The 144,179-nt window shown below is 39.3% G+C and overlaps 1 protein-coding gene across 6 annotated transcripts; it reads right to left on the reverse strand.

Moving 5' to 3' along the window:
• Nucleotides 1-17,947: 17,947 nt before the first annotated feature.
• GK (glycerol kinase) lies at nt 17,948-98,178 on the reverse strand. Of its 6 annotated transcripts, XM_043896450.1 has the most exons (22): nt 97,933-98,178; nt 86,539-86,612; nt 83,861-83,967; nt 76,409-76,486; nt 69,210-69,293; nt 65,448-65,524; nt 62,920-63,057; nt 60,741-60,850; nt 60,060-60,126; nt 58,944-58,961; nt 57,165-57,200; nt 56,722-56,789; nt 50,114-50,156; nt 49,351-49,431; nt 34,646-34,724; nt 33,466-33,562; nt 32,351-32,435; nt 31,372-31,492; nt 31,120-31,263; nt 28,744-28,824; nt 25,688-25,774; nt 17,948-23,868 (listed from the first exon to the last, which is right to left on the reverse strand). In XM_043896450.1, exons 1-22 carry the CDS (start codon nt 98,008-98,010, stop codon nt 23,858-23,860), a joined length of 1,764 nt encoding a protein of 587 aa, XP_043752385.1. In that variant the 5' UTR covers nt 98,011-98,178; the 3' UTR covers nt 17,948-23,857. The 6 variants fall into 6 exon arrangements, with proteins under 6 accessions (XP_043752385.1, XP_043752387.1, XP_043752386.1 ...); XM_043896452.1 differs by lacking the exon at nt 69,210-69,293; XM_043896451.1 differs by lacking the exon at nt 58,944-58,961.
• Nucleotides 98,179-144,179: the final 46,001 nt, after the last annotated feature.

Below are 144,179 nucleotides of genomic sequence, written 5' to 3' on the forward strand. Positions count from 1 at the left end.
ATTTATAGGAGGTAAAAACAACAGACTCTGGTGATGGGTGTGCACAAGCTTAGAGAGAAGGGGGGTATCAAAGCTGACTCCAAGATCAATGGCTCAATAATACCTTTAGTAAGCTTTCTACCTCTAATCTACACCCAATTCTGTGTTTTTAAATCTAAACCATGTTTTTTCCCTCACCACTATCCGCTTAAGTGTGTAGTTGCTCAGTCATGTCTGACTCTTTGTGACCCTGTGGACTGTAGCCCACCAGGCTCCTCTGTCCATGGGATTCTCTAGGCAAGAATACTGGAGTGGGTTGCCATTTCCTTCTCCAGGGGATCTTCCCAACCCAGGGATCGAACCTTGGTCTCCCGCATCACAGGTAGATGGCTTTACCCTCTGAGCCACCAGGGAAGCCCACCCTCTTAAGGCAACTCAATTCTGATGCCCTCTACCTGGAGATGCATAAGATCCCACAGGTTATGGGCCCCCTTCAGACATCAATCACAAATCAGGGTTGTTACCTGTGCTTCTGACCCATCAGCTATAGATCACATCACCAACCCCTCCCCTCAGGTCTGATTAACTCATTCGAGCAGCTCACAAAACTCAGAGAAACACGTGACTTACTAGAGTATGGGGATATGAGGGAAGGCCACCACTTGGGAACAGCCCGAGAGGAGATCGGCGTGGGGCATGTGGAAAGGGCCGCAGAGCTGCCATGCCTTCTCTAGGTGTGCCACTCTCCTCAGTGCTCACCAGCCTGGAAAAACTCTGAACCCCACCCCTTTGGGTTTTTCTGGAGGCTTCATTACATTGGCCATTGGTGATAGAACTCAACCATCCATGGCCCTCTCCCCCAGCAATCTGCAGGGGAGTGGGTAGGACTGAATGTTCCACCCTCTTATTACATGGTTGGTTCCCCTTGCAACCAGCCCTGCCCCAAGCTTAGGTGCTTTCCAAATGACCTTATTAACATAGCACAAGACACCTTTTTATTAATACTACTCTCATTGCATGCAATTCCAAGGTTTCAGGAGCTCTGTGCCAGAAATGGAGATGAAGACCAAATATACACATTATTATAAATCACAGTATCACATTATCAACTTGTTGGGAACAAGACACTTCCTTTTGAGTAAGAATTATGGAGGCCTTCCACGAGGTCACCCCACAAGATGTATCCATTAGTTTCTACTGTGACATAAACCACTTTCAAAATGTAACAGCTTAAAACAACAATCATTTATTTACTCACAGGTTTGAGGTTTGGCAATTGGAGCTATGCTCATGTGGGTCATTCCCCTCCTGCGGGCCTCTGTGCTCAGGCTGGTGAGTGCAGTCAGCTGGAAGTTTAACTGACTAAGGGCCTTCAGCTGAGATGACCTAGTGATTGATTCCACCTGATCTCAGCTTCCAGCGGGAAAGCCTGGCCTCTTTCCACAGTGGTCTCAGGGCTCCAAAGAAGAACAAGAGGCGATTCCCAAAGGGCTATCACTTTTCAAGCTTTTTTGCTTGCACTTTATTTACTTTCGCCTTACTGGACAATACAAGTCACACAGTCAAGCCCAGAGTCATTGTACAAGAGGCTCACTCAGGGGCATGGATATAGGGAGCTGTGACCGAATAGGGGAAAAACACTGAAACACTCTGCCATACAGGTTTTTTGTTTTTGTTTTTGTTTTTAAATTTTGTACTTTTTGGCCAAACTGAGCAGCATTGTGGGATCTTAATTCCCTGGTCAGGGATTGAACCCACACCCCCTGCATTAGAAGCACAAAGTTTTAATGACCCAACCACCAGGGAATTCCCAGTTTCATTGTTTTAACTATGAATGACTTGAAAACTTCTGGGAGGATCTCCTACTATAATATCTCAGGGATTTACTTACATTTATGTAGAATCAATGCATTGTGACTGCCAACTAAAGAATGTCACTCACCTTCTAGCTCTACAAGGATTGTCATCAACTACTGCAGTCACTGACTTTCAGCACCCCCTGAACGGTGTTCAGGGCAGAAATCTAGAATGAGGCACTCTGTGAGCTGGGAAAACTGGCAGAACAGGCCTTTAGATACGTGTTTTCAGGAGACATTTTTATGAAACCAATTTCCTACATCTTCCCATACTTAGAAAGCACTAAAACCATTAACTAAGAGGTCTGTTCCTTGTGACTAGTAGTTACCTTCTACCAAGATGTGCCATGATAGCACTTAACCCTTCTATAAAACCAACATAATCACAAAATACTCCTCTTTGGAATAGTTCCCCAGAGCTATCTGAGAGGCTGTCTCCTGAGCTATAGTCCCCGTAAGTCCCCAAATAAAACTCAAACTCACAGCTCCCATGTTGTGCGGTTTTATTTCAGTCAACATTATCTAGGTACAACTACTGTTTGATCTGGTGTTCTTCATCTAGTGTCACACACACAGTGTATCAAGTAAATAGTTTGCCTAGTAAAACACCCCTTATTCCCTGCAAAATCTCATACTTTATATACCTATTGTTGCCCTGCTGTACCCTCAAAACAAGACAAACTATATAAAATATACAACACTTAACTAAATCACCTAACAAACATTACCTTTATTTCATGAGACTAAAGTTAGTAATTACCCCAAACTAGCCTCCTAACTATATCTATGCATTACTTAGGTATGTAAAGTTCATAAAGACAGACATCCCCCTCAATCTGCCATTTACTGTCAACAAAATCAAAGTGGAAGTACATTTTATTAATCTCCAAAAGAAAAAAAAATATTTCAATACTAATTTTAACACAAGCCAAACTACCATACCAAATACCAATATATCACTTAAATACATAATTCTTATACGTATAAAACCCAACTCAACCTGTTAACGTAGCTTAATAATTAAAGCAAGGCACTGAACTTCCCTGGTGGTCCAATGGATAAGAATCCGCCTGCCAATGTAGGAGACATGGGCTTGATCTCTGGTCTGGGAAGATTCCACATGCCATGGAGCAACTAAGCCCTCAAGCAGGCCCTGCTCTGCAGACGGCGAGCCAGAACTACTGAAGTCCAAGTGCCTAGAGCCTGTGCTCTGCAACAAGAGAAGGCACAGCAGTGAGAAAACCATGCACCACAACTAGAGTAGCCACCGCTTCCCACAACTAAAGTGAAGTTCATGCAGCAACGAAGACCTAGCACAACCAAAAAGAGAATAAATAATTTTTTTAAATTAAAAAAAAATAAATCAAGGCACTGGAAACTACTTAGATGAGTTTACTAACTCTGAAAACACATAGGTCTGGCCCCAGCCTTTCTATGAATTTCAGGTAAAATTACAAGTACCTGCAGCCCAGGGAGAATGCCCTCTAAATCATAAAAGATCAAAAGGAGCAGGCCTCAAGCACACTAAAAAGCGGCTCACAACGTCTTGCTTAACCATACCCCCACGGGAAACGGCAGTGCTAAAAAGTAAGCTTGTCACCGAAAGTTTAAGCTACATTAACGAAACAGGGTTGGTAAATTTAGACCGGCCACCGCAGTCAGACAATTTACCCAAATTAATAGAAATCCACTGTAAAGTGTGTCAAAGAGTACCTCAAAATAAAGTCCTAGCTATGCTAACCATAAGCCAAATAAAAATAAATAATAAAATAAAATGTAAAATATAAATACAATAAAATATTAAAATAATAATAAAATGAAAATCAGTTGCAAAATTGACCTTAACATTTCTGGTTACACAACAACTAAGACCCAAACTGGGGTTAGATATCCCACTCTGTTTAGCCCTAAACCCAAATGATTCTAACAACAGAATTATTTACCAGAGTACTACTGGCGATAGCTCAACTCAAAGGACTTGACAGTGTTTCATACCCCTCCAGAGGAGCCTGTTCTATCATCAATAAACCCCAATAAACCTCACCAACCCTTGCTAATATAGTCTATATACTGCACACCCTAAAAGAAATAACAGTAAGCATAATGATCAGGCATAAAAACATTAGGTCAAGGCGTAACCTATGGGATTGGAAGAAATGGGTTACACTTTTTACCTCAAGAACATAAAATATTTTCTAAGAAAGCTTTTATGAAATAAAAAGCCAAAGGAGAATTTAGAGCACTTAATTCAATCAGGCACACACTGCCCTTCACCCTCCACAAACTTCAAAAACTTCTTTTAACTTATTAACAAGTATCAAACATATAAGCAGAGATTAAGTCACAAGGAAAGCATACTGGAAAGTGGGCTTGGATGAATCAAAAAGTGTGGCTTAAACAAATGCACTTACTTTATATACCCAGGAGACCACATGCTCTGTGAACACTGGTAACTAAAACTGGCCCAAACTTCCCACCAAACTCAACTATTAAAAGGAAATTAAATAAAACACTTATTCAATATCTTAAGTATAGGAGACAGAAATTTTAACTTGGCAGTTTAGAGAAATGACTGTTAAAGGAATGACGCAAAAAAGCAGTAAAAGTAGCAAAAACCAAAGTTTACCCCCTTTGACCTTTTGTACTGAATATGATGATTTAACTAGAAAACTTGAACAAAGAGAACTTCAGTTAACCCCCCTAAAACTAGAAGAGCGACTTATGAACAGTTTATAAGGACAACTCACCTAACAGACAAAACAGATCTCAGAGAAGAGGCGACAAGCCTAAAAGCCTGGTGCAGGCTGCAGTAACATGATGTTGCGTCCTCAGCAGTCCAGATCAGAGGGGAGAGTAACTGAACGTCCTCCCTCCACTGACCCTCCTCCTGGATCGTCCACCATACCTCTAAAGCACTGATTCCCTAGCAAGCTCTCCAGGCCCTGCAGTATCACTTCCGGTTGGCTTTGGGCTTCTAAAGAGGAAAGCTTGAATTTTTTTGGTCTCCATTCTCTTGTATTTGACCCAAAGTGTTTCTGGGATCGCTGTACATTTGCTTATGTCAGCTTTCCATTGTAAAAAAAAATAGCCCAACAGACACAGCTATTGTATTGGTCAGTTATTAGCATGTAATTGACGAAACAAAATCTGTTGCATACAATCAACAGTGATTGTGCTCACAGGGCTGTGAGTCAGCTGGGGAGTCTGTTGATCTAAGCGCATCTGAGTCAGCTACATGTCTATCTTATTGTCCTGGATCCACAGGGTTAGCTAATTAGGATGTTTCAGTAATGACTTATCTTTTAAATCTACTGGCCACACTGAGTTCCCAGGTTGGTTGGTTTGCTTGGAGGTTTTTTCATTTGCCTCTTTCTCCTTCCTTCTGCCCATAACCTGACTCCTCTGTGTTTAAAATGTGGCTTTAAAAAAGTTTTAAGACACAGTAGCTTGTTTCTCTGACTTTTAAATTCAAATTTTTAAAAAGATTTTTAAAAAGATGCCTTTTCTTTTATCTACTACATTTATGAAATTTACAGAGACATTTTAGTTTATTATTTCTACACCTGTCAATTCCCAGAACAGGTGGGTAAGAAATCTGTTCATTACATTAAGATATCAAGGGCTCTTTTTATTACAACAATATCAAGACATTCCTTCCTTTTCTGGTATTATTATTCACAGAGGAAGGATCACCTTCTGTCCTTAACTTGAAATGAAAGTTCTAGCTAGACATTTATCAAACATCCAGCACTTTCAAAGGCTTCTCAGGCTATTTTGCCAGTTATCTGAGAAGGAATGATGATGAAAAGGAGCTCTGAAACCTCCCCAGAGAATCAGTGATGAAAAAATAAATTACTTCTAGAATGAATAAATCTTCTGTAGTTGATGGGATGGGAGTTTGCTAATTTAGGGTCATCTACTTAGGAATAATTTCGTATGCTTTACGGATTAATCATAAATATTAATGGCAGAGGTTACTGAAGTAGAAAATAAAGGCTTACAAATACATATATCTGCAAATATTCATCATGGAAGCTTTATTGAATGAAAATGAACCACATTTCCAGCCTGGATGGGAGGGGAATTTGGGGGAGAATCAATACACATATATGAATGGCTGAGTCCTTTTGCTGTTTACCTCAAACTGTTACAACATTGTTAACTGGCTATAATCCAATACAAAATAAAAAGTTTAAAAGAAAAGAAAATGAGCCACATATCTAGGAAGCAAGCCTACATCAAAGACTAGAATATGGAATCAAAGTTCACCAAGTAGAACTTCAGGGCATGTGGCTCAATTGCATCTGTCTTCCTACTCTCCCACCACCATTTCTTGCTAACATTTCTGAATGGGTACATCACCCAGCTTTGGGCCCCAGAAATGCATATGGAAGGACAACAGTTAATTGTGATCTGAAGAGACTCAGTAGTGCTAAGAATTCTGGTAGTGTGGTTCAGAGCATTGGCTCTGGAGTCTGACATACTCAGACCTGTGTCTTGCTCTTAGACTTTGGGCAAATCACTCAACATCCCTGAGCCCCCTCTAGGGATTCAGAGAGCTTGTCTGTTCTGGAGAAGATTCTAGTCCTAGGATCAGCCTCCTTGAGCACCACTCCATCTGCCCCTCCCCACACCTGCCCACCCATGAGGCCTCTGAAATTCCCTCCTGGGGTTTTTGTAGGGAGAAGAACCTGAATCTTCCATCTGGTGGAGACTTGGGGCTCTGGGCCCTTTATTTCCTAACTCACTGCCTTTAGAAGCATTTATCTTTGTCCCTCGCACCCCACCCAGTCAAGCATAAAGCCCTCCAAGCATTAAAAGGAAAAAAAAGCAGAAAAACACTCAATAAATTATCTAGTCAGAATTAAATGGTATTAACTAATTTTAAGGATATTGATGAGAATTCAACGTGATAATGTATGACAAAGCATATAACGCACTTAACATGGATATACAATAACATCTCAATTAATATTATTATTATTATTATTGTTGTCTACTGATCACCTTATAAGAGCAACATTTTATAAACCAGAGGATCAACACTGGATATTGAACCTCTTGGGCAGTTTGCCTTCCCAGGTGGCTGAGTGGTAAAGAACCTACCTGCCAATGCAGGAGATGCAGGAGACATGGGTTCGATCCTTAGTTGGGGATGATCCCCTGGAGTAGGAAATGGCAACCCACTCCAGTATTCTTGCCTGGGAAATCCCATGGACAGAAGAGCCTGGCATGCTACAGCCCATGGACTTCCAAGAGTCTGACACAATGAGCGACCGAGCACTCAAAGCACACACAGTGAACTGAAGTTCAGTTGCTCAGTCATGTCCGACTCTTTGCAGCCCCATGAATCGCAGCACACCAGGCCTCCCTGTCCATCACCAACTCCTGGAGTTTACTCAAACTCATGTCCATTGAGTCAGTGATGCCATCCAACCATCTCATCCTCTGTTGTCCCCTTCTCCTCCTGCCCCCAATCCCTCCCAGCATCAGGGTCTTTTCCAATGAGTCAGCTCTTTGCATGAGGTGGCCAAAGTATTGGAGTTTCAGCTTCAGCATCAGTCCTTCCAATGAACACCCAGGACTGATCTCCTTTAGGATGGACTGGCTGGATCTCCTTGCAGTCCAAGGGACTCTCAAGAGTCTTCTCCAACACCACAGTTCAAAAGCATCAATTCTTCAGCATTCAGCTTTCTTCACAGTCCAACTCTCACATCCATACATGACCACTGGGAAAACCACAGCCTTGACTAGATGGACCTTTGTTGGCAAAGTAAAGCACACACAAGACAGACTTAAATTCAAATTCTGGCTCCTTCTTTTTAAGGACATGCAAGGGCTTCCCTGGTGGCTCAGACAGTAAAGAATCTGCCTGCAATGCGGGAGACCTAGGTTCGATCCCTGGCTTGGGAAGATCCCCTGGAGTAGGAAATGGCAACCCACTCCAGTATCCTTGCCTGGAAAATCCCATGGACAGACAAGCCTGGCAGGCTGTCGTCCATGGACTCACAAAAGAGTCAGACATGACTGAGCACATACACACACACACATCTTATCATGACTATTTTTCCTATCTACTAAAAGATAATAATAGTTAACATTTATTGAGCAGTTACTCTATGACACCCCTATTCTAAGCAATTTGTTTAGCCCTCACAACTCTTAAGAGGTGAGGACCATTATTATTTTCTAGATGAGGGAACAACGCAAACAAATTGAACAACTAGATGGACAGCACACAATGAATTATTGTATGTCAAACCTAGGAAGAGAGACCAAAAGCTTAACCATGTCATCCTTGTTCCCCTTAGTTTTCCTCTGATGTTTCAGAAATGCATTTTATTCTCCCTCAAGATTCTTCTTACAAGTTGAGATTTGCTTTCTATTTGTTATCTATACAAGCTGCAATTCTTATAAAACCTTTTAAAAAGTCAAACAATGTAAATGTATATACAGTAAAAGGGAAGGGACTTCCCTGGTAGTCCAGTGGGCAAGACCTCACACTCCTCACGCAGGGGGCCTGGGTTCAACCCCTGGTCAGGGAACTTGAACCCACATACCACAGCTAAAGATCTCACATGCTGCAACAAAGATCAAAGATCCTGCATGCTGCAATTAAGACCTGGTGCAGGCAAATAAAAATAAATAAAAATAAATATTTAAAAATAAATTTAAAAAGGGTAAGTCTCCTACCCCATACTAGGAAAAGTATGGTCCTTTTCACACACTAGAAAAGCACCATAAATTGTTCAGTGTAGACCTTTCTTAAAAATCTCAATAGCATTCTCTACTGACATCACAATGGCCACAGTAGGAGAAAACCAGGGTCATGAGTTTATAATAGCAGGACTATAATATGCAGGAACTATGTCCAGAATTGCTTTCTGACTTCTGATCATTTCTGTTAAACTTTCTTCACTTAACCTCAACCTTTAAGGAGAATTTGGAAGAAGAAAAGTGACTCTGGAGGTAACTCCTAGGAGATAAAATGGCAACTGAGCCCTCCTTCAGGCCAGATTCTGGGAAACTGAACACTCCAGTGACCAGTCACCATATACATGATGAAAAATTATTACCCAAGCCACCAGAAGGTGCATCATTCATAAAGCGGCATTCAAAAATGGCCATTCCCAAACCACCAGAACAGTCTTTCGCAGCTAAAGGTAAATTCTTAGAATGTGATTCATTCATTTATTCTACACATATATATTCAGCATCTACCACATTGTGGTGTCCTCTCTTGTTGTGGAGCATGGACTCTAGGGCCCACGGGCTCTAGTCATTGTGACTCATGGACTCTAGAGCTCAGGCTCAATAGCTGTGGCATATGGGCTTAGCTGTTCTGTGGCATGTGGGATCTTCCTGGACCAGGGATCAAACCCATGTATCCTGCATTGGTAGGCAGATTCTTTACCACTGAGCCACCAGAGAAGCCCCTCAGCAGTTTAGTTTTCATCGTGTCTTATCTTTCAGTGGTTTCGTGAACTCCAGGCTGGTAGGTGCCTTAGGAAAATTATTTCTGGTGGCTTCCAATAGCCTCAGGTTGAGAGGCTTGTGGTTTGATTAGGCCAGACACCTTGCAGGCATTTCCTGTCCAGATTTCATCAACTAAGTTCAGGGCTTGAGGGACCCAGCTCATTGAAGCTAGGAGTTCTGGGGGTACAAATTTGCATGAGACAGGCATGTGCCAACTTCTCAGGGGCTTTTTTCCTTCTCTCTTCTACTCTAGCTGTGCTCAGAGCCAAGGCAGCCTTCTCTCTAGTTCCCTGGGATAGGGAATAAGGGCAGTCTTCTTGGGTCCCTTCATAATGCTGTAGAATCACAAGAGACTCCCTTTTATCATGACTGTGTCCTGGTCCTGGACCTCTGGATCCCAGGTGTAAAGCTTATTCATCTTCAGTGCTCTGAAAGCTTATATCATGGACTACAGGCTACCATCCCTACATTAAATAACCTGGGAGATATATATATTTAGGTCTTCCATAGTTTTAAGGTATTACTTCAATATTTCCAATGAGAATGTTGATCCAAATCACCTAGTCTGATAAATATGGCCACCAATTATTTGCAGCTCTTTCTGTCAAGAGACAGGAACTATTTTCCCTTCCTCTGACTTCAGGTTGGGCATATGATTTGCTTTGACCAACAGAAAGCAGCAGAAGTGACACTGTAGGATTTCCAAGCCAAAGCCTCAAGGGGCCCTAGAATTTGCACTTCTGCTCAGTTGGAACCCAGCCACCATGAGAACAGCGAGCAACTTAGGTGCTCTGGTTGACAGCCTTAGCTAACTGTTAGATATGTGAGTGGGGTCACCTGGGGCCAGCCAGCTCCCAGCCAACTTATCATCTGACTGGAGGCCCGTAACTGATCCAAGCAAGATCAACAAAACTGCCCTCAATGAGGCCAGGCCAAACGGATGGTCCACAGAACTGTGATCAATACAATTGTTGTTTTAATCCACAAAGCTTTGAGGCAGTCTCCTATGCAGCAATAGATAACTGACACATCCAGCTCACCAGTTATTAAAAACTGCAACTACCCTAAACTGAAATTTTGATGCTAAAAACATCAGTAACTTAATTGTGTTAATTAATATTTTGAGAAGATATTTATGCAAAATTTGTTAATAAGCTAAGGATATTCTACTTTAGGAACCACATATTTGTGGCAGAAATGGATTTTTAATTTTTTTCATTTTGATTCTAGAAAATCTTTAAGCATACATGATTAGAATGGCCAAGTCCATTTGGATATACTAAAGCCAACTGATCAGTAAAACATAATAAGAAAAACTCTACCTTACTTCCACTAATCCCTTCCCTAAGTGGCCTAAAAGTAGCTCCACAAAAAGCAACTTTAAAAATAAAAACCATTGGACCTAGAGATTATCATACTACGCGAAGTAAGTCAGAAAGGGAGAGACAAATACCATAATTATCACTTGTATGTGGAATCTAAAACACAACACAAATGAACATATTTATGAAACAGAAACAGACACACGGACACAGAAAACAGACTTGTGTTTGCCAATGTTGGGTGGGGGAGGGAAGGATTGGGAGTTTGGGATTAGCAGATGCAAACTAGTATATATAGGATGGATAAAAAACGAAGCTGTACTGTATGGCCAGAGAACTATATTCAATATCCTGTGATAAATCATAATGAAAAACATATGAAAAAGGATATATATGTATAACTGAATCACTTTGCTGTACAGCAGAAATTAACACACTGTAAATCAACTATACTTCAATAAAATAAAGAAACAAAACTCATTCTTTTTTTTTTTTTTTCAAAACTCATTCTTTAACCTAGAAAGCTGAGTGTAGAGAAAGGAATAGTCTAACTCTAAGGCCATTTACTTTGTTTCAAGTTAACATCCTAGTCACACGTTTTGGATAAAATTCTTCTTAATGTCTTTCCACAGCAAAGCTCAAAATATTTCTGGGAGCAAAGAATCTTTCACTATGCTTTCCTACTTCAGTAGTTTTTTTAGCATCTATGCATCTACAACTAAATTTCTTACTTATACTACATTGCAAAGCAGAATATCATTACTTCTCTTAGACAAAAATTAATTTGGATGACTCAGTTCTAAAGTTGTTTATGATTCTTTTTAGATTAGTACATTCAAGGAAACTTCTTCTGAAAAATGTTTTATTTTAAAGAAAAAGAGTTCCATGTAAAATGAAATTTATTCAAAAGATACCCAAGCAATAAATTGTAAAAACAGTTGGATCAACAACTATTCTATGATTGAAGGAATTTAATCCTATTTGTAGCTTATTAACATCCATATGAGTCTATTATGATTTTTTTTCAAAGTATCATATCTCATGTAATTGTATGTGGAAAGTGTTTACAAATTATTCTATAAATTATTCATCAATTTCCAGATGAGTTGTATTTTATTAGATTTGGATGCTAAAGTGCTATAGTGGATATATGATCAAAGTGCTGATGGACTACTGGAGAAGGAAATGGCAACCCAGTCCAGTATTCTTGTCTGGAGAATCCCGTGGACAGAGGAGCCTGGTGGGCTGCCGTCTATGGGGTCACAGAGAGTCAGACATGACTGAAGCGACTTAGCAGCAGCAGCAGCAGCTGATGGACTACAGTAATAAAAAACATTTTCTTAGAAATTTTATAAAACTCAATATGTACAAAGCTAATGAAAATGATAATGGAGGTTTTTTCCATTTAAAAAATTTATTATAATTTTTTAATAAAAATCTTAAAGGTTATACTCCACTTACAGTGTTTATAAAATACTGGCTATATTCCCCATGCTGTACAATACATCCTTGTAGACTCTCTTACATCCAACATTTTGTACCTCCCACTCCCCCACCCCTATATGTCTCTCTCCCCCGTCCCCATGGATAACCACTAGTTAGCTCCCTATATCCATAAGTCTGCTTCTTTTTCTTATAATCATCAGTTTGTTGTATATTTTATTTTTTACTTTTTAATTGAAGGATAATTGCTTTACAGAATTTTGTTGTTTTCTACCATACATCAACATGAATCAGCCATAGGTATACATATGTCTCCTCCCTCTTGAACCTCCCTCCCAATCCCACACCTCTGGGTTGACGCAGAGCCCCTATTTGAGTTCCCTGAGTCATACTGCAAATTCCCATTGACTATCTATTTTACATATGTTAATGGAAGTTTCCATGTTACTCTCTCCATATATCTCACCCTCTGCTCCCCTCTCTCCATGTCCATAAGTCTGTTCTCTGTATCTTTTTCTCCATTGCTTCCCTGCAAAAAATTCATCAGTACCAGCTTTCTAGATTCCATATATATGCATTAGTATACAATATTTATCTTTCTCTTTCTGACTGACTTCACTCTGTATAATAGGCTCTAGGTTCATCCACCTCATTACAACTGACTCAAATGCATTCCTTTTTATGGCTGAGTAATATTCCATTGTGTATATGTACCACAACTTCTTTATCCATTCATCTGTCGATGGACATCTAGGTTGCTTCCATGTTCTAGCTATTGTAAATAGTGCTGCAATGAACAATGGGATACATGTGTCTCTTTCAATTTTGGTTTCCTCAGAACATATGCCTAAGAGTGGGATTGCTGGGTCATATGGTAGTTCTATTCCTAGTTTTTTAAGGAATCTCCATACTGTCTTCCACAGTGGCTGTATCAATTTGCATTCCCACCAACAGTGCAAGAGCATTCCCTTTTCTCCACACCCTCTCCAGCATTTATTGTTTGTAGACTTTTTGATGAGGGCCATTCTGACTGGTGTAAGTTGATATCTCATTGTAGTTTTGATTTGCATTTCTCTAATAATGAGCGATGTTGAGCATCTTTTCATGTGTTTGTTAGCCACCTGTATGTCTTCTTTGGAGAAATGTCTGTTTAGGTCTTTTTCCACTTTTTGATTGGGTTGTTTCTTTTTCTGGTATTGAGTTGTATGAGCTGCTTGTATATTTTGAAAATAATCCTTTGTCAGTTGTTTCATTTGCTATCATTTTCTCCCATTCTGAGGGTTGTCTTTTCACCTTGCTTATAGTTTCCTTTGCTATGCAAAAGCTTTTAAGTGTAATCAGGTCCCACTTGTTTACTTTTATTTCCTTTACTCCAGGAGGTGGGACATAGAGGATCTTGCTTTGATTTATGTCATTGAGTGTTCTGCCTATGTTATCCTCTAAGACTTTTATAGTTCCTGGTCTTACATTTAAGTCTTTAATCCATTTTGAGTTTATCTTTGTGTATTGTGTTAGTAAGTGTCCTAATTTCAGCCTTTTACATGTAGCTGTCCAGTCTTCCCAGCACCGTTTATTGAAGAGGCTATCTTTGCCTCATTGTATATTCTTGCCTCCTTTGTCAAATATAAGGTACCCATAGGTGCATGGGTTTATTTCTGGGCTTTCAATCTTGTTCCATTGGTCTATATTTCTGTTTTTGTGCCAGTACCATACTGTCTTGATGACTGTAGCTTTGTAGTATAATCTGAAGTCAGGAAGGTTGATTCCTCCAGTTCCATTCTTTCTCAAGACTGTGTTGGATATTTTGGGTCTTTTGTGTTTCCATATGAATTGTGAAATTTTTTGTTCTAGTTCTGTGAAAAATGTCATTAGTAATTCGATACGTATCACATTGAATCTGTAGATTGCATTTGGTAGTATAGTCATTTTCACAATATTGATTCTTCCTACCCAGGAACATGGAATATCTCTCCATCTGTTTATGCTGTCTTTGATTTCTTTCATCAGTGTCTTATAATTTTCTGTATATAGTTCTTTTGTCTCCTTGGGTAGGTTTATTCCTAGATATTTTATTCTTTTTGTCACAATGGTGAATGGAACTGATTTCTTGATTTCTCTGATTTTTAATTGTTAGTATATAGGAATGCAAGTGATTTCTGTGTGATTTTGTACCCTGTGATTTTGCTAAATTCACTGATTATTTCTAGTAATTTTCTGATAGTATCTTTAGGGTTTTCTATATATATTATCATGTCATCTACAAACTGTAAGAGCTTTACTTCTTCTTTTCTGATCTGGATTCCTTTTCTTTCTTTTTCTTCTGATTGCCATAGCTAGGAATTCCAAAACTATGTTGAATAATAGTGGTGAGAATGGACACTCTTGTCTTGTTCCTGATCTTAGGGGGAATGCTTTCAGTTTTTTCACCATTGACAATAATGTTTGCTGTAGGCTTATCATATATGACCTTTACTGTGTTGAGGTAGGTTCCTTCTGTGCCCATTTTTTGAAGTGTTTTAATCATAAATATGTGCTGAATTTTGTCAAAGGCTTTTTCTGCATCTATTGAAATGATCATATGGTTTTGATCTTTCAATTTGTTAATACGGTGTATCACATTGATTGATTTGCATATATTGAAGAATCCTTGCATCCCTGGAATAAACCCAATTTGCTCACGGTGTACGAGCTTTTTGATGTGTTGCTGAATTCTGTTTGCTAAAATTTTGTTGATGATTTTTGCATCTATGTTCATCAGTGATATTGGCCTGTAGTTTTCCTTTTTTGTGTTGTCTTTGTCTGGTTTTGGTATCAGGGTGATGGTGGCCTCATAGAGTTTGGAAGTGTTCCTTCCTCTGCAATTTTTTGAAAGAGTTTTAGAAGGATAGGCATTAGCTCTTCTCTAAATGTTTGATAGAATTCATCTGCAAAGCCATCTGGTCCTGAGCTTTTGTTTTGGGGGAGATTTTTTTTATCACAGTTTCGATTTCAGTGCCTGTAACTGGGCTGTTCATACTTTCTATGTCTTCCTGGTTCAGTCTTGGAAGATTGAACTTATCTAAGAATCTGTCCATTTCTTTCAGGTTATCCATTTTATTGCCATATAGTTGCTCATAATAGTCCCTTATAATCCTTCATATTTCTTCATAGTCTGTTGTAACCTCTCCTTTTTCATTTCTGATTTTGTTGATTTGATTCTTCTTTTTTCTTAATAAGTCTGGCTAAAAGTTTGTCAATTTTATTTATTTCCTCAAGGTTTGTTTTATGTTTTAGTTCCACATATAAGAGAACTCATACAGTATTTGTCTTTCTCTTTCTGACTTGTTTCACTTAGCATAGTTTTTGTCTTAGTCACTAAGTTGTGTCCGACTCTTTTGTGATCCCATGGACCCCACCAGGCTTCGCTGTTAATGGGATTTCCAAGGCAAGAATACTGGACTGGGCTGCCATTTCCTTCTCCAGGATAATGGAGTTTTAAGATACTTGCTTGGTATTGAGACAATAATGTTGTGATCAATATCAGGTACAATTAACACAATTTTGTCTTGAATTGGTCATATTTGTGGATTGCTATAAACAGATTCTTGGAGAAGGAAATGGCAAACCACTCCAGTACTCTTGCCTGGAAAATCCCATGGACAGAGGAGCCTGGTAGGCTACAGTCCATGGGGTCGCAAAGAGTCGGACACGACTGAGTGACTTCACTTTCACTTTTCACTTTCATAAACAGATTCTTTATAATGTTCTAGAACCACATAAGTGAGGCAGAAACAGTAAAATAAAGAAGAATGAAAATAATTTGGCTGGTATTGGGGAAAAGAATGGGTGCACAATTTTTCCTCGGAATTGGTTGATTCTACTATGTCATCCCAAGAGTCAACTATGAACAGAGGTATTTTAAAAAGCTTCTTTACAGAAAATAGGTAACTATGAAGACAGTACAATGCAAAGCAGAATATCATTACTTCTCTTAGATAAAAATTAATTTCGATGACTCAATTCCAAAGTTGTTTATGATTTTTTTATGATTCTATTTTTATGACTGAATAAGTTTAGAAGAGTAATAATGTGTAATTAGCAGAGATATTTCAGCTTTTAAATTGTTAAGTGTTAAATTATAGATGATGAAGAAAATTATCTATAAATCTGAATTTTTTCATGAGCTGAAAAGCCTAAGAAATATCAAAACAGTAGGAAAGTATAAGTGGAGTAATGGCTTCACTGAAGCCTTTGGTTTTTTATGGTCCTAGCATGAAGGCATCCTGGATATCATTGTAGAGATCGTACATGATCACTACAATGCTATCATGTAATTATGATTACCCAAAACAAGTGTACCAGCCACTTCTGCAGCACACAATGATGGAAAGGGAGGCTACCTACGAAGACAGAAATGCCTTGAGTGTTGAAAACAGCGCCACCTAGCGGTTATATTTGTTTCTAACAAGCCAGCTTCTTTCGATTCCACATGACCTTTATTTAGCAAGCTGACAAAAAATTTTAGACTTCAAGTGATGTACTTTGAAAACATAGGGGAATCTTGTATGGTACACACTGTGATTATATATCTGAGACAATTCAGTAGAAACGGCTCAGCATCCTTCCATGTTATAATTACTTAATATTTCCATTACAACTTCCAAAGTACAACTAAAGAAAAAAAAAAAACACATTACATTTGAAATCCTGTCTACTATGATCAGATGAAAGAAATCCTTGTTAACACTTGTGCCTTCACCAGTTCTTCCAGTTGTGGGACACAAATCCTTTAAAAATCTATTAGACAAAGTGACTAAATACCAGTCTTACCTCCCAGTGAATAAAGAGAAGTGAAATACCCAGTCACAAATGGGAAAAAGAAATCCAGCACAGGTGAACAGCTCCCAGCAACCCATCCTCTCTGCTTCTCTGGCACCCTTCCCTCAGTGCAACACCTCCCTGGTTCTTACTGTGTATGACTTACTCCTTCAGACAGACCACAGGGTCCTTGAAGGCAGGTCAAGCCTTATTCTCTTGGGTGCCCTTGTGCTGCTGGCGCTGGGCTGAGCACCCAGTGATGGCTTATGGGTTGACTGATGTCATAGGGGGATGGGCTGGAAGGGAGGGCGATTGATTCCAGCTGAGGAACGAGGGAGGCAGGTGTAGGCTTGAAGGGAATGGGTGCCAAGAATGGAATGGTGGTGTCAGGAAGCTCAGTAGCTCTAAAGGAGTCTGCCCCCACCCCCAAGGCTCTGACCTAGGAACGTGGGTTAAAAAAAATGTTTACAGAAGTAATTTCAGAGTGAATAAATAAATTACCGTAACTCCCGAGATGAAATATGGCAGCCATTAAAAGTTCTTTGAATATTGTGGGGATAACTGTTCAGTTTCCGAGCCCAATTTTCCCTCCACAGAAGGTGTTAATCATTTCGACTGTCACTGCACCATTTTATTTTACCCATGTCTTTGTGGTCTTTTAAACACATTTGAAAGGAAAGCAATTTCATCCAATTTTATAATTCAGTGCTTTCTTTCAACTGTAATGAACTAGAACCTGAAATAGAATAAAACAGGTCTTGTGGCCAATTTGAAATCCAGTATAATGGCAGTGCTCTTTCTCCCTTGATATTAAAACTATATCCAGAATGGAGACTTTTTGGCCCAGAAACTTTCTAGCCTTAATATATAATTCTGAATGTGGTGGACTGACAGTAGTACAATTCAAATTTGTTGGAAGGTTCTATACTGGAAATAAGACAAATAAGTATTTCTTCTGAGTCATGGAATTCACAACAAATGGATGGTTAAGGATATAATTTCTAATATACATTATTTATTCTGAATATTGATGCCTTATATGAGGTGCTTAAAATAATTCTGCTGGAAGATCAGTAAGATTTCAGCCCTTTTAATTGGGAAAGGTGTCAGGATAAACAAGATTACACTAATGGACTTTGATACAGATAATTAGGACGATGATACATTGTCTTTTTTTTCACCTTATCTTTTTACTATGAAATAGTTCAAGCATACAGAAAAGTAGAGGATATAGTAAAAAAAAAAATCCATACTCCCATCACTCAGTCAAATCTTAAGATTTTGCTATATTTGCTTTAACTCTTTTAATTTTTTAAGAAACACAACTTTTCAGGTTCCAGTGAAGTCTCTTGCCTGATCCCATGCTCTGCCTTCCAGAGGTAACCACCATCCAAAACTTGGTTATCTATCATCCCTGTCCAGGTTTCATACTTCTAATTCAACTGTATGTGTTCACATACATGATACATTGTGTTGTTTGGCAGGTTAAAATTTTTACACAACATTTATGAATATCCAAGATTTGTGAAAATACCACCTTAAAGTTTAGGGAAAAAATTAAAATAACCACAGGTATTATTTACGAGTCTGGATGATTTTCTACTCTTCTTTCTAACCTATTTTCCAATTTTTCTAAGAACACTATTATTCATTTCCAACAAACAATTTGATCAAAAAATTAAATCGACAAGAATGCTCATTTTACAAAGAGGTCCCTTGGCTGTTGAGAAACCAGTGATGTAGAGAATGAACTTGCAAATATTCAATATCATTTGAATTAAATCTACAATTATTGGAAGAAGTAGATGGCAAACAGACATTGTTTTCTCCTATAAACACTGTAGTAAAGAAAGAGACGTGGTGGTAAATTAATAAAAGGCTGAAGGTTTAAAATGAGCTTGAGGAGAAAGAAGATGAGATTAAACTTCAAGAAAATTAAGACAGCACAGTTTCTTAACTACAAGTCAAGTTACTGGTAATTATTGCAATATGTTTTACTTAATATGTTCAGAAGACTGCCTCCTCACATACCAAGTCTTTGGGGAAAACGAGTTAGCTATATCCTTTTGATCAGTATATTCTATTGGACAAACCATGAAAATCCCTGGGAAGCTGAATGGGAGCCCAGATCTTCTATTTCTTCATAATCTTTTATGTGTTAGTGACTAAAAGATTTTTCTTGTAAAGTAATTAGCCTGCAACTAGTAAAAATAATTGGGAAAAAAATAAAAATAAAAGATTTTTCTTATTTCCAGTATTAGATACTTGAAAAAGAGTTAATGAAAGTGAAATAAAAAGGAGGTACATTTATTAACCTCCATATTTTCTTGGAGCAAATAAAATTTATTTCCTTCAAAGGGTTCATTTCAGAGACTATAAGCTCACATGCTGTCAGGGACTGGTCAAATTTATTTATTTTCCATAAATGCAAATTACATTTTCATTGAGGTATAATTCATATACCATAAAAATGCACTCCTTTAAAGTGTATGCTTCAGTTTTTAGTATAGTCACAAAGTTGTGCAATCATCACCCCAAAAGAAAACCTGTCCATTAGCAATCATGTCCCTTTTCCCCTCCCCGCACCCCACCCCCCCAGACTCTGGCAGCCACTAATCCACCTTCTGTCCCTGTGGATTTGTCTATTCTGGACATTTCATGCAATCTGAATCATACACTATGTGACTTTTTGTATGACTTTTTTCACACTGCGTTGTTTTCAAGATTCATTTATTTTGTAGTATGTGTGTGGTACCTTATCACTTTTACATGTGAATAATATTCCATTGTATGGATATCTCACCTTTCATTTACCATTCATCAACTGATAAGACAGTTGTTTTCTCTTGCGCTATTATGAATAATGCTGTCATGAACATTCGTGTACAGCGGCCTCTGAATTTAAGCTCAAAAATTTAGATTTGCAGGGGCTTCCCTGGTGGTACAGTGGTTAAGGCCCTGAGTTTCTGCAGCAAGGGGCAAGATTTCAATCCCTGCTTAGAGAACTAACATCCTGCACTGCAATGTGGCATGGCCAAAAATTAATTAAAATTAATTGAGCAACTAGTTTTTAAAAACTTTGTAAAAAACCTTCTTATTTCATATTGGGGTAAAGCCGACTAACATGAGCAACTTGTTTTTACTCTATCTTCTGCTTCTCAGAATATTTATCTTTATAGTCTCCAAATTTAAGTTAATAGGTCATTTTCACTAAATCTGATGACAGGGAAATCTTTAGAAACACTGGTGAGAGTTCTTTATCTGTGATACTTAACACATTTTATCCTTTAACGTAAGATCAGAGCTAAGATATGTACCTATAAAGTATAGATCAAGTAGCAATCAAGTTGGTTTTGAAACTCACTCAGTTTTCCAGTAATGCCTATTATGTGACTTGATGAACTGTTAGATTGCAAGAACAGATCAAGTAAACTTCCTTATTTAAAAAGTACAGTTAACAAGCTATTACAAAGTTCTAGTTAAAAACTAATTCTTGGAACACTTTTACAGTGTTGGTGGGAATGTAAAATGGTGCAGCCACTATGGAAAACAGTATGAAGATTCCTCAAAAAATTAAAAATAGAATTACCATATTATCCAGCAAATCTACTTTTATCTATATGTCTAGAATCAAAATCAGGATATCTACACTCCCAGGTTCACTGCAGCATTATTCACAACAGTCAAGACATAGATACAATCCAAATGTCCACTGACAGATGAATGGATAAAGAAAATGTGGTATATACATACAATGGAATCTTGATCAGCCTTAAAAAGAAGGAAATTCTACTGTCTGCAACATCAGTGGACCTGTAACACCTTATGCTAAGTGAAATAAACTGGACACAAAAAGAAATATTGTGTAATCTTACTTTATGTGTGGAATCTTAAAAAGTCAAACATAGAAAGGAGATTGGTGGTTAGCAGGGAGTGGGGTGAGGGGGGAAATGGGGAATTATTCAATGGGTGTGAAGTTAGTTACACAAGATGGTTAAGTCCTAGAGATTTCTGTACAGCTTAGTGCCATAGTTAACAATACGCTATTGTGCATTTAAAAATTTAAGAGGGTAGATTTCATGTTAAGCATTCTTAAACATACAAACACAGAAAGCAAAGGGACACAAGGAAATTTTTGGAGATGATTGGTATTTTTATAACCTTGATTTTGGTGATGGGATAATGGGTGTGTGCATTAAGTCCAAGCTCATCAAAGTATATATATTAAATATGTACAGTTTTCTATATATCAATTATACCTTATTAAAGCTATAAAAATAGTAAATTTTGCACTTCTCTTTATGATTAGATACTATGAGGTAAAAACTACCTACTTGACTACCAATGCTGTTATAGTTTCTGTGCTATGACATCTTTGTTTCATGGTTCCTCCTAAATTGCAATCATTCTTCATTCTCACAGGATACAAAATACCTATAAGCCAAAGAACTGAGACTTAGGCATTTAAAAAGAAACACACTAAAAAATTCTAAGATATTATTACAGAAGCAAAAATGCATTATTTATGTTACTGATTACCTGGAGAACAAAAGATTGAGGTGTTGGCGACTGAGTTCAGAGAATAATGGCATACTTGACTCCACCAACTCACCCAGGTAGAGAGGAACTGAAGCATAGAGTGAACCAGTAAGTCATGGTCAGCCATGACTGCAAGACCCTATTGAGAACAGCTGCTGACCTCATCAGGGCATTTTCTGGATGCTGAGATGGGACAATGTAGTCTTTTTTGACAGAACAAGTAAGGCGCTCATCATCCCAGAAACTACTTCTTTAGCTGTTGATTCATTCTTCAGTGTGTACCTGATCAAGGGCTAACAGCTGAGCTGAACGTTTCCTGAACCATCCTTCTCAATTAACTTTGATCTAAGTTCTAGTCTGTAAATGAGAAATGCAAGTAAGAATGAGGGTCAATTTATTTTAAGTAAATTTATCATTAAATATCAACGTGTATCATTTCAAACATTTATAAATATCACAATTTATAGAAAATTAATGTAATCTTAAAATTATTGGAACAATGATTTTCACAATTATTTACATTAACTCAAACTACCTTTGTAGAAACAAACAATGTTTAAAAGTGTCCTTGCCACAAAGTAATAATTTCATAGTACCTTTCTGTAACACTTTTGTCACTTAAGTGGCAGCTGCACCAATAAAACCCAGCAGATTCAATAATTTAATTCAATAATTCAACAAACAGCATAATCAGAACTGAAAATGCAAGCTACCATTCTTTCCAAACAAAACAAAACCTTTTATATTAATATATATAAATATATTAATATATAAATATTTTTCCATTTTCATCACTGAAGAAAATAATTAGGAGGCAGTATTTTCCTGTTTGTAGTAAAAAAAAAATTAATCTTAAGATTAAAGTTGACATTGAGAAGCTAGATTAGGTAAGTTGTTATAATGCCTCACATTAAATTTTTTGAGAATTTCTTGGTTGTGGGTGCAGCAAAAAGGAAATTCTTGGGTTTACTGGAAGCTTTTTCTATCAATTAAACCATTTTTCTGTTGTATTAATAATATGTCCATAAGCAGAGATAACTACTTGTCATCTCAAATAGAAATTTTAATTGCTTATCAGCAATTTATAACATACTTGGAAAGAGATTCTTGGCTTTTTTTTTCTACTTAAGTTTGTAAACTTTTTTTGATAGCCCCTCAAAAGGATCCTAAATAGATCTAAATGTATGTCAAAGGAAAAGCAAACTTTATATGGACTCAGTGCTTGTATTTGAAAACAGTATTTGCTATACTATTCCACAGGTTTTTTTTTTAGCATATAAAAGTATGGTATACGAAATTATAGTCACAATAAAGTACATTTTCTTTTATTCACATAGAACATATACTTAAATTTTAAATGTTGGCTCTTCAAGAAAGCTTCTCCTGGTAAATAATATGCATAACCGTTGCCCAAAAATGTATACAGCTGTTTTCCCCAAAATATTTATACACATAGTGGTCCACTTAAGACCAGCCTCATTAGAATCCACTGAATACAATGTGTTCTTAATTTATAAATGGGCTATCCTCAGTATATAAAATATAAATGCATGTATGTTACACATACAAAGTAAGAAATATAAAAAGGAGAGATGAAAAGGAAGTGTTCTTCCCTATAAGATCCTGACAGAAATTCAGTGTAATTAGTGAGAACATGTACTCTTAATTTATAAATGGGCTACCCTCATTATACAAAATATAGAGGCATGTATGTTATACACAACGTAAAAAATATAAAAAGGAGAGATGAACGGAAAAAAAAAAAGGAAAGTGTCCTTCCCTATAAGATCCAGATAGCAATTCAGTATAATTAGTGAGACCATGTAAAATACATGAAGAATTCTCAGTTTTGGCAAATACTTTTTAGAAAAATGCCTAAGGAATGAGGGTATTAAATTTCTATTTTAAGAATTTAGTAGAGGCTTCCATTTAAACATTTAGTGAAGATGTTGTGGTCTCCCTAATAAGCAGCAAAGAGGACTTTGGGTAGGGGAGTCTGTTAAAAAGAAGCAAACAAAAAAATCACAGATTTTTAGCCAGTTAGTTAATAGCCCCTTAATGAAGCGTGTGTAGTGCAGGAATCAAATCCTGGCCCATAAGAGTTTGAATATAAGTGATAAAAGATTCCAATGGACAGGATCTGAATTCTTCCTAGATCTTACAGGGAATGAGGCAGGAAATGATTGCAAAGGAGGGGGTCAGCCCCAAAGGTGGCTGGTCCAATCTTAACTAGTGCTGTTAAAAAACACGCCAAATGTTTCTATAGCATTCTTTCTGCTGCATTTTCTTTATTTCAAGCCACAGGTCTACTTGGAGGATCATGCAGCAAGTGGCTTATAAATAAAATCAGTCTATGAATAGTGTCATCACATTAAGAGACAGAATCACTGGATTCTCTTCACAGGTAAAGAGCTCGAATCTTTGGAATCCATGAGTTGGTAGTATTTACGGCATACCTAAAATGGGACAAAAATCAAATATGTCAATAATAACATACATGAAATTTAGGAGTTAAAGCAATGAAGATGATTAAATCATTATTGAGCTAGAAATTCCATATGATTCCTAAATATTGCTTCATAGGTAAAATGCAACAAATATAACTGGGTCAATTTCAAAATTAGCAAATGAACACTACTCCTAACTGTTTACCAAGACAAGTCATTCCAATTTTTCTCAAATCTCAGCATATGTTACCAAGAGAGATCCTAAAGATGGCAATCATACCTATTTTGGAAGTCTAGGAATTTGGACATTTACTGTATCCTTTAGCTTAGAGATATGTTATATATCCTATTTTTTCAAAGACCAAGCTTTTTCATTCTGTACTGGTATCAAAAGGAAACAGAAGGGAAAAAAAAATCAAGGAAAACATTCAGCTGCAGTGCTATTTTCTCTCCTTTTCCAGACCATCATAATGCAGCCAAAAACAAACAAACAAACAAAAAAATAAAAGCTCAGGATAAAGAAAAAAAATAGAACTTTTCCTAAAACAGAATTAAAAAAAAATTAAATTACAGTTCTTCTGGGGAATACTCAGACTCTTCCACCAAACATTCCTGAGAAGCAGAAAGATAAGCATCTGCTAATTTTGTACAGATTTATGTATACAGAAGCCTTTTGTAATGTGTAAAGCACTAATACCAATATAAGGAATGGTTATTACAGAAGAAAAATATTTGAAAAAATTTATTATAAACATGAAGAATACAGAAAAAGGTAAATCTAATTTTAAATTCTCATGCACATAACTGAAATTTTATCATGATTTAAAAGATAATTTAATGTTCTGCTAATGTTGATAATTTTTATTCCCTTTCTGCTAATGTAAATAACTTTTCACTCCATATTTATATATAGTGCTTTAGTGATGATGTCAAGCTGATTAATGCTTGTTAGACATCTAAAATCAGATGTTCTCCCATATCAATAAAAAATTTTTACATTTTAAACCCAGGTCATCTTGTAATTAATTAAGAGAAATAATTCAACTCTCCCTAATTAAGAAGATTTTTTAAATGTTTCACTTTCTTGGCAACATATGAAATACATCATATCCATTTAGGCCACTAATTTGAAGAAAAACTGAGCTATCATCAGGAACAACTTCCAAAAATGATTATTATATTTAAATTAATGCTGGTTATGCAGTGAGTTTTATAATGTACTGAGCAATTTTACTTTTATAAGAATATTCAGAATATGCAAAAATAATAATTCAGTTTGAATTTCACCAATTTATTTCAGCAATAATTAAAAAAAAATTCAGTTCACCAATGTATTCTCTTAACTAAAATAAAAGTGACAATAAATTATCCCCAGGTTTAGAGTTTTACAGAAACTCTGCTAACATACTCTGGCCAAAAGTCTTACCAGGATTGAAATATTAAGACTTCTGTAGCAGATTTTCATAAGTATGAAAAACAACTAAGGCACATTTGAAAGCCAGTTCAATTGATTTCAAATACTATACATTTCATCTACCACTCTGAACATCCTTTCATTTAAGCATGAACAGTAGTACTTGTGCTTACTGCTGCACTTGCCAGCAGAATGTAGTCCCTCAAAGAAAATCATCTACTAAAAATCAAAGAGAATAAAAGCAGAGTCACAGTCCTTAATTCTGAATTAAATGGTCTATTAACTAGACCTTTAAAAGATTTTCCAGGTTCCTAAGAACAGGAAGAAGGAAAAATACTGAAAACTTTCTGTTGATTTATACACAAATACATTAATGCTAACTCATATAATTGTCTAATTTAAAGAGGAACTGACCTGAGAGGTACCTTGCTCCGATTAACATTACCACGCTACTCACTATAAAAAAGCCCAAGGGTAGACTACAGAAGATACTAGGGTCACCTGTTGTCATCCGAGTAGGAGGGAATTCCAGTCAAGCAAACCAAAAAAGAGACACATAATTACAATATTTGTGTTAAGAATCACATGATAGCAAAAAAAAGTTATAAAAATAGTATATTCATAAAAGCTAGCAAAGAGTTATTACTTTAAATCAAAACCAGAATCAAAATTGAGGGCTTATGACAGTTAACAAACAATACAGATAGCATGCCACAAATAGCAAGAACATAGAGCATATAGACCAACATAAACCTTCCACTGGCAAAGCCAAAGAAAGCTGAAGGAGAACTTTCTTTTTGGGAGGCTGCTGATTTTAGCTTTCTTGGTTCTTCCCCAAAAGATATTAAGCGAGCAATCCCATTCCCCATCCAGATTAAAATTATAGATCCTTTGGCTATCAGAGAAGAGTTATATTAGTCCAATTCATTAGTTTGAAAATGAATTTCAAACCCTATTGGTTTCATTTTCTTTTTTACACACAGTTGGTATAACAAAGTGAACCTGAAAATTAATGTTACTATATAATTTAAAAACTAAACTGTATTAATCTATATTTTTAAAAAATATTGTCTGAGAATACAACTGTTTTGATATTTTCTAACCTGATTGAAAACATTTCCTTTAAAGAATAGCTAGATAGATACAGATATAGGCTTTTCTTGAATTTAAACATTATGTATCTTGAACATTTAACAGTTTTTGAAAAAAATGTTATTTTGGTGGGTTTGGAGTACAAAGTCATAAAGTCATTATTTATCATAAGCTCTCTCCAAAAAATATTAAATCCCCAATCATTTCTATGACATTTTAAGCATATGAAATGTATGTTAAAAATACTTTACACTCCATTCAAATATAGTTACAAACAAGAAAATAAATATGAATGCTTCAAAATTGGCAATATGCTTGGGAAATTAAGCTAACATAATATTCTTCCCATAAATTAAAACTATTTAAAGAGGATAAGAGGCCAGGTAGCAATCTGAATAGCCTTATGAGATCATCAAAATAGGATTCTATCTGTACTATTACTACATAGCTTACATTGCTTGAGGGATAATCAGCATTTCACTAATTGAATATTGTTACCTGGATTATTATACAGTTTTAGAGACTCTCAAAATGTTGTACATGAGTGCTTTTCATAAATCTACTACAAATTGTTTTTCACACTTTGCCTTAAATACACTGCAGCCTAACTGAAACAAAAACCAAATTTGAAAAATCGAAAGCTCTGAAAAAATCAAATTATTTTATCATCAATTCTGAAGGCAGAAACAAAAAAATCATGTAATTTTCTTTTATCCACTTTTTCTTGGCATTTTAATTTCACTGACAGTAAGGTAAGCAAACAGAAAATGATCAATTGGCTTTGTGGGAACTTGGCGATTATATCCTCAACCGCAAGTAAGGAAGAAGTATGTGTGGCATTGACATGGAGGCAGATATGGCGAGGGAGGGGAACAGGTTGAACTGTGCCATTTTATTTATTTATTTGGCCATATAATATTTTTTTGGCCATAAAATAAATAAATTATTTATTTTTGGGGGAGCATGCGGGATCTTGTTCACTGACCAGGGATGAACCTGTGCCCCATGCACTGGCAGTGTGGAGTCTCAACCACTGGACTTCCAGGGAAGTTTCTATGCCATTTAAAAAAATACAACTAGTCAAAGAAATCACAGAACTCATTTTCATCAGCTTTTAATTGAGGGCAACCAGAAAATAAATCAGAGTGCACGGCTGTTGCATCCTTCAAAGCAACTAGCACTGGTGCTACAAAAAATACCTATGATTGAGAAGTTTAGCTATAAGGTCTCAAAACTGCAAACAGTCTTAGCAAGAAAGGCTTTGTCACCATCTTAGAAAGAAAGGTGGGTCTCAGAACAAAAGATTTAAAGACAATGGATATTAAGCCTAAAGCTTATTTAGGAGAATAAACAAAAGCTTCAAGTAGAAACAGCATGATCTCAGAAGCTTCTCTGAAAAGCTAGATACATTAAAAGTGGTTCTTGGGACTTCCCTGGTGATCCAGTGGCTAAGACTCTGGGCTCCTAATGAAGGGAGCCCGGGTTTGACCCCTAGATAGGGAACTAGATCCCACGTGCTGCAACTAAGCACCGGTGCAGCCAATAAATGAATAATTTTTTTAAAAAGTGGTTCTATACTCACTTTGGGGTTGGAAGGCAGGCTATATTTATAAACTCTTCTCTCTTAAACTACATGCTTCAAAATATTATTGGCCATTGTTTCATTCATTAAATTCCAAATCTTGTATTTAGCAAAGGAGTACAATATCATGCCATATTAAAGGTATGTTAAAGGCTGTTTCAATATTAAAGGCAGCTCAGAGCTGTTTACAACTAAATAGTTTATTTATGGTAGATACTTCCCACCTAAGTGAATAAAAACAAAAGTCCTCAAATTTCTGCCAAGAGCATTTCCCAATTATGACATTTCTAATTTACTATGTCTGGTACTTTTCTTCCTCTGATTTCAATGAATTCTTACAACATACACTCACTAACTAAGGGCTTGGGAGCAGTCTAGCAAGTAGTGAAATGTATTCTGAAATCAATATAGCTTTTGGTCGGTTCAGGTCATGAAGACAGCCCCCCAAAAAGGCAAAGTCAGTCACGAAAAGGAAAAAAAAAAAGTTTAGTTGATTTTTTTTTCATTAGGAAGAAACTAGAAATACTTTTACTTTTAGAAAACTAAGTTATCAATCGAAGTACCAGGAATAAACTAATAAGGAAAGGTATGGCAGGACAGAGTTAAGCACATTTATCAATCTGATAATTTACATTTTATGTTTAGAACTTTAAAGTGTTTTCAAAATGCTAGAAACTATGAGCATATGATAATGCTATTCTTCAGAGCAGCCTTGCTAGCTAACTATAAACAGATACTTAAAGAAGCTATTTAACATACTAGGACGAAGTGGCAATAACAATAAAAACATTTTTACCACTTTCTGAAGACTGAGTTGTAACCCAACCCATTGATTTCATCACAGCTTTCTTCCATGTAGAATAACGAATTTCACTTTCTAGAAAGAGAAGGTAGGAAAACCATACATAAGAAAGGCAGTTTACTCAATGTTATGTGGCAGACTGGATGGGAGGGGAGTCTGGGGGAGAATGGATACATGTATATGTATGGAATCATCTGCCAGGAGACCCCAGTTCGATTCCTGGACTGGGAAGATCCACTGAAGAAGGGATAGGCTACCCACTCCAGTATTCTTGGACTTCTGTGGTGGCTCAGACAGGAAAGAATCCGCCTGTAACGTGGGAGATCTGGGTTCGATCCCTGGGTTGGGAAGATCCCCTGGAGAAGGGAATGGCTACCCACTCCAGTATTCTGGCTTGGAGAATTCCATGGACTGTATAGTCCATGTGGTCGCAAAGAGTTGGACACAACTGAGCAACTTTCACTTTCACATGTATGGCTGAGTCACTTTGCTCTATACCTGAAACTATCAATAACAACTGTTACCATGCTGCTAAGTCACTTCAGTCGTGTCCAACTCTGTGTGACCCCTTAGACAGCAGCCCACCAGGCTCCCCCGTCCCTGGGATTCTCCAGGCAAGAACACTGGAGTGGGTTGCCATTTCCATCTCCAGCGCATCAAAGTGAAAAGTGAAAGTGAAGTTGCTCAGTCATGTCCGACTCTTAGCGACCTCATAGACTGCAGCCTACCAGGCTCCTCTGTCCATGGGATTTTCCAGGCAAGAGTACTGGAGTGGGGTGCCATTGCCTTCTCCGGTTAGTTACTATACTCCAATATAAAATAAAATTTCTTTAAAAAAGAAAGTTTACTAAGATGTTCTAAGTACTATACTTATATTCACTCATCATTCTTGACAAATTGTTTCACTTATTAAACTGATGCTTGTTACACTGTATTTAACTGACATGGAGCTTTACCAGGACTCAGATCCCGGTATGGTTGCCAAAGACTGCCAGTGACTGCAGAGAGAAGCTTGTGGAAGTTGGAGGGAAATTCAGCCTGGTCTGCAAAATGAACGGAGATGTGGAGACAGGCTATCTGCTAAGACCAGGTCATTCACAAGCACGTGGTAATGAATTAGAAAGGGGAATCCTATTTGATCTGCTTTCTCTTTGGGGAAGGGCACAGGACCTTGGAAAGCGAAAGTCGCTCAGTCGTGTCCAACTCTTTGTGACCCCACGCACTGTAGCCCGCCAGGCTCCTCTGTCCATGCAATTCTCCAGGCAAGAATACTGGAGTGGGTAGCTGTTCCCTTCTCCCAGGGATCTTCCCAATCCAGGGATCGAACCCAGGTGTCCCACATTGCAGGAAGATTCTTTACCATCTGAACCACCACAGAGTCCACTATGATGCCATTTTATACATAGCTTTTTTAAAAGGTTTAAAACCAAATTGAATATATAAAACCTGACTTTTGTACACAAACTTAATTACAGGCATTGGGGCTTCCCAGGTGGCGCAGTGGTAAAGAATCCACTTGCCAATGCAGGAGATGCAAGAGACATGGATTTGATCCCTGGGTCAGAAGATCCCCTGAAGGACGAACTGACAACCCACTCCAGTGTTCTTGCCTGGAATAGTTCATGGACAGACGAGCCTGGTGGGCTACAGTCTATTAGTCTGGCTTGTAGCTTAGTTTTGTTTGTTACAACAGTGAGTCAAATATTTAATGCTCATTGATTTAAATTGTTGCTGCTTTTCTCAGGCTAGCCTTGCTGTGCTTAAAAGTTACCATAATGGTCCTTAGCCTAGTTAATCCTGTCCTAAAACTGGTCATTGGCACTAAAGATGACCCAACGCAGACATGATGGGTCGGTGGTCTATATATCTCCCTTGTCACTGTCAGAAAAGGTTACACTAACAGGCTATTAATAAAACTGACAATGTGGCAGTGTTATCCTTGTACACGAAGAGACTATACACAGTAGAAGTGAATGGTAAAAAAGTGATTATAGAAGTTTGTTTTTTTTAAAATAGGGAACTATTTCTCTTATTCACATTCACATATGAAGCCAAATATGTTTAGCAGCTGAATATGAAATTACCTTCACATTTGCAATCTTATTTCATTTCTTGATTTGTGACTAAACCACCAAACTCTCTCTCCCTTTTCACAGTACACCAATCTTCAGTCTTTACGAGTACCCTCACTCAAAAAGATAACTGTAGAGCACAGGGAACTATACTCAATATTATGTAATAACCTATAAGGGAAAAGAATCTGAAAAACATAGTATATATCATTGAATCACTTTGCTGTACTGCTGGAACTAACACAACATTGTATTAGAAATCAACTCTACTTCAATAAAAATAAATAAATAAAAGTACCCTCAGCATTGATCTGAGGTTCAAATCGCTCCATTGTGACAGCGGACAAGTCCTCAGGCTCCAGACTCCAGACGCCAACCCCTTCTGCAGCCCCTGCAGCCATGGCGGCTCCCAGGGCAGTTGTTTCGGGCATAGATGGCTTCACTGAGGGGAGTGAACAACAGTGCTATCTTAGCAGTTACATATGCCTGAAAAATCAGTTCTTCCAAAAAATGTGACTGTTGGGGTTTGAAGGAATGAGGGCTTACTGACCTACTGGAATATACAGAATGTCTGCTTGTAACTGCATAAGGATTTTGTTGTTGGTCATCCCACCGTCTACCTGCAAATGGCTGAGTGGAATTCCACAGTCGCGGTTCATGGCATCCAAAATCTGAAAAAAAAAAAACAATGCAATGAACATCATCAAAGTACCACATAGTAATATCTCAGAAAATAGCCATCTTCTACTTAAAAACATGCCAAAGCTCCCCAAAGCCTACAGAAGGAAAACTGAGATTTCTTCTAGGTCCTCCTTGATCTGGTTACCACCAACCTTTTCTCTTACCACTCCTCTGCACTCACCTCTATATCCAGACAAGCCAGACAACTCTATTTTGCACCCTGATTTCCTGCCGTGGTGTCTATGTTTGTGCTACTATTCAAATCCTTTGCCTAATATGTGTTGCTCAGCATCCCCTCAACTGTAAAATGCCCAGTGCCCAGCAGCTAACAGGAACTTAGAGAGTAATGACAGCTGGGAAAACAAAACAAACTTGCATTTATTATATTACTGTTTAGGCAGGCTTAATTTAAAAAAAAAAATTTCTTTTGGCCTTACTGTGCAGCCCATGGGATCTTAGTTCCCTGACCTGGGATGGAACCCATGCCCCCTGCAGTGGAAGCATGAAGTCTTAATCACTGGACTGCTAGGGAAGTCCCCAGGCTTAATTTCTGATTATGCTGGGAAGATTGAGGGCAAGAGCAGAAGGGGGCGGCAGAGGATGAGATGGTTGGATGGCATCACTGACTCAATGGACATGAGTTTGAACAAACTCTGGAGATGGTAAAGGACAGGGAAGCCTGGCGTGCTGCAGTCCATGGGGTCACAAAGAGTTGGACATGACTTAGTGACTGAACAACAAGAACAAGCTTATTAAATTTTCATAAATTTCTGGCATATATATGTATATAATTTTTGTAGGAATAAAAAAGGTGGATTTAGTACAGGAAAAAAGCCCATATTGATTACCTCTCGAGTTTGGAAACAAACAGCTTCTAATGCAGCAAAAGCAATATGGCATTTATTGGTGAACTGAGTGAGTCCACAGATGATCCTAAAAATACACACAAAAATTTTTAAAATTAGAGCAGAATAAATGAGTCACCAATCGGGAATGTTCTAAATATGGAAAGGTTGAACTTGGTACATAGAAGTGTACAGGGGAAAAAAAAGACATAAAAAAGCCAAAACTGGACCCAAACTTTAAGAAGCTGGCAAAATCTTTATAGTCTACAATGTTGCATCCACATATGAAAAAGTTCATGATCTATCTGAATAGATGACAATAATATAAAACCAAATCAATATTCATCTAGATGATGGCCTTTTGATACATAACTTGCAGGTGCCTTGAAGACAAAAGATAATAACACTAACATGAATAGGAATATGGCCAGGGCTTATTGTCAGATGACATAACTTCATGGAATTTTTTCTAGTATTTATTTACTGATTTGGCTGAACCAGGTCTTAGCTGTGGCAGGTGGGATCTAGAACCCAGGTGCCCTGAACTTGGAGGAAGGGCAGAGTCCCAGCCACTGAACCACTAGGGAAGTCCCTGGAGTTCTTTCTTTATGTCATGCCACGGGGCATGCAGTGCAGTATCTCAGTTCCTCAACCAGGGATCGAATCCATGCATCCTGCAGTGGAAGCGTGGAGTACTAACCACTGGACAGCCAGGGAAGTCCCAACTTCTTGGAATTTAAAGGTTCTAAAATTATACTTCCCAAGTATAAAAGGTTTCCTCCATACCTCAAAATCATTTGAAAATAGAAAACTATTAACCAACAAAGTGAAAGTGAAAGTGAAGTCGCTCAGTCGTGTCTGACTCTTTGCGATCCCGTGGACTGTAGCCCACCAGGCTTCTCCGTCCGTGGGATTCTCCAGGCAAGAATACTGGAGTGGGTTGCCAGTTCCTTCTCCAGGGGATCTTCCCGACCCAGGGATCGAACCCAGGTCTCCCGCATTGCAGGCAGACGCTTTAACCTCTGAGCCACCAGGGAAGCCCCAATTAACCAATAAGTTCTTAGCTAATTGTAAATAAATCAAGACTGACAAAAGCATACCTTATTTTCATTTCTTACCCTCTTGCACTGGGCTCCCAATAAGGTGCATACAGCCCCGAAAATGCTGGGACGAAATAGCAGCCATAAGAAGTACCTACTTCTTTAGCAAGTTTTTCTAACGTTAAAAACAAACAACAACAACAACAACAAAAAACACAAAAAATCATTCCAATATATACTACTTCTTTTCATCAACAAGCACACGTGTTTTAAAAATTAAGACAGGACTTTTGGTTTCCTAGTACGCAGTACAGCAAAATGTTGCTAATTGTAGCAGAATATGAGGAGCAACAAAAGCAAATTTCTCCACAAAATATAACCCAGTCCAAGAATGAAAGGAACTGGATTAGTTTTGTTAAGGTATTGTAGCTTATTTCCACTATTTTTAAAAAAATATTTAATTTATTTTCGGATGTGCTGGGTCTTTGTTGCCGTGCGCAGGCTTTCTCTAGTTGCAACGAGTGGGAGCTGCTCTCTAGACATGGGGCACAGGTTTCTCATTGCAGGGGCTTCTTTTGTTGTGGAGCACAAACTCTGGGGCATGTAGCCTCAGTAGGAGTGGTGTATGGGCTTAGATGCCCCACAGCATGTGGGATCTTAGTTCTTGGACCGAGGGTTGATCCTGTGTCCCCTGCACTGGTAGGCGGATTCTTAACTACTGGATCATCAGGGAAGTCCCCATTTCCACTGTTTTAAGGTTGCTGACTAGCAGATGAAGAAGTGGCCTTCACTGCATTCCTAATCAGAAATATGTCCCTGACTGTCTCACCTTCAGGTGAAATGAAACAAGTAGAAGGAGAGTGGGTGGGGAGTTCAAAATAATTACCTATCATTTGTAAATAGCCATAGTAATACTTAAATTATAGGTACGGGAGTTTTAATTCTCACTCTATTAAGAGTTAAAGCTCTTTCTCATCAGATAATTTTAACTGCAGATTCGGGCAATCTTCAGTGTTCAATTTTACACTTGGGTGATTTTTATGCCCTACCGTGCCTGTTTATGAATAAGCACCACTAATTATGTCAATTTGTTGTTTTATAAATCTTCACAAAGAGTCTTTTATATATATATATATCAAACTCATAATTGGGATCCATATAGTTTAATGTCCAATATAGGGCAAAGCATTGATTGCAAGGGTAAAATATTTAAGATTTTCATTATTTAGATTCCAGCCCTTTGTTAGAACATACTCACCAATTTCCTCGGAGCTTTTTATAATTCCAAGATTGTCTCTTAGCCAGCGAATAACAGCACCAGCTATAGCTACCGAACCCTGTGGGAAATAAGGAATCCGAGAGAGAATGTATTAAATATGTTATCAGTATATAAAGTTCTTATTGAGCATATTCTCTGTGTATGATTCTATCAGATGGATACGATTCAAAAATTTCAACTTTGGGACTTCTACAAACATCATAAACCAGGTCTTTTAATATAAACATGGTTTTGTCTAAGTCATTATAGAAATTTTTCATGAGGCAGAGAAGAGAGCCCTCCAGTAGATCTTGGACCTGTCCCCATAGATGGACATCACTGTCCTGAGCAATTTGTTTCCTGTACAATTGTTCTGTAGCTAAATGACAAAGGCATATTATCACCCAGAATACATTCCCATCATAGCCACAAAGTTATTGGGAAATGTTACCCTGAAAGTTTTTTAAGCCCATTTCCCAAATTAAACACTATATTAAATCCAGCAACCACAAAAAAAAAAAAGTCAGCAAAGAAGGCTAACTGCAAAGTAATTATTCTTAGGTAACTAATGAGGACCTAACTGTATAGCACAGGGAACTCTACCCAATGCTCTGTGGTAACCTAAATGAGAAGGAAATTTTTAAAAGAGCAGATAGATGTATAACTAATTCACTTTGCTATACAGCAGAAACTAACACAGCGTTGTAAAGCAATTATACTCCAATAAAATTCACTAAAAAAATAATTATTCTTTATAACAAAATCACCAAGGGATGGAGTAGAGTAGGAATGTATGGCTGTGGCAGTAAGGAAGAAAAAATACAGTTTGGAGTCAGATGAACCGGGTTTAAGGCTGAATTCTATTTCTTAATACATACGTAATTTTAGGTAAATTAGTTGGGCTTTCCAAGACTCCATTTATTTGCCTATATAATGGTGATGACTATAATAATAGTTACCTAAAGAAATTACGAGGAGGCTTAATATGGGAAGCATACAGGAATATATAGGAAAGTTATTACTGAATGTAAATATTAGTTTCACTAGTTCTTTAAGTGTTAAAAAAAACATATCAGCCAAATTCCATTGACTGATGTATGGATAAATGTAGTATACCTACACACTGCAAAAATATTTGACCATGAAAAAACATGAAATTCTGCTACAACATGGGTGATTGTTGAAAACATTATGCTAAAATAAAGATCATATACTGTATAACTCAATTTATGTGAAATGTCCACAATATACAAATCCATAGGCACAAAGAGTTGATTAGTGCTTGCCTAGGGTTGAGGTGATGGAGTTAGTCTTTGGGGAAATAAAAATGTTCTCAATTTAGACTGGTGATGGCTGCACAACTCTGTGAACATACTAAAAACCACTGAATCATACACTTCAAAAGAGTGAATTTTGTGATATGGGAAGGACATATCCATAAAGCTGTTTATTAAAAAAAAAAAAGATTCTGGGGCCAAAAGAAGCATTAGCACAAACCATTAGGAGTTCCAAAAAAGGATTTTTGGTTCTGATATTTCATTCATACACATTTGTTCATCTTCTGTGTTTCTTTTTCCATATAGATTATTAATGTAAATTACTTCCATAGAGTCACTCCAAACCAAAACATCAGGTAGTATAGTAAGTGTAGGAAACAGAAATTTTTTATACGTTGCCTGCCTCTCTATCCCCAGTAAATTGAATTGCAAATGGTTATCTCTTCTTGCCATCAGTTTTCAGGATGTAAACAAACTAGACGCTGAACATGTTGCTATTAATACATTCTACCATTCATAGCTGCTATGAAAACAAGTCACTATATTCTACTGAAAAGCTGGCAAAACACCAGTTGCTCTTTTTATACAGTGAATTTTCAGCTATAAAAATTATTTGAGGAACTGATTCGACATCTCTGTGAAGATAGAACCAGATTTTAAAAGTGGGACAACGACAATTTAGCAAACACCTGACAAGGGACCCTAACCCAATGCCTCTCCTCAAAGAATACACTTCCTAACTTTGATATATTATATACTTAGGTACAGAGTAGGACCATTACGGAGAACTAAGTGCATTTTTTGTTTCTGGAGATAATTGAACTCTGAAACATCCTTTAGAAGCAAACAATTCAGAGATACTAGTTGCCAAAGACTAGAAAACACATAAGATTCTCTAGACCAGTGCTGTTAACAGAAATATAATGTGAGTTGCAAATGTAATTTAACTTTTTAGTTACCATGGTTAAAAAGGTTAGATTAATTGTAATATATTTTGTTTAACCCAACATATTAAAAATATTATCATTGTAACATGTAACTATATAAACAGTGAGATATGTTTATATATATATATAAATATATAATTCACTAAGTCTTTGAAGTCAGGTATATATTTTCCACTTACACCACATCTCAATCTGGACTAGCCACATTTCAAGTGTTCAACAGTCAGGTGCGGCTAGTGGCTACCATACTGGACAGCACAGTTCTAGATCTACATGGAAAAACAGATGTTCTTTCTCCTCATACGCTCAGAAAGACACTGGTCCTACATGGCATCTAACCAAGAAATGTGTAGGTTTCCAATGATTTTAGGTGAGTAAACAACAAATTTTAAAAAGCCACTGAGCTGGAAGTTTAGTGGAGTGGTCTTATGGCTATCAGCTAGTGGAACTTCATATTTTGGGAAATTAAATGTTGGTGTACTGATGAGGGCAATATGCTACATGCTCAGATAATTTTTTTTGAGAGGAAACAATGTGGTTGTAATAAAAGGAAAATCAAGATTTTCATTAAAGTTAACCGATTGAGAACATTATTGAGGACATTATTTAAAGCCACTGTCAAGCTTCCAGAAGAAAAGTATTTTAAATTTGGTCAGCAGGAGTATACAGGAGTGTTCTATTGTTGAACAAAGAAGTAGGTTTAATATGAAAAATACTTATCTGAAATAAGTATATAATTTTGGTATCATGATATAATACTTGGTATAGCTCTTTATAAATTAATAAAAATAAGAGACACCTCCAAATTCACAAAAGATGTAGTCTTCTGAATCCAAAGGCAGGAGATAAATTGAAAGGTGGTATAAATGCTTTGAAGATGGGCAGGGAAAAGAGTACAGGAATGGAAACCTAAAATGATAGATAGAAGGTGACTATCTAATTGTGATCAAATAAGTTACTGTCAATTATAAATACAAAGATTCAATACTTCAGCTCATCAACTACAAATATGAATCAACCTTTATTCTAAGTCATGATCCACTGGGAAAGCTACACAGAAACCTAATTGAGGTTTTCTAAGAAAAACAAAAACATAATAGAAATGAGAGGGCTTCCCCAGTTGCTCAGTGGTAAAGAATCCACCTGAAATGCTAGAGATGTGGGTTCAACCCCTTGGTTGGGAAGATCCCCTAGAGAAGTAAATGGCAACCCACTCCAGTATTCTTGCCTGGGAAAACTAATGGACAGAGGAGCCTAGCGGGCTAAGGTTCATAGGGTTGCAAAGAGTCGGATACGACTGAGTGACTGAGCATGCACAAAGAAACACATAATAGAAATGAGGGGTAAAAAGAAGAAGTTCAGTGATAACTGGACAAGAGAAATAAATTACTCAAAACTAGATACACAGTCTGGAAAGTGAAAAGCTAAGGAAAAGGCTATGTGAAGATTAGATTAAAAATAATCAAGTAGCTCTGATATAATGTCATAGCAGGCAAACATATGTTCCCTCAAAAGTTCCTTGAGATAAATGTTACTGCCATGAACAGTATTATAAAGTAGATTATTTCAGGATGTAGGATATGTCTTACAATGCAGTTATGGTTAAAATCAGTACATGTGGAGGAAAATTATGTAAAATCGAGGTTATCCTTAAATTGCTCAAAATCAACCATTAAGCACAGGAAACAGTTTTGTGTATGCTACAGTAATACACAAAACTATATAATTTATACTGTACTCAATTTATATATGATTACAAATGCAAAAATCTAACTCTACAGCATTTTTAATTGCAAAGAGAAGACAACAGGAGCAGAGAAGTGAATTGGGGAAGCATTTTTGAAATGTAATCTATATCATTAACACTTTGGTAACAAGTTAGAGAATTAAAATTAAAAGCACTTATTTGTCAGAAAGTATACTTTCTAAGAAAGTACATTAGACAAGTCCATAAACAATGTTTATAGGCCCCCATGATCCTCAACTCCTGCTATTCATGCTCTTCCATGATCCTTTCCCTTTAAGTAAGGTGGTATCTATGATGTGCTTTTAACCAACAGGACCTGTCAAAGGTGACAGGATGTTTGTGACAATATGTATGTGATTACGTTGCATAAGATTATCACACCTGTTTTCTGGACTCTCTCCCCCCCTTGCTGGTGTTAAGTCCTCACATAGGAAGGAACTGCAGGTGGCCTCTAGGAGCTGAGGGCAGCCTCTTGCTGACTGCTAGTAAGAAACTGAAACCTCCAGTCCTACAACCACAAGGAACTAAATTTGGTCAATAACCTGAGTGAACCTAGAAACAGATGGAATCTCAGATGAGACTGCAACCTCAGTCTACACCTTGTGCAATCTCAATTTAAATCTTAACTGTAGCCTGGTGAGACCCTGAGTAGAGGATCCAGCTAAGCTTTGCCCGGAATCCTGACCCATGAAGACTGTAAGATAATAAATGGGTATGATTTTAAGCCACTTACATCAGTGGTAGTATTGTTATGCAGCAACAGTTAACTAATAAATAAGGCTTATATCTAAAATGAATATCTGGCTCAAGAGAGACAAAAAACTCCAAAAAAGAAAAATTCAACACTAAAATCACAAATCACATCAAAGAGATGAGAAAAAGGACATTTAAGGAAAACAATGGGGGGGGGGTGTTAGCCCCTATGGAAGACAGTATGGAGATTCCTTTAAAAACTAGGAATAAAATCATCATTCAGTACAGTTCAGTCGCTCAGTCGTGTCTGACTCTTTGCGACCCCATGAATCACAGCACGCCAGGCCTCTCTGTCCATCACCAGCACCCGAAGTTTACTCAAACTCATGCCCATCGAGTCGGTGATGCCTCCAGCCATCTCATCCTCTGCTGTCCCCTTCTCCTCCTGCCCCCAATCCCTCCCAGCATCAGGGTCTTTTCCAATGAGTCAGCTCTTTGCATGAGGTGGCCAAAGTACTGGAGTTTCAGCTTCAGCATCAGTCCTTCCAATGAACACCCAGGACTGATCTCCTTCAGGATGGACTGGTTGGATCTCCTTGCAGTCCAAGGGACTCTCAAGAGTCTTCTCCAACACCACAGTTCAAAAGCATCAATTCTTCGGTGCTCAGCTTTCTTTATAGTCCAACTCTCACATCCACACATGACCACTGGAAAAACCATAGCCTTGACCAGACGGACCTTCGTTGGCAAAATAATGTCTCTGCTTTTTAATATGCTATCTAGGTTGGTCATAACTTTCCTTCCAAGGAGTAAGCGTCTTTTAATTTTATGGCTGCAGTCACCATCTGCAGTGATTTTGGAGCCCAAAAAAATGAAGTCTGACACTGTTTCTACTGTCTCCCCATCTATTTCCCATGAGGTGATGGGACCAGATGCCATGATCTTAGTTTTCTGAATGTTGAGCTTTAAGCCAACTTTTTCACTCTCCTCTTTCACTTTCATCAAGAGGCTTTTTAGTTCCTCTTCACTCTCAACAATAAGGGTGGTGTCATCTGCATATCTGAGGTTATTGATATTTCTCCCGGAAATCTTGATTCCAGCTTGTGCTTCTTCCAGCCCAGCGTTTCTCATGATGTACTCTGCATAGAAGTTAAATAAGCAGGGTGACAATATACAGCCTTGACGTACTCCTTTTCCTATTTGGAACCAGTCTGTTGTTCCATGCCCAGTTCTAACTGTTGCTTCCTGACCTGCATACAGGTTTCTCAAGAGGCAGGTCAGGTGGTCTGGTATTCCCATCTCTTTCAGAATTTTCCACAGTTTATTGTGATCCACACAGTCAAAGGCTTTGGCATAGTCAATAAAGCAGAAATAGATGTTTGACTATGCCAAAGCCTTCGACTGTGTGGATCACAAAACAATCATATGACCCAGCGATCCCACTCCTAGGCATATGTCCTGAGGAAACTAAAACTGAAAAAGACACATGTATCCCATTGTTCATTGCAGCACTATTTACAATAGCTAGAACATGGAAGCAACTTAGATATCCATCAACAGATGAATGGATAAAGAAGTCATGGTACATATACACAATGGGATATTACTCAGCCATAAAAAGGAACACATTTGAGTCAGTTCTAATGAGGTGGATGAACCTAGAGCCTATTATACAGAATGAAGTAAGTCAGAAAGAGAAAGATAAATATCATATACTAACACGTATATATGGAATCTAGAAAGATGGTCCTAAAGCATTTATTTGCAAGGCAGTAATGGAGAAACAGACATAGAGAACAGACTTATGGACATGGGGAGGGGGGAGGAAAGGGTGAGATGTATGGAAAGAGTAACATGGAAACTTATATTACATGTAAAATAGATAGCCAATGGGAATTTTCTGTATGTCTCAGGGAACTCAAACAGGGGCTCTGTGTCAACCTAGAGGGGTGGGAAGGGGAAGGAGATGGGAGGGTGGTTCAAGAGGGAGGGGACATATGTACACCTATGGCTGATTCATGTTGAGGTTTGACAGAAAACAACAAAATTCTGTAAAGCAATTATCCTTCAAATAAAGAATAAATAAATTAAAAAAAAACAATGGGGGTGTTATAAGTAATCCTCTTTGGAGCTCATGTTTAAATAGGCAAAAATGGCATAATATAGAATTTGGTATATAAACAATACCTATTGAGTGTCTACTATACTCCAGACTCTGGGATAGAGTGGTGAACAAGAGAGGTAAGTCTTCTGACTGCAGGGAACTTATATCCTAGTGACAGAATACAGAACATGAAAGTCTCAAACCCATAGTATGCTCAAGTTCATAATCAGATCAAAGCTCCCCAAAAGAATTTTGTTTTGGGAAACAGCATTTAGAAAAAGAAGATGAACGAGGAAGGGAGAAGCACAGCTTGGGGAAGACGGCACACAGATGGCACGGGAAGGCAGAACTACTCACTCTATTTTGGTAATTCTTGCTCTATTTTGTTTCAGTATCTTCCACCACTAAGGAAAATTTCCAACTAGCAACAGTGGGACAAATTTAAGCAGTTTAATATGAGTTTAAAGTCTCAAAACAACTGAAGGATCATGTGTCCCACTTCCTTTTTACTAACAATGAAATAGGAACCCAGAGATGATAACATTCTTAGTGATAAAATCCCTATCAACAGAGATGGTTGAGTTTGTGCCTTAAAAAAATCACCTGTCCCTAACAGAGGATAACAGGCAAAATAGAAAAAGAAAAAAGCAAAACAACACAGGTTAACTCAAGAAGAGAATAGCATCAATGTGGACAGAAACAGAAACGCACGGCCAAGCAGGGTTTGAGGCCACAGGCAAGATGGATTCGGATTCATTGTTCTGTATGTGTCAGGCAGCAGGAGGGGCTGGAACTGACTCCTGCAGGGGAAAAGAATTCAGAGTGCTTCGTGTAAGACCAGGAAGGGTGTCAGTGCTTGAAGCCAGGGGCTCAGTGGTGCTCTCCTGCTTGTGTAGGGGTGTTGTCTACCTGCTGACTAAGGCTATTGGCTTAATGGGAAACGAGACCAGAAGGGAAAATTTCAAAATACATGAAGAAATCCAGTATTAAAACATCAGACAGTGTTCAGAAAACAGAACACCTACATGCAAAAGAATCAAACCAGACTACTTTCTCACACCATATATGAAAATAAACTCCAAACAGATTTAAAACTTAAATGCAAGTTCTGAAAGTATAAAACTTCTAGAAGAAAACATAGGCTGTATGCTCTTTGACCTCAGCAATATTCTTTTTGTACTGTCTCCTCAGGCAAGGGAAACCAAAGCAAAAATAAACTAAAAAGCTTTTGCACAGTGAATGGGAGAGAATATTTCCAAATGGGGTTAGTATACAAAATATACAAAGAATTCATATAACTCAGTGTCAAAAACTATCTGATTAAAACATTGACAGAGGACCTAAATAGATATTTTTCCGAAGAAGACATATAGATAGTAAATAGCCCCATGAAAAGGTGCTCAACATCACTAATCATCAAGGAAATGCAAATCAAAATCACAATGCAATCTCCTCATACCTGTCATAATGGCTATTATCAATAAGACAAGAAATAACAAGTGTTGGGGAGGATATGGAGAAAAGGGAACCCTTGAGCCCTGGTGTCTATTTCTGAGTAATTTTTCAAAGAAAACAAAAACACTAGTTAGAAAAGATATATGCACCACCATGTTCATTGCAGCATTATTTACAATTGCCAAGATATGAAAGCAACCTGAATATCTCTTGATAGATGAACAAAATGGATAATTTTATAATATATATAATGGAATATTACTTAGCCATAAAAGGGGTGACATCTTGTGATTTGAGAAAACATGGGTGGACCTAGAGGGTACTTGCTAAGTGAAATAAGTCAGAGAAAGAAAATATAGCACGGTATCGCTTGTATGTGGAATCCAAAAAATAAAACAAATGAACAAACAAAACAGAAATAGACTCACAGAAACAGAGAACAAAATGTTGGTTGCCAGAGGGGAAGAGGGCAGGAGAATGAATGAAAGAGATGAGGGAGATTAAGAGGTACAAGCTTCGGGACTTCCCTAGTGGTCCAGTGGTTAAGACTCTATGCTTCCAGTGCAGGGGGTATAGGTTCGATCCCTGATTGAGAAGCTAAGATCCCATAAGTGGTGTGGTCAATAAATAAATTAATTACAAAAATAAATAAGTCACAGGGATATAACATACAGCACTGGGGATATAGTCAATATATTATAATAATGTTGCATGGTGACAGATGCTAACTAGACTTATTGTGGTGATCATTTTGTAATGTATAAAAATACTGAGTCACTATGTTGTACACTTAAAACTAAGTTAAGTATAAATTAATTACACTTTTATTAAAATTTGATTAAATTAAAATGTACAGACTTTTTAGTAAATTAGATATTACTGCACATCATATGCTAGCTTAGAAGCATCACTTCTAGTAAAAATGTATGGAAGGGGAAGAAATCACATCAGTCAACAAAACTTAACAGTTGGAACAGAATCCATTCCAGTTTGACAAATAAGTCTTTAAAATAAGTATGTGCTAGATGTATTCAAAGGAATGAAATTAACAGACTTCCCTGGTGGTCCAGATTAGGACTGAGCTTCCACTGCAGGGGTACAGGTTCAATTCCTGGTCGGGAAACTAAGATCCCGCATGCCTTGCAGCATGGCCAAAAAAGAAAAAAAACAAACAAAAGCCAAAGAGGTAAATTAAGGTATGATTTCCGTGAAAATAAAATGAATTACAAACCAAAAGAAAAAGAGAAATAAAACAAAATCAGGTGAAAACTAACCAATTAAAGATTCTAGAAATGAAAGTACTGAGTGAGATTAAAAAAGGTAGTAGATGAGATAAACCATAGAACAGACAAGAGAAAACAGGTAAATTACTGTTCTTATACACTGCTGGTGGTATTTACATATGGTAATGAAAAAGAATGAAACAATAGCGGTGAATCTCACAAATAGAATGTTGAGTGAAAGAGACAAGTTTGCATACTGTATTACGCAGTCTCACTCTTTTGTATTGTTAACATATAAACTATTAAAAACATGCAAAACTAACTCTGGTGTTCAGGGTTGCACATTTAAGTGCTAGAACTATAAAGAAAATAAGAAAGTGGTTATAATAAAAGTCAAGGCAGTGGTTACCTTAGGGGAAAAGAAAGAGGCTGTGCTTGGGAGTGGCACATAGTGGGTTCCTGGCAGTTCTCTGTTTTTTGACCTGGGTGAGGTTACATGGGTCTTCATCTTTAATATTTCTTTGTTCTGGCTGTGCAGCATGTGAAAACTTAGTTCCCTGACCAGGGATCAAACCCCAGGCCCCTTGCAGTTAAAGTGTGAAGTCTTAATCACTGGACTGCTGGGGAAGTCCCACATGGGTCTTCTTTAATAATAACATACTAAGCTGTACATTGATGGTTTATGCATTTTTTTCTACACGTCTTACATTTCATAATTAAAATGTTTTTGTTTTGTTTGTTTAAAAGAGAGAATTTTGAAATGTAGATACTGAGAAACTCACCAGGGATACAGCACAGAGAAACAAAGAGATTAAAAATATATAAAAGGGCAGTTAAGAGACATGGAGGGTGGGTTGGAAAGTTCCAATATCCAGACAATAGCAATTCCAGAAGAGGATGGAGGCAATGGTAGAGGAGCAATATTTGAAGAGATAATTGCTGAGAATGTTTCAGAACTGAAGACAGACTTGTATCCAAGTACCTAACAGAATAAGTAAAAATAAATCTAAACTAAGGCATATCATAGTAAAACTATAGAATATCAATGATAAGGATATAAAGTTTAAAAACTTTTATATCAGGGCAGCCAACGTCTGATTGGCAGCAAAAAATGGCCAGAAGGGATGTAGCTACAAAAACTGAGATTTTTATATCCATTCCAGAGAGAGGGCATAATAAAGAGAAACCTATAAAGAATAGGCTTACTACCCCAGATTCTATGAACTTTGAAAGGTTGTCCCTCAGCAAGATAAACCTGGGGGTGGTGAACGGGGACATAAATGGTCTGGGACCAAAGAAATGATACTGGACACAGAAATGGATAAATACATCAGTTAATATGATTTATGATTGACTGAAAATAGTATGAATTACTGTACGTTTTAGAAAAGGGGAAATGAAAATTTTAAATTCAATAGCATGACTGCTGGTGGAGGTGGTAGGTATAAAGCATTCAAGGTCCTCATCATTGTTGGATAGTTATTAAAAATATTAAACAATTATAAACACTCTTGGAAAAATATGTAATTATTATTTTGAAAGTACTACCAAAAAACCCCCAAACAACAATACAAAATTAGAAATGCCTTATGTTGCTTCCTAGTCAGCAGAAGCATAGTGAAAGAAGACTAAAAACTAAGAGGGGTAGGTGCAGTTTCTGTTTTCAAAGAGGGTACTTTTAAAATTATTTATTTATTTAGGCCTCACCAGGTGGGATCTTTGTTCCCTGACCAGGGATTGAAACTCTGTCCCTGGCAGTGAAAGCATGGAGTCCCAACCACTGGACCACCAGGGAATTCCTCAAAGAGAGTACTTTTGAAAGTAAAGAAAGTTACTTTTTGACACCTCAGATTGCAAAGCCTAGCCAAAATCTGTCAAATTACAGAAATGAGTATTAAATACTGCTTTATAAGCACTTTCCCCAAAAATGAAGCAGGGTGACCAGGTGGAATTTGCATGAATTCTACTGAGAAAAAGTTATACCAATCTAGCTTGATTCTCTGCATTCTTTTTTGATTTTTAAAAAAATTTTACAAAATTTTTGTGAAAAGAATTAGAAAACATGGGAAAAAAATTCTATCTATCATTAACAAATGAGTGTGTGTGTGTTATGGCTAAGTCGCTAGGTTAGCAGAAGAAGGGTGTGACATATGGGGGATGAAGTGAGAAGAACACTGGACTGGGGAGACTGAAGCCCTGAATATTCAGATATATAAGGAAGGAGATGGTCCAGTGGGGCAGCCTAGGCATCTAGACTCTGATGTCCAATAATGTGGATTTGCATCAAACTACCTTGGCCAAATGACTCCAGTTTCACTTGCCTTCTTCACGCATGAAACAAGGGGGATAGCAGGGTGTAGCGAAGCCTGTTGTCATCTAATCCACTGCTTCCCTCAGCTTTAAAATTCTATGAAACTAAAAAGAATTACATGAATCAAAACAAAATCATATGGTAATATAAATGCTGGTGCTCTGTGTCAACCCAGAGGGATACAGTGGGGAGGGAGGTGGGTTCAGGATGGAGGAGACGCATGTATACCTATGGCCGATTCATATATGGCAACAACCATCACAGTATTGTAAAATCATTATCCTCCAATTAAAATAAATAATTTTTTAAAAAAATCATAAAGCCAATGTGTTAAGTCTCCAGATAAGATAAAACTGGAAGAGTAAGAGTGAAGAATGAAAAAGCATTCAGACTTGTGTCAGAATTGGCTGAAATCAGTAGGCTACCAGTCCACGGGGTCGCAAAGAGTCGGACACAACTGAGCAACTTCACTTTCACTTTTTCACTTTCACTATCATGAAGTTTAATAGGAAGAAACAAAGACCTCAATTTAGATGAACAAAAGATCGTCTGTGCAAATATTAATACAAAATGGCATAGACGTGGCTTGATAATTCATTCAAAAAGAGCTAGATATTTTAACATATGCTCCTGGAGCCAATGATATGATCGGATGATTAGAGTAAATTAATGAACTCTCAGGTTAGAGTAGCCAGAAACAGTGTTTATGGTCATGGAGGCACAAATCCCACAGTGGGCATATTTCATTTTATTATTTTTTAAACATTTATTTATTTGGTTGTACAGGGTCTTAGCTGCAGCATGTGGGATCTAGTTCCCTGACCAGAGATTAAACCTGGGCCCCCGGCACTGGAGTGTGGAGTCTTAACCACTGGAAAACCAGGGAAGTCCCAGGAATACCTCATTTTACTGTGCTTTCCAGATACTCGGTTTTATTTTTCCCCACAAATTGAAGGTTTGTGGCAACTCTGCACAGAGCAAGTCTACTGGTGCCATTTTTCTAACATTTGCTCACTTTGTATCTCTGTGTCACATTTTGGTAAATCTAGCAATATTTCAAATTTTATTATTATATTTGTTAAGGTGATCCGTGATTAGTGATTTTTGGTGTTACTACTGTAATTGTTCTGGGGTGCCACAAATTGTTCCTATATAAGACGGTGAACTTAACGATAAGTGTGTATGTTCTGACAGCTCCACCAACTGGCCATTCCCCATTTCTCTACTTCTTCTCAGACCTCCCTATTCCCCGAGGTAGAATAATATTGAAATCAGGCCAATTAATAACCCTACAATAACCTCTAAATGCTCAAGTGAAAGGAAGAGTCTCATGTCTCACTTTAAACCAAAAACTCAATAGAAATAATTAAACTAGTGAGGAAATAATATCTAAAGCTGAGACAGACTGAAAGCTAGGCCTCTGGCACCAAATGGTTAGCCAAGTTGTGAATGCAAAGGAAAACTTGAAGTAAATTAAAAGTGCTATTCCAGTGAACACACGAATGATAAAGAAGTGAAAAACAACTTTACTGCTGATATGGAGCAAGTCTGAGTGATCTGGATAGGAGAACAAATGAACCACAACATTCCCTTAAGCCAGAGCAAGGCCCTAACTCTTTAATTCTATGAATGCTGAAAGAGGAGAGGAAGCTTCAGAAAAAAAAGTCTGGAGCTAGCAGAGTTTGGTTCACATAGTTTAAGGAAAAGAAATTGTCTCTGTAACATAAAAGTGCAAGGTGAAGCAGCAAGTGGTGATGTAGAAGCCACAGCAAGTTATCCAGAAGATCTAGCTAAGGCCATTAATGAAGGTGGCTACTAAACAACACATTTTCAATGTAGATGGAATAGCCTTATATTGGAAGGAAAGACATCTGAAACTTTCACAGCTGGAGAGAAGAAGTCAATGTCTAACTTCAAAGCTTCAGAGGACAGGCTGTCTCTCTTGTTAGGGGCTAATACAGCTGGTGACCTTAAGTTGAAGCCAATATTCGTTTACCACTCTGAAAATCCTAGGGTCCTTAAGAATTATGGTAAATCTACGCTGCCTGTGCTCTATAAATGAAACAAGAAAGCTTAGATGAGAGCACATCTGTTCACAACATGAAGTGCTGAATATTTTAAACCCACTGTGGAAACATAAGCTTAGAAGACGATTCCCTTCAAAATATGAAGGGAACTGACAACGTACCTGGTCACACAAGAGCTCTGATGGTGACCTACAATGAGATTCATGCTGTTTTCCTGCCTACTAATGCAACATATGGGCTTCCCTGATGGCTCACAGATAAATCTGCCTGCCAATGCAAGAGATGTGTGTTCGATCCCTGGGTTGGGAAGATCCCCTGGAGAAGGAAATGGCAACCCACTCCAGTATTCTTGCCTGGAGAATCCCATGGACAGAGGAGTCTGGTGGGATACAGTCCATGGGGTTGTGAAGAGTTGGACACGACTAAGTGACTAAACAACAACAACAACGCAGCATACATTCTGCAGCCCATGAATCACACAGTAATTGTGAATTTCAGCTCTCACTGTTTTAAGAAAGACAACCTGTATGGCTACAGTTGCCATAGACAGTGATTTCTCTGATGAATCTATCCTGGGCAAACTATAATGAAAACCTACTAGAAAGGATTCACCATTCTAGATGCCATAAGAACATTTGTAATTCATGTGAAGAGGTCAAAATTACATCAACCAGAGTTTAGAAGAAGTTCACTCCATCCCTCATGGATGACTTTGAGAAGTTCAACACTATTTCTAGGAAGTAACTAGAAATAACAAGAACTAGAATTGGAAATGGAGCTTTTTTGTGACTGAATTGTTGCAATGTCATGATAAAACTATAAGGAATGAGAAGTTGCTTCTCATTCTTACAGATAACACTGTTATTTTCATTAGCTTTTGAATGTCTGTCATATTATCTATACTGATTGAAATGTACTTACTTCTAATGCATAATATACGGGTTTATCTCTGCCGAGTTTGTACGCCACTGTGGTCAGAAGGCCATGTTCAGAAAATACACACTGTAGGAAAGAGAAAAAGAGTTTATAGCCAGGAAAACAAAAAGATAGTATATGAAGATTTTTAAAGCAAAAATGATCTAGTTATAATTCAATAAACACGACAATTTAGAAAATATATCTTAAAAATCAAAATTACCAGTATTAAGAACAATACACTTGGGAGACTGGGATAGAGATATATATACTACTATACATAAAACAGACAACTAATAAGGATAACTAATAGCACAGGAAACACTACTCAACGCTCTGCAATGACCTACATGGGAAAAGAATCTTAAAAAAGTGGACATTCTTTGCTGTACACCTGAAACTACCACATTATAAATCAACTATTAACTCCAATAAAAATTATTTTAAAAAGAACAATACACTCAAACAGTACAAAAAGATTATCCCTTGTTGGAAATTAGACTTGAATTAAGACTCTGACAAGCTCCTAGCGAGATCTTCTACTAACACAATTAAAAATACACATATAAAAGTCAAAGAACCTAAAATGGTTCTTACAAGAATGCTTCAAATGTAGTGATACTCATCATTTTTATTGAGCTCTAAATGAAACCCTGATAAAAAAAAAGCTGCTGACTCAAAAGTTACTTAATAGCAAATTATGTTGAAATACTGTTTACATGAAGTTAAAGAAGACTTCCATGAATCTTTTAATTTAAAAAACACCAACCTTACGGCCTGTATTACATAGTAAGAAGCAGCCTGTTCCATACCTACAGTTAGGGGAAGAATGAACAGTAGGACAATTTTATTAAAAGTAAATGCTGAAATGTTAATAATACAACATTGACATTTAACATAGAACAATAAAAGAAATTAAATTTTTAGAAAAGTTTCAAAAGTTAACAAATATCACATACACTCTTGGAATAATGTTTTAAAGAACAGTCTAGGGACTTCCCTGGTGGTCCAGTGGTAAAGAATTTCTCCTGCCAATGCAGATAACCCTGGTTTGATCCCTGGCCTGGGAAGACCCCACATGCCACAGGGCAACTAAGCCCATGTGCTACAACCACTGAGCCCACACTCCTCAAAGCCCATGCTCTGCAACAAGAGAAACCACCACAATGAGAAGCCCAAGCACCACTAGAAAGTATCCCCCACTTGCCACAACTAGAGAAAGCCTGCACAGCAACCAAGACCCAGCATGGCCAAAAATAAATTAATATTTTTAAAATATGTTTCCTTAAAAAAAAAGTCTAGAAGAAAATGTACTTAGTGGAATCCTAATGGAAAAGCTCAACATTCAAAACACTAAGATCATGGCATCTAGTCCCATCACTTCATAGCAAATAGATGGGGAAAAAATGGAAACAGTGACAGACTTTATTTTCTTGGCATCCAAAATCACTGCAGATGGTGACTGCAGCCATGAAATTACAAGACACTTGCTCCTTGGAAGAAAAGCTATGACAAAGCTAGACAGTGTATTGAAAAGCAGAGATATCACTTTGCCTACAAAGGTCTATATGGTCAAAGCTGTGGTTTTTCCAGTAGTCATGTATGGATGTGAGAGTTGGGCCATAAAGAAGGCTGAGTGCCGAAGAATTGATGCTTTCAAACTGTGGTGCTGGAGAAGACTCTTGAGAGTCCCTTGGACAGCAAGGAGATCAAACCAGTTAATCCTAAAGGAAATCAACTCTGAATATTGACTGGAAGAACCAATGCTAAAACTGAAGCTCCAAAACTTTGGCCATCTGATGCAAAGACCTGACTCATTGGAAAAGACCCTGATATGCTGGGAAAGATTGAGGGCAGAAGGGGGCGGCAGAGGATGAGATGGTTGGATGGCATCACCGACTCAATGGACATGAGTTTGAGCAAGCTCCAGGAGTTGGTGATGGAAAGGGAAGCCTGGCGTGCTGCAGTCCATGGGGTCGCAAAGAGTCGGACACGACTGAGTGACTGAACAACAATGAAAAAATGCAAGTATAGTATTTGGAGCTTAGTCGTAACCCAGGTCCATGTTTATATTAATAAAATAGCACTGAGTTACAATAAATCCTAAATTCTCTCACAGTTACATCTCTACTAATCCATGTGGAGTGAAACATCATGGCTAATAGCCATTCAGCAATGGGACAGGCTGGCCTAGGGCCATCATTAGGCAGTCGTAAACCTCTGGCATGGAGAGAGTGTAGGTCCAGCGTGGGGGAAAAGTGTAGCTGGACTTTGGGACAGGAGTGGCGAGGAGGGAAAAGCTATTGCTGGTCTATCTCCTCCCTTCCCTAAGCAGGCTAGGGTGTTCTAACAGTGCTCAGAGAGTCAGAGCCAGCACGTAGCATAGCTGCCAGGGAAGAACTGAATTTACTTTGTGGCGGCCTTATCAGCAAAAGCTTTGGACTCTGCAACAAATCTGGCACTTGGACATGCGTGAGTGGTTCTGAATTGTGCCGAGCAGATAAGTGGTTCAAGCTGATATCAGCAAGGGTCCCATGGCAACACTGTTCAAACGAGTTGGCTGTCATCTCTGGCTTGCCCCAGCTGTCCTAACCTGCCTGGGATTCCCTCCCCACAGGCCTTGTTGCTGTGCCCAGGTGGGAGAAGGGGGAGGGCTCAGCCCAGGGGTGTGCAGATAGATCCCAGCAGATGCTGCTATTAATATGAGTCAGCGCTAAGCCAACAGACCCCCACTTGCTGTGTTTGTCTTATGGAGCAAACAGAACGGGGGCAATTTTTCCCGAAAAACATGTTTTCAGGAACCACTGATGTGAAGAAAAATTTGCCGAAGACCATCTATCTCTTTTGCTCAATACAAGCATGATTGTGGGCTGCTTGATGACCAGTCAGCACATTCAGGGAGCATGGCGTTCATGAGTATCTATCTCAGTTTTCAAAGACACCAGTCAAATAACACTAGGTTCTGGTAATAATACATTTATGAAGTCAAAACACGTAAATCGCTATACCTTTTCACTTCTGTGATGCTAAAAAACCTACATATTTTAAGTCAATCTCTGTGAACAAATATTCATAAGAGTGGAAGTTAGTTATCTGTTCCACACTTTATAAAGGAGAAATCTGTACTGATTTAGTCCCCATATAAACACTATGTATACTGAACAGTAGTGTACAAGTCCTAAATTATGAAATTGACACAGAAGCTCAAGGTACTTAATAGAAATAAATTCTTAAGTTCATGCACACTTAATAAATAATTAATGAGCATTATCAACACATGAAGAGACTTCTTTGCTACATTCAGGCCACAGCATTTTTTTTTTTTTTTTGGTGGCTGAACAGTATGTGGGATCTTAGTTCCCCAACCAAGGATAGGACCCATGCCCCCTGCAGTAGAAATCTGGAGTCTTAACCACTGGACCACCGGGGAAGTCCCTAGACTACCGCTTGCAAAGCCATATATAGGCAATTATTTTCCTCTTAAATTTTATTTTTTTTCTTCCCAGTCATCAAAAATATATGGGTTTTTCAGCATTTATATGGTATACCAATCCTTTCTCAAGATTCTACTGTGTTCAGACAGTGGGGGTGGTGCGGGGGGGTGTGTGAGTGGTCCTGGTTGAATCTGTGGAAGAGGCAGGAGGCCTCTGCTACTACACTTAGAGCCTCTGGGAGAGAGGAGGCACTTAAAACACAAGCTTAAATTAAAAACACAAACGAACAAAATTCCCCAAAGTTGGAAAGATCCTATTAATCTAACAAACTGTCTACTTCACTCCCCCTTCCTGGATGGTTGCGTTTTTGCGTAGCACATTCTGTCGTGCTGTCTCTATCTTCTACTTACCTGCATCTCTTTTGACCATTTGTAACCTGGCTTCCATCTTGAGCATTCTATTAAAGCTTCATTCTTGGAAGTCACCACTGAAGACCTGATTTCTATGTCCTTTTTGTTCCATTTTGCACTGCTGACCAAGCCCCTCTCTTAAATAGAGACCCTGGTAGAGTCTTAAATAGAGACCCTGGATCTCCACATTAATGACTTGCTACATTCTATTTGACTGAATTCTCCACCCTGTCATCTCTTCCTTCTTCTAAATATCTCCTCTACCTATATACTTTTTCTTGGTAATTTCATCAATTCTTATTGCTTCAAAAATCACCTCTAAATATGGGAAATTCAAAATCTATACTTTTATACTACATTCATTCCCCATGACTATGTATGTATAATGTATAGCCTACCAGTATCACCAATGTATCCCAAACAGAAAGTCTTCTACTTGAACCCATTCCATACGCTGGCTACGTCTAACCACTGGGACCAGGTGACTAGACTCCATACCTACTTCCTGTCTCGTGTTCCTCTGCAGTGCCATGGACATCTACCCATGCCTCCATCTCAGTCCTCCTCATCCTTCTTAGTCCTTGTTGCTGTTACAGAGATGCTGCAGTGGCCTATATGTCCTCTCTGCCTCTAGTTTTTCCTCACTTTATTTTTTAAAAAAATTCAGTTATTTATTTTTGTCAGTTTTTATTTATGTCAGGCAAGTGTATGCTCCTCGGTTCTTTGTCTTGTCACAACAAAAATTTGGAGTGATGAACATTAAAGCCCCTTGGCGGGTCACAGCTCTCGGAGGACAGACCGTGTTATAGCTCTTAAATAAATCAGTGTTACAGCTCTATTTATTTAGATAATAGCAGGAAAATCCATCTTTGAGGCATGAGGGCACATCGATCCAAAGACGCAAAGAGAAGATCGCCCCATTGCACGGGAGAGAGAGAGAAGAGGGCTTTGGCTGCTCTTTTTATGTTTCTCTGTCCCTGGGCCTGTCTTATGTAAATTGGGCCAGCCAGGAGTGGTGTTTGTTTTACCTGAGGTTCTCACTCCGGTCCTCGGACCTTCCTTTGTTCTATTTACACGGGCTTTTCCCTTCCAGGTCTTTTAGCCACCGCCATTCTGGACTCCTTTTCCCTATTCTAACTACCTAACAGCTATGCGGGGTCTTCATTGCTGAGTGGGCTTTATCTAGTTGCGGCAAGTGGGGGCCACTCTCTAGTTACAATGCACGGGCTTCTCATTGTGCTGGCTTCTCTTGCAGAGCACAGGCTCTAGGTGCGGGAGCTTCAGCAGTTGCAGGATGTGGGCTCAGTAGTTGTGGCTCCTAGGCTCTAGAGCACAAGCTCAGTAGTGGTGGCACAGGGGCTTAGTCGCCATGCGGCATGTGGGATCTTCGGGGATCAAGGATCGAACCGTGACTCCCGCATTGGCAGGCAGATTCTTTACCACAGAGCCGCCAGGGAAGCCTTCTCCTCACTGTAACGCAGGACTGCCATATCATTAATGAACAGCAACAGTCACCTCTGAAAAGCAGCCCCCAAACCTTCAGAACTATCCCACTGCCTTCCAGAAAAAAAAAAAAAAAAAAACTCCTTACTCTGGAATTTAGGGTGTCACACCACCTTAGCCTTATTTCCCCACAATCACTTCCCTACCCAACTGTTCTCTGCATTCTCTAAATAAAGTTTTCCATTTCCTTATTTGCATCTTGGTTCAGTGTTTCATGTGTTCACCAATACTGCTCAGCCTTCAAAACGTCTCACTACTATACAATCTTTGTGATTTTTCTTCCCTCCCTTTGAGACCCAACAGCAGTACTTCCAAGTTTCTTATGGCACAGAAGTTCTTATCTATACCATGATGAACTGTATATCTGTGGTCTTTTCCTTCACGAAGAGAAACACGAGCCAAAGATCTTAAAATTCTTCCCCTCTTCCAACCTGCAGGGGCTGCTGAGGTACTCAGCCTGCCCTCCCTAACTTAAAGCCCACATTTCCAGAATTGGCTGATAATGCTTAAGAGGGAGGGGAGTATAAACAGAAACAAAATCAGGCAACTTTACTGGGCACCTCCCATGTGCTCTAGAGTGTCAGATACTTGCCAAAGAGAGATAGCATCTGCTTTACTAGCATTAGTGTACCAGGCAGAGGAGGAAAGAAGAGGGTGGGGGGACAGCCTACTTTTCTATCTTTTCTATCATTTCTCTGACTCCTGACTTAGCTACCTGGAATCCAGAATTCAAAGAATATGTTTCTAGACCCACAGGATACCATGACCTGTGAAGAATTTTCCTATCTCTCCTCTCAGAAAAACTGTCACCCAAATGTCACACTTTTGCATGAGGACTTCTGACCCTACTAGAGTATAAGAACACTACATCTAAAATATAGATACATTCCATTACTGACCAAAAAGAAGAATGTAAGCACTGAAGTTAACAATGAGAGAATTAGAAAATGCTCAACAGGACTTCCCTCGCGGTCCAGAGGTTAAGACTCCATACTACAGGGGGTATGGGTTTGACCCCTGGTCGGGGAACTAAGATCCCCCATACTGTGGGGTGTGGCCAAAAACATAATCCTCAAGATAAAAACCATTAAAGGTAGACAGCCAGATGCCAGGGCTATGGAAATCTTTGCCACACAGGGGACAGTAAAGTATAAAGGTCAAGTGCCCTAAGTCCAATCAACTGGATTCGGATGCAAAGACTGCTTTCCTCACTTATTAGCTTAACTTCTCTGAGTATCTGTTTTTCTCATCCTAAAGTGGGAGTCATCTTATCACTCTTAAATATGGGGCTTGTTATAGACTACATGTGTGACTATTAAGAAGACGAAATGAGAAGAAAAATGCACCAAATCTCTACTTCTGTCATTCCTTCTGCTTTGTGTTGAAGCAGAAACTTCAAATGATGGGAGAAAGCATAGTGCCAGAGAAATAACTTTGAAAAATCCCACAAGAATACGACTTTAAAATTAAAAAGCCTTGGACAGGAACAATATGTTGAAAATTAGAGTTTCATCATGGCTTTCTTCCCTCTGTTCAGCCTACTTCCAACAACCTCTGCAAAGGGCAAGAATCCTTTATTTTTTTATTATTTAAATTTTTTTTTAAAAAATTGTATTTATTTTGGCTGCCTGCATGGCATGTGGGATTACCACATTCCCTGACTAGGGATCAAACCCATGCCTCCTACATTGGACATGCAGAGTCTTAACTACTGGACCACCAGGGAAGTCCATCCCAAGGCAGAAATACTTTAAACCAACATTTAGTTTCTGTATGGAAAAGGTTTTGAATTTCATAAATTAAGGTTTTCACAAGCTTCATCAGTGTGTTTGCATATGCCATGGTGTGATTTATGTAAAGGAAATGAACAAATGGCAAAAAGTGTACACATATATAACTGTAATGGCCCTCTTTAACTATTAATTTTCAGTCTGGAGAAACTTCAAAAGCTTTTCCTCATTCCAAACATCAAAGGGAAAAACAAACAAACAAGACTCCATTGGTTTGCAGGTCTGTTTCTTAAAACTCACGTGTTTTTGGCTTGTCCATCTTGGAAGCACATTTGTCCCACCAATGCAGCAGACTGGTCTCCCAAACACTGAAACGATATATGACAATAAAGAATACTAAGACAATATTATTCATTTTCTTTCTAGGAGAGCCATAATATTTATTTTTCTCTCTTCATTTATAAAGGAGTGAACTGTCTTATATTCTTTGCATTGCCTCCATTTGGCCATTGCCCTATGTGTTAATGCTCCCAACAGGGATGGGAAGGGAGAGTTAGAATTAATTTACTCAACAAAATTCTCAATAGCCCCCACTGCGTCCCGTCAAGACAAGAATTAGCCAATCCTTCTGCTCTTACTTATTTTCCATAGTTAAAGAAGGAACAGATTGATTAAGGGAAGCCAGAACATGAAAGGGGGTGGGGTGGGGAGGTGGTAGGGAGATGTTTGGTGATGAAACTTACCCCAGATATTGGCACACCTTCCAAGGCCCCAGCTTTCTAATAAAATTTTAAAAAAGGATTATGAATAATCACAAATTTGGCTCTACTAACATAACTGTAACAGAAATGAACACAAATAGCAACATGCCAGAGCATGTGGGCAGACAAGACAAAGCAAGTGTTTCAACTACATGAGTGGTTCAGAGAGAGAGATACTAGAAATAGTCCTTGAAGAGACATGGACATAAAACACTGGACAGGGAGCCAGGAGATGCAGGACCTACTCCTGGTTAGTTAGTTAGTTAGTCACTGAGCAGGCTGCTGAAACTTCTCTATATCTCAATTTATTCATCTACAAAATGGGCCTGAGCTTATATGAACGCCACAGACCATTAGTTCTTTGCGATTATTGCTGTTACTATGAACAGACTAACACATCCTTCACAATGAACACAGAGCTATCAAACCAGCATGGAACATGTTTATTTTGGAAGGCTTTATTTTACCAACTGTTCTTCCTACCTAAACTGCTCTTAATAAGAAACAAGAGAGGGGTTCGGGTATGGGGCATTAGTTGTTCATAGCCAACATCATTCTTCAAGTTTTGATAAGCAAGAGTTAATTTGTATCATGAATAGTGGTTTTGATTTTGAGCCAGTATGGCCAGCACTCTAAGGTAAAAATGAGATTTAAGTGGCTGACTGTGAACTTTACCAAATTTAATTTTGAAAAAAATAGTTACACTAATACAAACCAACACGTATTGATATCAAGGAATTAGGGGAAAGGAATATGATCCCCAAAGTACCTGTGATGTATTGATGTGCTTTCATTTAAAAGTTCATTCAGGTTTTTCCATATCATCTTACAGAAAAACCCGAACAAACATTATGATGAACCTGATATTAGGAAGAGGACCAAACCAAAGCTTTCACCTGACATTTCCATCTGCCATTTCTCTGGGAGCTTTGGCTTCCCTCTGTGTGATAGTGAGGGGAAGAAGAGAAGCCGCCTCACACAGCTATGGTTAGGAAATAAGAGCATGCATGTGGAAACCATTCACAAAATAGAAAATACCCACTAGATGGTGGGGTAATATTTTCTTTCTTTTATGCTTTTGGGTTAATCCAAGAACTTTTATTTACTGTATATATTCTTGGACAATCTGAACCTGGCTTATAAGTGAAAGTGAATCAGGAAACCTAGAGACTGGATATGTAAGGTATTCAGATACTGGAAGAAGTCTTTGCTCACACTATTCAAGTTATTATCAAACTACCAGCAGAATCTACTATGTGCGGTCAGGCACAGAAAGCGCTCTTTTTTCTTTACGGCGAGGGGGTCCCTGGAGGATTCCTGGGAATATTCTCTGGTGAAGCATGCAGAAAAAGTGACAGTGCATTTCCAACTAGCTGGTCTGAAAGGTTGGGCAAGATGTCATGTAAGAGACGTAGAGTACATCTAAAAACTATACCTCATTTCCCTATTATGCTAAAGCCCAAAAGCACATCACAACTGTACTTTGTAATAGGGACCATCAGAATTTCTCATTACAGAAAACTATCTTAGTCTTTTACCTTGAAACATCACTCCCAGTTTTATGGAGGACTTAAAAAGAAATAAGATTATTTTTTAACAATAACTAAAGCTTCACTAGAGCTTATAATAATTTGGAGGGTCATGGAAGAGTCTGCATTATTTTGCTGAGTAAATGGATTTCTGCTTATCTAAAACTAAATGGAAATGCACTGTATCTTTTCCAAATGAATGGGTAGCATCATTGGTGGGCAACCTACTCACCGGGCTATGAGAGATTTTCTATAGTCAGCAAGGGGGAGAGAGGGGGACAGAAGGATAATATTTTAAATGCAAGAGAAAACTAGGCCAGTTAAATGTTTTTTCAACCATCCTCTGAAACTGTTTCTCAAGAACAGTTTTTTTTCCTCTGACCCAAGTCAGTTTATAGGTAGCTATGAAATTATCAAAGCACTTTTAAACTGTAGATAAGCAATGATTATGCTTCCCTTAAAAAATTCCATGTTGCCTTAAAAGGCTTTATTATAAATGAAACACTTAAGACTTCTTGCTTAAGCTTTAACCAGAACACTTGGGTGTTCTAGTAAGTAGACTAATATTTTTTATGAAATGTCCAAACATTATTTTTTGGTAATTAATCTTAGACTTTTCTTAATTTTTACCATAAATTCTAGATTTTTGAGCTTAAACACCAATTCAAATTGTCCTAAAGGTTTTCATTCCTGGTGTGTAATCAGAAATACTCAGCGATGCTATGTGTAATTTGTGCTTAGACTACTTCTGTGGGTTTCAGTGAAAGCAACAGTAAAAATGCCCATGATGAAAACCAGTTTAATTAACAATCACAAATCAGAACAGACTCTTTGCTTTCAGCTTCTCTGCTAAAGTTTTGTTCAGGCTGACAAAGAATCTGAGACATGGTCTGGCCATTAAAGGAGATTCAATAGGAAAAAGAATGCCACTAAAATGTGAGGAGACCTTCCTATAAATTAAAAGTAGGCAATGCAACTACTAAATAGTTATTTGGATTAAAAGAAGAAACTGGCTCAAATATTCCCTTATCAACTACTGCAGTTAGATTATCTCATCAATACTTTAAAATACTCAAAGAAAAGCCAATAAAGTTCATAGTATATAAAGTTTTATATGCAGTTTTATATAAGGTATACATAAAACACAAACTGGCAAGAAGGACTCAAGAATTTGAAGTTATAAAACTATTTAAATAATACTAAATTCTTATTTTACATACTGCCAACATTCATAAAAAATTCACAGGTCTCAAAATATAAAACATAACACAACTGACTTTTGAATTCTGAATAGTAAGGTTTTTTTTAAGATAAAAATTAAATTTAAAAAATTTCTTTTTCTTTTTACCATTAGGCCATAGATCTCTGAAGAACTTCGGACATTTGGAAGAATTTTCATTGGAATTTCAAAAAATCTAAAAAAACAGTAAAATAAGATTGGGTATATAATACTATTTTAAGTAAATGTCTAGAAACATTTATATGAATTTAAAGGCATGCAAACAAGAATTAAAAACAGGCATATTTGAGAGTTAAGTGGGAAGAAATAAATAAGCCAGCAGTCGGCTTAGATATTTAACACTCTAACTTTACAGAAAGAAATCAATACAAAAGCGAAAGTACACAAAAAACAAAGTACTTTTATAAAGGAACCTAATTTTCCTTGAAGAATAATCAAGACAATTACTTAATTTGGCCTATTTATTATATATGCAGTAATAGTCTCTTACAGGGAGCCCAGCCTTGTGGTCTGTGGTGACCCAGAGGGGTGGGATGTGGTGGGGGAGGGAGGCTCAAGAAGGAAGGTGTATATATACATATTCGAGTTGTTGTATGGCAGAAACCAACACAACATTGTAAAGTGATTGTCCTCCAATTAGAAAAAAAAGAGTATACAACATAGACTCGTATATTGTAGTTAAATATCAACAAAGTTTGGTGCTCCACTGACAATCTGAAAATAATTAAGATTTAGGTTATAGACAGGCCACAAATTAGAAAACTATTCTGAGGGCAAAAGACAACTCACTCGCAGAGCTCTTTATCCCATTCCAAAGAATGGATGTTGAAAAGCATCGTCCTGCTTGCATTTGTTACATCTGTACAATGGACACCTCCACTGGCTCCTCCGGTCAAACTCTGGACAGAAGAAAAGGACATGTTAAATCTGTACTTATTCGCAATTTAATTTCTACTTTGTCAAGAGCCAGAATCTGTTGCAGACCCCATATAGCAAGAGAATGGAACATTTCAATTACTTCATCTTCTAGTGTTCTTTGGTGTCCAACAGAAATACAATGTAACAGACCCACATTGACCCACACATGTAATTGGATATTTTCTAGTTGCTACATTTAAAAAGCATAAAGAAGCAGGTGAAATGAATAATATTGTAAGTTTTATTTAACTTAACATATTCAAAATATCCTTTCAACATATGAAATTATTACTAAGACATTTTACCTTCTTTTTTTTTGTATTAACTCTTTGAAATACAGTGTATATTTTACACTCATGCACACCTCAATTCAGACCTGCTGCATTTCAAGTTCTCCATGGCCATATGTGGTCAAGTGGCCATCATAGTAGACAGCAGTTCTAGTTGATGGTTAATGAAAAAAAAAATCTGTTTTGCTTTCATCCTCTTATCTTTGGAAGATGCAGAGTCTTATTAAATTTGATGTGCCTGCCTCTTGGGATGTTACTGACCTGTGTTGCTCCTGTTGTTCTTGTTGTATGTGTGCATGTGTGTGTGTGTGTGTGTGCCTGTTTTGAAGTAACAAGTCTCACTGGGCTGAACCTCACTGACCCAAACACATACCCTGAAAGCAGAGCTTTAAACTCTCTAATGTTAATACCCTTGGACCTGAACTACATGGACTGCTGCTTTCTTTTATGCAGAAGCAGTGAGAAGTAAGAAAGGAACAGAAGTGCAGAAATGGCATCATGTGGGAACAGGGGAGGAGGGGGACAGTTCAATGTGCTCCCCCGAGTGTCCTGCAGCTCACAGTTCAACATACTGCCCTACTCTGGCTCCAGGCAATGGTGAGAACTATTGTCCGAATTATTTCAACTGTGACTAAAACATATGAAAACTGCTGGCCATGAACACAAAGCATAGTGTGCCTTGGCCAAGACAGGGAGGGCTGGGGAAGGCGCCACTTCCTGATAGAGGGTTTTGTCTCATCTGCTCTGTGGATCTGGCAAGTGACAAGAGGGGCAATGTTCCTTTAACGTTCCCCTGAACGTTGAAAAAAAAATAATAATCCCACACTTACAGAAGTGTTTGCAAATGAAATTATATGTCTGAGATTTGCTTTAAAATTATCCATGGGGAGAAGGAGTGAGTATAGTGGGAACAAGTTTGGCCATAGCCAGTGACTGTACCTGATTAATTATTCTAGAGGTTCATGACACTACTCCCTCCAAGTTTGGGGTGTATTTGAAAATGCCCTTGAAAATAACTAAGAATAAGAGAGGCAGGGAGAAAGTAGAGGGAGGGAGGAGAAGATATGTATGTATCCGGGAAATGTTTGTTTCTACTCATTTATGTTCAGTTTAGGCAAGAAGATTATACATCAGAAATTTCCACTATGATTTTTCATATTGTGGCCTAATTAAGTAATAGCCAGCTATGTGATGTTGAAAGCAAATGCTAAAAAGTAGTCCCAGGTGTATTACCAAGTTAAATAGTAGAAAATAGAAGAGAGAATTTCTTCTAAGAAATGGCTAGTAGAAAAGAAGTACAGTTAACCCTTGTGCAACACAGGTTCAAACTGTGCTGGCATGCTTATACATAGATTTTTAAAATAAAAACTATAGTATTACACAATCCGTAGATACAGACTGCTAACTATCTCCGGTGGGTCCTAGAACCAGTCCCCTGCACGTACCAAGGGAGTGAATGATAGGCAAGGGATACAGGCGACATAAATTTACTACTTGATAACTACCTAAATTAGTTATGCTAAAGGTAACAGACATGAGATATGGTTTTGGCAATCATCCTTCATTTTTACTGAAATAAGGCAAGAAAAAATCAAGAGGAAGTAGCCAAAAATGCCTCTCAAATGGCAGCTGAAATTTTCTGCTGTTTCTTGAGTGGCCTTTCTTAATGATGCTGCCAACTAAAAAGTTTGAAACTCTCCATAGAAAAAAGATAAGCAATTTAAAAATGTTTTCCATACATACATGATTTTTAAACATACCCAAATAAGCCATGAATCAATGGTCCCAAAAAGAGCTCTATCTTCTTCAACGGCCTTTTGAACTTTTCTCACATTGTCAAGGAGCCAACGAAGCTTCACCGCACTGAAATAAGTGCTAAGCGGAAGGCCTGTCTTGGACTAAATACAGTTATGACATTTAGCCAGGAAGTGAAATTCATAACAGCTTAAAATGAAACACCAAATCAAAAAGGTCAACAAATTACAAAATATGCAATGACCCTAAAGGCAATCTCAAAGTATTATGGATAAAAAAAACACTTTTCCTATCTCATGGCACAGGAAAGCATGTTCGTGAACAAAGATCAGAGTGATATGTTCGCAGTTCAAAGAGCATCCATGTAGCAAGATAAAGAGAAAATTAAAGGGCACATGCCCTGAAACCTAGATAGCTCAGCCACAGATGTTAACTTTTGTGATTAGTATTACACACAGAACCTAGACCAAAACCCTGCCTTTTATTTTATATTCCCTGAAATTAATATTTAAAACTATTGAAAATCAGAGAATGCAAGTTTATCAATTCATAAACTAATGACCACAATCAGAAAATTGTTTTAAGATAGATAAGACTTAACAAAAACAATATATTTGTGTGCTAAAAATATAATAAATACATAGTCAAACACACATACATATTCAAATAACATAAAATTGGCAGACAATAGAGCTCAAAGACACACCAGATGAAAGCAACCCAAAGCTGTTCTATTTAAGAAAGTAGTTGCCAGTTGAAATACAGTGTTGTACACATGAAACTTACATGATTTTTACAAACCAATGTTACTTCAATTAAATAGTGTATATATTGAGTTTGCATAAATTGAGTTTGCATAAATTCCACAAATACATTCAACAAAGGGAGGGTTAACTGAATAAAGGATAGAGGGTAAAAATGAAACAAAGGTTTCCTTGAGAATGGATCCAGTGCAACTCATTTTAGTTAGCATATCAAACACTATATTTAGAAGGGCTGGTGAAAGTGATTAAAAAAATACATCAAAATAATGCAACTATCTTTTCCTTCTCAATCCCCATTCTCATTTAGCACCTCACCTAACTGCAGGAAGTGATCCCTTTTCCTTCTCACCTCCCATGGATATGCGTAGTAAAAAATCTCTAACTATTTAACACTGTAATGCAACCTTGTAAGTTAAGAATCTTAACTCACAGTTTACTGTGAAAAGATCCATGCTCAAAAATTATAATAGAAATAACATACGGACTTATAAATAATAGAAATAACATATGCTTCATTTGAGGGACCAAGGGTCATCCCACAAACCAAAGAGTAAGGTAGCATATAAGTATCTTATTTTTATGATTTAAGTAGAAAGTGTAAAAGTTGCCTAAAATGGCTTTGGAGAGAAAAACATGCATCCCATGAAGCAAAGCGTGGCTGGAGGTAGGCGTGAGGTTAGGGCAGGTTGATCAAGAATAGGAAATGGGTGATGGTATATTCAGGACAAGACCGAAGTTATATGGGTGGGTAAGGGTAAAGGATGGTTTATTAGATTGATGCGATTAATGGGATTTGAGCACTAGTTGTGGCTCAGTTGGTAAAAAGTCCGCCTGCAATGCAGGAGACCTAGGTTCAATCCCTGGGTTGGGAAGATCTCAACCCAGAATGGAAAGGCTATCCACTCCATTATTCTGGCCTGGAGAACTCCACGGACTGTATAGTCCATGGGGTCGCAAAGAGTCAGACACGACTAAGTGACTTTCACTTTCGCACTTTCACTTTCAGAACAAACAACCACAAGAAACTACCATTTAAGAGTCCCACTGACAAATATAAAGGAAATAAACCAAAAGCCCTAAACAAACAAACAAACCAAAAATCAAAGAAACAACAAACTCTGGAATTTCCTTTTGGATACTAGGAGAACTTGACCTTGCTAACAAAAGTACCTCACCTGTTTTAAAATTTTTCTCCCCATTTGTCTAAAGAGAGATCTATATAAGGACCGAAAACTAGGCAATTTTTTGGCATCTTCATATGAAGAAAAGTGGAAGAGGAATTCATGTAAAGGCTGGAGTGTCTTTTACTTTCTCTCCCTGAGTCCAGATGCCTAAAACCTCAAAAGCACCCAGAACTTTCTTTAATGGATGGTGAAAAAGCAAGAGAGAAGGATTTGGAAAGCATGGTGGAATTATAGAAGCACTCCCTAAGGAGTACGGTTTAAGCCACTGGGACAGTTTATCATTCCCTCCAGTGCCTGGAGAATCCCAGGGACGGTGGAGGCTGGTGGGCTGCCATCTATGGGGTCGAGTCGAACACGACTGAAGCGACTTAGCAGCAGCAGCAGCCAGACTATTAATCTTGGAACATTATTTCTCCAATTCACCACAGGGCAAGAAAGACAGGAAGGTAATTAGCTGTAGAGAAATATTCTATAAATTGTATCAAATAACTATTGTGCAATAAGACAGAAAGCCTGGTGAAATACCCAAGTTTTTTTTCTGTTAAATGAGCATTTTAATAGCATATTTTTTAAGAGATCTCTTACCTTGACAAAGTTATTATTTCCTGGGATTCTTTTACTAAGACTCTCAACGGTAGACTGGGTTCTTAGGTCAAGCCACACTATAGATCAAAACACAACAATAAATATGAAAAACTTGATTTAAAAAAAATCAGACCTTAATGAAATCACTGTCAAGGATAGGAGATCGATTAGTTTCTATAAGCAATTAAAATGCTGTAGCTTTCCAAAGACAGAAATTAGAAAATTAGAAGTGAATGGGCATATTGTTAGAAGAGAGGATAAATTTATGAGGGATAATTTAAAGCTTTTATGCAAAATTATAGACCAAGTTAGGAGAACAATACATACCTTAGGGTGCTGATTTTGTTTCCTTTTTACAGAAAAAGATGAAAAAACTGTTTTGGATATGGACTTTCTATGCATACATGAGTGCAGAAAAAAATCTAAATGTAAGGCAGGCTAGTTACCAGGGCAAAATGCACAGCTCAGGATCACTGTACTAGGTATAAAAGGCTGTACCTTGGAAAAACTGGGTAGCAATTTGTGACAAAGTAGAGAACCTGACACAATTATAGAGGGAAAAAAATTAGATTCATTTGCTTATGCACAGAATGCTTATTTATATTAAACTCTTTCAAAGTAGACTAGAATCGGGAATCATTACACGAATCATTTAAAGGTCACCATTCTTTCTCCTTGCTAGATTATAAAATAAACTCTCCATTTTAACAGATCAACCTTGTTTTTTACTGAGTAACTATCACCCACTTTCTGATCTCCCTAGTAGGAAGTTGTGTTCTGCTTTATGACAGAAGGCTTGGGAAAGAGAACGCATTAAAGGGTATACAAAGCAACTGTGAAAGATAAACAATAGTATCAGCTGAGCTTTATTTGTCAGATTTCAGTTCTGAACCAAACTTTTGTAACTTTGAATCTGTGAGTGCTCACTCGATATTTTTAGGCACTGACTATGCTCAGATGACTCCTGAAAACAGTCTATTTAAAGGGCACGAGGAAGATCACGCATGCTTGTCTGCTACCCATGTGAGTGCTGGCAGTTACTGTCTAGTTTGGTTCACCTTTAACTATACTATGCCTTTCTCTTCATTTAAAAATCAGTTACTTCCTGTTGTGGATTTTAATCAATTCTTTTTAATTACTTAAAGCATTATTTCCCTTGAGGGCAGTCTGTGCTTGATTTTGATGGTGGCTACTTTGCAGGAGAATCGAATCAGGGACTTCGGGATACTATACTGCTGTGGTCCCCAATCTTGTTGGCACCAAGGACTGGTTTCGTGGAAGACAATTTGTTCCAGGACCAGGGTGGGGGAGAGGGGTGATGATTCAAGTGCAGTAGGGTTCGAGCTCCTACGAGATGGTAATGTGAGGGATGGAGAGCGGCCGTGAATACAGGTGAAGCTCTGCGTGCTTGCTTGCCCTCCATTCACCTCCTGCTGTGTGGCCCAGTTCCTAACTGGTCACGGACCAGTACTGGTCCATGGCCTGGGGGTTGGGTACCCCAGCTATACTGGTTTCCAAAGTAGAAAACAAGGCTCTTCATCACCAAGGAAACAGGAGGCAAAGAGGAAGCCCATGGAAATACACGGCCAAGCAATGACCCCTGCTCTTTGCTGCCAGGCATCCATTCCTCCTGCTGCTGGGAGCTGTAGCTCTAATTCTCTTTAGGAAACCACCCCTCCTTCAATCTCAGCCTGAGATTCCACCCTACCCTCGGCTCTAGGATCTTGTCCCCAATGATCGGTTCAGGTGTAGTCAGATTAGCCTGCCTGAGATTTTTGTGCTTAGTCCACAAGAGTCCCTGTTCTCAGCTCAGCTTGGGAGTGTGCAGCTGGGACCTGCTGCACCCTGGAAGAGAGCTGAATCGGCCACATCTGGAGTCAACCTCAAAGAGACAAACTGGTGGGGGACCCAGGTGATACTGTCTGACTCAGGAATAAAACAGCACCTGAACAAAACTACTCATAGGATTTCTGGTTTTTTCCCCATATAACTTCATTTTAGTTGGGGCTGACTTTTCTATGACTTGCCCTGGGGTGGATACAAGCCGTTAGTAGCAGCATGATGGAGTCTCCAACGTCTCCTGTGTCCAGGGAACATGGCAATCTATCCACTTTGTCCACAGAGGCAGTGGTGTGTGACTGTGACCCAAGTGGACCTTCCTCATAGGCAAGCAACCCTAGCAGGTATTAATGGCTGGACCAGAGTAGCTGGGCAAAGTAGAGGCATTCTAGAGAAAAGTTTTAAATCTGTGACAGGTAGAATTCACAAGCACATCTCTATCCTCCATGTTTCAAACTACAATGGGCTAGGGGTTTAAAAATCAATGTAACTTTGATTACCTATGCAAAAAAAATGAAATAAGATGGGTTAGGATGGAAAATGTCAACATTCACTGAACTCGGCAGGATAAAACTGACTTGTGAAACTTTGTTTTAGTTATGCTGGTTTGCTGAATCATGAGTTTTTATCAAGGGACACTGCTCTAGGCTTTAGGCTCTTTTTTGCTTACTGATTCAAAGCCTTCCAGATCAGCATTTTTTCTATATTTTAATGGACATAAAAATTACTAGGGAGTTTAAAGATAAATCCCACTGACAGAAATTCTAGGACAATAAGTCTAGGGAGTGGGCCCAGAAATTACACCTTTTAAATAGATGCCCTCTCTTTAAGAAACACTGCGAGACTCAACAGCAGTGGTTCTGATCCAGAAAGCACACCTGAACCACCTGGAAAACTTTGAAATCACACATCCTGGTCCCTACATCAGAGGATTCTTATTTTATTTTTTCTTTTCTGGCCATGCTGCATGGCATGTGGGATCTCAGTTCCCCAAGCAGGGAAATGAACCCACGCCCCCTGCAGTGGAAGCGTGGAGTCTTAACCACCAGGGAAGTCCCTGCATTGTAGGAATCTGGTTGCGAGTCCAGGCAAGGAGGGCCTGAGTCCTTCCACCTGTGTTATTCAGTGTTCTGCTCAAGCTTGAGAACCTCTTTTTTAGGGTAAGTTCTTTAGGACACTGAATTTGTCTCAATTGTTAATTTCAAAACAAAATTAGACACACACTGATGATCAAGTGGCTCTGTGACTCTATTGCTCTTGGACAAGGACTACTTAAGTTAACGGGGCACTATGCTCCTCACTTAAAAGCTTTGAAGTACCCACAGTACTGGTATCTGGTATCCACAGAATGAAACCCTCACCGAAGAGACTCAAAACACTGGAGGTGAAATCTACATTTTTGGCTTTGCCACCAACAAGCTGTGTGACTCAAACAAGTCTCGTTTCCCTTTAGGACCTGGGTTTCCAGAATATAAAATAAGGCAGTTTAGACTAGATGGTCTCAGAAGTCCCTCTCCTTCCATTATCCCATGATCACGGAAGGCTGGCAGAATTTTTGTTTTTGTAACTTGAGTTTAAAGCGATTAGAATACATGGAATGAATTAGTAAAACTGCCAAAGAGGAAAATGTCAGTGGTCGGTACACTACCAAGCAATACACAAATGTTTGAAATTAATTGAATTAAGAACAAAGGAAAATTAGAAAACTCATTAAAGGAGCTAAGATGGCAGAATTACATGAGCAGAATAAGAGACCAAAAGCCAAAGAGAAGATCCCGAGCAGGAGAACTAAGCCCCATGTGGAGGTAATTTCTGAGAACAATCAGAAGAGGTGCTAGATCCAGAACCAACAGCAGCAGTCAATTTTCCCCAACACGGCTGAGTTGGAAGCTGGGGCGCGAGCAAGAGACAGAGCACCAATACCTGAGGAAGCGCCAGCAGCTGGAACTGAAGAGCCAGAGGGAACAACGGCAGCTGGATCTGAAGGACCGGGAGAAACTGGAGCAGCTGGAGCATTAGGAGAAATAATGGCAATTCATGCTAGAGATGGCCAGATTCAAGGTTTGCGTTCTCTTCCTGACCATTTAGGACATGGTGGCTCACATGGGCAAGTTCATCAGAATGAACAGTTTTCTACCCATTTGAGTGTAGAAAAAGACAAGGAAGAGATGTGGAGCAGAAGGGGAACAGAGGCTGTCCAGTCAGTCTCTGGTTCAATAGCATTTCCGGCTGGACAAAGATCAGGTCAATTCCTGCTTCTTGTTCAGATGACTCTTCCCTACCTGGCCACACAGTCTGTGTCCTGGTTAGGAAAGTGGCTCAGTTGGTTACTGACTGCTGACCTGACCGCAGAACTGAAGTGTTGTGTGATGCAGTGAGTGAGTGCATCACTAGGGGATGTATGAATGGAATGTTAAGGGAACTGCTAGTCTCTGCTGAAGGGGGCAGGGCACCCATAGGAAGACAAGTGGATTTGGGAAGGCAGTGCTCCAGGAAAGCACTCCCCTGGAAGGGTGGCAGGAGGTGAAGTCCACAGAAAGCAACAGCATGTCTAGAGGAAACAGAAAGTTGCTCAGTCCCAAAGTGATTCAGAAAAACATCGGAAGGAAAACAGAGTCCAGAACACCATACAGCCTGCTTCTAGAAAACATGTCCCTTACTTAGACTAAATAAACTGGATTTAAATGGTTCCCACCATCAAATGAATAGGTTCCAAAAACCCAACTTGGGTGACCTGGAATTTGTCTTTGTATTAAATGAAGTCATATCCAATATATGTGTCACAGATTTAGTTTGTTCTGAAAAACAAAGTTTTAAGAGTAAAGAAAAATGCAGTTGCCTCAAAGCCAAGGTTAACTGAGTGATAGAGTAAACAGTATAGAGGAAGAAATATGTTTTAGAATATTTAGAAATTTGAATCAGTTTTGGTTAGTTATAACAATAGAAGGGAAATGTACCAAAGGGGGAAAAAAAACCACACTAGAGATCATCTAAATTATTTTCAGTTGACTAGAAGCAAAGGCAAATAATACAGCTCCTAGGGATGATTTGCTATGAGGTACTACTGGCCTGACAGTGAGATAAGGTAAGGCTACAGGTTATGGAAGGACTAAGCAAGGACCGCTGACAGTTATACTCAATGTTTTGGGGTTGCTTTCCCCACAATGGACATTAAATCTAGGAAACCAGATTTAATTGCTATGTGTTATGGTAATTAGTTAAAAGTTAAGCTATTATAATTAAGCTGGGTATGAGGTCATTTGCAAAGGGGAAGAGACTATCCATCAGCTGATGACATTTTCTGAAATCAGGTGCCAAGAGAAAAATGGAGAGTTGGGGGAGGGGGCGGTGAATGAAAACATGTGTGTCAAAATTTGGGGGCTGAAACCTATTTCAGCTTTTAGGTGTATAAATGTCAAGATGCCAATGGCTGATGTGAGTGCATGTGACCCCAGGTAGGCTCTGCGTTTCCCCTAAGAACACCTGTTGTTTCAACCAGCCATTTCATCTGGCATTCCTGGACTGAAAAGGTCATCAGCCAACTCAGAATAGTGGCCATGTTCTGAATACTTACTGAAGCCTGATAGTCCGCTAGGCATTGTTTTAAGTGTCCTATGTGTATTAATTCATTGATCCTCAAGTCTATGAGGGCCATTTTTAATTTCTCCAGCTTAATCACTTACGAAACAGGCACAGAATGGCAGTAAGTGAAAAAGGCAGAATTTGAACCCAGAATCCGAGTCCAGAATTAAATCTCTATGATAGAGATGTAACCAAGAAGAAGTCATAGCCTTAAATAGAATATGAAAAAACATAGCTCCAAGTTGAACTCTAATTTAGTTTCTTTTTATTTAAAGTGGCAGAGTTGAGGAATTCAAGCAACACAAAATATGGCAGTTTATTTTTTTACCCAGGATTGAAGGAGATGTAAGACTTTCAAAGAACTATGTAACAAAAGACATGAAAAAATGAAAAATAAGTGGATTGTGACAGAGTGGAATATTCCATATTTTAACAAAAAATAACAATCTGTTCCGTTCCCAAGAAAAACAATACAAAACCACACCTTTGTTGTTTAAGACCAAGCGTGCTTAGGAGTTTTAGGAGGTTTGCCAGCTATGGTTTTCTTTCATGTTGATACTCTGAAACATATCTCAGTTTCCGAAAAGATAAAAGAATTGAGCTCAAGGTTCCTTCAGATCTCAACAGATGACTAACCAGATTTAGTCATTGGCCTGGGGTGAACTAATATGCAAAATTTTTTAAAAAAGGTAAAGAGAATGTCCAATGTCTAAAACTGTCACTCTCTGCATAAAGAGTCACATGTCACTGGAAAATTTAAATCCAGTACCTTAGAAAAAATGTTTGTAATACCATTTAAAGAAGGAATAATGGCTGAGAGACACATGATTTTAATTGGTGGTTTTCTGTAATATACTACAAGGCTCACATCAGTGACTTTGGCCTCCCTGGATATTAGTCCTTACTATGAATAATATTTTGACATTAAATCATGAATTGTGTTCAACAGAAAGCTACCACGATGAGGGTCCTATTGCACTTGGCTTGCCATGCGCACCAAGCAACTTCAGTAGTGAGTGACGAAACTTAGCCAAGAAGTGGGGAAAGAGCCGGGCCATCCGAGTCAGGCCAGAATGTTTCCCGGGCAGCATCAGTGAAATGTGTATATGAATTTGCAAAAATATCAGTTGATTCAAGCCTTCCCCCACTTAACATCTGAATTACCTGTGGAGCTTTGGCTTCTTTATCGGTTTAGTCTGTGGTACATCTGTCAATCTAAACCTCCTTTTCAATACTATTAAGAAGACAGCAAGGCCTGTAGACCACTAAAAAAAAAGGTGGTTCTGGAAGGAAAAGGCTTAGAAAAATGGTGGGGAGAGGAGTGGAGGGAATTCTTTGGAAAATATTGATGAAGATAATGCTGAGAGGGAGAGAGAAAAGTCAGAGGGATGAGAAAAATGAAAGACAGACGAGAGAAGGCAGAGACCTGCTTCACATCCAGGGCCACAAAGCTGCTGCAATCCATCTGTGAGGCCATCACGGCTGCATCATGGCCCAGGGACTAGGAAGGAGGGATGTGTTTTATCTCCACCTTGGGTACCACACCAATGTTCATCTCGCCAATCACAGAACTAACATAGAAACGCTAAGACCATATGAAGCTTCTAAAACAGACCATCTGTGCCTCAATGGATGCCTTTGCATGTTTTCCTATCTCATAAGCATATCGTTATAAAAGATGTCAGACAACAAACACACCCTGATGACAAGGAAGAACAAATAGCCTTTCTTGGTCTTCAACGTCTTCACCAAGCCTGTTTCATGTCCACTAATAGGACTCTGAATTTCTCCTCTCTGTTATTGTACAGGGGTTGAGTGAATAGATTACCTATCAAGGACCCCATAAAAATGGTTGACATAATAAAAAGCAATTAAAAAAAGAAGACTGTCCCTCTCCTGTGCTTGCCTATAACAAATACTGTTCATCGTTTATATAATTTACTAAGTAAACAGAGAGAAAAATGAAGAAGCACTGGATAGGCTTCAAGTGAGAAAAGGTTTACAAGAGGAAGGGACAAGAAGGAAGAAAATAGATAGATAGGGAAAAAGTGGAAAACCCACAGGCCATAATATAAATGAAGACAAAGATATGTAAAAAGCTGATTCTGTTTCCATCAATTCCCTTTCATCTTGTTTCAAGATAAAGCTGCTAAAGATTTCATATTGTGTTGATATTCTCAACTGAAAATTTGCATGGACATATGCCACCTTAGTATTTCCTGGGTGGAAGAAAATTGGAGGCAGAATTTATCTTGTCATGACTTAGTGGTGTCTCCTCCCTGTCCTCCTTTTCTATTCTCTTTCCTTGTCTAGCCTCCAAATTTCTACCCCTAGCCTTCTGTGTCACCAAGGCAAGCATAGTAACTGCCTGGTTTGTCACTGTCTGCCTAGGGGTCATCACAGAACCTGTCTACAGAAAGGTACTTAAACTTTAGTTGCATAAATTAATGTAACCTTCATTCTTATGGTGAATTCATCTATAATAAACTGAGACTATATTAACAACTTTTTTTTTGGATGCACCACAAGGCATGCAGGATCTTAGTTCCCAGACCAGGGATCAAACCTGCACCCCCTGCATTGGAAGCATGGAGTCTTACCCACTGGATCACCAGGAAAGTTCCTGTTATCAACTTTTAAGTATACATTTTGAACAATCTCTTTATAACAGAGCCACAAATTCTAATTGTCCAGAAATGAGCTTTAATTCCAAGTCCCATATTCAATTTGTCCAAGAGAGAAAGTCATTTTTCTCTCATGTTGGCACTCTTTAAATATTACTTAATTTCCTTCTGTTCTCTCAGGCTAAAAATCTTATAGCCCTGTTTTATTTTTGCCTCATGTTTATGCCCTATTCAATTTCCAAACATACCAGTTGTATCTTTCCTCTGAAAGGTCTGGCCAATTTGTCTCTCCAATCTTCCTGTTCTAATCCCATCAGCTCATTAGCGGTTTCAATTAACTCCTTTGCTTCAGATTTTACTGAAGAGAGTAATCTGGTCCTTTTTAATATAATTACTTACATGGTAGGATTTAAATGCTTCTTATTTGTCCTTTCTTCCTGGTTCTATTCCTTTTTCTTTCCTTGCCTTCTTTTTAAAAGTCATTCCATTTTCCCCCTTTATTATACATTATTTACTCTCTTACTGCTTACTCTAGAGATTACAACATGCATCCTTGACAGTACTGGGACCACAAGACACTTTAACCTCATCTACTGCATATTCCTTTCATGTACTGTTGTTGCTATGTAGTATTTAAAATTTTAATATATTTTGAACATCACAATACATTATTATTTTATACAGTCAAAATTCAGTTAGAATGACCTACATATTTTCTCTTTCTTGGCCTCTGTGTTTCTCCTTGCATTGCCGAATTTCCACCTGAGAACATTTTTTTCCTTTTACCAGAAAAAAACTACTTAGTTTTTCTTTCAGTAGGGATTTGCTTGTAATGATTTTTCTAAGTTTTGGTTTGTCGTTGCCTTTATATTTTACCTTCATTTCTTAAGGATATTTTCACTAAATATAGAATTCCAGGTGGATATTATTTTCTTTTAGCACTTCAAAGATTTCATTCCACTGTACTCTGCTTCCATTGAGAAATAATCAGCTAGAAGTTTTAGTGTTGCTCTCTTCAAAGTCACGTCCTCTGGCTACTTTAAAATTCTTTTTATCCTCAGGTCTCAGCCTATGATTGTGTATGACTTTCTGTGTATATATCTTGCCTGGGGATTCACAGTGCTTCTTGAATTGGTGGCATATTTTTCAACAGTTTTGAAAAAACTTTTCTCTCTCTCTCTCACTTTCCTTTTCTTCTGGGTCCCCACTTAAAAATATGTTGAACCTTCTTATCTTACTCTATATTTCTTTTAGATACTTTTCTGCATTTTCTTAACCTTTGTGTGTCTGTGCCTCAGCTGTGTCTAATATGATGTAAAACTCATCAATGGAGTTTAACACCATTATAAAATTTCTATCCTTAAATTTCTGATTGTTTGCTAAGATTATCAATCTTCCCCATGAATTTCTTGAACATGCAGATCATGGTTAAAGCCTGGTAACTCTAATATTAGGATTTCCTATGGGTCTGTTTATAATGTCAGTTGTTTCTTTTGGTTTTCAGTCATTCTTTTTTTGAATGCCTGATATTTTTTAAATAGAAAACTAGAAATTGTAGAAGAAAAAGGAATGAATAAATAAGCACATTACAAAAAGTCTTCCTGGTAAAATATTTACTGAAATCCTTCACTATAACTTCAACTAACCTAGTTGCATTATTTTAAAATGACAACTCAAAGTCCAAAGCTTCATTTCTACACTTCAAAGTTTACAGTTTAATTAGAACTTTCTGGTTCCTGTGAGTAGGTCCTTCCTTTCGTGAGGGGGAAAACAAATGTGAAACCCTAACTAGTATAAAAAGTTGGCTAACATTTGTCTTTGAAAGAATACTCTCCTAGTCACTAAAATTGTAATATCCTGCTTATAATCAAAATGAGCTGCTCATGAGAATGAGAAGAAAATAAAGATTCAAAAGAGGTACTTTGTCTAATAGGACCTTTGGCTGCAATTCTTTGACCTTTTTTTGCATCTTTAGTTTTTTATCACAAGTACAGAAGACATACTAAATGCTTTCTTATAACACAGTAACATTAAACACCTTAATTTTTTATAAAGATTCTTTCCAAAGGATTCACACTACTCTTACAAAACACTTTTTAAGCATATTTTCTGCTTGAACGTCACTTTTTCCAATCTATACTAAAGTAACTGCAAAGTAAAAATTGCTCACTCCATAAATCATTCCATCTCTGACAACTTCTGTCTCCACTCCCCAACCCACAACCTGTTACTTTATTGACCAAAAAATGGTGCTTTTCTATTTGTGACAGAATAATGCCTTTTAGTGATTGTATATTTAGAACAGAATCTTCCTTTTACTAAGTGACAGTGTCATTCAGTGCTCAATTGTCATGTGCTGCTAAGAGTGAGACTCAAATATACGTGGTTATTTCCGCTGAATAAAGCGTGATATCTAATGGTGGTATGTTTGAGATTGAGCCTTTCCATCCTGTGGACATAGCCATGTTTATAGCAGAAGGAGCTAAATTGATGAGATTTTTGTTTTCATAAGCTCAGCAGAGTCGATTCAAATGCCTATATGGGAAGAACAAGTACACAAATACTTTACGGAGAGGTAGATATGGGACTGGGAACATGTGTAATCTTGAGTTTTGAGGGGAGGAGGAGGTGAGATCTCTTTTAGGTGTCAGAAACAGCAGGGATTACGAAAAGTTCTAGCCATACTGATTCATTTGTCTAATACAGATTATCAGGAAGGGGAGAGCAAAAGAAAGAGTTAATTCAACATGGGAATAACTATCTGAAATTGGTAAATATATAAGAACCCATTTCTTAGAAGACTCTTTGAGATTATAGGAAACATGACTTCATGCTTTTTGAGCCAGATGTTTTAGCATGACCACATCTGCAAGTAGAAAAAGGCCTTGCATTTGACATCCATGCACAACAGCTTACCCACAGCGTTGTAGAGAGGTTCTCCAGTTAATTTGTCCCAGACTACAGTGGTTTCCCTCTGGTTACTGACACCAATAGCTTTCAAGAGAAAATTAAACAGAAAAGAATTAAAAAAAAACAAGCAAAAATCTGAGGATAGTTCTCTTTTTTTTTTAATATATATAGGCACAAGTAAACAGAACAATGTGGGGAAAAAAAAACATTTGGAATATTGGTAGTAGTATTGAGTTGATTTTCTTCAAAAGGCCCAAGAAAAATGAACCTCCAAGTCAAGCTTCTTTTTTTTTTTTCTACAGACTCCTTCCCTCTTTACTATCAGCACACCATGACACAGACCCAGATTAATAGCGAAGAGACTCGCAGGTTGGCTTATAAAAAGGGAATGCAATAACTTCCCCAGTTTACAACACCCTATTTATTATGCTGAGGTGACCAGCAATAACCTCATTCATTTATTTACTAACTGCTACAAGAAATTTCCCTCTGCGTGTGTGCACGCACACATCTGCATTAAAAAAAAACCAGCCACCGATAGAATCCTTCATGCTGGGTAAACTCGTATTATGGTTAGTTAGAAATTCAGTTTTCTTCATTTATTTTAATAATAGTTTACAAGACATAGAGTTTGAATCAGGCGTAAGTACAATATGTGATGGCAATTACCTCATACTAATCTATATACAACTCAAGGGCTATAGTTACAGTAAGTTACTCTAAGTAAAATACCATTCCATACCATTTTATTCAGTTTAGCTTGATTCATCTAAATTGGAGGTTTTCAGACTTGGCTGTATATTAGAATCAACTGCAGAGCTTTTATAGATTTCTAGTACCCAGGCCCTGGAGCAAACATTCTAATTTAACTACTTGGGGTAGCATAGGAGCATTGGTATATTTTTCTTAATACTCCCCACATGTATAGAGTTGCACATGCTGGACTAAAGGGTGGTGGTGCTCTTTCAGAATTTAACCTTAAAGGCAATATAATCAACCCATTATGCTCAAATCTCTGGAATTGCCTGTTATGAGACCATTCAGACAGCACTTCTAGTGAAAAGATACTATGTCTCATGAGGCAAACCAATCTCTACTGCATAGCTTTGCTATTTGAAAAAAATCCTTTTCCTCGTTGCTTCCGCCTGTCAATCTTTGCCACACTCTTTGGAGATACAAGAATAAGGTGACTCCTTCCACAGGTCAGCCTTTCACACTTGAAGCAGTTATTCTGTCCCTCCAGGCTTCTCTTCCCTTGCCGAGGCTGAATAATCCAATTTCGTTCCACTGCCCCCACCTCCATACAGCATGGTTTAAAGTCCCTTCACCACCTCCTCTAGGAACATGCACCTATCTGTCCAAATTACTCACACTGTACCCCAGAATAAACACACTAGCAACATTCTGACCGACAGAGATCTAAAGGAGACCAGCAGCTCCCTTGTTTTAAATCTTCTTCATCCAACGCAGAGTTACTCATTGTAACACCTTGCCTAGACGTACAAAGATGAATGAGATTCCACTACCAGGAAGCTTAGAGGCACAGGGTGAAAGGAAGAGATTTGGGGGTGATTTTTTTTTACAAAAGGAAGACAAAAATGTTTGCCGGAATATAGGAAGAGAAAGAAGAATATGGGGGTAGGGGAGGAAGGTGTCTGGAAATGAATGGGACACCATCCTGGTTCTTAAAGTAACAGAGGGGATGAGATTAACACCCAGGGAGCAGCTTCACTAGGGCAGAAGCTTATTTGCTCCCCTTGTGGTGGAGGGAAGGGGGCAAGAGATACAGACATTAAGAATAGGGACAGGAAGTTGAAGAATTTAGATGCCAGGGCCTCAACTTTCTCTATGAAGTAGTGTACAAGGCGATCAGCCAAAATGGGGATTGTGCAATTGGGCACTGTTCAATAGAGCTCAGGCTCCAAAGCCAGACTGCCTCTGCTTTCTAGCAGTGTAACCCTGGGTCTCAGTTTTATCTTCTGTAAAATGGACACCACCAATAACTCCCACATTGAAAGTGCAAGTGTTAGTCGCTCAGTCTGTCTGACTCTTGCAATCCCATGGACTGTAGCCGGCCAGGCTCTTCTGTCCATGAAACTTCCCAGGCAAGAATACCTGGAGTGGGTTGCCATTCCCTTCTCCAGGGGATCTTCCTGACCGAGGGATTGAACCCAGGTCTCCTGCATTACAGGCAGATTCTTTACCATCTGAGTCACCAAGCAAGCCTTACCAGGTTCCAAAAAGGGAAACCTGAATTGATGCCTATTAAAACCGAGGACACACATATATCCATGGCCGGTTCATGTTGATATATGACAGAAATCAGCACAACATTATAAAGCAATTACCCTCCAATTAAAAATAAATAAATAAACAAACAAACAGTGTCTGGCACACAGTAACCACTCCATACATGTTACTTATGGCTGCCGTTCAGTGACATCATTGCTATGCAGACAGTGGAGTGTCAGTCGCAAGGAATGGGACTGAATGAAGTGGGACACACAAAAATAAAGGAATTCCCTAGCAGCGCTCTGGGCACAGCAGAGGTCAGAGACCTCAGCAGGACCTTGGCAATGGTTGTTAAGGTGAATTTCACAATGAGGACTCATCAGGAATCCATGCTCTACTAAACTCTCCTATTCTTCCCCACTGCATTAATTAGCTGTTAACTAGTTGTCTGCTTCCTGAGTTGCAATCCTGGAGTTTCTATTCTACGCCCTTCAGGCTACCCTTCCTTATTGGCTCATTCTACCTGCAATGTTCTAGAACATTATCTAGAGCTATTGCCCTCTGAGTCATCAGTCACAGGTTCCACTCTGACCACCCCTTCTTTCCCCTCTCTCTCAATTTGGTTCCTTCATGCCAAGCAAAAGTGCTTTTCTTGCAGACAAAGTCCAGCGAACCAGCTTTCTCAGGACTCTCTTCCAGACTCAAACACGTCTGGCACTGCTTTCTCTGATTCAGGTCTCTGAACTTCTGAACTCCTTTCACAAGCTGAATTCTCGCCATTTTTACCCTAAAATCCTCTAGGTTTTTCTATGCTCCTGAAAGAAACCTTTTCTGACTGAGCAGGTACTTATCTTAATAGTTTCCAATTTTAATTCCCCCTTTTTCAGAGTAACATGTTTAGGTTTCATAATTTGCCACCCTAGTCAAGCTACAATAAGAGCCTATGACATACAAGTCTTTTAGCTACAGATATTATAATCATTGGCACATATAAAACCCAATGTATAAAAAAACAAAAACAAACAAACAAAACACCCCGATGTATTACTCTTGTATCTGGCAGATACTTTTTTAGGATTTTGTTTTCCTCAACACTGAGTGTCGTTATAAAATTAACTAGTTAAATGCTACATTTAAAACCTGGTTAACTTTTGCTTAAGATTGCCTATGAAAAGTTATAACTGCAGTTAAGAAAATATAATGAGGAAAAAGCCTTTGGAAATAGTCCAGAATGTTATCATTGTTGTCTCTGTAGAATTATAGATGACATGCATCCTTATTTAAAAATAACTTATAATTGGAACACATTTCTGAAAAAAAAAAATGAAAAACACACATAGTAAAAGAAAGTGGCTCCACGGTAAAGAGTACATCTGCCAATGCAGGAGACACTGGGTCAGGACTATCCCCTGGAGGAGGAAGTGGCAACCCACTCCAGTATTCTTGACTGGAGAATCCCATGGACAGAGGAGTCTAGCAGGCTATGTCCATGGGGTCACATAGAGTCGGACACAACTGAGCACACACACACAAACTAATACAATCCCTAGAGGAAGGCTCTGGGACTACTGGAAGGTCCATGTGGGAAGCAGTATAAAGCTTTCTAAGAAAGCAGCGTCTTCTTGTGCTTATGGCAAGTTGTAACAATTGCAAATGATATCTGGCCACTGCTGAGAAGTGCTTTGGGACAAAGAAGACCTCTTCTGAGAGGCCAAGTCTGAGAGGTGAAGGAAATGTCTGTGGATGTGTTGAGTAGGGTGAGGCAGTGGGCATGGGGGCTTCCTTGTTTTGCAAGGGTGTGAGAACTACTATCTAATCACTGAGGATTTGATGCTCTCAACTTGGTAACAGTGTATTTTGTGTTCTGTTTGTAGCTCATGACAGAGGATGAGTGAGAGAGCTTATCTGGTTTTGTCACTCTGTATACTTTTTATTTGAATTTTTTACTGGGGTATAGCCAATTAACAATGTTGAACAGCAAAGGGACTTAGCCATACATAAACCTGTACGCATTCTTCCCTGAACTCCCCTCCCCTCCAGGCTGTCACAGAACACTGAGCAGAATTCCCTGTGCTATATAGCAGGTCCTTGTTAGTTATCTCTTTTAAATATACCAGTGTATATATGCCCATCTCACACTCCCTAACTATCCCTTCCACTTATCCTTCCCCTTGGCAACCATGAGTTCGTTTTCTAAGTCTGTGAGTCTCCTTCTGTTTTGTAAGGAACTCTGCTTGTACCATTTCTTTTTAGATTCCATATATAAGGGATGTCATACAATACTTCTCTTTCTCTGTCTTACTTCACTCACTATGACAATTTCGATGTCCATCCATGTTACTGCAGATGGCATTATTTCAGTCTTTCTAATGGCTAGTCAGTCTGTATACTTAGAATTTCCTTCAGTCCAGTGACAGCCAAACAGAGCTGCCCAGCTCTCTAAGCCAAGAAGGAAAGCAGCAGCCTATTTACTTGTCTTGGGCTCCTGTGAGCTGTTAAACTGGAAAGTGAACTCTGATTTTAGAGACGCTGTTTGCAGGGACCTGAAATCAACACACTTCGGCTGATGAGGACAACTAAAACCAATGAAACTGGAGTTTGTAAAAGAAATACAACCAGCTATGATGAACTCAGTGATTACCAGGTAAGTGATCAATGAGTCACTCTTTAGTGGGGGAAAAAATTATTTATTTGCCACACTGCAACTCAAAACTCAAGCCATTTTGAGGTTAACATCTGTGTGGCTCAGGAAAGAGACGACTTGACCAGGAGAAAGGGCAGCTGAGCATGCATGTTATCCACCACTAAAGAGCTCCACGACCTGTGATGGCTTCCTGTCCCCTCATCCGCAACTAGGTTTGGGTGATGGAAAATCCTTTACCTCATGAGGCTTCTGGGACCTAGGGCTCTAGCCAAAGCTTGGCCCTTGACAGCGCCAATTCAAGAAGTTATCTGGGAAAAAAATTTTTTTAGCACAATTGGCCTGGTATGGATGGGCTTGTGGAACGTTCTCTTGCTCGGCCGTAGGCTGGGACTTGTTGAGAAGGAAGTGCTGGGTCACTTTGATTAGGGCATAAGTTTCACACTGGCCAGACACAGAGGAGCGGAGAGCAGGGAGCTGTGTGTTCAGCACTCTTGCAGATAGTGCAAGTGGAAGACAAGTCGCTTGGACTGCAGTTATGTGACATCTTCATGAACACCACAAAAACAAGAGAAAAAAGAACCACCTGAGTAGATCCAGAAGGCTAACACACCGCAGGCTACCTCACCTGTAAGGGAGGTAGAATGAGGTCGAAATCATGGCCAGTGGCTTTGGAGTCTACTTCCTGAACATGGCGTTCAGCCACCTAGATGATTAACATCACTGCCAATGGATATTTTGACCACAGAGTGTGCTGCTGAATGCCTCATATGTTTACACGGTTTAGACTGTGAAAGCTGTGAGGACAATTCAAGAAAACCGACCAACAATCACTTTCACATGCAACTCATCTAAAACTTGGTGAATGCAACTCTAAAAGAAGTGTGAAGTTCTTCCCTTAGATGTAGGAATAAAATGAGGGTAGGAGATTAAAAAATTGTTAACCTATATCAAACTGCCCATGGGTATTTCTTGTAAAAATCTGCAGTAACAGAAATATCACTGTCACAGTATCCCATGAATTTGTAATAGGGTTGACACGTTTCTCCCATTTGACAGCTGTACAACCCTATTTGTGTTCCACTGTGTCCCAAGGGCACTTAGCACATTGTAGGCACTCTGAGTTTGCTGAATGACTAGTTTTGATTGTGCTTAGTCTTTTTTTGAAATGACCTTTATTTAGGAAATAAGGGAAACTCTGGGGGAAAAAATCAATGTTTCAACTTAGGAGTGCAAGTCAATTTCAGAGCCAAGATGACATGAATTAAGGAACCACCACCACCAACAAATTGTTCCCTCAATCTAGAGACAAATTAGCCAAGGAAGAAAGAGAACAGCCCTTGAATGAAGAGCTAGAAACATTTAAACTCTAAGTAGATGGCAATAATCACATCATGCCTTCATCCTTTACACTAGTAGCACATCAATTTTAGATGTCTGGGTTATTTTTTCCTCCCTGTATGAATGAAGCAAAGTCAAACACAGGCAGATATTCTGTTAAAACTACTAGGAATGAACAGAGGCATCTATAATAATCTCACACTCTCAATTATTTTAGGGCAACTTCATACACGAAGTGCTTTGATTTCAAATAATCTCCGTCCACTCCAAGCTGTTCCTTATTCTATTCTTTCTCTCTTCAGTACAGACCATCTCTATAACCAGCCAAGAGCTCCAGGAAAAAAACAAAACAAAACCAAGTCTCATCTGTGACCCATCCCTCCCCCTCACCCCAGTACTCTCTCTGTTCCCCTGACATCCAATTCATCAGCAAGTTCTGGCCCTTTCTCCTCACCTTCACTACGACCACTGTTGATCAAGGCATCGTCCTCTCTCTCTCAGGACTTCCACGGTGGTCTCCACACCAGTCTCCTTGCGTCCACACTTACACCTTTCCTATCCACTCTCCACACAGTGGTCAGGAAGTTGTTTCCAAACTGCAAGTCAGGTCTTGTTATCCTCTCACCTCACTTAAAGCCTTCTCATGGCTCCTTGTGACACTAAGAACAACATCCAAACTCCTAACTGTGGCCAACAAGGCCCTATCCACTTGCCAGATTTCAATTCCTACTGAAAGCCTTTATCAGGTTGTAAGAAACAACCCTTCTTTTATGTTGTATTTGACATGTTAGCCTTCTTTCTGATCCAGGAATTGGCCAAGCTTATACCCACTCAGGGCCTTTGCACATGCTACTTTCTTTTCCTCAAACACTCTTCCCCCAGATATTTGTATGGCTGGCCCCTTTTGGCCTCCGAGACATCAGAAAAAGGGTCACCTCCTCAGAGAGGCCTTCTCTGGTCTTCTAATCTAAAAGAAGCCTTTCTCCGTATACTCTACCATATCACTGGATTTTATTTTCTATGTGGAACTTATCCATATCTGAAATTAGCTAATATTTCTCTGCTCTTCTTGGTGGTCTCAAATGCACCAAGAGCAAAGAGAAAAGAGACCCAATCTTCCTATTTATTGTGTATCCTCAGTTCTTGAAGAAATGCTTGCCATTACGCAGGCACTCGAGTATGTGCTGAATGAATGAATGAATTTAATTGAGATAATCACAGAGAGAGTAAAACATTAAAAATACCTTTTATGTTGGAAATATCAATATTGAGCTGCCCAAGTTTCTCACACGTTTTCTCTATACACTCATAGACAGACTGCAGAATTTCCTTAGGGTCCTGCTCCACCCACCTTCAAACAAAAGAAAGTATTTTGGTTAGTCCACAAACAAGCAAGACAGATATAATTTATTTCTCTAGAGATGTTCACTTATGAGGATGTGGCTGCATAAACTAAAGAAAATCAGATAAGCAAGGCATATCCAATATTCTAAAGAAATGACTTAAAGAAGGGCCAATTTCCCTTACATTTTTATTATTCTTCATACAGTAATTAACCATTTGAAAGGAGGTAAAAGTATTTTGGTTAGTCCACAAACAAGCAAGACAGATATAATTTATTTCTCTAGAGATATTCACTTATGAGGATGTGGCTGCATAAACTGAAGAAAATCAGATAAGCAAGGCATATCCAATATTCTAAAGAAACGACTTAAAGAAGGGCCAATTTCCCTTACATTTTTATTATTCTTCATACAGTAATTAACCATTTGAAAGGAGGTAATACTAGGCCACAAACAGCAGATATTTTACCTGTTTTAAAATCATTTTTTCAAATCCAGCGAGAAATAAGTTCCCCAATTTTTTATATCTTGTAGGTCTGATGAATTCTGATAATATTCACATTTCACTAGTCATTAGTCATTTTTAAATCGACTAGATACAGATATTATTCTTTTGACGCACTGACTGATTTCCTTCCTTATATATTTATTTATTTATGAAGCACAACAAATTCTAAAGTCAAATAAGTATATTAATCACTTTTGTCATGATTTTTCCTAATATGTTTCATTAGAAAGTAGGGAAACATTTTTAATTCCTTCCAAGAACTATGTCATGTAGACAAGTGATTGGTCCAAGTTTTCAGACCAAATCCCCGTGCAATTGTATGTAAGGCACAAGGACCTCAGAAGGATGAATGGCTTATAATAAATGACAAGGATGAATATCTGGGAGAAACAAATGGCATACCTTATCTATGGAAAAGTAGAAATGACACAAGTTAAAAGAATCCTACGCTACAATCTGGAAGTAGCAAGGGAATGCCAAATGCCTTTCTTCTCAGCCTTCCTCCAGGTCTGCCCAGCTTTCCCAAGCTATGAATTCTGTCTCTAAATTTTCTCTTTCCAAAAACACGATCTCCTTCCACATATTTCTAATTTCTATCCCTCCAAGACTAACTGTCCTCTCTTTTAAACTGCAACGGGATCAGGTCTATGGATAGTCATTCAAATGCTAGAAACATGTCAATAACTTTTATTATTAAACAAAGGAATTCCCTGAAACATAGGAGAACATTCTTAATGGAAAATCTGGTAAGACACTGCTTTGTTTTCCTCTTAAATTGAAGTAAACTTTACAATATAATGAACAGATCTAAAGCACACACATTTGTTGAGTTTCAACAAATGCATATACCAATTTAACCAACACCCACATCCAGATACAGAATATTTCCATTGCACCAGAAAAGTTCTTTCATGCCTTCAAGTCAATCACACACTCACAGGCAACCACTTTCGGGATTCTCATCATCCTAATTAGTTCAGCATCTTCTTAAATTTTAGATAGTCATATAGGATGTATTCTCCTATGCCCAGCTTTTTTTCATTTTCCATGATATTAAAAAGATTCAACCATGTTGCTGCATGTATCAGATCACTGTTTTAAAACTGTCTAACAGTATTTCATTGTTATTGTTTTCTGATGAATAGTATATTCATTGTTTACTGATGGCAAACATTTGAGGGGTTTCCAGTTTTATTATGAACAAAGCTACTATAAGCATTCATGTAGATAAGTCTTTCTATAGGCCTATGCTTTCACTTCTCTTGGATGAATTCCTAAGAGTGGAATGCAGCAGATACATGAGTAATTTGATAAGAAACTGCCACATAGTTTTTCAAAGTGGTTGTATCATAAATATCAATTTTTGAACACCGTACAGTACATGTATATGTACTATATAATGCATGCTTATTAGTAATACTACAGTTACTACATATGAACATTATTTCCCAAAAGAATGATTTAGTAGCAGATGTTAAGATATATGAATTAAAAAAAAAACATTTCTTTATTTAAGGAAAAAACCCTCACGTGCAAATCAGGAGAGAAGCAGCTTGACAATAATGAAGACATAAAACTAAATGACTTCAAAGTCAGTGTGGAATTTCTGATATCTAATACACCTTTGCTTTATTACTTTATTACTCCTTTTCTGTCCCTGAATTTCTTTTTTTTTTTTTGTCCCTGAATTTCTAAGCCATCAGTCATCCACATTTTTGCTGACCTACCAAGTTAGTGCTTCTTTTATATATATATATTTACTTATTTTATTTATTCTTTTTGCTAAGCCAAGTCTGAGTTATGGCACATGGGCTCAGTGGCTCCTTGGCAAGTCAGATCTTAGTTCCCTGACCAGGGATAGAAACCAAGTTTCCTGCACTGCAAGGCAGATTCTTAACCATTGGACCATCTGGGAAGTCCCAAGTTACTGCTTCTTTTCTTGACTAATACCTATTCCTTGTCTTCTCAGGAGGGTGTTTGATCAAGTGTACGTTATCGAGGCATAGGGCAGGTGGGTTGAGATGGACTAATAAACATGAGGTATCTTTACATATTAAATTAGGAAACATACCCTTCTCTTGGAAACTCTTGTTTTATTTCCACTTGATGATGACTAAGTAGTTCGGCTGTTTTTGAATTGAAAACCTGAAAAATATATTGCAAGAGTAGAGTAAGAAATACAGGTAGACAGCAAAGACGTTCAAAAGTTATTAGGCAACTGAAGTTCTTATTCACTGAGAGAAAAATCATTTCAGAGGAAATGCCTGGCAAGATGTTCTACATTCTCTTCAGATAGAATCATTCGAGTTATAAGGTAACTTCAGAAATAACTTCTTTTTAGATAAAATGAAAATCTGTTAAAGGTAACGCTGAAGAGGCAATTCTTCATTCTTTAAAAAATGATTCCAGATGTAGGAAATTTAATACATCAACCAGTGAATAGTATGGATTTCTTTTAGAGATTAGGAAAACCAAAAATAAAGGAGCTGGATCAGTGCTGACAGTGATAGTGTCAGGTTCCATTCTGCATCCATCTTGCATGTAGAAACAGGAATCATAGATGCCCAGGCAGGAAAGCATCTTGTGTAAAATTCCTTTGAAGGAAAGTGTAACAATGCATCTCACTCTTATGAGAGCCAAGGAGAGTCGTTACCAGGAAGGAGAGAAGAGGACCGACCATGGCATCAAGCTGAGTGCTCTCTGTGACATGAATTGGTAACCCTTGATTATAAAACATTAAAACCCGCGGAGGAAAGCTACCAAAGAATAAATGCAGTACTAGCCTCTGCAATTTTAACACCATTAAAATAATGCTTCCTAAAAACCTAACAACTTCTTTTCCAAGTATTATTTTTCACCTGGGTATATCTATATTTAAGTATCACATGACTTAGTCTTTCAGAGTTAAGAGTTTTTATTTTAATTAAAATTAACTTCCCCAATCACTCTAATTGCAGCAGTGAAGTCACCTCCAATTAAGAAAGTGTTTCCAGGCCTAGGTTTCCTGTGGGAGAAAATTCCTCACTGAAGACAGACTCAGAAAGACAAAGTAATAAGGGAAAACACATGGTGAGTCTTATTGCTGCTCACCTCCCTACTCACCACACACATCATCTTTTGGGGAGGAAGTGATAAACATAATGAAAACAAGAAGGCACATTCTCAAGTCCTCTGAGGAGATAAAATATCTCACAAGTCAAAGGTTAACCTGACACATCATAAATAAAAGGCAGCTGGCAGAAACCAGTGTAATATACCAGTAATTTACAACTTAAGCATTAGTGTAAGTTTCTAGGATGTCCACTCCATTTCTAAAGTTTCTCTAGGGCCTGGAATAGTGCCTGGCCTAGAGTCAGTAATTAATAAATATTTGTTGAATATCTAAAACACTGGGGTTTATCAGGTACTTATTAGGAGATACATTATTAAATCAAATGGGAAATGGTTATATGGCAGAAACTCTAATAGGAAGCCATAGTTGTATAATGTTTCCTCATATTACTCCTGCTCCCAAAGTCTACAAGTCCCTAAAGGACTCTGGAACAAGAAACAAGAGGGGTGAGATGGGAAGCAGGAAGCAGGCTTAAGAGGGAGGGAATACACATATAATTATGGCTGATTCGTGTTGTTGTACAGCAGAAATCAACACAATATTGCAAAACAATTATCCTCCAATTAAGTTTTTTTTTTTTAAAAATAAGGTGTGCCTTTTTGGTGGATGGATTCATAAAAGACTTCGGCAGTGGACCTAGGGAGCTATGAATGGAGTAGGCTTCCTCTTCCATCACCCCCTAGTTTTAAGTAGGCTAATGTCAGGACCCTCACGCACACACACAAAAATGGATTTAAACGTTGTTGTAATAGGCACAGAAAAGGAAAGGAATCTGGCAAATCCTATCTGGCATATTAGAGAGTGATGTCTGATCACAGAACATGTGGATGTAAGAGGATGAAGTCTGGACCTCTCTACTTCTTTAGAGCTCTGACTCTGAGGAGAAAATGGACATCACCTTTAGGTGTTTAGGATCTGACCCTGTGAACCACTCCCCAGTGTATGGGGCAGGTTTTAGATTTACTATTTTAGAATCTGCAACTTGCTTTGTGGATCACCATCCAACAAAAATATAATGCAAGTCACAAATGCAAGCCACATATAGTTCATAACATAAACTTATAATTTAAAATTTTCTCAGGTAAAATTAATCTTAATCACATTTTTAAACCAATATATCTAAAATAATTTCAACAGATGAGATCAATACAAAATTGATTAGCTTGTCTACTTTTTTAGTACTAAGTCTTTGAAATCTGGTATAGATTTTATACTTCTGGTCCAACTCAATTCAGACTAATCACATTCAAAGTGATCAATAGCCACCTGAGACCAGTGGCTGCCATATTGGACAGTGAAGTTGTAGAGCAGTGCTTTTCTCATATACCTAGCTTCACATGAGTAATTGTAATGGAGCCTCCTGATTATCCATTTGTCTGCAGGTGGACAAGTATCCAAAGTAACCTAAGAATGTTTCCATAAGACTCTATGGCTGGTGGGTAGGTAACTCCAATGACAACACATTACCCAGGAGCAAAATGCTAGTCTGTTCTTTTCAGGCAGATTGCAAAAGCCACTATCACTGAAAGATGGCAATGGGTATACAATTTGCTTTATAAAATGAGTAGCATGGTCATTCGTGTAAAAACTGTTAGATAGCAAGGGAGAAACACCCCTGAGTTACAGATGCTCCTCATCTTTTTCGCCCTTTTCAAGTTTGAAACTCAATTTAAAGATCAGTCCAAACTGCAGACGCACAATGGCACAGAACAGAAACTCTCTTTTAAAAAATTCATTTTAAGAAAATTCATTTAAAGGAATACACAAGAGTTTATGGGATCTGGAAGAGATCTGAGCCAGTGTTTAGTGCCCTCCCCGCATCTCTAGAACCCTTCAAAAGCCGGGAGGGAGGGAGGGACAGAGAATTTTAGCTCAGTCTCTGGACTACACCCTACCTTAGATTTCATATTTTACTGACTTCAGCTTCCAGATTTAAACTCTTCTAGAAGTGTGCTTGGGGCTTCCCTGGTAGCTCAGACGGTAAAGTGTCTGCCTACAATGCGAGAGACCCAGGTTCGATCCCTGGGTCGGGAAGATCTCCTGGAGAAGGAAATGGCAACCCACTTCAGTATTCTTGCCTGGAAAATCCCATGGACTGAGGATCCTGGTAGGTTACAGTCCGTGGGGTCGCAAAGAGTCGGACACGACTGAGCGACTTCACTAAGTCACTAAGAAGTGTACTTAACCATGCAGTTCCAAGGCAGAAAGCAAAATGACAATACAAACTGAAACCCATGGACCCAATGGAATGCTCTCTGACGTACCAACTGAGCTCCAAGAGATGGGATAGGACTGACAAAACAGGGCTAAGCTCTAGGTTTTCTAAATACCAGAGCTTTTCCAGTACAAAATCATACCAGGACTAATTGTGATGTTTTCATCCATTAAGTAGCAGAGAATACGAAGAGGTTTTCTAATGTAGGGCTGCCTATGCTATCAAGAGGAGGAAGGACATCCAACCCACATTTGGGGGGAGTCAAAGAAGGGCTCTCAGAAGATGTAATTTGCAGATTAAAACTGGGAACAGTGGGGAAGGTAGGCTGAGGCAGGGAAAGCAGCTGAGGATGTATGTGTCTGCAGTGATCCATGTAAGAAGCCTAGAGGCGTCGTGGCAGCCGTGGGCACTGAATGAAGTGCATTACTGAGATATTCAGTTTAGGAGGTATAAGTATTTAGATGCATCAAGGGCTTGGATTGGGAGGAATGACAAAAAAGGAGGAATACTCAAGGATGACAGGTTACAGGTTACAAGAGTAGGCAGTATTTTGCTATATTCAAATGGATAACCAACAAGTACCTACTTACAGCACTGTGCTCAGTGTTATGTGGCAGCCTGGATGAGAGGGTAGTTTGGGTGAGAATGGATAGATACATGTATATGTACGACTGAGTCCCTTCGCTGTTCACTTGAAACCACCCCAACATTGCTAATTGGCTATACCTCAATATAAAATAAAAAGTTTTAAAAAAAAAAGAGTAGGCAATGTTACAAAACAAAGGTATGGGAAGAAGCAGTAATTACAGTATGGAAGGGGTAAAGAGATTGCCAGTTTCATTCTAAATAACCTCTGTTTGAGTGAAGACACCCAGAAGTCAGTTGCTAATGTTTGAGGATGTAGCTGAAAGAGATCCATTAAGGGTAGAAACTTGGAACTAGTAGATAAATAAGTCCTGGAGAGCTGATGCACAGCAGAGTGATTAGAATCAATGGTAATGTACCAGAAACTTCAAAGTTGCTAAGAGACTCGACCTTAATGGTTTCCACCAAAAAAAATAAGTGAGAATGATGTGACAAGGCAGAGCTACGGAGATAATGCTACGGTGGTAATCATATGGCAATATACAAATATATCAAAAAACACAAATGTACATCTTAAACTTACATGACCTTCTGTGTCAACCATATGTCTATTAAAAGAGAGAGAGAGAGAGAGTTTTAGAACTGCATGTGAGCCAGAAAGGTAGTTGAGAGCCTCATGCTTGATGTCATATGGAGGCAAAAAGCACAGACCTGGAAGAGCTTGGGCTGGGGGTCAAGCTCAGCCCTATCCATATCAGTTTTTTGGTTGTGTTTTTTTTTTGTCTTTTTTTGGCCATGCAGCACAGCATGTGGGATTTTCCTTGACCAAGAATAGAGACTGAACAGGTGCCCCCTGCAGTGGGAGCATGGAGTCTTAACCACTGGCGTGTGTGCAAAGTCACTTCAGTTGTGTCAGACTCTTTGCGACCCCATGGACTGTAGCCCCTCCAGGCTCCTCTGTCCATGGGGATTCTCCAAGCAAGAATACTGGAGTGGGCTGTCATACCCTCCTCTAGGGGATCTTCCCGACCTAGGGATAGAACCTGTGTCTCTTACATCTCCTGCATTGGCAGGCAGGTTCTTTACCACTAGTGCCACCGGGGAAGCCCTTAACCCCTGGACCACCATGGAAGCCCCATGTCAGCCGTCTGACTTTAACTTTTCTAAGTTGCTGATTTTTCCATCTGCAAAGGACTAAATAATGTATGAAAAGTATTTCATACAGGGCGAGCACACAACATGTATCCAAAAGATGTTAGCACTACTGTTGTTATCAGTGCTACTATTTTGATTACTGTTCCTATTATTACTACTACCACAGATAGGTGGGAGCAGATAGGTGATAAGAGTTTGGATTTATTAAAAAAAAAATCACCAGTTCTGTATTCATCTCTAAGCCCAAATCATGTCTCAGTTCCAGAGTTTGTTTTTGGTGGGGGAGGGCAATGAAAACCTGCAGAAACAAGTTCAGGTAGGAAAAGAGAAGTTCAGCATAGTGCTGGCACATAGCAGAAACCCAAAAGATGTTACCACTACTGCTGTTGCAACTACTACTGCTGCTGACACTCACTACTACTATTTCTATTATAAGCAGGAGAATTATAAGTCATTAGTCCATGTTCACCACTGTGCCTAAATTATGATCAATTTCCAGATTTGGAAGAGAGGGACACTTAAAAACCTAAAACAAGGAAAATTACTTCTATAAAAACTGTTTAAAAAGAACTTTCTGAAACAATGACCACCTTTTTTGTCTCAGCCAAAGGGGAATAGTGGAGACACAAAATACAGTCCTTACTAAGTAACTGTCTTTCAGGCTTGCCTCACCCACCCTGTGACTAACTCAAGCATCGCATCATAAACATGCATTCACTTCCCTCCCCACGTGATTTCCCCACTAGCCTACTCATGCCACACTCTACTGGGTAAGTAAGACATTTTTCAGGAATGCAAACTCCCTCTCTAAAACACCATGATATTATGTAAATCTGTAGCATCTAAAATAAAAATACTAGCTACGAACATGTTACATTGCAAACTTGACCACAAACGGCATCATGGCATCTTCCCAAGGCCAGAGAAGTAAAGAAAACATAGCAAATGGCATTTTTTTTCTTTAAAAAGTGAGGTTATATTCAATAGCATGTATTTATACATACCTCTAGTATAACTATAGTTGTTAAATCCAACTTCTCCCAAGACCCCACAAGTTTTCCCTTTCTAGTCTTTCAGTCCAAGAGTTCTAGACAACACATCGAGCCCTGGAGGCCTCTCTCTGCTGATGTCTATTCATGCAACAAGCACCTCTGTTGTTGCTGTTATTTAGTCGCTAAGTTGTGCCCAATACTTTGCGAACCTATGGGCTGTATGTAGCCCACCAGGCTCCTCTGTCCATGGGATTCTCTAGGCAAGAATCCTCGAGTGGGTTGCCATTTCCTCTGCCAGGGTTCTTCCTGACCCATGGATCGAACCCATGTCTCTTGTGTCTCCTGCATTGGCAGGAAGATTCTTTGCCACTGAACCACCAGGGAACTTCAAGGAGCACCTACCAGATGCCAAACACTGTGTTAAGCTTTGGAGAGGGGGAAAAAAGATACCACTCTGCCCCTCATGGAAGTCCAAACTGAAGGCTCTAAACATTTATGTTTATGCAACAAGAGGACAACAGAGGGTGGCAGCCCTCTGATGAGATGTTCTTTCCATTTCTGTAATGTGATGGGCAAGAAAGAAAACCAACTTAGTGGGGGTTGGAAAACACAGTTACATTTATTATATAAGAGGGGTCTCACTCCAGCTGTGGGCTAAATTCATTTTACCAAATTCACTGTTCATTAGTTCCTGTCCCCTAATGGGTGCTTAATATTTATGTGTTGAATACATAAACGAAAGAAAGAAAGCAGAAACCTATCCCTTAACCTTGAGATCTCTAAGTATGATGAGACAACTGGGGCCAAGGCAATGTTGCCTGCCAAAATAAGCATGGAGCTACAATTCAAGTCATTCTTCACAGAAGCTGGCTATTGGAACAAAATGGTTATGCAACCATTATGCACGGTGACTACACCTAAGCCCTGCCCAGGCCCCACTTAATCTGAGTCACAAGATGATCAAAACCAGCAGTACTTATTCAAAGGCAACCTTTAAAAAAATATTGTGAAACCAGTATGTAAGTCTGTTTTACTTGGTGAAGATTCATCTGTGACCATAATCAGAACTGGTAAGTGCCCAGCCTCCTATCTCCCCTCCACAGTCGGTCTTCCACATCCACGGTTCCACTTCTACAGATTTGAGCAACTGCAGATCCAAAGTGTTTTCTAAAAAAGATTCCAAAAAGTTCGAAAAAGCAAAACGTGAAGTTACCCTGTGCCTGGCACCTATGTGCACAACATCTATACTGAATTTACATATATTTACATGTATATACTGTATTTACCCCTTACACAGTATTTACATTGTGTTAGGTTTAAGTCATCTAGAGAGGATTTAAAGCATAAGGGAGGTTGTGCCTAGATTATATGCAAGTGACATGCTTTTTCATTATGTAAGGGATGTGAGCATCCTACAATTTCTGTATCCATGGGGGACCTGGAACCAATCCCCTGGATACGGAGAAACAACTGTACTCAGAAAACTGGGGAGCCTACTGAAGGTAGGAGGAGTTAGGCTGAAAGGCTTCTGACTGGGAGAGACCTGGACTTGAATCCCAGTTCCACCAGTCACTCTGCAACCTTGGGCACATTCCCCATCATGTTCTAATCACCTGTGTAAAGGAGCTCGATAATACTACCTACATCACAGTTATGAGGATTAAATGGAAAGTCCTCAATGAGTACCTGACACATCACAGGTACAACACAAATCCAAGCCTTTGTTTTTTTAACGTATTTTTAATTGGAGGATAATTGCTTTACAATGTTGTGTTGATTTATGCCATACATCAACATCAATCAGCCGTCAATATACACACATCCCCTCCCTCTTGAGCCACCCTCCCACCTCCTACCCCATTCTACCCTTCTAGGTGGAGTCTTTTTTTTTAACAGTCAATCTAATGGGGAAACAACAAAGCCACCAAATTAAAGAAGGAAGTTGACTGTTTAAGCTGAAGCTTTTGTCTTATAAAGAAATGGCCCCTCCTTTAAACCTGTTACACCAATTCTCTTTCCAAGAAGTTCCTACTCTGCAATCTGGGTAAACCCCTGCCAAGCCCAGTTCACTTTCCTATCAGACAAGTTGGAAATTTTCCTTTGGTGCAACACATGCCTAGAGTCTCCAGGTTAAATCTTTGACTACTAGAGGAAGAAATGAACACATTCTAAATTTGCAGTTCTATTACTAAAAGAGAAGCAATTAAGTAATCAGACATACCCAAGTCAGAGAGGTTTAAGATTTTTTGACAAGATAAAAAGGAGAATCAGAATTAAAATTCAGTTGACCTATAAAAATCTTTTGAAGAAATATGTGTAAAGTGCTCCCTGTAGAGAAGACAGGTGCTCATTTGTCATGTTGACCAAGACATTTTAAGGAATACAAAGATGAACAAGTCTCCAAAAGGAAGTTCCTGCTTTAAGTTCAGCAGATACATAATAACACAAAGTAAGATAAGAGCTATTAACAGAGACATAAAAAGAATGCTCTAGGAAGGGGGAGAAATTCTGAGTAAGGGTTTGAGCAAAGACTTCCACCAAGAGATGGTAACTGAGCCACTATTTGGAGGCAGAATAGAATTTCAAGAAGCAGATATGGGAAAATGGGGAGGAGGCATTTCCCTTGGATGAGAGAACATGAATAAAGAAATCTTGTGTCCTTTATGGGAGAAAAAAAATGTAACTGGCATAGATAAAGGGACAGGGAAGCTCAGTGAGGTGATTGGTCTTGTGAACACTGAATGAGACACGCAAATGCAATGAATAATGGCCAGTAAATTATTTTAATACTTTTCACTTTATAAGCTTCCTTATGACAGTTCTTATCCGTTGTACTCTTTCCTGAGAAGGTAAGCAATTATTTTGAAGTCATAATTATGATGTGGAACAATATGACTGGAACAACCCCTGGGGATCACCTTGGGACTGAAGCACTTGTTCAGAAAATCTATTATCTGAATTTTGCAGAGAGTGGTTTAGCAACTTCTTTCCTTATAACCAAGGGAGAAAAAAAAAACCCTTTCTAAACCATTGCCAGATTTTTCTCTACTTCACCCAGGATCTCTTCACACAGGTAGTCTTCTATCTACCTCTGAAGCTTTCTTGAAGAGCTGTTTCTCAAGGAGCAGGAAACTTTACTGATCAACTTTTAAACATCACTCTATAAGCAGGATGGGAGCCTTCTGAATGTGCACCTTAGCTTACTCATTGAGATCAAGGCACAGTAAACAGCAGCCGACTTCTTAAAGGCTCCTGCTATTCATGTCAATCGCTGAACAACCGACTGTGATAATAGAAGGTTGATTCATTCCTTCCCCACCAATGCAGAAAGACACTCCTCGGGCAACAGAATCTGAGGGGCCAGGAACAACCTGCAGTAAATAAAGACGACTGCTGGGCTACATGCATGGTAACAGTGTTAGTCACTCCGTTGTGTCTGACTCTTTGTGACCCCATGGACTGTAGCGCCTACCAGGCTCCTCCGTCCATGGGGTTCTCCAGGTAAGAATACATTCCCTTCTCCAGGGGATCTCCCCAACCCAGGGATTGAACGTGGGTCTTCCGAATTGCAGGCAGATTCTATACCCTCTGAGCCTCCAGGGAAGCCCCATGTACAGCAACATTGACAAGTCAAAAGGAAGACCAACGCAGTCAGGCTGGCAACTCAAAAGGCAGCCTACAGAGTTAGGAAATATTATACCCACTTTCAGAGAGGGCAAAGGCTGTATAAACTTGGGAACAACTGCCATGTTTGGTTTGGCCCCTACACTCCGTTACCAACTAGTTGCCAACATGTAAGGACAGGAAGATTTCACTGAAAACGCTTGACTACCAATTTTTCTTAAAGAATCTGAAGCTTGTGCAACCTGAGGCGAGTGTTCCTGCCTGGCAGCTAGAGGCTGTCCCTTTAGCCTGAGTCTGCTCTCCAGCCTTCCTCCTCACTCTGTCTGTCCCCTGCAGGCATTTGTGTGGGCAATTCTTGAATGTGGCTTCAAAACTCAACCCACAGTTAGCACACATGTCTTAATGGTCTTTCTTAATTTGGGAAGATGGTAGTGATGACTGCGTACTTTATTAATCAAATCTAGTTAGGTTATCTTTCTTACTTATGATTCATGGTTACTTTATAAATATTTATATGAAAATAAGGCAAAGTGAAACCTGCCCTGTCTGATTAAAAGATAAACAATGTAAGAAACAGGAGAATTAGGTCTTGGCAGCTCAAACCAGAGTAAGTCATTAAATAAGAACCAAGCTAAAACTGGACTGAAAGCTTCTGACTTTAGACAAGAGAGATGAATATCAAAATGAAGGTACAAATGTAGGTTTTAGTCAAGTGGTCAACTAAATAGAGTTCTGAAAAAAAAAATATATATATAAGGTATATACAATGTATACATACTAAAGAAGACATGAAAACATGAATTGAGACAAAGAAGTGAAGAGGGAGCTAACCAATAATTAAATATTTATATCAACTTGCCAGGTTAGTCAAATGTCCATTGAAAGAATGAGCTCTTAACCAACAACAATTTATTTCAATTACTTTTAAATGATCTTACTGAACTCAGTACTAGATCACTTTAAGAGCAAGTTTCCTAATTGCCCCAAACAAATCAATCAGCAGAGAGTCACTTAAATAGCACTCCATTATGGCAAAACTCTGCTGTCACACATGGCAAATAAAAAGAGAAACAATTTCCCTGTCACTTTATGCTGCGAAGTGCCGAGAGGACAGTCATCTTTGTAACAGGCAAAGTATCGGAAATGAAATTTACGAAGCTTCGAAATGAAATCAAGATTCCAGTAAAAGCAGTGTAGTGTGACTTTTTCCTAACGTGTTCTGCCACTCGCCAGCCCCGGGCATTCTACCTTCTGCAATGTCTGTGGGAGAGGATGACAAGGCACCATCACGCAAATACTATATTTGTTTGACTGCTCCACAACACGCTGTGTTAGGCTCCCACAGCCGTGACACAGCTTCCCCCCATCCAAGGACGTCCTGAGCCGGGCAGGCCAAATGCTTCTGGGGAAGGCTGCAGCAGCGGTCAGTGTGGCCACCTGTCCCCGGCTGCAGGCGGGCCGCTCTGCACGGATGCTCGATGAGTCCTAGCTCCCTTCGGGGAAGGAATCCCCCCCATCAGTAGGCGGTCGCTCTCCACCACCGAGGCCAGGGCTACTCAGCTCAGCCGCGGGGGTCGCGAGAGGCCGCGTTCCCCCAGGCCGGGCGGGGCGGCTCCAGCGTGGCAAGTCCCACTACGGTGCCCTTGGCCTCCTCCTCTTGCCCCGTGGCCGGGGCCCCGGGCCGTGGGAAGAACGGGATGGGGACGCGACACCCAGCCCCGGCGTTCTAAGGCTCCCGCCCCGGTTCAGCACCTTCTCAAGTGGCACCCATCCCGGGCTCACCAGAAAGCGCGTCGAGCTGGTGCCCTGGTCCACTGCTCCCACCAAGGGCCCCAAAACTGCTTTCTTCGCGGCTGCCATGAAACCAGCTTGGGGTCGGCGGGCGGTCTCGACTCGTTTCCCTGGTGACGGCGGCGGGCGGGGAAGGGGCGTGCGGCGAGCCTGGAGGGCCTGCAGGCTGGCGGCAGTAGATGGCTCGGACCGCGCTTCTAGCGGCCCCTTTACCGGCGCGGAGCCTTCTCGCCCCGCCCCTCCGGCCCAGGCCCCGCCCCCACCCGCGTTCCCCAGGACTTCGGGGGCGGGGCGAAGGGGGGGGGCGCTGTCTGCCAGGCCGGCCAATGACCGAAAGCGGAAAGAGAAGGAACGTTCAGACAATCTGAGGAGCGTGACGTCATGGGGCGGGGCCTGGGCGCGGCGGAGGCGGTGTCCCGCGCGGCAGGTCACGTGGGCCCGGCGAGCCGGCCGCCGAGCCCGCCTGCAGCAGGGCCGCAGGGGGAAGCTGGTGCTGCCCATTGCAGGGAGCATCACTGGCCCGCGGAAAGGGCACAAGCCCACCTACGCCCTGGTGCTTCGGCTCGCGGATGGGTTCCAAAATGCAGAACTGCTTGCCCCTCTGGTGGGCTGTGCTGAGTACGGCGTGAGTCACTCTTTGGACCGACCCCGCCCGGCCTTCCCGCGCTTCCGATGCCCCGCCCACTTCCCAGTTCCTCGTCCCAGTTAAGAATAATCCCCTTCACTGGGGCAGACCCTAGGTTGCGTCACCTTCAGGAGCAGCACGAATCCTTCGTCTCTGGAGGCTTTTCAGGGATAAGGAACTCAGAAGTTCTTTCGGTTTAGCGTTTAAGGAAAGTGCTCACAAATCAACCTCCTCAGGTCATCAACTGACTATCCAGAAAGTCCCGGGGCTCCTCCCTGTTCTGATGCGCCCCTGCTCCTCGCTTGACCTCGCTCTGGTGTCCTCTCCCTTACCCGCCATTTCCTCTCCCTCCGTTAAATGCTGTGGACAGCAAAAGGAGAGAAAAGGGGCCTGCTCATCTGACCTTGAATTTACCTTGCTGGGTTCTTTGGGATCCTGTTTTTCAGGAGTTTTCAAACTCTGGACCAAGCCCTACTATGAGAAATAGTTAACAAAACAACCCCAGGCATATGTTCAAGTGTGTGTGTGTGTGTGTGTGTGTGTGTGTGTGTGTGTGTGCGCATGCGTGTGCATTTATAATTTATATAGTTACATGTTATATATATTTTATATATTGTTACATATATTCTAGATGTTTGCAAAACAATATTTATCTTTCCATCCTATGCATTCTGTAATTTTGTTATTCTATTGTATATCATCTTGTTAAAATGCTGGTTGAAAAATCACTAAATTGATTTTGTAAACCAGCATGCTCTATCAATTTCAAAAGCATTGTACTATTCCCACTCTCACATTTTTTTCCACCCCAATTTCCTTAATCTCTCAGTGTTCTGGAACATCATTTCTATTTTTTCCCCCCTTTTGCCTTACTCGCCACCACATCTCTTATTCATCTCTTGTGTTACAGTTTTCTCACTCTTGCTCTGGAAGCAAATTTTCCTATACTCTGTTTAGAAATCAAATTCTAGTGTTCCAGATGAGGGCTACTTCTAGAGATGCTGGACTTGGTAAGTACTGATAAACTGACTTGCTTTAGGAGTGCGGATGCAACAGTGTTTCTGATTTTCCTGGAAGAGGAAAAGACACAGACAGGCATACCGGCAAATGTAAAGGAATTAGGCCAACTTGCCCCAGATGGAAAACCCTGAAAAATGTTAATTGACTGATATAGATAAAGATTTCCTTGACTCTTAACAGGCAGTAAAAAGAAAGTCACCAAACCTACCACATTGAGCCATTAAACAAAAATCCCTGAGCATGTCTAACTTTCACACACTTTTGACTTTCAGATTCTAACAGGACGGCAAATCATTTGTTCAGCAGTATCGTGTGATCAGAATTCAGACGTTTCAGAAAAAGTAGGGCTAGATGTACCCAAGAGCTTCTGAAACTTATTGATCTTGTGGTTCCCATGATAGTCTGTGTGTTCCACATTGTCATTCCTTTACCAAAATAGAACTTATGTCTTTGAGGAAATGTGATTTATGCATGTCTTATCCTGGATGGAATCTAAACTTTGAACCCTTCTTATCTTTAACATAGGCATTCAGAACATCTGCCCAGTGTTCCAGAAACTTAAGATACTTATCGAACCCTTACTGTAACCTAACTCACGATTCCTTGAAGACAGATATTCCCATTCTTATGTTGGTTCAGTTGTAATTCTTGAACCACCTTGTGGCTTTTGCCTGTATAAGCCCTTTACTCTTTCTCTTCCCCAGAAGAGAACCTGAATCTGTGTCTCTGGAAATGCAATTCCGAGGACTCCAACAAAGCTCTTTGTTTTGCAGCCTTGATATTGATATCAATGAGTCTTAAATGGGAGAATCCAGCTCAGCCTTATCTCAACTCCGCACCCTAAATATTTACTCTGACTCTCAGAAACTTATTTACTCTCATCCTTTTGGAATCATCCTTGTTTGCATGCTGTTTCTTATCCCTTTAAACCCCAGCTACAGTCTGGAAACTTAAATCTATTATATGGACTTTCCTGGTGGCTCAGACGGTAAAGTATCTGCCTAAAATGTGGGAGACCTGGGTTCGACCCCTGGGTTGGGAAGATTCCCTGGAGAAGGAAATGGCAACCCACTCCAGTATCCTTGCCTGGAAAATCCCATGGACAGAGGATCCTATTAGGTTACAGTCCATGGGGTTGCAAAGAGTCAGACATGACTGAGCCACATATAAATATAAAAATCAACCAATATATATTCTGATTCTGTTTTTCATACTATGAGAAAAAGTTGGAAATAACTGGTGATGAAAAATTAATCAAGGGACTTCCCAGGCAGTTCAGCAGTTAAAACTCTGTGTGCCTAATGCAGGGGGTGCAGGTTCGATCCCTGGTCGGGCAGCTAAAATCCCACATGCCAGCAGCATGGGCCCCCCAAAAAAAGAAATTAATCAAAAGTCGATTTAAGAAAGAAATGGAAATTTTCTTTTAGCCAATCTGAGGATTATAGCCAAGGAAACCATCTTTTAGAAAGCTCTAAGGACCGTCAGAAGACAGAGCACAGTTATGTTTTTGAGACTAAAGGTGATATGTCAAATGACATATTGACATGTTTACGCAATCCATATCTGCATGTAGAAAGCTATTAGTGGGTCATCCTTTTTTGCAAAGTTAGGAAGGAATGGTATCTCCTAAGGAGGTCTGTGATGCAGATGCACAATACACATTAAAGGGGACAGAGGAAGCCCAAACAGGCAGAGAATAATATCATGTTTAAATTTTTCTCATCCCGCCATAAAATGCCATAAAATGAATTTAATCTCATCATAACAATGGTCCACGTGAGGCCCAGAGTGCATAAGCGACTTGTCTGAGACCTTCAGTGATAGAACCAAGACCAGAATTTCCACCTCCTGACACAAGCAGAATGCCCTCTGACAGCAACCTGAGGAAAATTAGGAAGAGAAATGGATAAAAAGGAAGAAGATAGGATGCTGGTCCACCTTGATCTCCCCAACACCCACTGAGATTTGAAGGCAAAGCGATAGAAGAAACATTGGATTGGAAAACTAAGGACCTTGGTCTGAAGTTGGCCCTGGCATTTAACACTTAATCTTCCTGAACTTGAGTATCTCCCATGGCTTTCTGTGGCTTGTCTGTAAAATAGGGAAAATATCTCTGACATGGGTAGGTTAATGTGAGACTTAAGTAACACAGTGTCTGTGAAAACACTCTACAAGTAGCACAGTTCATCATGAAAGGCAAGATGGAGACTTACTAGCAGGTGTTCAAATGATTTAAGTAGCTTGAGTCATCAAAAGCTCATTGTGAAATATCTCTGACTGGTACAGCAAGAAATCAGTGTTAACTCCACCCCTCCCCCAAGAGTTTCTGGGTGTTTCACTTATAGTTCTCCTCTAGTTTTTCTTGTTCTTATTAATTTACAAAGAATTTATGTAAGCAGAAAGGCCACATTTCCTTAGAGAATTTTTTTTCTTTTTGTCCAGTAACACTTCTTGGTCTTTTCATATTTGCCCGACTTATTTTTTCTAGTCTAGTCTTTTGTTTGTTTGTTTGTTTCTCACTGCCTCTTTGATCAGGTTTTTATTCAAAATCAGCTATCCAAAATGATTTGATAGTCTAGTCTATATGGAAAGTTAGCCTTTTCTTAATCTCTCCTGGTTATTCTAATGATTACTTGGATATGGATTGACAGATAAGTATAATCTGGAAAGTTAGTGCTGGAAAGGATTATAATAAGTAGGAGTGGTTCTCCTATATTTTATGGGACTGGAACGATTTAGGCAGATACACGAAGTGCTGTGCCCAAGGTAGCAGAGGAAGTTAAAGACAGATTCAAAATTTAAATATACTTGATAATAACAGCCAGATTGAGGGCCATCCCCTCCTGCTATGTGAACTGGACAATCTCCTCGCAGGCATGTTAACAATCTAAGTATAACATCACTTTGCCAATAAAGGTCCGTATAGTCAAAGCCATGTTTTTTTTTTTTCCAGTAGTCATGTATGGATGTGAGAGTTGGACCATAAAGAAGGCTGAATGTCAAATAATTGATGCTTTTGAACTGTGGTACTGGAGAAGACTATTGAAAGTTCCTTGGACAGCAAGGAGATCAAACCAGTCATCCTAAAGGAAATCAACCCTGAATATTCATTGGAAGGACTGATATTGAAGTTCCAATACTTGGGCTACCTGATTTGAAGAGTCAACTCATTGGAAAAGACCCTGATGCTGGGAAAGATTGAGGGCAGGAGGAGAAGGGGGCGACAGAGGATGGATGGTTGGGCAGCATCATAGACTCAATGCATGTGAATTTGAGCAAACTCCAGGAGATAGTGAAGGACAGGGAAGCCTGGCATACTGCTGTCCATGGGGTCACAAAGAGCCAGACAAAACTGAGTGACTAAACAACAACAACAAACTATCTAGCATTATATATCATTTCATGCAGTGTTACAGTTATAATAGATACGGTGATCATTCTCAAACTTTACCTACATTAAAACCACCTAGCAGCGGTCCCCAGCCTTTCTGTCACCGGGGACCGGTATCATGAATGATAATTGTTCCACAGACCTGGATGGGGTTTGGTTTCAGGATGACTCAAGCCCATTACATTTATTGTGCACTTTCTTTTATTATTACATCAGCTCCACCTCAGATCATCAGGCATTAGATCCCAGAGGTTGGGGATCCCTGATATAGAGGACTTGTTAAAACCTGGGCCCACAACCCCAGAATTCCTGGTTTAGTAGATGAGGTCTGAAAATCTGCATTGCTAACAAGCTCCCAGGTGATGCTCCTACTGCTGGTACAAGGACCACACTTTGAGAGTCACTGTGCCATACATATGCTAGAATTTCTATTTTTCTGGGAGTTGGCAAAACTGTGAGATATGAGAAATTTGTCTTCTGACTTGTATAGAACTCTTTTGTCCCAAATCTTAGTTCTCTCTTAACAATCAAATAATCCACTTAGAATACTAGTAGTAAAGGTTAGAGGCAGAGATTCTCAAACATTAGTCTGTGTCAGAATCACCTAGGGCACTTATTAAGGATGCAGATTCCTGACCCCTCAAATGCAATGTACAAGGCTCCCTGGTACCAGGGATTTTCTCCTGATCATTATTATATCCCTAGGGGGTGGGTGTTCTATAAGTAACTGTTGAATGAATGAATGAATCTATCAATATGATAGACTGTTACATAAGTGGCTCCTAATGAATTGTGCCTTTTGATAATAATGTCCTTGTATTGTACCTTCCCACATTTTGGCTGGGGGGGGCAGTGTTAGTGGTGGTTATTTTAAAGTTTGGTTATAAACTTTGCTACTGGATACAAATAAAGGCATACAGCTGTTATAGGTGTGATGGGCAAAGTCTAAGCTGTAAAAAAGCATTTCAAAATATAGACTTGTGTTTTGGAATACATTGTGTCAGAGGCTGCCCATATTAACGTTTTTTGGTATAAAATGGTAACATTTTGGTATAAAATGGTAACGTATCCATTACCTTATAGACATTTCCATCTCCTGTAACTACTCTACTCTCACTTACCCAAATTAGTCACAACTCATTTCTGTCCCTTCACAGGTACAGAGGACACTGGGTTTGGGCCATGTGACTTTCACGATTAATGGGATGTTAGAAAACTTGATGCAGGCAGAGACTTGAATAAGTCTTTGTACAAGAAACATATGCCCTTTTGAAACTGAGCCACCATGCTGTTAAGAAAACCAAACTAACCTACTAGCCAATGAGAAGCCTCGTGAAGGAAAGCTATGGCATTTTTGTTGACCAACACCAGCTTCCAGATACAAGAATGAAACCATCTTCAATATATTGGCCCCTGCAGAGGTCCCAGCTGATTGCAGCTGCTAAATGAGGGACCAAGCTGAATGAGTGACCTTAGCCAATATCACCCAGAGCAAGAAAACCAGCTATGTCTAGCTCGTTCATAGAGAGTTATGAGAGATAATAAATAGTTGCTGTTTCTAGGCACTTGCTTTTAGGGCATCAGAGAAATGATATGATGAGTACATTTTGGTATCATCTCTATTCCTCACAGAATTGAATTCTTGGTCATATTTTGTTACAACCGAGACACTGGCTCTTTTAGAAAAGTCAAAGTATGAGCATCCAGAAGCTTTCTCGTCTTCCAAAACCTTTGAACTGATGCATGTTGAGAAGCTTTCAATTGAAAACCTATTCCTGATAAGGTTCTGGGCAAGGGTGATACCTGGAATGCCTTTGAAGTCTTGGTTTGATTTGTTAAACCCAAGTGGTGCTTAAGATGGGACCATGACCTTTGCTTGCTTTGATTTCCTTCTCCCAGCATCTGTTTGGCTCTCTAGGCTCACATTCTCTTATATCCCTTATGCTTTCTCTTTCACATACTTGTTTGCCTTTCCCTCTGCATATGCTCACCTCCAGGCCTCCAGTGGCTAACAGAAGGCAAAGATGTATGCTCCTTTTTATTTTCTGCTTTTGGCTACTATATATAAAGATGGAATCTTCCATGTGGAAAATGCTTAAAGAGATGGGAATACCAGACCACCTGACCTGCCTCCTGAGAAATCTGTATGCAGGTCAACATACAGCAACAGTTAGAACTGGACATGGAACAACAGAATGGTTCTAAATAGGGAAAGGAGTACATCAAGGCTGTATATTGTCACCCTGCTTATTTAACTTATATGCAGAGGACATCATGGGAAATGCTGGGCTGGATGAAGCACAAGCTGGAATCAAGATTGCTGGGAGAAATATCAATAACCTCAGATATGCAGATGATATCACCCTTATGGCAGAAAGTGAAGAAGAACTAAAGAGCCTCTTGATGAAAGTGAAAGAGGAGAGTGAAAAAGTTGGCTTAAAACTCAACATTCAGAAAACTAAGATCATGGCATCATGTCCCATCAATTCATGGGAAATAGATGGGGAAACAATGGAAACAGTGACAAACTTTATTTTGGGGGAGCTCCAGAATTACTGCAGATGGTGACTGCAGCCATTAAATTAAAAGACGATTGCTCCTTGGGAGAAAAGCTATGACCAACCTAGACAGCATATTAAAAGGAGAGACACTACTTTGCCAACAAAGGTCCATCTAGTCAAATCTATGGTTTTTCCAGTAGTCATGTATGGATGTGAGAGTTGGACTATAAAGAAAGCTGAGTGCCGAAGAATTGATGCTTTTGAACTGTGGTGTTGGAGAAGACTCTTGAGAATCCCTTGGACTGCAAGGAAATCAGTCCTGAATATTCATTGGAAGGACGGATGCTGAAGCTGAAACTCCAATACTTTGGCCACCTGATGTGAAGAACTGACTCATTGGAGAAGATCTGATGCTGGGAAAGACTGAAGGCAGGAAGAGAAGCAGACGACAGAGGATGAGATGGTTGGATGGCATCACTGACTCGATGGACATGAGTTTGAGCAAGCTCCAGGAGTTGGTGATGGACAGGGAAGCCTGGTGTGCTGCAGTTCATGGGGTCACAAAGAGTAAGACATGACTGAGTGACTGAACTGAACTGATATAAAAATGGAAAAAAATATGAATAATGACAAAAATGAGCTCAATGGCATATATCCACTATTGATACTATGTATAAAATAGATAACCAATGAGAACCTACTGTATAGCACAGGGAATGCTATTCAGTGCTCTGTGGTGACCTAAATGGGAAAGGACTCCAAAAAAGAGTGGTCATATGTGTATGTATGGCTGATTCACTTTGTTCTACAGTAGATACTAACATAACATTGTGAAACAGCGGCACTCTAATAAAAATTAATTTAAAAAAAGTGAAGTCAGTGGAATCACAATTATGTTCAATATTGTGTTTAGTTATGATTAGAAATTATGCATTACATTTATGATCATGGGGCAATGGCTTTTCAAGTGCTCCATTCACACATTCATATCAGAAAAGAAAATTGCTTTAGTGCCTTTCTGAAAAGTCCCAGAGTAGGCATAAAATACATGTTTGGATGAAGGAATTCACCAGTCTCAGTGAGATTACAATCATTTATTTGCTAATTCTTTGACAAAAAATGTGTGCTCTTGAAAAGAAAAGGTAATTTTACAGTTTGTTTGTCTAAGTTCCCTATTTAAACTTGACTAGGGAAAAGATGGAGGAAAACCTATCATTTATCACTCAGTAATGGCATGTAAAAAAAGAGGAACAATGATATTAATTGAAGTATATTCATTGTTCTTTTAATGGGAAACTATTTATTTTTGAAATATTCCACTAAAGTCATCTGTGTCTTTTGGGAAATTTATATGTAAAGACACATATGTATGTATTTAAATTTTGGGGGGCCTCACCCCTTGGCATGTGGGATCCTTGTTCCCTGACCAGGGATTTCCATACCCCCTGCATAAGAAGCAAGGAGTCTTAACTACTGGACCACCAGGGAAGTCCCTGGATTTATTTTCTTAATTAAAGGACTGGAAATATCTTTTCAGATTATCTAGTTATTAGAGTAGGAGAAAATAAAGGCAAGCATCTAAGTTGCTTGTCCAAGGTCACTCAAACATATGAGGTTGGTTACCAAGTGCTGAGATGCACATGTGTGTCTTATGTGTGTCGGCTCAGTCATGTCCAACTCTTTGTGACCCCATGGACTAAAGCCCACTAGGCTCCTCTGTCCATGGGATTCTCCAGGCAAGAATACTGGAGTAGGTTGCTATTCCCTTCTCCAATGAATTTATTACTATTCATGAAAAAAGAACTCAGAGTATAAGCCAGCCTACAAGGAATCAATAGTACTATTTTCCCCAAATACTGCAAATATATAAACATTATATATATAAATGACTAATAACTTAAAAAAAAAGCTGTGGCCTCTTTTCAGAGTCATTCTACCATACTTTTTGTTCTCCATTCTCCCAAGGCCCCATTTCTCACCACTATACAAAACCAAAATCTTCATCTCTGTCACCAATCTCTCTACATTATAGAATGAGTAATTTAAAACCGCACAGAAACACCAGATGCTGGTGAGGATGTGGGGCAGTGGGACCTCTCATTCACTGCTGGTGGGACTGCAAAATAGTACAGCCACTTTGGAAGACAGAATGGCAGTTTCTTATAAAACTAAACATACTCTTACCACTGGACTCAGCAATTATACTCCTTGGTATTTACCCAGAAGAGCTGAAAACTTATATCTACACAAAAACCTGCAGCAGATGTTTATAGCACCTTTATTCATAACTGCCAAAACTTGGAAGCCATCAAGCTGTCCTTCAGTAGGTGAATGGATAAGTGAACTATGGTACACACAGACAAGAGAATATTATTCAGTGCTAAAAAAGAAATGAGCTCTAAAGCCATGAAGAGACATGGAAGGATCATAAATGGACATTGCTAAGTGAGAGCAAGCAAAATGATTTCAAGTATACGACAATTTGGAAAAGGCAAAACTATGGAGACAGTAAAAAGATCAGTGCTAGCCAGGGGTTTGTGGGGTGGGGATATGTGGGGATGAATAGGTAGAGTACAGAAGATTTTTAGGTTGGTGTAACTACTCTGTATTGATACTATAATGGTAGATACATGTCATTATACATTTGTCTAAACCCACAGAATGTAAACATTAAGAGCAAACCGTAGTGTAAACTATGGACTCTGGGTGATAATGATGGGCCAATGTAGGTTCATCAGTTGTAACTAATGTAGCACTCTGGTAGTGGATGTTGATAATGGGGGAGGCTGTGGGTATACGGCCAGTGGCCATATAGGAATTCTCTATCCTTCCTGCTAAATTTTGTTGTGAGTTCAAAACTGCTCTAAAAAATCTCTTAAAAAAAACTAGAAATACTTCTGATAGATATGGATGGTTCTGTCCCTACTTATCCTCCTCAGCTGACTGTACATTACTGGGCATTTATTACTTTGGTTGAGAAATCACCGCTTTTCCCCTCCCATTGTCATTTCGATTCTCTGGTCTTGACCTCCTTTACTACTTTATTTTATTTATTGCAGCACCACATAGCCTGTGGGATCTTAGTTACCCAACCAAGGATTGAACCCATGCCCCTGCAGTGGAAGCTCAGAGTCCTAACCACTGGACTGCCAGGGAATTCCTTTAATCTCGTTTACTTTTGACCGCATTGATCGCACTGGTGTATTTTCTTGCTTATGATAAAATGAATTTTTTAGAATTCCTTTTAGTTGTATTTTAATGCTGTTGTTCAGTCGCTAAGTTGTGTCTGAGTCTTTTGCAACCCCATGGGCTGTAGCCTGCCAGGCTCCTCTGTCCAAGGGATTTCCCAGGCAAGAATACTGGAGTGGGTTGCCATTTGCTTTTCAATGTATTTTAATAAGCTTATGAATTTAATACTTTTTTTTTTAAAAAAAAAGCTAAGGCTATTTTAAATATTTTGTGAAAACTGGCACAGGATGGAATCACTAACTTCTGGAGGACAGAGGGTTTTTTTCCTTCTTTTAAGACCAGTTGATCCCTAAATCCTTGCTGTTCAGGAGAATTTCAAGAATATTTTGTACTTCCATTTTCAAATATACCTCTTCTCTTCTCCCCTTTATGCCCTTTCCCCTGGTTGCTGGTTCATGACACTAAAGTCCACAAATGGAAATTATTTCTTTGTAGTTCATGTCTGGCTGCCTGGAAATGATGGTGATGTCACAATCTTTGGTTAGGCAACCTAGCAAGAGGAACCTGGTTAAAGGGAAGATAACTTCTATCTGTAAATTAGTATTTGTACAATGAAAAAACTATCTGTTTCTCAGTTCAGGACGTCGTCTTCTTTTGGACAAGGTGATAGGACATCTCTGCCCATTAAAGAGAACTTGCTTTGATGTAATGCCAATGTCCAGATCCTTTGACATGCCTGCCTATTCTGCAGGTGACAGAGTCCACATTGCTTCATCCTTTAGACATTGCCAGTCAACGAATCTCACAGATAGGGACACCCAGACTGGCATATGTGTTCAGAAATAGAGAACAGAGTGATGACTTTGAACTCATGATTCACAGCTACGTGGTTACAAAGTTTAAAGGAACAAGCCCCATTTCAAGTGAGGGTTTGGTGCCTTCTTCGGTACCCTCAGTGAAGTGTTTTTCAGTAGAATAGCTTTTCCTTCTATAACTGTGTTTATTATTTGGGAGCCTTCTCTGCTAACAAATATAAGAGAGCTTGTGACATGGGCTGCATTAAGGAAAGACTATTTTCGATCTTTTGATTTTCCCTGTTTAATTCTACTGATACTCTTTTTTTCTAAAGAAGAAAAGGCAGATCATATATTCCAATCAGAGTGAAAATACTCAGATACTTGTATATTTTATAACTATTTTTCTTTCTTTTTTGAAAAAATTGAGGTATAACTGACAACATATTAGTTTCAAGTGTACAACAACGATTCAACACCTGCAGACACTGTAACATGATCACCACAGTAAGTCTAGTTACCATCCATCACCATAAAAAGTTACTAAAATAATGTTTTTCTTGTGATGAGAACTTTCAAGATCCAGGCTCCTGGCAACCTTGAAACACGCGGAACAATGCCACTGACTATTGTCACCATGCTGCTCACCATCCCCATGACCTATGCTTTTTACAACTGGCAGTCTGTACCTTAGACCCCCTTTACCTATTTCACCCACCCCCAAACCTTCCTCACTCCTGGCAACCACCATGTTGTTCTTCACATCTATGAGTTTTGTTTTGTTTCTGTTCTGTTTTACAGATACCACAAGTAAGTGATCATATGGTATTTGTCTTTCTCTGTCTTACTTATTTCACTTAGGACAATGCCCTCAAGATCCATTCATGTTATCACAAATGGAAAGATTTCTTTTTCTTTTTTTGGCCATGCCTTGTGGGATCTTAGTTCCCTGACTAGGGAAGAAACTTGTGCCCCCTGCAATAGAAGCATGGACTCTTAACCACTGGATCTCCAGGGAAGTGTCTACATTTAATTTTTTTTATAGCTACTTAGATGAGTGTTTCAGTGGCTTTAGAGTCACACAAGTCTCTGAGTTAAAATCTTGTCATGCAGGACAAGTTGTAGCAAATTGAAGGTCTTCTTAGACTCACCCCTTTAAAAATACCACTTTCGTGGCCTTTGGCCCTTGCTCACAGGCCCTTCTTTAGCAGTAGTCCCTTCTCCTTCCCTGCCCAATGTAGCTTGTTGTGTGTGCTGCAATAATGGCTTCCAATGTGTTTACTCCCCCCTGTCTCCAAGCCCTTGCTTAGTCTCCATCACCCTAGGTGTACACTTGACCAGGTGACTTGCTTTGGCTAAGGGAGCAATAGGAACTAAGACAAGCAGACACTTAAAACAAGCTTCTTTATTTGGGCCAGGGCTCCCTTGCTTGAAACTTCCCTGGTGGTCAAGTGGTTAAGACTCCATGCTTCCAATGAAGGGGGCACAGGTTCAATCCCTGGTCAGGGAACTATGATTCCACATATCATGTGGTGCAGCCAAAAAAAAAAAAAGGGAAAAGAAAAACCCACCTAACAATCACCGGGGATGCGAGTGAGGCTATCCCACAACGTCCAGCCTCAACCCAGCCAGCCTAGACCACCAGGCTAGACCACAAATGTCCCAGTAATCACAAATAGTCCACAAAACTGTGAGCTAATTAAAATATTCTGTTATTCTCAGCCCCTAAATTTCGAGATAGTTTGTTATGCAGCAAAAGCTATGTGACACACAGTCTCAATCAGTTTGATTTTCTATCATGTGAGGGAATACCGATCACACAACTGGTTACTCACCTTTCCTCTTTTTCCATTTTGGACAATATCTTAGTCCAGTTCTTTAGTTCCAAGGAACAAAATCCATTTAAGTTAGCTAATAAAAACTCTATGTGTATATGTGTGTGAGTGTGTGTGCAGGTGCATAAGTGAATATGCTAAGTGGGAAATAAGTGATGGTTTTAATGACAAAACAGACAACTTCTTACACACAAGACCTGCAGCTCAATCAGGCCTTATGTTTGCTGGTGCCGAGAAGCCTCTGAGAACTGAGTCGACTCTAATTTTCATTTTTTTGGCCTCTCTGGGACTTTTCTCTGAAACTGTTGGAGCATCTGCTCTGTTTTCCCACTTAAAGATCAGTTTTCTCTGTTCATTCATCAAGTGGTACAGGGCTCCAAATGACACCTCAGTCTCCACGTATAGAAGACTCCATTGCTTCTTTTTTTTTTTTTAAGATTTCTTTTGATGGGGACCATTTTCAAAGTCTTTACTGAATTTGTTACAATATTGCTTCTGTTTTATATTTTGGATTTTTGGCCATGAGGCATGTGGGATCTTAGCTCCCCAGCCAGGGATCAAACCCTCACACCCCTGCACTGGAAGGCCAAGTCTTAATCACTGGACCACCAGGGAAGTCCCTCTATCCCTTACTCATTGCAATCTTTTACAAACTCTCAAAAATTTCATTGACCCTGGGCTTCTCTGGTGGTCCAGTGGTTAAGAATCCACCTGCCAATGCAGGGGACACAGGTTCAATCCCTGGACTGGGAAGATCCCACATGCTGAGGATCAACTAAACCCATGTGCCACAACTACTGAACCTGCCCTTTAGAGCTTGGGAACTGCAACTACTGAGCCCACGTGCCCTAGAGCCCATGCTCCACAACAAGCCAAGCCACCACAGTGAGAAGCCTGTGGACCACAGCTGGAGAACAGGTCCTGATCGTCACAACCAGAGAAATCCTATGGGTAGCAACAAAGACCCAGCACAACTAAAAAATTAGTGTTTAATTTACTCAATTCATTTGCCTTCTGCTTATGAGTCAGCTTCCCGCTAATCAAGTGACCACCCTGACCTAGTCACAGTGGTGACATGGGACAGATAGGTTGGGCAAGAACTCTTGAGCATCTACTGGTTGACTTGGGTTCTGCTGATCTAGGCTGGGCTGGGCTACGTGCCCCTGCTTCAGGCTGTGGCAGCCTGGGTGGCCCTTTTTTGCACTGCTGATTGTATATTGTGTGTGCAAAGTTGCTTCAGTCATGTCCAAGTCTTTGAAACCCTATGGACTGTAGCCCATGGGCTCCTCTGTCCATGGGATTCTTCAGGCAAAAATACTGGAGTGGGTTACCATCCCCTTCAGGGAATCTTCCCGACCCAGGGGTCGAACCTGCATCTCTTGTGTCTCCAGCACTGGCAGGCAGGTTCTTTACCACTAACACCACCTGGAAAGCCTGGTTGTGTATTAGATAGGCTCTACTCCACATGTACTCTTTCCTTCTTTGCTTCAGTGAGATAGCTTGTTCTGAGGCATGTTTATCTCCTGGAGAGGGCAAAAGTGCAGGAGAACAAATGGAAATGTGCAAGGCTTATTAAGGCTAGGCTCAAAACTGTCACATTGGTACTTCCATCCAGATATCATTTATCAAAGCAAGTTACATGACCAAGCCCAAGGTCAAGGGGCAGGGAAATCCACTCCACCCACGATGAGACCATGACAAGTGTCTGTCTGCAGGGAGAGCTGAAGAACTGGAGTCAGCAAGGCAATCGGATGCATCTTCCCCTTTCCATACCTTTGAGATGCTCGTCATTGGACCAGCAGAGATGGCAGCGGTGGTGACTAATGGTGAAGAGTGGGAAGAGATAGGTCCAGGGGTTAGAGGAACTAGTCTACGGGAATGGCTTCTAAAATTGTTAGCAGTCAAAGTGACACAGTTTAAAGGGACATGGTAGATATGGGCTTGCTCTGGATCAATACTATTATTCCAGGAGATCCAATGTAGTACCATAGTTGCAATCTCCAGGCCACGACATGACCCTACTGGAGAGGGCCAGCCAAGTTGTTCAGGGTGGAGCCCTTTTCCATGGAATGAGAAAACTGCTGTGCACATCAGGAGAGCAACACAGATATATACAGTCACACAGCTGACTGACACAGAAGAGGTCAGCGCTGAAGTGGCAGCATGACAGCAAGCACTGGCCCAAGGCTAATAGCACAATACTACTTCGGGCCCCAGGCTTCCCAGGTGACTCAGTGGTAAAGAATCCGCCTGCCAATGCAGCAGACGTGGGTTGAATCCCTGGTCTGGGAAGATCCCCTGGAGAAGGAAACAGCAACCCACTCCAGTATCCTTGCCTGCAAAATCCATGGACAGGAGAGCCTGGCTGGCTACAGACCATCGGGTTGTAAAGAGTTGGACACGATTGAGCGACTAAGCATGCACTTTAGGCCCCAGAAGGTTTACTTTGGTCAGGCTTGGCTAGGGCCAGAGATGAAAAGTTATTGAAGTCCCAAGGGCCTGGCAAGGAAAAAAAAATGGACCAATTCTGCTAGCTCACAATGTTTTTTCTGTCTTGTAAACCCTCTGCCTCCAGTGCCCAGCCTGCTATACAACTTGTCTAAATGATTCAGTTGGCAGGTATCATGTTCCACCTTATCTGTTTCTTACTTATCATGTGTGGATCGTGTGAAAAATCACATGACTGTTTAAAATGATAAAAATCAGAACAGGCCTATGTCCATGTAGTTGGTTCTGATTTTTTAATGAACAGAAATTAGGGTAACAAAGCCAGAAGACCCAGTAGGTGTAAACAGGTGGTAGGAAGAAGAGGCAATAAAAACCAGAAATTATTAGTCACGGTTTACTCTGATAGGCCCAGAAGAGGCTCCCAATACAAGCGAGTTCCTAATGGTGAAAAGAGCCTGTGCCCTGACTATGTGGTAGGAGAAATGGGGGAGAAGCCTGTTTTGAGCCCTTAGGGGAAGAAATGGACATTGGCCAAGCAGCAGTGAGAACTCTTTAAAACTTCCTCATCTCTGAATTCAGAGTAAGCTCCTGTTCATTTTTGCAGTCTCATTCCCCACAACTTCCCCATCTGTACTCTACCCACTGCCAATGAGCAAGCTTTCTGTTTCTCAAAGATGTCCTGCTCTTTCCCTGTTCTGTGCCTTTGACTGGGCTGTTCTCACCATCTAGGATGCTGTCTTTCCAACTTTTGCTGATCAAGTTATTCTCACCCTGCAATATCCACTATCGCTAATTCTACTTCTTCCATGAAGTGGACTCCTCAAGCAAATGTGACCCATTCTCACTTTAGCTCCCACAGGACATCTCACAGTCTGCCTTTTATTATTATTTTACTTGTATTTGTTTTATCCATCCTTTCTCTCACCTTCCCTCTATAATCAGTTCAGTTCAGTCACTCAGTCGTGTCTGACTCTTTGTGACCCCATGAACTGCAGCACACCAGGCCTCCCTGTCCATCACCAACTCCCGGAGTTTACCCAAACTCATGTCCATTGGGTCGGTGATGCCATCCAACCATCTCATCCTCTGTCATCCCCTTCTCCTCCTGCTCTCAATCTTTCCCAGCATTAGGGTCTTTTCAAATGAGTCAGCTCTTCACATCAAGTGACCAAAGTATTGGAGTTTCAGCTTCAACATCAGTCCTTCCAATGAACACCCAGGACTGATCTCCTTTAGGATGGACTGGTTGGATCTCCTTGCAGTCCAAGGGACTCTCAAGAGTCTTCTCCAACACCACAGTTCAAAAGCATCAATTCTTCGGCACTCAGCTTTCTTTATAGTCCAACTCTCACATCTAAACATGACTACTGGAAAAACCATAGCCTTGACCAGACGGACCTTTGTTGGCAAAGTAATGTCTCTGCTTTTTAATATGCTGTCTAGGTTGGTTATAACTTTCCTTCCAAGGAGTAAGCGTCTTTTAATTTCATGGCTGCTGTCACCATCTGCAGTGATTTTGGAACCCAAAAAATAAAGTCAGCCACTATTTCCCCATCTATTTGTCATGAAGTGATGGGACCAGATGCCATGATCTTAGTTTTCTGAATGTTGAGCTTTAAGCCAACTTTCTCACTCTCCTCTTTCACTTTCATTAAGAGGCTCTTTAGTTCTTCTTCACTTTATGCCATAAGGGTGGTGTCATCTGCATATCTGAGGTTATTGATATTTCTCCCAGCAATCTTGATTCCAGCTTATGCTTCCTCCAGTTCAGCGTTTCCCATGATGTGCTCTGCATTAAGTTAAATAAGCAGGGTGACAATATACAGCCTTAACGTACTCCTTTTCCTATTTGGAACCAGTCTGTTGTTCCATGTCCAGTTCTAACTGTTGCTTCCTGACCTGCATACAGATTTCTCAAGAGGCAGGTCAGGTGGTCTGGTATTCCCACCTCTTTCAGAATTTTCCACAGTTTATTGTGATCCACACAGTCAAAGGCCCTCTGTATTAGTTATCTGTTATTGCTGTTGTTGTTCAGTCACTAAGTCCTGTCCCCATGGACCACAGCATGCCAGGCTTCCTTGTTCTTCACTATCTCCCAGAGTTTGCTAAAACTTAATCCCATTGAGTCGGTGATGCCATCCAGCCATCTCATTCTCTTCTGCCCACCCCTCCTCCTCTCTTAAATCTTTTCCAGCATCAAGGTCTTTTCTAATGAGTCAGCTCTTTGCATCAGGTGGCCAAAGTACTGGAGCTTCAGCTTCAGCATCAGTCCTTCCAATGAATATTCGGGGTTGATTTCCTTTAGCATTGACTGGTTTCATCTCCTTGCAGTCCAAGGGACTCTCCAGAGTCTTCTCTAGCACCATCCTCTATTTTATCAGGACCTATAAAGATGCTTGTTCTCAAAGTCTCTGCCCTCAAAAGGCTCTAGTTTTTCTAGAGGGAGATATAAATGATGACCGGGAATTGAACATATGGTAAGGATTAAACAGAAGGGAGTGTAAGTACTGTGCATCCTGTAAGAAGGGAATGCTAACTAGCCTTCAGGAGTCAGAATGCAGAGGGTAAAGGGCAGAAGTCATTCAAGCAGAGTTGGCAGCATATGCAGAGACCCTGGGATTATTCACAAATTTCTATAAGAAGCAGTGCATTAAATATTTATATTTAGATCTTGGAAAATTAATAACCCAAATGTATCAATTATATAAAAACTTTCTTATTTGTCACATCTTTTGGCAACCTTCAATAAGCTATCAGTCACTGCAATTTATAAATGAGGAAACCAGGCCCAGGGTTCAAATGATCAACCTGGAGTCAATCTAATTCAAAGTAGCATGTATTCCCCATCCCGATCCCCCCTCCCACCTCCCTCTCTACCCGATCCCTCTGGGTCTTCCCAGTGCACCAGGCCCGAGCACTTGTCTCATGCATCCAACCTGGGCTGGTGATCTGTTTCACTATAGATAATATACATATTTCGATGCTGTTCTCTCGAAACATCCCACCCTCGCCTCTCCCACAGAGTCCAAAAGTCTGTTCTGTACATCTGTGTCTCTTTTTCTGTTTTGCATAAAGGGCCTCCAACTAATAAAAATAAATGAAAAAATAAATAAATAAGTAAAAATAAAAAGCAGAGAAAAAAAATTTCAAAGTAGCAGAGTAAGGGTGACAACACAGATCTTCTGATGCCAGGGTCATGCTCTTTCCTCTACATTCTGCCTCTCAGATCCAGCTCCTCTTGAAAGGAGAGAACCGGGCAAAAGGTCAAGGAGAGGCTGGAGGATAAATGACACAACTTTCATGGTCTGAGCCCAAGACTAACTCTACTTAATAAAGTATAGAAAATCCAATGCTGGTAGTGGGTAGACCAGGGTGCCTTTTAATCCCTTCCCGTGGACTCCTCTGCTTTCAATGGTTGGCACTGCTTTTTGCACAGGTAATAAGAAGGGTGGTGGTGAAGGATGACCTCTAACCTACTTAAAGAACTGATATGCAAGGAGTGATGGTAGCCAACAAGAATGTCATAACATTCAAGTGTAAAGAATTACTTGGTAGTTGTACAACTCACCTGACTGAAATTCTAACGTCAGTACAAATGACATCTCAATGGTGAACTTTTTTTTTTCATAATTGGATACTACTATATTATACCTCAAAGTTTGACTGTGTTTCCACTTAAAAATATACATGGAGAGGGAGGTGGGAGGGGGGATCGGGATGGGGAATACGTGTAAATCTATGGCTGATTCATATCAATGTATGACAAAACCCACTGAAATGTTGTGAAGTAATTAGCCTCCAACTAATTAAAAAAATAAAAAAAATATAACCCCTAAAAAAAATAAAATAAATAAATAAAATAAAATATTTACTGCAAAAAAAATACATGTGCATATACATGTATATGTGTGTATACATTCATAATATTTAAGAGGGGTAATATAGGTAAAATCTAAAGAGATTGTTGTAATTCCCCAAATTCTGGTCTCTACAGAGATCAGCAGTGCCACCCTCTGTAAAAGGTGGAAACTGCAATTATCTAGTAATGATACTGTATCCTTAAATGTCAATTGCTTCCCTTATTAACAGCCTTGAATGACGGAATATCTGTGTTGGATAAAACCTTGGCGATCACACCTCATTTTCTACATTACAAATTAGATTCAGAGAAATTTGATCATTCTCCCGGGCAACATTTCTTTGGGATTTTCATATATGTGATGCCATTTCATCACTGAAATCTCAAAAAGTAGACAGAACGAATGGTATTCAATTTTACAGACAGGAAGAAAGAGCTCAAAGAGTTCAAGCCTTGCTTATGAGCACAAGAGTAATAAATGCCTATGCCAGCATTTTTGTGCTTTTCCCTGTGCCACGTGACCCTTCATGAATTTCAATTGATCTGAAGGAAATGACACTTAAGAAATAACAATAATTTAAAATTGGCATTCTACTGTTTTCTGATGCAAGATAATAAAGAGGTGGAAACTGTTCTAGATTGGAATCTGAGACACTTCTAGCAGCTACTGGCCGAGTAACCTTTGGACTAACTTCTTACATGTGTTCATCTCTGAAGTCACAAGTCTGGAATTTGACCTGTCTCTCAGGGTTAGTATTAAGCTCAAATGAGCTAATTGCTGGAAAAATGCTGTGTAAACTAGAAAACTGATTATATGGTGATTCCAGATAGACTACTTAACAGAACTTGATTATCTGTAAACTTTTTCTGGAAAAACATTCTAACCAATGTTTTTATATAAAAAAGGACAACTGTAGGATTTGCTCTGTCAAAGTTTTAAATGATTGGCAAAATTTTCTGGTGCTATCTTAAGTAGAGAAAACAGAACTATTAAGTAGAACAGATATAAAAAATAGACTAATAACATTTTAAGATGGCAATATATGGCAAGTCAAGTGACACAAGTAATAAAAATGAGTCATTAATAAGTGTGCTGAAGAAAATGGACAGGAATATGAAGAAAAATTAAATTATAGTGATATTTATATCATATCCTAAATATATTTCAAATTAGTTGGTTAAATATTAAACAGCCATCTATGAACAGAGCTAGAAAAAAAATAGAATCATAAATCTTAAATTAATTGTGAAAGGGAGATAATTTCTTGATAATTAAACTCAGAAATATCTGTGGTTAAACGCATAAAATAAGAAATGAAAAGTTTTCCCACAACAATGAATAATAAAATGAAAACAACTGAGTGAGAAAGATCTTTGTACTTGATATACAGGAATAAGAATTTCTGACCCAAAATATGTACGTAAGAGAGATACTGGTTTATAAAGACAGTAACTACTTTCTAATGGAAGCAGGGTCAAAGAATATGAAAGTACAGTTACATAAGAGGAAACATTTGTAGTAATCAAATCTTATTCATTTATTTAGTTTATTTTGGGTTGCATTACATCTTTGTTGTGGTGAGTGGGCTTAGCTGCTCCATGGTATGGAGGATCTTAGTTCCCTTCCCATTTAGGTCACCACAGAGCACTGAGTAGAGTTCCCTGTGCTATACAGTAGGTTCTCATTAGTTATTAATATCTACTTTATACATAGTATCAATAGTGTATATATGTCAATCCCAATTCGTCTCACCCAGGAACATCAATTCTTTTCTAAGGTCCCAAGTGCACATTTTCATCAACAGTTATATATAATCCACCCCAACCCCCAAGCTTAATCTTTCCTTCTGATGTTGTGGCATTCAGTTCAATTTAGTTCAGTCGCTCAGTTGTGCCTGACTCTTTGCGACGCCATGAAATGCAGCACGCCAGGCCCTCTGTCCATTACCAACTCCCAGAGTTTACCCAAACTCATGTCCATCGAGTTGGTGATGCCATCCAGCCATCTCATCCTTTGTCATCCCCTTCTCTTCCTGCTCCCAATCCCTCCCAGCATCAGGGTCTTTTCCAATGAGTCAACTGTTTGCATGAGGTGGCCAAAGAATTGGAGTTTCAGCTTCAGCATCAGTCCTTCCAATGAACACCCAGGACTGATCTCCCTTAGGATGGACTGGTTGGATCTCCTTGCAGTCCAAGGGACTCTCAAGAGTCTTCTCCAACACCACAGGTCAAAAGCATCAATTCTTCAGTGCTCAGCTTTCTTTATAGTCCAACTCTCACATCCATACATGACCACTGGAAAAACCATAGCCTTCGTAGTATCCAACTCAGAATTTGAAAAAGAGGTTAAAAAAAACAACATCTGAAATGGAGGCAACATGTATCAAAATGGGGGAGATTAATCACGGACAAGAGTGATCTACCTAGAGAGGTGTAAGGATTAAGCAGGTTAGGACAGAACTAAACCGGAACTTAAGTGGATGTCTTTGAAATCCCAGTTAAGTTTTACTCTTTAAAGATAAGGGCAATAAGGCAGCCCCTGGTGGTGCAGTGGATAAGTACCTGCCTGCCAACAGAGGGGACACGGGTTTGAACCCTGGTCTGAAAAGATCCCACATGCTGTGGGGCAACTAAGCCCATGCGCCACAACTACTGAAGCCCGCAAGCCCTAGAGCCTGAGCTCCGCAACAAGAGAAACCACCGCAGTGAGAAGCCTGCGCACCACAGCTAGAGAGTGGCCCCCGCTCTCCACAACTACAGAAAAGCCCATGCAGCAATGAAGCCCCCGTGCAGCCAAAAATAATAAATAAATACAATTTAAAAAATAAAGTGGAGATAAAATGCTGACTAGTTGCATTTCAGAGGGCTGGGCAAGACTTCAAGGCTGAGTGGCTGTCCAAATAGAACCCCTCATGGTTGGCAAAAGATGGGATTAGAGTCTCCTGACTGGGAGGGCATTTCCTGAATTTGCTCTGCCTGGTATTAGGTAAAGGTGTGGGGCTGTAGCAGCTTCTCAGCAAGTATTCACTTGTAATATTCTTTTTGCCCTGGTATAAAAGTGAAAACTACTAGAAACCAGGTGACTGTCTCCACAGTGGTTGGTTTCCAAGGAGATCATGTCAAGAGAATGGGGCTCATATGACCCAGCAATACCACTTCTGGGCATACACACTGAGGAAACCAGATCTGAAAGAGACACGTGCACCCCAGTGTTCATCGCAGCACTGTTTATAATAGCCAGGACATGGAAGCAACATAGATGCCCATCAGCAGACGAATGGATAAGGAAGCTGTGGTACATATACACCATGGAATATTACTCAGCCGTTAAAAAGAATTCATTTGAATCAGTTCTAATGAGATGGATGAAACTGGAGTCCATAATACAGAGTGAAGTAAGCCAGAAAGATAAAGAACATTGCAGCATACTAACACATATATATGGAATTTAGAAAGATGGTAATGATAACCCTATATGCAAAACAGAAAAAGAGACACAGATGTACAGAACAGACGTTTGGACTCTGTGGGAGAAGGCGAGGGTGGGATGTTTCGAGAGAACAACATCGAAACATGTATATTATCTATAGTGAAACAGATCACCAGCCCAGGTGGGATGCATGAGACAAGTGCTCGGGCCTGGTGCACTGGGAAGACCCAGAGGAATCGGGTGGAGAGGGAGGTGGGAGGGGGGATCGGGATGGGGAATACATGTAAATCCATGGCTGATTCATGTCAATGTATGACAAAACCCACTACAATATTGTAAAATAATTAGCCTCCAACTAATAAAAATAAATGAAAAAAAAATAAAATAAAATGAAGTCCCAAAGAGCAAAAAAAAAAAAAAAAAAAAGAGAGAGAATGGGGCTGGAGGAGGGGTTGCAGTGAGACGCAGAGTAGAAGTTATATGTGGCTTTGGGCATGTCAATCCAGGGAAAGTCATCTGCGAGACACACAGCTACTCTGTCATTTTCAAGGCAAGACATAAAGAGCTTCTTTTATCTGCATGGGGCTCTTTATGTAATGTGGCCGTGTGTGTTGTGTTGGGAGGATGAATAGGGAGCACACGCTTGCCTTTCTTCAAGCAGGCCTATGGGAACATTCTTGTCAGCCCTGCCTCTCTCCTGTCTCCTCCCACTCTACCCACCAAGAGTCAAGACGGGAAGCCCAAAGCCCACTTCAAACCACGCTTACTAAAAAGCCAAGTACCCTTGTGCGGTTAGCATATGTTATTTAAGTATGTTGCTGCTGCTGATAACATATCCTGGAAAGGTTATGTAAACTGCTTGTGAAACACACAGCAAAGAAAGGTAATATCTTCATAAATTTTTTTTTGGCCCTGCCATGCAGCATGTGGGAATGTCAGTTCCCCGACTAGGGCCTGAACCCATGCCCCTGCATTGGAACCAAGGAGTCTTAACCACTACGCCGCCAGGGAAGTTCCAGAAAGGTAATATGGGAATCGTTCATAAGTTGTACATCTTTTTTCCCCCACTCCCCTACCTCAAAGATTGACTGTATATCAACTTGCCCAGTGACTTTAGAATTCAGAAGAAGGGGCAAATGAAGTGAAAGACAAAAGAGTTTTCATTTTGCTACAATCTGAAGAAGCTTGACCTTATGATTTTATAAAGCTTTATTTCCTGAGTTAATGGAAAAAATCTTTAGCATTAGAAATTTAATGGCGCCATGCCTTTTTCTTTTCCAAAAAAGGTTTATGTTATAGCTTATCTTTCCTCTTTGTGCATCCTTCTTACTAGCAATTTTAAGCTTGCACTGTGCTTATCCTTTCAGCAAGGAACAACACATTGAGAAATCACAAATCATTGCTTTGTTTATATTTCTAGTGTAAGAGTTGAATATTTGTTTTAAATAAGATACTATTATTTTCAGCCACCTTTATTTTTTTAAAGGCCACGCCATGCGGCATGTGGGATCTTAGTTCCCCAACCAGGGCTTGTACCCTTGCCCCATGCATTGCAAGCGTGGAGTCTTAACCACTGGGCTGCTAGGGAAGTCCTTCAGTCATCTCTTTTAATGAAAGTCATTTAGTGAAGCCACTTCAAATTCATGAGAACAAGGAGTTTCTGTGTCTATTTCTTATTTCATTTTATAGCAGGAATCAAAATTTAGTCAATGCTCTAACTTGCAAAAACCTCTGACTAATAAAGAACTAAATGTTTTGTGTACTTTAGTCTTTGTCAGGCAATATTTAAGGAATTTATGAATTGTTCTTTGGAAATGAAGAGGTACAGAAGACCAAGTGGAGGGTGGGAAAGTCCAAAAACTTAGTTTTAAGGCCATAGCTTATTAACTGCCAAACTTGAGCAATTGATCTGACTTACCTCTCTGATCTGAATTACATGAACTGCACGTGAGTTGAGGGACTTGTAGCTGTAAAATCCTAACATGGAATGCTTAGTAAACTAATTAGGTCCTGAGCCCAAGGATTCTGGAACCAGACTGCCTGGGTTCAAATCCCAGCTCACTTGTCTACTGCACCGTGACCTAGAGTAAATTACTTAACCTCTCTGTGCATCACTTCACTATCTATAAAATATAGATGAAAATAACACCTACCTCATACAGTTGTTTTGATGATTACATGACGTAGTATATAAAGATCACATAGGAAGTAGTATGTAAGTGTTAGCTATTATGCTAAGACTAGTTTTAATGTATAAATTGGTTAATGAACATTCACAGAATAATCTGCCACAATACCATTCTTGAATTGGTTTGATTACCAAGAAGAAAAAGAGAAAAAGAAAAAACTCCTTATGGATGACAACCAAAACCATCTACCCACCCAGCTTACTGTCTACAATCATTAATGTGACTGTATTCCTCCATACTCCACTGTCTTCATTACCATAATTTACTATCTCAGTAGACTCTTGCCCAAGAAGGTAATACTTGCAAATAACTTTATTGCCCATTCTGGGAACTTTCTGAAAGACACACTACACACCCAGACTTTTAATTCTTTGCCCTGAAAATTCTCACCTTTCTGTGTCCACCAATCCTAAAATCATGATATTGTATATCACAATTCTTACCTAATCCTAAACTAAGACTCCTCACTGAAATGCCTTCCTTAATCCAGACTTCCAAAGCTCATAAATATTTTGGTTTCCCCCTCCTCAACGAATATACTGTCAAGTTTGCTCTCTTTTACTGCACTAAGAATAAACTCAGCTACGTCTTGTCAATAAGACATCTCGCTGATACGTTTGGGGAGCCAGTATTGCATATGATGAACTCTGGAACTGGGATCAGAAGGTATGAATTGAAGTCACAGCTCTGCCAGATGGACAAGCCACTAATTTTCAGATGCACATGTACATTGACACATATAATATTATAAAAGTGCCCACTCTAGTATATGGTAATGAATACTTGAGCTTTCCTGGTGGCTCAGTGGTAAAGAACCCATCTGCCAGTGCAGAAGATGCAGGTTCAGTCCCTGGGTTGGGAAGATCCCCTGGAGAAGGAAATGGCAACTCACTCCAGTATTCTTGCCTGGGAAATCCCATGGACAGAGGAGCCTGGTGGGCCACAGTCCATGGGGTCGCAAAGAGTTGGACGTGACTTAGCGACTAAACAACAACAAAGAATACTTAATCAATGTTTCTTATGTTACCATTCCTTTTTGATTGCTAGCAGGGAAATAACTACAGTGTTAGTCTGTTCAAGCCATCCCCTCTAGTAAATTCTCCTGGGCTGCTAGTAAACCACCTTATACATACAGCCAGTGAGAGCTGAAGAGCCTGGAGGATGAGGTCTTCTGAATGGAAGGGACACAGAACCCAAAGCAAATACTGAACTGTTCTTACCTGCAGAGAGCTAGTGCCTGTGTGCATGCTCAGTCGTGTCCAACTCTTAGGAGCCTGGCAGGCTACCACACATGCGGTTGCAAAGAGAGCTAGTAGCTAACTCTCAAACTTTATGGGTGGGACTTCTCTGGTAGTCCAGTGGTTAAGAATCTGCCTTGCAATGCAGGGGATGTGGACTCGATTCCTGGGTCGGGGAACTAAGGTCCCACAAGTTGCAGAGCAATTGACAACGACTGAGTCCACATGCTCCAGTGCCCATGTGCCACAAATAGAGAGTCCATGTGCCGCAACTACTGAGCCCATATGCCACTAGAGAGTTCTGTGCCGCAACAAAGATCCTGCATGCTGCAACCAAAACCCAATGTAGCCAAATAAATAATACATAAATAAATAAAATATTTTAAATACCTTATGGGTGGAGGGCTGAGGAGGACTAGCCCACACAGCTTCCTGTTCCCCAGAACCTGGTGGCTCTGTGGGAGGTGTGCTGTGTGGACACTTCTTAGGCCTTCATCACCTTGCTCACAGACTCCTCTGCTCCTTCTTTCTCACTTCCTGCGCCAGTTACTGACAAACTGACTCTAAGGTCTGCCTGCTGTGGGAAAATGGGTTTGGACCTTTAAAATCTTCTTCCTTTGTCAGCTGCATAATGTTCAGCTTTGTCAGTAGAAGGTGCTGGAGAGACACTGTGGCGGGGGCGGGGGGAAACGGATCCTATGTCATGGTCTGATGTGCTTGCTCAGCAAGCTCCTAAAGGATGCTGGGTGTCCCCAGTGAGGGTAACTTCTCCAGCATCCAGCACCCACAGTGCACTAGAGCCAGCAGCCTTCAGGGTCCAGAAACTTCCCTTGAGTGGTTTTATAGCAGAGTGCCTCCCATGAGACACCTCCCTGTTACCAGCTTCCCAGGAACCCTGGAATATAGAATTTCCCCAGCAAATTACAGATAGAGGGTTTCTATAAAGTTCTGCTGGCGTGACCATACAATGACTTCTCTGTCATCCAGTGAGTGATGGTCATGACTTCTCTGCAAGTTCTGGATTGGGTCTAGGAGTGGTAGCTGCTTCTACTTCTATTTCTAGATTCTGTAAAGTTCTCTATACCTTTCACCAAGCAATCTCTCATTCTCCCAACTTCCTGTGATATTTAATGGGCCTTCTAAAATTTTTTTTTATTAGGCATTTTTATTTTTTACTCTCTGAAATGCCTCTTTGCATTCTTTGCTCATTAAAAAAAAACTAAGTATGACTGACATGCAAAAACTATAGATAATTAATGTATACAACTTGATGAGTCTAGAGATAATTATACATCCATGAAATCATTATCACAATGTATTTTAAATGAATAACTTCAATCACATATAACATTTCTACATATTTACTCCTCTTCCTTTATGTTACTAATACCAGTATTGACTTTTTTTTAATATTATATATCTACTAACAATGGGGAAAGGAAATGGCAACTGACTCCAGTATTCTTGCCTGGAGAATCACATGGACAGAGGAGCCTGGTGGGTTACAGTCCATGGGGTCGCAAAGAGTTGGACACAACTGAAGCTTAAACTCCAATACTTTGGCCACCTGCTGCGAAGAACTGACTCATTTGAAAAGACCCTGATGCTGGGAAAGATTGAAGGCAGGAGGAGAAGAGAATGACAGAGGATGAGATGGTTGGATGTGAGTGTGAGTAAACTCTGGGAGTTGGTGATGGACAGGAAAGCCTGGTGTGCTGCAGTCCATGGGGTCGCAAAGAGTCGGACACGACTGAGTGACTGAACTGAACTGAATTGAAACAACTTAGCATGCATGCGTGCATGCATCTACTAACAAATTTTAGTGCTTATATTTACTCTTAATGTGTTTGCCTTTACGTTTATGCCAGGGTCAAATATGTCCTATGTACCACTATTACAGTATTACATTATTCTGTATTTGCCTATTGGGCTTCCCTGGTGGCTCAGATGGTAAAGAATCTGCCTCCAATGCAGGAAACCTAGGTTCAATCCCTGGGCCAGGAAGATCCCTGGAGAAGGAAATGGCAACCCATTCCAGTATTCTTGCCTGGAGAATCCCATGGACAGAGGAGCCTGGAAGGCCACAGTTCATGGGGTCACAAAGAGTCAGACACGTCTGAACAACTAACACTTTCACTTTCATATTTGCCTATATATTACCTTTTACCAGTGAGATGTATACATTTATATGCTTCTATGATGCTGTTCAGTGTCCTTTCATTTCAATTTATAAAACTCCCATTAGCACTTCTTGTAAAGTATGTCTAGTGGTGAACAAAATTCTCTGTTTTTGTTTGTCTGGAATGTTTTATCTTTCCTTGGCTTTTAAAAAATTGTTTATTTTTGGCTGTGCTGGGTCTTTTTTGCAGTGCACGGGCTTCTCATTGTGGTGGCTTCTTTTGCTGTGGAGCATGGGCTCTAGAGAACAGGCTCAATAGTTGTGGCATGCAGGCTGAGTTGTTCCACAGCTTGTGGGATCTTCCCCAGATCTGGGATTGAACCCATGTCTCTGCATTGGCAGGCGAATTCTTCACCACTGAGCCACCAGGGAAGCCTTTTCCTTGACTTTTACAGGAGAGTTTTGCTAGGTATAGTTAGTATTACTGGCTCATAGCATTTTTTTTTTTTAGCACTTTGAATATATCATTCCACTCTTTCCCGGACTGCAAGGTTTTTGCTGAGAAATCTGCTACTAGTTTTAATGGGGGTCCCTTTGTATGCAATGAGTCACTTTTCTCTTGCTGCTTTCAGGATTCTCATTATCTCTAACTTTTGACAATTTATAGGCATAAATTGCTAAGATATTGTGGGTTTGGTTCCAGACCACCACAATAAAGTGAATATCACAATGAAGTGAGTCAAAATTTTTTTAGTTTTCCAGTAAAAGCTATGTTTACATACAAAACCTATCAGAATTGATGAATGAATTCAACAAGATAGCAGGATACAAGATCAGCATATAAAATTCTGTTGCATTTCTTTCCACTAACAATGAAATATCAAAATGGGAATGTAAAAAACAATTCCTTTTAAAATAACATAAAAAAAGACTTAGAAATAAAACTGACCAAGGAGGTCAAAGATTTATATGCTGGGAACTATAAAACACAGATAAAGGAAACTGAAGATGATTTTAAGAAAAAGGAAAGATAGCCAATGCTCTTGGATTGGAAGAATTAATATTGCCAAAACAGCCATACTACCCAAAGCAATCCAAAGGTTTAATGTGATCACTATCAAATTACTCATGACCTTTTTCACAGAACTAGTACAAATGATCCTAAAATTTGTATGGAACCATAAAAGACCTAGAATTGCTAAATCAACTCTGAGGGAAAAGAACAATGCTGGAGACATAAACCTCCCAGATTTCTCAGTACTACAAAGCTGCAGTAATCAAAACAGTATGGTATTAGCAAAAAAAAAAAAAAAAACAGACATAAGGATCAATGGAACAGAATAGAGGGCCCAGAAATAAAGCATCAACCCTTCAATCAATTGATCTTTAACAAAGGAGGTAAGAATATATGAGAAAAGATAGCCTCGTCAGCAAATGGTGATTGGGAAAGTTGACTGCTGTATGTAAATCAATGAATTTAGAACATATTCTCACATCATATACAAAAATAAACTCAAAATGGCTTAAGGCCTTAAATATAAGACATGACACCATAAAACTCTTAAAAGAGAACATAGGCAAAACATTCTCCGAAAGAAATCATACCAATGTTTTCTTAGGTCAGTTTCCCAAGGCAATAAAAATAAGAGCAAAAGTAAACAAATGGGACTTAATCAAACTTCAAAGCTTTAGCACAACAAAGGAAGCCAACACCATAATGAAAAGGCAATCTATGGATGGGGAGAAAATATTTGCAAATGATGCTACCAACAAGGCCTCAATTTTCAAAACATACAAACAACTCATATGACTCAAAATAAAAAAAAAAAACAATCAAAAAAACGGTCAGAAGATCTAAATAGACATTTCTCCAAAGATGCCATACAGATATCCACTAGGCACATGAAAAGATGCTCAGCATTGCTAGTTATTAGAGAAATGCAAATCAAAACTACAATTAGGTACCATCTCACACCATTTAGAATAGTTACCCTTAAAAAGTCTACAAATAACAAATGTGGGAGAGGGTGTGGAGAAAAGGGAACCCTCCTACACTGTTGATGCAGCTACTATGGAAAAGAGTAAGAAGTTTCCTTAAAAAACTAAAAATAGGGTTCCCATATGATCTAGTAATCCCACTCCTGGGCATAGATCTGGAGCAAACTCTAATTCAAAAAGATATATGCACCCCAGTACTATCTACAATAGCCAAGACACAGAAGCAACCTAAATGTCCATTGACAGATGAACGGATAAAGAAAATGTAGTTTACACACACACACACACACACACACACAGGAATACTACAAAGCCATAAAAAGAATGAAACAATTTCATTTACAGCAACAGGGATGGACCTAGAGATTGTCATACTAAGTGAAGTAAGTCAGAAAAACAAATACCATATGATATTGTTGCTGTTGTTCAGTCACTGAGTCGTGTCTGACTCTTTGAGACCCCATAGATTGTAGTCTTCCAGGATCCTCTGTCCATGGGATTTTCCAGACAAGAATACTGGAGTGGGTTGCCATTTCCTTCTCCAGGGGGTTTTCCTGACCCAGGGATCAAACCTAATGAACATATTATTTACATATGATATTAGTTACATGTAATATCATATGTAAAATCTAAAACACGATACAAATGAACTTGTTTGCAGAACAGAAACAGATTCATAGACAGTAAACAAACTTATGGTTACCAAAGGGGAAAATGGGGAGGGATAAATTAAAAGTTTAGACAAATGGATAAGAAAGTTCTGGTACATACATACAATGGAATATTACTCAGCTATTAAAAAGAACGTATTTAAATCAGTTCTAATGAGGTGGATGAAACTGGAGCCTATTATACAGAGTGAAATAAGTCAGAAAGAAAAGCACCAATATAGTTTATTAACGCATATATATGGAATTTAGAAAGATGGTAACAACAACCCTATATGTGAGACAGCAAAAGAGACACAGATATAAAGAACAGACTTTTGGACTCTGTGGGAGAAGGAAAGGGTGGGATGATTTGAGAGAATAGCATTGAAACATGTATATTACCATATGGGAAACAGATCACCAGTCCAAGTTTGATGCATGAAAGAGGACACCCAAAGCCAGTGCACTGGGACAACCCAGAGGGATGGAATGGGGAGGGAGGTGGGAGGGGGTTCAGGGTGGGGGACACATGTACACCCGTGGCTGATTCATGTCAATGTATGGCAAAAACCACCACAATATTGTAAAGTAATTAGCCTCCAAGTAAAATAAATAAATTAATTTAAAAACAAACAAACAAAAAAGTCTAGGGTTAGCAGATACAAACTACTGTATATAAGATAAACAACAAGGTACTACTGTTTAGTACAAGGAACTATATTCAATATCTTACAACAAATCATAATAGAAAAGAACATGAAAAAGAATACACATACACACACCGACATATCTATCTGAATCACTTTGCTGTACACCAGAGACTAACACAACATTGTAAATCAGCTATACTTCAATTTTAAAAAATGTTGTGAGATTTCCCTGGTGGTCCAGTGGTTATGACTCTCCTTCCACTGCAGGGAGCAGGGGTTTGATCCCTGGTCAGGGAACTAGATCTCACATGCTGCAACTAAGAGTTCATATGCCATGAAAGGATCCTGCGTGCTGCCATGAAGATTGAAGATCTCACACGCTGCAACTAAGACCTGGTATAGTTCAATAAATACATAAAAATTAAGAAAAAAGATCACTGATCAGAGATCACCATAACAAATAGTAACACAGTCTGAAATATTGTTACAATGATCAGAATGTGACACTGAGACAGGAAATGAGCAAATGCTTTTGGAAAATGCACTGGTAGACATGCTCTACCAGTTGTCATAAACAAATTGTCATAAACCTTCAATTTGTCTTAAAAAAATAACAGCAATGTCTGTAAAGTACAATGAAGCAAAGTAAATTAAAACAAGGTATGCCTGTAATGACCATGTGTAGCAGTATAGACCTCTTTAGGTTCAACCTGTTTGAAGTCTTTGGATTTCATGAATCCGGATGTTCATTTTTCTCCCCAGATTTGGGAAGTTTTCAGTCATTATTTCTTTTAATAAGCTTTCTGCCCCTTTCTCTTTATTTTCTTTTTCTGGGATTTCCATGATGCCTGTGTTGACATGAGGGCTGAGATCTCCTATTCCACTCTCTTGCTGATGTCACTTTTTATTAGTAATTCTTTATATGGCAAACTTTCTTTGTAGATGTTTTCTTTCCTGATTTGACTCAGACTAATATGCTTTCCAAACCATTTCTCTCTCTTTATTCTTTTTTAAAAATATTTATTTTTATTCATTTATTTATCTGGCTGTGCCAGGTCTTAGCTGCAGCATGTGGGATCTAGTTCCCTGACAGGGATCAAACCCAGGCCTCCTGTATTGTGAGTGCTGAGTCTTAACCACTAGACCACCATGAAACTCCCTCTCTTTTTATTCTTTTCCTTTGGTGTAAAGGGTAGGGCAGGAGATGAGGCCTTCCCCTAAGTATTTGCCAGATTCCCCAGTAGAAATAATTACATCATAGCACCCATTAGCCTGTTCTGCAGCTTTGCAGATTTTGTAGCTTTAAGTACTTCTATTTTCAGTATGCCTTTCTTTTCTTTCTAGTTACCACTGCTAAGGCAGATATGCTTAGACTCTGGTAGTCTCTGTTAGGGGAAAGAGGTCCTAGAGAAGGGGAACATGAAGAATAACGAGCTCTGGCTGATCTCCTAGAAAATTTAAAATCAAACACACCCTGCTGTCACAAAAATTAATTTTCTTCCCAACGTCTGTCTATAAGAGACAAAAGACAAAGGCCTATAAGAGAAATCCAGTTTTCTCTCTAATATACACTGGACTTTTATTTATTGGGAAGTAACATTTTGTTTTATTAGCTTAGAAGAACATTTGCCTTCTCTCAGCTCTAATTTACATTACAAACTATGCCATATCATTTGAGATTAACTGGTCACAGTGATTGCAATCTCTTTCTTCCTTGAAATGGGTGTGTGTGCTTATGTATCTTCTAAATTTTAAATTTAAAAAAGCTTCAACTTAAGGAATAAAACAGGTTACTAACAAAATATATTTATAAATAATTTATAAAATGAGGAATGATTAGCATTTGTTTCTAAAATTGCTTCCTCTTTTCTCAGTTGGTTGAAGTTATTTTTACATTCTTTTAAGCCACAAGGCAGCTGTTCTTTGACCATGTCTCTCATTCTGTTAATTGCTTCTGAGTCTTTTGCACTGATGCCAAAGCATCAACTGTAACTGAACATCTTTTGGAATACAACAAGCTAATTTACTGCAGAAGATTTTTATATTATTTTTAATAGCATCATGAAGCTATCACTGACATATAATGAAGTTCACGTATTTAAAGTTTATAGTTTGATGTGTTTTGACATATGTACACACTCATGAATTCATTACCACAATCAAGATAATGAACATTTTACTCCCCCTTTGTCATCTCTCTCTCCTGAACCCTCCATCTCATTTCTCCAGGCAATTACTGATGCATTTTTGTTACTATTGATTAATTTATACAGTGTAAAGTTTTGTGCAAATGGAATCATGCAGTATGTACTCATTTCTGTTTTCCTTTTTTTAACATAGAAAATTACTTTGAGATTCATCCATGTTGTGTGTATCACTAGTGCATTCCCTATTGTTTACTGATACATCACAGTCTTTTAATTCATTTACTTGTTTACAGACATTCAGGACATTGGGCTTTCCTGGTGGCTCAGACAGTTAGGAATCCACCTGCAATGCAGGAGACCCCAGTTTGATCCCCGAGTCAGGAAGATTCCCTTGAGAAGGGAATGGCTACCCGCTCCAGTATTCTTGCCTGGAAAATCCCATGAACAGAGGAGCCTCACCAGCTACAGTCCACAGGGTTGCAAAGAGTTGGATATGGCTTAGTGACTAAGCATATACACAAGGATATTTCTAGTTTTTGGTTATTACAAGTATAACTGTAAAGTATAACATCTGTATACGAGTATTTGTGTGGATATATGTATGCATTTATTCCTCTTTCATTAGGCAATAATTAGGAGTGGAACAGTTGGATCATATGGCTGGTATATGTTTAACTCTTTGATAAAATGTAAAAATGTCCTCTGAAATGACTGTACCATTTTACAGCTCCACTAGAAATGTATGAAAGCTCGAGTTGCTCCACATCCTCACCAAAACTTGGTATGGTCAGCCATTTTAATTTTGGACATTCTAACAAGTATTTAGTACAAGCTCATTATAATTTTAATTTGCATTTCCTTGAACTAATGATGTTGACCATCTGTTTATGTGCTTATCTGACAACAATTTATCTTCTTTGACGTAGTATTTATTCAATTTTTTGACTATTTTTTGACTATTTAAAAATTTTTAATTGGAAGATAATTAATTTACTATGTTTGTATTGGTTTATGTCATACAACATCATCAATCAGCCATAAGGATACATACGCCTTTTTTGAATTTTAAAAAAGCTTTATTGGAATATAGTTGCTTTATAATGTTGTGTTAGCTTCTGCCGTACAGAAAAGTAAATCAGCTATGTGTATACATATATCCCCTATTTTTTGGATTTTCTTCCCATTTCTTCCCATTTTGGACTTTCTACTCAGAGCAGTGAGTAGAATTCCCTGTGCTATACAGTAGTTATCTATTTTATACAGAGTATCACTAGTGTATATATGTCTATCCCAACTTTCCAATTCATTTCATCCTCCCTTACCTCCTTGGTATCCATAAGTTTTTTCTCTACATCTATGCCTCTATCAATCTATACTCATGAAATTACTTAATTAATTTTTAAAAGTCTATATACAAGTGAGATCATATTGTACTTACCTTTTCCTGTCTTATTTATTTCACCTAGCACAATGCCCTTAAGGTCTATCCACATGATCACAAGTGGCAAGACTTCATTCTTTTTTATGGCTCAATAATATTCCATTGTATACATATACCACATTTTCTTTATTCATTTGTCCAATGATGGACATTTAGATAGTTTCCATATTTTAGCTACTGTAAAAAATGCTGCAATGATCATATGGGTGGATTATCTTTTTAAATTAGTACCCAGAAGCACTTTAGACAAATACCCAGAAGTGGAATTGCTGGATCATATGGTAGTTATATTTTTAATTTTCAAAGAAAATTAGTGGCTGCATCAATTTATACTCCCACCAAGTGTACAAGGCTTTGCTTTTCTTCACATCTTTGCCAATCCTATTTATTTTTCTTGTCTTTTTGGTAACAGCCACTCTAACAGGCGTAAGGTGATATCTCACTGTGGTTTTGATTTGCATTTTGCATAATCCTTCTTTACTGTGGGAAAGTGAAAGTGAAGTTGCTCAGTCGTGTCCGACTCTTGGTGACACCATGGACTGTAGACCACCATGCTTCTCCGTCGGTCCATGGGATTTTCCAGGCAAGAGTACTGGACTGGGTTGCCATTTCCTTCTCCAGGGGGATCTTCCTGACCCAGGGATCGAACCCAGGTCTCCCGCATTGTAGGCAGACACTTTTACTGTCTGAGCCACCAGGGAAGTCTTACTGTGGGAATCACCTACTCATTCATTGAGCATATGAAAGTAGAGAAAGATCTATGTCACAAATTAGAATCTGGCTGACATCTTTAAGTTTTGTAGTGCACCAAAATTTAGACAGAATAAATCTATTTGGATGTGGCATTTACCCCCACATTAAGTGTATGGGTTCAGAACTCATTGTGTGAATGGCACTGCTTAAGTTGTGCAGTGTACTCAATAATATATGCAGTAAGTCTAATTTCATAAGGCCATCAATAACCTCCACATTGACTATATGAACTATATGATCACAGAATGATCTGTGACATAAACTAGGATGTAGTTGTCAGTTCTTGAATAGTACAGTATATCCAACTATAAGTGAGATAAGTCTAAACTCACAATGATCATCACTTACTTCCACATTAGCATACGAGAAATCCAGAAACAGGTATGGAATTTACCAGACAGTAAATGGTAGTTCTTCAGTTGCACAGTGTACCCAAATGTACAAGGATAAACTTGCTTTCATGTGGCCATCACCGACCTCCATATTGAGCATATGAGGAGATTAGAAAGATTTACGGCAAAGACTAGCATACGACTGGCATCACTTGTTTTTGCGGTGCACTCAATGTACGCGGCACAATCTAACTACATATGGCAACACTTCCTCATATTAACATATGAAATATATGTTTGAGCATATGAAGAATCCAGAAAGACTCACGGCATAGACTGTAATATGAAGAGAATCCCTTAAGATGTGGAGCACACCCACATTTATTTTCATGAGATCATTACTAATGCCACACTGACCACATGAGGAGTCCAGAAAGGTACATGGTATATACTGAAATGTAAATTACACCAGTTGAGTTGTGCAGTACATCTATGAATACTTACCTCCATTTTCAGCATATCAGGAGTCCAGGAAGAAACCTGGCATGGACTGTGATGTGAATGGCATCCTCTGGGTGTGCAGTGTTCACAATCGAATATAGAGTAAGTCTTCTTTTACGAGGCCATTTCTTACCGCCACACTGAGCATATGGAGTCCAGAAAGATCTATGGAATAGAGTAGAATATGAATGGCCCCCCTTCAGCTATGCATTGCACCCAGCCATACATGCAATGTCTACTTTCATGGGGTTGTCACTTACCTTCACATTGAGTAGTAGAAATTAAGAAAGACTCATGGCACAGACTATGATATGACGGGTAACTCTTGATAGCATAGCCCTATCAAACATACGTAGGCTAAGTCTACTTTTATGTGATACTCACTAATTCACATTCACATATTGGTAGCCTGAATAATTTATGGTGGAGGCCATAATAAAAATAGCATCCTTTCAGTTGTTCAGTGTAGTAATGTGTACCTGGTAGATCTCTTCCCAGTATCTATCCCATTCTTTTTTTCTCCCATGAACTTCAAAATTCCGATCCCCTGAATTTTAGCCTGGTAAATAAATACCAAAATATTTCTCAGCCTCCAGTGTAACTAACTGTGGTTATGTAATTAAATTCTATACCATGTGTAAAATAGATGTGAAACTTCCCCAAAGTATCTTTAAAGTAAAGTAGATGCTCTTCTTCTTGTTCCCCTCTTTCTGCAAACTTTAATGAAACTGTGATAGTTGAGGCTAAAGCAGTCATCATGGGACATGAGGCAGAAACTATGTATTAAGGATAGTGGAGCAACAAACTCTAATGGGATTGGACCGATAATGACTGTAGAGTCAACTCTACCAGCTTGGGACTGCTACATCTGACTGCTCACTTGAAAGCTATCTTGCTTAAATGATTGTTAATTTAGAATATGAGTCACATGCAACCATTCAAAATCCAGTGATGGTTAATTTTATGCATCAATTGGGCTAGGCTATGGTGCCTAGTTACTTGGCCAAATACCAGTTTAGATGCTGCTATAAAAGTACTTTTCAGATGTAATTATCATTTAAATAAGCAGACTTTGAGTGAAGCAGATTATTCTCCATAATGTGGGTGGGCCTCATCCAATCAGTTGAGAGCCTTAAAAGAAAAGAGTGAGGTCTACCTGTGAAGAAGGAATTCTGCCTCCAGATGACTTTTGGACTCAAGATATCCAGTTTTTGCTGGATTTTTCAGCTTGTCAGGTTGCTCTAAAGATTGAGGACTTTCCAGCCCTGCAATCATATGAGGAAATTCCTTAAAATATGAGGAAATCCTTTCAGTGTCTCTATCTGTCTCTATTTATTGTGTTTCTCTGGAGAGCCCTGACTAATACACCAACAAACTAGTTTCCCATATGTTTCAGTTTAGCATGTACATTTTATAGGATGATAACAAATTTAAAAATTACCAAATGTAGAAACCAGCTATAAGCCAATAGTGTGACTTTTTGACTTTATACCTCCAAAATTAGGAAAAAATAAGTAATAACTAGGTAATAACACTCCACTTTTATCACAGAGGACAAACATTTGAGAACAAAATAGTTGTGTTTGTCTGGCAACCAAAGCATTTACAAAAGCACTCTTAAATATTGGAAATAAACATATAAAAATTGTGAGCAAGTATGAGATCATTATTTCTGACATCTAAAACAAATTACTTATCAACTGCAAAATGAAACAACTTATTAAACAGTTAAAAAGAACAGACTTTTCAGCTTGTAAAGAGAATTTACTCCATTTTCAAGAGTTCCAAATAAAATTTCAGATGTATGTTTGTAAAATGCCATTCATGACTAGGATATTTCATCTGATTATTGGGTTGAGTGCAATGGGAAATTGGTATCTCAGTGCTCATGCACCCAGTTACCGACCATCAGGATTTTAAAGGGGTTTTGGAGGGCCTGTCAAAGTTGTATACCAAGAGGCGTGCCTTTCATATCTCTACCTGTGTAGCTGGATATTATTAATAGCATCAGGAATTCACTAGCTTGTAGAATATTTCTTGTCCTGGGGCTTCCCTGGTGGCTCAGATGGTAAAGAATCCGCCTGCAATGCAGGAGACCCAGGTTCGATCCCTGGGGTTGAGAAGATACCTGGAGAAGGGAATGGCTACCCACTCCAGTATTATTGCCTAAAGAATCCCATGGACAGAGGAGTGTGGCAGGCTATAGTCAATGGGGTCGCAAAGAGTTGGACATGACTGAGTGACTAATACACACAGACAGAAAGAGTCGCCCAAGTTTCAGGCCTAATCCTGCCACTTCTCTTGGCTACAAAGGAAATACTTGAAAAACAAAACAAGGGACTTCCCTGGTTTTTCAGTGGCTAAGACTCCGTCCTCCAAATGCAGGCGGCCCAGGTTTGATCCCTGGTCAGGGAACTGGATCCCACATGCCACAACAAAGATCACACATGTCACAATGAAGATCAAAGATCTTGCATGCTGCAACTAAGACCAGGCACAGCCAAATAAACAGATATTAAAAACAAAACAAAAAGAACTTCTCCTTTTTGATGTATTCCATGTACATAATGACTAATATTTGGAGTTTTGCCTCATTATCTTGGTGGTGAACTCAAACTCCTTCTGTTATGAGGATTTGATTATTATAAATCTCTGTCTCAATCCTCCCAAATACACACCAGCTATTCTTCTATTAACTCCACCAGTTTCTGCACAGAAAGATCTTCCTAGTTCCTAACACTCTTCCTCCCTAGGCCACTATGCCATCCCTGAAACTGATCATGCCCTCATCATACTAAAGCTCTTATTCTCTGGCATATCTCCTTCTTTAGCACCCCTCCTGGGTCTATGTATTTTTCTTACCTATACATATACTCAAAGCTATGGTTTTTCCAGTAGTCATGTATGGATGTGAGAGTTGGACCATAAAGAAGGCTCAGCACCAAAGAATTGATGCTTTTGAACTGTGGTGTTGGAGAAATTTTGAGTCCCTTGGACTTTGAGGAGATCAAACCAGTCAATCCTAAAGGAAATCAGTCCTGAATTGGAAGGACTGATGCTGAAGCTGAAGCTCCAATAATTTGGCCACTTGATGCAAAGAACTGACTCATTGGACAAGACCCTGATGCTGGAAAAGATTGAAGGCAGGAGGAGAAGGGGACGACAGAGGATGAGGTGGTTGGATGGCATCACCAACTCGATGGACATGAGTTTGAGCAAACTCCGGGAGATGATGAAGGACAGAAGCCTGGTGTGCTACAGTCCATGGGGTCGCAAAGAGTAGGACACAACTGAGTGACTGAACAACAACAACAATACATGTTCATAATATCTTCTAGGCAGAATTACTTTTACAGGGGAAATCTGGGTGTGAGCTTGCTTAATCTTAGGTATAATTGTCACTTGTGTCCTTCAGCCCATTCTTGCCATGAGAAAAAGGTCAAGGGCCATTCCTTAAAAAGTTGTGTTTGGAACAAAGCTGTAAGAATTTTAAAAATTAAGTTCTAGGGGGAGGAAGAGGTTATATAGAGATACTGTACAAAAGTGTAAACGATTCCCTAGGCACCTAACTCTTTTCTCTGGAGGTAACTAAAATTCCCAGTTTCATGTGAATTCTTCCAGAGATGTTCTAGCATTTAACACACACACACACACACACACACGCATACAGTACACACATTATATAAGCCCTCTTTTTCACTTAACAATATATCTTGAAGACAGTTTTGTATCAGTACACATATAACAGTTTCATCCTTTTAAATAGATGCATTATGCATATGCATCATATGTTATATTGATGAACCATGTTTATATATCCAATTCCTTACTGGGGAACACTTGGGCAATTTCCAATCTCTTGCTATAATAAAAAAAATGCTGCAGTGGATATCCTCATACATACATCATTTCACACACATGTGAAGATATCACTCTGATAAATAAGTAAGAATAAAATTGCCCAGTCAGATGGTTTGTTCAATTACATTTTTTATAGATATCTGTGACCATTCTTGTAAGGGGAAAATGGAATCACTTTTTAGTTCCAATTTATATTTCTCTGATTAAAGTGAAGCTGAACATCTTCTCTCAGCAAATTTTACAAGGACTTCATGTCGACTGCTTCATCTGATACCCAGCTGCAGCCTGAACAAATCGTCCACTGCTTTAGAATACTCTCCTCTCGTCCATGTCCACTTAGGGATGTGTGTAGAGACTGGGGGCTATTAAGCTGAAGGGTCCCTGAGTAGTGAGACCCTAGATGGTACAGCGTCACCACTGTTTCTGTCCTCTGCTTCTGATTTCCTCTCTTCTCATCTATTGATGGTTATCTCAGTTTTTTCCACCCAAGAGTTATGGCAATTTCGGCCTCTTGTGGATGGAGGCCACTAGAAGTTCCTTCTACTCATCTTGGCTAGCCAGGATTTTGGGGTTCTCTGTGTTGGTCGGGCGAGGAAACAGAACGACTAGACTTTTTACATACACACAAATAGTCTTTGAATATGAGATATAACTTGCATATTAAACATCATCTGTATATGATACATTATATATAGTCTAGATTTATTGTAGAGATTTGGCCTCACCCAGTTGTGGGAGCTAATTTTAAAAATCTACATGAGGCTGTTGATGCTGGAGACTGAAGGCTTCAGGGAGGCAGTTGGGAAGGGAAAGGAAACCAACATGAAATAGGAGGAACAAGAATAAGCTGGAAGCTGTGAGGTTGAGCTGGAACCTAGGAAGGTGGACTGGAATCACTGTCAGTCTCTCACACCTTTAAGCCTCCAACTGGGATGATGGGAGTATCCCGAAGGAGAAGCTGGTACATTATTTTTTTTAATTGGAATATAGTTGCTTTACTATGTTGTGTTGGTTTCTTCTACAGCAAAACATATATAGCTGTATGTGTGTATGTATATCCCCTACCTCTTGAACCTCCCTTCCACCCCACCTCCTGCCATACATCAAGGTCATCACAGAGTGCCAAGCTGCTGGGCATATACCCTGAGAAAACCACAATTCAAAATGACACAAGTACCCCAGTGTTCCCAAGAGCACTATTCACAGTAGCTAAGACATGGAAGCAACCTCGATGTCCAATGACAGATGAATGGATAGAGAAGATCTACCACAATGGAAGCTGGTACCTCTTGCACAGAGTTACACACACACACACGCTTGGAGTCAGAGAAGCTGGAGGGGCGTGTGACAGAGGCTGGAAGGGGTGTATACAGGAGCTGAGCCCATGTGCCACAACCACAGAAGCCCACAAGCCCTAGAGCTTATGCTCCACAACAAGAGAAGCCACTGCAATGAGAAGCCTGTGCACAGCAAAGAAGAGTAGCCCCTGCTCTCTGCACCTAGAGAAAAGCCCGTGCAGCAACGAAGACCCAGCACCAACAAAAAGAAATAAGTATGAATAAAAGGAAACCTAACAAATCTGGGCTTCCCTGGTAGCTCAGTTAGTAAAGAATCTGCCTGTAATGCAGGAGATGCTAGTTCAATCCCTGGGTTGGGAAGATCCCCTGGAGAAGGGATAGACTACCCACTCCAGTGTTCTTGGCCTTCCAAGGTGGCTCAGACAGTAAAGAATCCACCTGCAGTGCGGGAGACCTGGGTTCTATCCCTGGATTGGGAAGATCACCTGGAGAAGGGAAAGGCTACCCACTCCACTATTCTTGCCTGGAGAATTCCATGGACAGAGGAGCCTGGTAGGCACCAGTTCATGGGGTTACAAAAAGTTGGACACGACTGAGTGACTTTCACTTTCACTTAAAAGATCTTACTCAAGGTTTTTGGCCATAACTCATTACTGTGGTAGCACTGTTTAAAATAGGTTTCCTACTAAAGTATGTATGATACTCTAACTTGAAACTCTGAATCAACCTTGGCATTCTTGAAACTAGAACTTTGGCAATCTCTACTTGGGGAGGTAGGAGCTATCTCCTACCCCCTGGCACTGGAGATAAGGTAAAAAAAATGCATGGAATATGAATGATCAAATGCCTGAACAGATAAAGAAGGAATGATGTAGGAGAAAGCAAGTAGGAGGTAGATGGCAATCCCATAGCTGAAGGCATGGAGAAACTATAAGAGTTGCCCTAGTTCTGAGAGTGACAAGTTATTTAAGAAGACTGAGATGGGGATCTGTTGGGATTTCCCTGGTGGCCCAGTGGCTAAGACCCCATGTTCCCAATTCAGGGGCCTAGGTTCAACCCCTGGTCAGGGAACTACATCCCACATGCCACAGTGAAGATCAAAGATTCCATGTGCTGCAAGTAAGACTTGGCACAGCCAAAAGAAATATTTAAAAAAAGGAGATCTGCTGAAATCCTTGATTTCTTGGTCAAGGTGCTTTCATCAAGGTGGATTTAAGGGGAGGAGGCATTGTTCCTGAAATTGGAACTTGTCCCCATCAGGGCAGTGGGCTGATGGTATTTGTATATTAGCAACTTGGGAAGGAATGCTCTAGGTGACTCTGAACTGAGACTATGCTGAGGAGGAGGCGCTCAGGTCTTGGGTCTCTCAGGGGTTTGAGGATGCTTGGACATATACAAAGCTGTGCCTTGTTGGTGTATATTTATAATAACAAATAAGGCACTCAGTATAGAGTACTGAGTGGATAAATAATAGAAAATAGCTCTAGCTTCAAACTGGGCAGCTATTAGGAAGATGTACATGGAAAGGTGTATGGGATATTTCTGTAAATAGTTTTCCTTGGCTTTCCACTTTGCTTGAATTTCTATAATTTTGTCTTTCATATATGGAAATATTCCAAACATTTTTAAAAGACTTTTTTTTAGAGTGAATGGAGGTTTACAGCAAAGTACAGACATTTTCTGTTCACTCCCTGCCCTCACAGTGTTCATTTTATCTTCTACTTTATTAGTTTTCGTAGACAAGTAAAACATATCCATTATAAAACAGAAACCTCAAATAAGTGAAAAGGGAGAGGAAGGAAAAAATTTTTCATATGATATCTTTGAAAGATAACCACCGTTAATATTTGGTGGCTATCCTTAGGTAACAAACATTTTTAAAAAATAATCTTGTTTATAATTGAATATCAAATAACTTTTCTCATACACCCTTTTATTTTTAAAGATAAACTCTCTTTTGTACAAAAGGTAATTCATTTCTATAACATCAATTGCAAAAGTCATGAAAGGGAGGAACTTCCCTGGTGGTCCAGTGGCTGACTCTGTGCTCCCAATGCAGGGGCCTGGGTTCAATCCCTCACCAGGGAACTAGATCCTACAACCCACAACTTTAAGATTCCACATGCTGCAACAAAGATCAAAGATGCCATGTGATGCAACTAAGACCCCACACAGCTAAGCAAATAAAATATTTTATTTTTTTTTTAGTTTTTTTTTCATTTATTTATATTAGTTGGAGGCTAATTACTTTACAATATTGTAGTGGTTTTTGCCATACATTGATATGAATCAGCCATGGAGCAAATAAAGTATTTTTAAAAGGACACCAAAGGGTATATATTAAAAGCTTCTTCCATACTTCCCAGATATAACATATGTATTTAGAACTCTGTGTGTGTATATGTGTGTGTGTGTATTTCCCCCACATAAATGGTAGCACACCTTAAACATCATTCAGCATCTTGTTTCCTTACAACAGATCTTAGAGATCCATTACATTTCAGTTCACTGAAATTGTCAGTACTTTCGCTAAGTGACAAGAGCTACTGAAGGTTTCCCAAGTGGCTCAGTGGTAAAGAATCCACTTGTCAATGTAGGAGATGTGGGTTCAATCCCTGGGTTGGGAAGATCCCCTGGAGAAGGAAAAGGCAACCCACTCCAGTATTCTTGCTTGGGAAATCCCATGGACAAAGGAGCCTGGTGGGCTATAATCCATGGGGTCACAAAAGAGTTGGACATGACTTAGCAACTAAACAATAACAACAAGAACTACTGAAGTCCAAGATATCTTTTTTGGGAGTAAGACCATTAAGACAATTAAGCAATTAAAGAGAAGCTGATACCTTTTGAATGAGACTCAGAGTTGTTAATATGAGGAGGACAGAGAATGGAGATTAGGGAGAGAACAAGAACTTTGAAGAGGATGGTGGGGAACTGGCCAGAGGCTGGGGAATGGTGGGTGCAAAGTTGTTAAGTTCTAACTGGGAAGAGAGACTGCTGGGAGAAGTGGAGTGGTTGAGGTCAGTGACGAGATAGGAAGGGAAAGAGAAATTCGTGGAGGAGAATGAGAAGAACTATTGAAATCTTAACAGGAATCTCTGGTTTGGTTCTACTTTGCAGGTGTAAAGGAGAAATTTCTGCCTAGCTGCAACCCCCAACTTCCGCTTCAGAGCACCTCCTTATGGCCAACGTACCCCAGGTGCTGTCCTAGTCGGTTTTGCCTTCTGCCATCCTCTTTGGCACAGCAGGGCTGCCCTGATGTGAGGGACTCTCAGGGCCACTCCACACCTGTTCTGTGTGGCTGTGCTTGAGGTGACTTCTTTATCAAAGTTGGGACAGACGCCAGGAACAAATCAACCTCCCCTTCTCTGAGACTCTTTTCCTGTTCCCTCCTAGGGGACTCAGAACTTTTTCTCAGTATCTTTCCTAGTAGAGTGCTGGAGCTTCCACTTCTCACAGATGCTCTGTTCTTGGCTTAGTAGTGGGAAGTTTGGGGAACTACACTCTGCTTTCTGGGGGGCTTCCCTGGTGGCTCAGCAGTAAAGAATCCGCCTGCCTCTTGCAGAATGAAATGGCAACCCACTCCAGTATTCTTGCCTGGGAAATCCTATGGACAGAAGGAGCCTGGTGGGCTACAGTCCATAGTGTTGCAAAGAGTTGGACATGACTGAGCGACAAAACAACAACAAGGAAGTTCTACAGTGGAAATCACGCCAGACTGAACATCCGAAGAACCAGCTTCCAGTTCCTGGCTTGGTTGTCACTGGCCATGTGGATTTAGGGAGCCATATCACCCCTCTGGGGCCTTAGATATCTAAAAATAAAAACAGGAATCTGCCTGCCAATGCAGGAGACATGGGTTCAATCCCTGGGTCAGGAAGATCCCCTGGAGAAGGAAATGGCAACCCACTCCAGAATTCTTGCCTGGGAAATCCCATGGATAGAGGAGCCTGGTGGGCTACAGTCCAT

This window comes from Cervus elaphus, chromosome X (assembly GCF_910594005.1).
Source record: "Cervus elaphus chromosome X, mCerEla1.1, whole genome shotgun sequence".
In the NCBI taxonomy this organism is placed as follows: domain Eukaryota; kingdom Metazoa; phylum Chordata; class Mammalia; order Artiodactyla; family Cervidae; genus Cervus; species Cervus elaphus.

Coding starts and splice junctions, on each gene's coding strand:
- GK (XM_043896450.1), bottom strand. CDS start 98,010: ATGGCAGCCGCGAAGAAAGCAGTTTTGGGGCCCTTGGTGGGAGCAGTG. Junction 49,432..50,113: donor TATGTAATACAGGCCGTAAG/GTTGGTGTTTTT, acceptor TCTTTCCTACAG/TGTGTATTTTCTGAACATGG. Junction 31,264..31,371: donor CATTCTGTATATTCCAGTAG/GTCAGTAAGCCC, acceptor CACTCCCCTCAG/TGAAGCCATCTATGCCCGAA.